Consider the following 143,858-nt stretch of genomic DNA (forward strand, 5'->3'; position numbering starts at 1 on the left):
CAATTTGCGCGCCAATAGTGAGTGGGCTTTGTTGCCTTTATCATAGTAGATTTGTTTTAATCTAAGGAGTGCCTTCTCTACCTGGCCTATCGCTAAGTCTTGGAGGGTAGTCCGTAAGCAAACAATTTTTTTAAGGAGAGGTATAGATGGTGAAGTTTGTAGTTGGAGCTCCAGGTCCCTAAGATCTCTCTCAGCTTGAAGTTTAGAAGCTTTCGCATCCTTCTTCATAGCCGAGGAGATCGCTATGCAACGTCCTCTGATGACCGCCTTGTGGGCTTCCCAAAGAGTAGAGTGAGAGACATCGGAGGTGTCATTTTCAAGAAAATAATTCTGCAATGTGGACTCTAGTTCCGATTTAGATGGGGTGTGTTGAAGGAGAAAATGATTTAATTGCCAGTTACATGGTTTACGGATAGGGGTGCCTATCTCTAAGGACATAGTTACAGGAGCGTGATCAGACCAGGAGATAGGTAAGATCTGATATACAACACTTCTGATGCTTATGGATATATTTGTACTGTTTCTTCTGATATAGGTTAGCAGGGGTGCAGGGTTAAGCTTATCTATGGGGTCAATATGACCCCATAGATAAGCAAAAAGCCCACCTTCTTATATTTCTATTCCACATTCTTTGTACTACATGTGTTCATCATTAACATAGTTCATTCTAATATACTTTCATAAGGGGTGGGTTATGCACGGCCACTCGCCTATATAAAGACGTTAGATCCTTAGATCATTTTCGGGTGTGATAGCAGTCAGTGAGCCTGTGGAACGCAGCTGGAGCGCACGCTGCAAGCGAGACACACCACGGGTCTGAAGCTGTCATTTCTCCTGTAGTTGTAGGACTTTGTGAGGAGTTTCCATAGTATGGAACATTTGTTTTTATTTTTTATTTTTACTTTTTTTGTCTTTCTTTTTTTACTGTTTTAACTTTGGAATAAAAACATTTCCTTATTTATATACTACACTATGGAAGCCCATATCTCATTTCTTGCATGAAAACCTTACCTATACTGCAGTGGCGGCTGGTGCTCAAAATTTTGGGGGGGACGCAAACAAACTGAAAAATTCTGAAAAAAAAACATCAATCGCAGCCACGGTCATCAAAATACAGCCACTGTGTCATCAAAAACGCATCCACTGTGTCATCAAAACGCATTTACTGTGTCATCAAAAACGCATTCACTGTGTCATCAAAAAAGCAGCCACTGTGTCATCAAAAACGCAGCCACTGTGTCATCAAAAACGCAGCCACTGTGTCATCAAAAACGCAGCCACTGTGTCATCAAAAACGCAGCCACTGTGTCATCAAAAACGCATCCACTGTGTCATCAAAAACGCAGCCACTGTGTCATCAAAAACGCAGCCACTGTGTCATCAAAAACGCAGCCACTGTGTCATCAAAAACGCATTCACTGTGTCATCATAAACGCATTCACTGTGTCATCAAAAATGCAGCCACTGTGTCATCAAAAACACATTCACTGTGTCATCAAAAACGCATTCACTGTGTCATCAAAAACGCAGCCACTGTGTCATCAAAAACGCATTCACTGTGTCATAAAAAATCGCATCCACTGTATCATAAAAAACGCATTCACTGTGTCATAAAAAACGCATCCACTGTGTCCACTGATCCCAGAAACCATGATTGTCTCCTTAATAGCAGCCAGCATCTCTTTGAACAAGGGGGAAGAGGGGCAAGTTATCAAAGAAAGATAATCACAGTGATTGGGGGGGCTGGGAGAGGATGCTTTATGTGCTAGGGGCCACTTTGGGAGCAGAGAGGATTTGTGCTGGGGGGGGGGGGTCTAATTTTATATTCAACCCCCCTTCTAGCACAAATCCTCTCTGCTCCCAAAGTGGCCCCTAGCACATAAAGCATCCTCTCCCAGCCCCCCAAATCACTGTATCTTTCTTTGATAACTTGCCCCTCACGTCCTGTGTATGTGTCCATTCTCCTCCCCCTCCCCCTCTGTCTGTGTATAGGTGTCTTCAGTAGACTCGTGTGTTAGTGAGACATGAGGGAGGGGGGGGAATGGGGAAGAGAGGGACAGATATATGCAGCTGTGCTGTGCTGTGCTGGAGCTCACCCTGCTTGCCAGACAGCAACCCATTCCTCATATGGCTCTTACCTTCCTCCTGCAGCTCCGCTCAGCCGAAGAACGGAGCTGCCGACATCACTTCCGGCTCTCGTCTTCTTCACGAAAGCCGGAAGTGACCTCAAGATTTGAAAAGCAATGCTCCCGCCCATAGAATCACACTGATTCTACGAGCGGAAGCTAATCGGTGTTTTCGTTTGCGCCACAAGGCGGGTTAAAAGCCCGCAAATGAAGCGCCGCGTCTGCAATCTCGTGATTGCATTGACGTGGCGCTTCCCATAGTGCACTGGCGTCCGGCGCCACAGTGCACTTTGTTAAAGGACTTTTTTTTTTTTTTTTTGTTCTTAAAGGGGCCGTTTTAAAAAAAAAATTATTTATTGAATTTTTTTTTTTTTTGACCACAGGAGGGGGGGCGGCGCCACTGCTATACTGGATATTGGAGAGAGCATTAGGAGAGGAGTACAGCTGGTTGATTTGGGCTTGGAGAAGGATCTTTTGCACACGCAATTCGAACCAGCTGCAGGATATCCTTGGAAGGTCCATAGGAGCTGGATACCGGTTGGTAAAGTTGGAGCCTGGCTGCATGATCGGTGCATCAGGCCTATATGCTATGCGAGATACCCCTGTAGGGGTTACTGGAGCTGGTGAGTGGGGACCCAAGAGGGGGAGCACTTAAAAGTCACCTGGATTTTGTTCCTGTGTGTCGTCACCAAGCACTTAACTATCACATAAGACTTTGGTTGGATTGATTTTTTTGAAGTATTTTTTGGACTTGGCACGCTAATTTTTTGGGGTCGTTTCATATAATTTCAACTATTTTTTAATATTTTATATTTGTCTTACACTTTTGGGACTATTTATTATTTTTATATGTTTATTTGATTTATTTATTTTCATATACCTGTATTTTTGTTATTGTAGGATCACATTTTTTGTATCACTTCTAAACATTTATTTATATCTAGTTTATTTGGCAACCTAGTGAGGATTGCAACACTAGCACATGCACATTGGTAATTTATTAGGATTGCACCATTGGTATATGCACATTCAATAGTCACTATAGAGGCACACAGCACCTAACAAGTGAACAGGGTCTTTCGCTTTTCATTATATATGTGACACCATTTACCCTCATACTTGCACTATGATAGTGTGTATGGGGCTTTATTACATTGTAATATAAAATTAAATCATTCAACTCACCATAACACAGAATCAGTGGGAGACCCGAGCGTGTCACTTGCCACATCACCTGCCACCAGATTCCATCAGGTGTCCCCAGCGGATTTCCTCCTTACATCAGGTGTCCCCTCGGAGTCCGTCCTTACATCAGGTGTCCCCAGCAGAGTCCGGCCTTACATCAGGTGTCCCCAGCAGAGTCCGGCCTTACATCAGGTGTCCCCAGCAGAGTCCGGCCTTACATCAGGTGTCCCCAGCAGAGTCCGGCCTTACATCAGGTGTCCCCAGCAGAGTTCGGCCTTACATCAGGTGTCCCCAGCAGAGTTCGGCCTTACATCAGGTGTCCCCAGCAGAGTCCGGCCTTACATCAGGTGTCCCCAGCAGAGTCCGGCCTTACATCAGGTGTCCCCAGCAGAGTCCGGCCTTACATCAGGTGTCCCCAGCAGAGTCCGGCCTTACATCAGGTGTCCCCAGCAGAGTCCGGCCTTACATCAGGTGTCCCCAGCAGAGTCCGGCCTTACATCAGGTGTCCCCAGCAGAGTCCGGCCTTACATCAGGTGTCCCCAGCAAAGTCCGGCCTTACATCAGGTGTCCCCAGCAGAGTCCGGCCTTACATCAGGTGTCCCCAGCAGAGTCCGGCCTTACATCAGGTGTCCCCAGCAGAGTCCGGCCTTACATCAGGTGTCCCCAGCAGAGTCCGGCCTTACATCAGGTGTCCCCAGCAGAGTCCGGCCTTACATCAGGTGTCCCCAGCAGAGTCCGGCCTTACATCAGGTGTCCCCAGCAGAGTCCGGCCTTACATCAGGTGTCCCCAGCAGAGTCCGGCCTTACATCAGGTGTCCCCAGCAGAGTCCGGCCTTACATCAGGTGTCCCCAGCAGAGTCCGGCCTTACATCAGGTGTCCCCAGCAGAGTCCGGCCTTACATCAGGTGTCCCCAGCAGAGTCCGGCCTTACATCAGGTGTCCCCAGCAGAGTCCGGCCTTACATCAGGTGTCCCCAGCAGAGTCCGGCCTTACATCAGGTGTCCCCAGCAGAGTCCGGCCTTACATCAGGTGTCCCCAGCAGAGTCCGGCCTTACATCAGGTGCCCCCAGGAGAGTCTGTTCTTACATCAGGTGCCCCCAGCGGAGTCCCGCCTTACATCAGGCATTCTCAGCGGAGTCCACTTGTGTGATGCGGATTACAGCGCTGGTTCCCGCATCGCATCTCTCCCGCACACTGCCCTCTGCAAACGCTGCGGGTGTCAATAGATTATTAATGACACCCCCAGATCGGTTCACAGATCGCAGTGTGTCCCCAACGGAGCGCCAGTCCATACATCAGTGTCCCCAGCAGTGCCCAGTCCATACATCAGTGTCCCCAGCAGAGCCCAGTCCTTACATCAGTGTCCCCAGCAGAGCCCAGTCCTTACATCAGTGTCCCCAGCAGAGCCCAGTCCGTACATCAGTGTCCCCAGCAGAGCCCAGTCCGTACATCAGTGTCCCCAGCAGAGCCCAGTCCGTACATCAGTGTCCCCAGCAGAGCCCAGTCCGTACATCAGTGTCCCCAGCAGAGCCCAGTCCGTACATCAGTGTCCCCAGCAGAGCCCAGTCCGTACATCAGTGTCCCCAGCAGAGCCCAGTCCTTACATCAGAGTCCCCAGCAGAGCCCAGTCTGTACATCAGAGTCCCCAGAAGTGCCCAGTCTGTACATCAGTGTCCCCAGAAGTGCCCAGTCCGTACATCAGTGTCCCCAGCAGAGTCCAATCCATACATCAGTGTCCCCAGCAGAGCCCAGTCCATACATCAGAGTCTCGAGCAGAGCCCAGTCCTTACATCAGAGTCCCCAGCAGAGCCCAGTCCTTCCTTACATCAGTGTCCCCCCTTGTCGTGGGGCGGAGGGTTGGCGGCAGCTCCATTTCCTTCCTTTCCCCGTGTGGAGAGGGGAGGGGCCTCTGATCCGTGCAGCCAATCGGCTTCAGTTTTACAAAAGAATTGTCTACTTGTATACTGTAGAGAGAAACCGATTGGCTTCCCTTCCCCTCTCCACTGATTACACGAGGTATGACACCTCGCGGCTGCGGCCGCCATCTTTTTTGTAGCCCGCTGTCACTCTTTGCCAAAAACAGTTCCGATTCCTGGGACAAACGCAAAATTCTGGGATTTTAATCAGGACGGACTCAAGTCGGGATGAGAGTCCAAAAATCGGGATTGTCCCGGGAAAATCAGGACTGTTGGCGAGTGTGTACTTACCTTTCATCAGGGTGCTTCGATCCGAGCGTGATGGGCTCCCAGTGGTCGGCTTCAGGGAGAGTCACAAATCAGGGACAGTTAGGAGATGCTCTACATGTCTTGAAAATCAGTCCCTCAGGGTCTTTCAATTCTGGTTCTGGTAAACACTTGAAATTCTGAGAAGGTTTTAAGATAGATTGCAGATTCCATTGCTATTCATGTCATTGATCATTTTATATCAAAAATACCCTGACACCTTAAAACAAAAATTGAATATATTAAAGCTTACCAATCATTAGATGCAGTGGCAGTATTAGTTCTCTCTTCTTTTGGCTTTGTTCCCATTATTTCATCTGATGATTCAGCCAGTGACACTTCCTGTCTTAGAGTGTCTGCATTTTGGAAGAAGTAGTCAAGCAGACATCTTTGGATATCATCATGATCAGTCTGGGGGGAGGGTAGTGTTAGACTATAAGTTTTAGATAGACTTCACTAACAAATGGTCTTTTAGCCTAGGTTCACACTTGTGTGATGCGGGAAACAGTGCTGGTTACCGCATCGCATCTCTCCCGCACACTGCCCTCTGCAAACTGCTGCAGGTGTCAATACATTGTTAATGACACCCCCAGATCGGTTCACAGATTGCAGTGTGAACTGTGAACTCGCACAGGAATCGGATCACATAGGTGAGAACACGTATATGATGCAATTTCAGCGCAGGGAAAAAAGTCCCTGCACCTTTTTTGTGCGAATTCAATGCGAATTCAGCCATACACAAAACAAACTTATTTATTTCAAAGTGCCAACAAGCAATTAAACCGGCTCTGTACAGAAGATAGGACTGATCACCCCTGAAAACCTTTTGTGATTTTTCAAAGGAGTGCGTTCCTCTCAGAATGCAGGGATCAGGAGTGCGTTCCGCTCAGAATGCAGGGATCAGGAGTGCGTTCTGCTCAGAATGCAGAGATCAGTAGTGCGTTCTGCTCAGAATGCAGAGATCAGTAGTGCGTTCTGCTCAGAATGCAGAGATCAGGAGTGCGTTCTGCTCAGAATGCAGAGATCAGGAGTGCGTTCTGCTCAGAATGCAGAGATCAGGAGTGCGTTCTGCTCAGAATGCAGAGATCAGGAGTGCGTTCTGCTCAGAATGCAGAGATCAGGAGTGCGTTCTGCTCAGAATGCAGAGATCAGGAGTGCGTTCTGCTCAGAATGCAGAGATCAGGAGTGCGTTCTGCTCAGAATGCAGAGATCAGGAGTGCGTTCTGCTCAGAATGCAGAGATCAGGAGTGCGTTCTGCTCAGAATGCAGAGATCAGGAGTGCGTTCTGCTCAGAATGCAGAGATCAGGAGTGCGTTCTGCTCAGAATGCAGAGATCAGGAGTGCGTTCTGCTCAGAATGAAGAGATCAGGAGTGCGTTCTGCTCAGAATGAAGAGATCAGGAGTGCGTTCTGCTCAGAATGAAGAGATCAGGAGTGCGTTCTGCTCAGAATGAAGAGATCAGGAGTGCGTTCTGCTCAGAATGAAGAGATCAGGAGTGCGTTCTGCTCAGAATGAAGAGATCAGGAGTGCGTTCTGCTCAGAATGAAGAGATCAGGAGTGCGTTCTGCTCAGAATGAAGAGATCAGGAGTGCGTTCTGCTCAGAATGAAGAGATCAGGAGTGCGTTCTGCTCAGAATGAAGAGATCAGGAGTGCGTTCTGCTCAGAATGAAGAGATCAGGAGTGCGTTCTGCTCAGAATGAAGAGATCAGGAGTGCGTTCTGCTCAGAATGAAGAGATCAGGAGTGCGTTCTGCTCAGAATGAAGAGATCAGGAGTGCGTTCTGCTCAGAATGAAGAGATCAGGAGTGCGTTCTGCTCAGAATGAAGAGATCAGGAGTGCGTTCTGTCCAGAATGCAGGGATCAGGAGTGCGTTCCGCTCAGAATGCAGGGATAAGGAGTGCGTTCCGCTCAGAATGCAGGGATCAGTAGTGCGTTACGCTCAGAATGCAGGGGTCAGGAGTGCGTTCCGCTCAGAACGCAGGGATCAGGATTGCATTTTGCCCAGAATGCAGGGATCAGGAGTGCGATCCGCTTAGAATGCAGGGATCAGGAGTGCGATCCGCTTAGAATGCAGGGATCAGGAGTGCGTTATGCTCAGAATGCAGGGGTCAGGAGGGCGTTATGCTCAGAATGCAGGGGTCAGGAGGGCGTTATGCTCAGAATGCAGGGGTCAGGAGGGCGTTACACTCAGAATGCAGGGGTCAGGAGTGCGTTACACTCAGAATGCAGGGGTCAGGAGTGCGTTACACTCAGAATGCAGGGGTCAGGAGTGCGTTACACTCAGAATGCAGGGGTCAGGAGTGCGTTACACTCAGAATGCAGGGGTCAGGAGTGCGTTACACTCAGAATGCAGGGGTCAGGAGTGCGTTACACTCAGAATGCAGGGGTCAGGAGTGCGTTACGCTCAGAATGCAGGGGTCAGAAATGCATTGCGCTCAGAACGCAGGGGTCAGGGGTCAGGAGTGCATTACGCTCAGATTGCAGGGATCAGTAGTGTGTTATGCTCAGAATGCAGGGGTCAGGAGTGCGTTACGCTCAGAATGCAGGGGTTGGGGGTGATGTGAAGGGCAGTAGAGGACACTGCTATGGTGGTGGCCCTGCCCATAGCAGTGTTCTCTGCCCCTTCACATCACCTCCTCCCCACACACACACACACACACAGTAGTGTCCTCTGCCCTCTCCCCCTTTCCCCTATAGCAGTGACCTCTGGCTTCCCTCCCATAGCAGTGTCCTACCTGTGTACAAAGTCCACAGCCCTCCACATGGTCACGCTTCAGTGTCCGAACCCCTGCACAGGCAGCCACTCTCCTATTGGCTTTTAGAGTCTAGCAAGGGAGGAGTCACTCTTCTCTTTCTCGGTTTACAGAGGCATCACAGTGTTCTGTAAGAATAGGCGACCCATAGCAGCAGACACTCAGTGTAAGTCCTTCCCACTGGGCTTCCCCCGGTGCAGGCAGGGAGGGATTTACACACATCGCCTGCCCAGTCGCACTGATGCAAGGAAGGGAGCTGGCTCCTCCATGCCTGCACCACCAGTGCAAGTGACTGGCTGGGGAAACCCCCCAATTCTGGCGAGCTTATAGAGATAGCTCTAGATGAATGTTGCAGCAAAGTTCCATTGCAGGGGCCCCTAAGGTGATGCAGTATCTGTCTTTGTGATAGAGACCTGAAGAGAAGATCTGCTGGGATGAAAAGACCCTCCAGCTGTTACCCAGCCAGCCTGGAATGCAGTTCTAGTTATCTGGTAAAAAATTTCTGTTCTGATCTGGTATTAGTCATTTGGACAGGACATGTGTTTGAGACCTTCTCTCTCTCCACTTCCTTCTTCCAGGATTTTTTCCCAACAACCCCAGTGTCAGAAACATTACAACAAAATTATATAAATGGTCTGGTGCCACCAGTGACACACCTCCATCCCTAAAACCATAGATATATAAACAAAACAAAAACAGAAAATGACTCCTGCGCACAAGTGGTCGACCAAATAGATGAAAGGGATACACAGGCCTTGCTGCCCTCAAGGATGGGGAATCCTAGCAGACAAAGAAATAAAAAGAGAAAAGGGCGCACCAGCCATGTGCATTATCTTTTATAAAACATTTATTAAGTAAAATGATAAAGGAAATTACTCACAAGCAGTAGTGAATCATGTGCCATAAACCTTGGACATCAACTAGCAACAAGTGGTTTAAAATGATGAACAAAGCCTTCCAAAGGTCTTTCAGAGGAATATATAACACTGCTTGCTTACGCGTTTCGAAGGGCTCGTCCCTTCTTCATCAGAGCTCAGCAGTGAACCCTCCTTCAGTAGGCCCTGTATATATAGTAAATGCCAAAAAGGCACAATCAATGGATGGGGCAGGGCACATAGGGCTCCTCCCTTTCTGGGAAATCCTCCCTCCTACACTCTTCGCCTGTACAGGTGGATAGCCCATCATGGTTTAATTAGTTGATGAATAGATTGATAATAAATTCATTCATTAATAAATATAGTAAAGAAAGTTTCTTTACTATATTTATTAATGAATGAATTTATTATCAATCTATTCATCAACTAATTAAACCATGATGGGCTATCCACCTGTACAGGCGAAGAGTGTAGGAGGGAGGATTTCCCAGAAAGGGAGGAGCCCTATGTGCCCTGCCCCATCCATTGATTGTGCCTTTTTGGCATTTACTATATATACAGGGCCTACTGAAGGAGGGTTCACTGCTGAGCTCTGATGAAGAAGGGACGAGCCCTTCGAAACGCGTAAGCAAGCAGTGTTATATATTCCTCTGAAAGACCTTTGGAAGGCTTTGTTCATCATTTTAAACCACTTGTTGCTAGTTGATGTCCAAGATTTATGGCACATGATTCACTACTGCTTGTGAGTAATTTCCTTTATCATTTTACTTAATAAATGTTTTATAAAAGATAATGCACATGGCTGGTGCGCCCTTTTCTCTTTTTATTCCTTATATAAACAAAACATTATAGGCCCTGGGACTTTAAATGGGGTGAACACAGGTGGCCACTAAATCTAGAGTAAACATACTTTCTGAATTTATTAAAAGATAGATAAAGTAGTCATCATAATACATCAAATGCATATACGGAAATGCCAAGTGGATAGGTAGTCAGGGACATTACAGTGTGATACTAGCAGCTGATAGTAGAGGGCAGCAGATCCCTACAATTGTAACTTGTGAAAATGTATTATTATTATTATCCCTTTCATGACTAAGCCTATTTCTGACATTTGGTGTTTACAAGTAAAAATCTGTATTTTTTGCTAGAAAATTACTTAGAACCCCCAAACATTATGTATATTTTTTTAGCAGAGAATCTAGAGAATAAAATGGTGATTGTTGCAATATTTTATGTCACACGGTATTTGTGTAGCAGTCTTTTAAACGCAAATTTTTGGGGAAAAAGACCCTTTCATGAATTTTAAAAAAACGAAACAGTAAAGTTAGCCCAATTTTTTGTATAATGTGAAAGATGATGTTACTCCGAGTAAACAGATACCAAACATGTCACACTTTAAAATTGCGTACACGCGTGGAATGGCGACAAACTATGGTACCTAACAATCTCCATAGGCGACATTTAAAAAAAAAATAACGGTTGCCAGGTTAGAGTTACAGAGGAGGTCTAGTGCTAGAATTATTGCTCCCGCTCTGACGATCACAGTGATACCTCACATGTGTGATTTGAACAACGTTTACATATGCGGGTGCGACTTCCATATGCGTTTTCTTTGTTGCGCGAGCTCACGGGGACGGGGGCGCTTTAAGTTTTTTTTTTTTAATTTCATTTATTTTTATTTTTTTACATTGTGTTTTTTTGTTTTTTGTGTTCAAAAAGAGTTTTGATCTCTTTTATTGCTGTCACAAGGAATGTAAACATCCCTTGTGACCGTAATAGGTGGTGACAGGTACTCTTTATGTAGGGATCGGGGGTCTAAAAGACCCCAAATCTCTCCTTTGCACTTCAAAGTATTCAAATCGCTGAAAACGACGATTCTGTATATTGTATATTTTTAAAAACCGGCGCCATTGGCAGCCGAGTAAACAGGAAGTGACGTTGTGACGTCACTCCCGTCTTTACAGAGAGAAGACTGGCATGAAGCCATTTCCGGCTTCGTTCCAGTCTCTCGCTAGCCGTCGGAAGTGGAGGATCGATTATCTGGACTCCCGGTGGGACGGGAAGCCCTGCTAACAGTGGCGGAAGGCAGCGGGAGGAGACTCCCGCTCTTCTGGGATAAAAACCGAGCAGCTTTTAGCCGCTCGGTTGTTATCCCTGGATAGCCGATCGCCCACTCTAAAAAACGGTACTGGGATGATGCCCGCAGCTGCCCCCCGAAAGCCGAGGCCGCGTATCTGCGTACGCCATGGCAAGAGGGGGGACACCACAATTACAGTACAATACAGAAGGGACAGGAGGGCCCTGCTCATAGAGCTTTACATTCTAAAGGGAGGGGGTGGTGGTACAAAAGGTAATAGATGAGGGCAATGATTTGATGGGGGGTGGCTCGGGGACAGTTGTTGGGTGGGTGTGGGATAGGTTTCCCTGAATAAGTGAGTTTTCAGGGATCTCCTAAAGGTGGACAGGTTAGGGGCTGATCAGATATATGGGGGCAGAGAGTTCCAGAGGATGCGAGAGGCTCTGGAGAAGTCCTGAAGGCGAGCATGAGAGGAGGTAACAAGGAAGCTAGAGAGCAGGAGGTCCTGGGAGGAGTGGAGGGGACGATTAGGGCGATATCTGCAGATGAGGTTGGTGATGAAGCTGGGGGCGATGTTGTGGATGGCCTTGTATGTTGTGGTTAGCATTTTGAATTTTATACAGTGGGGTAGGGGAAGCCAGTGAAGGGATTTGCAGAGAGGGGCAGCAGTCACGGAAAAATGAAATGAATATATCTGCATGGAAAAAAATTGCCAGTGTACACTACCCAATAAGGTGGATGATTTAAATGAGCAAGACAGAAGTATAGAGTGTTAAAAGATCAAAATATTATGGGAAGAAGCAATGCTTCTATTGAATCAGACAATATAAAGGATGTGATTGTTGTAGGAACAAGAAAACATCTATTAACATTTCACACTAAAAGTAGAACTTTTCCTCCCCTTCATACAATTTCCAGTATCCCTGTCTTGAAGAGGGGGTACATAATAATTAAAAAAAAATGGAACTTAAATAGGGTGTCAAGCAACACTTCATAGCAGTGTTTCTCAACCAGGGTTCCATTCAGGCCCGAACTAGGATAAAAATAGGCCCGGGCATTTGAGACTGAGCAGCCAACTTTTCCAGAGGGACTGGAGGGGGGGAGGTGTAGGTAGACATTCGCGGGAGTGGCTGGTGTTGGTCCTCCACCTGTAATGTGCAGGGACACAAACATATAAAGATATAAAGGGGACTGTACTGTAAAGGGGCACTGCAATGATTACAGTGCAGTCCCCTTTATATTGTTATTGTATTATTGTATTATATCCAAATCCTATTGTGGCCATACAATGCTAGTACTGTCTGTCTCCTATTGTGCTCACTCTGCCCAGTGACACTGACCTGCTCTCTTTCTGGTGGTGCGGGTACAGCGGGGCTCTCTTTCTGGTGGTGCGGGTACAGCGTGGCTCTCTCTCGGGTACATCGTGGCTCTCTTTCTGGTGGTGCGGGTACAGCGTGGCTCTCTCTCTGGTGGTGCGGGTACAGCGTGGCTCTCTCTGGTAGTGCGGGTACAGCGTGGCTCTCTCTGGTAGTGCGGGTACAGCGTGGCTCTCTCTGGTAGTGCGGGTACAGCGTGGCTCTCTCTGGTAGTGCGGGTATAGTGTGGCTCTCTCTGGTGGTGTGGGTACAGCGTGGCTCTTTCTGGTGGTGTGGGTACAGCGTGGCTCTCTTTCTGGTGGTGCGGGTACAGCGTGGCTCTCTTTCTGGTGGTGCGGGTACAGCGTGGCTCTCTCTCTGGTGGTGCGGGTACAGCGTGGCTCTCTGGTGGTGTGGGTACAGCGTGGCTCTCTGATGGTGTGGGTACAGCGTGGCTCTCTGGTGGTGTGGGTACAGCGTGGCTCTCTTTGGCTTTACCCAGCACAGTCCTTTTTCCTTTAATAGTTACTCAGCTTCTTCCTGGGTTCCAGGCTCTCACTCTTTCCTCCAGCAGAGTGCATGCTGGGGGCTGAAGTCTGCTGCCTGTGGACAACAATGGGGCTTACAGTGCTCCAGTACTACATGTCCCATGATGCACGGCTAGCCTCTTCTGATTGGCCCTCCACTGTGGCCAATGGGAAGTTGGGGACAAGCAAATTGGCAACAAGCTGAGCAACTAAATAAAATGAGAGCCACGCTCTGCTGACAAGAGAAGGGGGGCGAGTGGGGGAGATACGCTGACATCCCACAGCTTGCCTCCCCTTGTCACAGCTCGACCACCTATGCTCCATGGCGGACGGCACCGCCTCCCCAAAGTGACCTCTTCCTTGGCTTCTCTGTCCCTCCTCCTCTACTGGCATCCTGGTTGCCAGGTGCCCATCGGCTGCGGGCACATGTGCGAACAGAGACTCTGTTCAGCGGCGGCCTGGGTTGCCATGGATGGGCTTGGTAGGCAGAGAATGCCTCCGCTCCTCCCACCACCACCAGCGGCCGGCCCTGCATGTCCCTGCATGTAGCGCAGAACATCAGCGGCCGGCCCTGCATGTCAGAAACCGCGACGGCAGCCGGCCCTGCATGTCACAGCCAGACATGCGGCCCGGAAGCCACCGGCCCACCGGGCAAACGCCCGGTCTGCCTTATGGCCAGTCCGGGCCTGGTTCCATGGAATCTTGGATTCCTCCTTAGGTTGTTGGGGGTTTCTTGAGCAGTGAACAAAGGTGGATTGATATCTAACCTTCACTGACTACCAATGCAAGGGGTCAGTTTTCCACACTTAGCACAGTTCCTCAAAAGTCCTAATGACACTCTTTACAGTATGGCCAGTGTGAGCACATCTGCAACACCTCTGAGAATATCTACCCCTCTGTGTAGCAACTGAAGATTTGAATAAGTAAGGATTGGTATTGCTGAAAAATTTGTAGGGGTTTGTTACAAAATGATCTGTTCTGGGTGCCAAATATCCTAGGTACTCCACATTAATCATTATTCTATTTAAAACGTTCTTCAAATTATATTCAGACTGATGTACCATAAGCTCTAGGTATAATCCTTTTCAGAAATGGCCTAGAGACTTGATTCGAAGGGCAAGGCAATATAAGCAGATGTGTCAAAACATAGGAAATGGGAAGTGGTATGAAATTTCTAAACAACAAACTAAAATGTTTCACAATGATTTCCTGGTGTAATTGATGAAGCAATAGATGAAAGTATAATTCCAAAATGTATTAGTAATATCATATAGAACCTACTTTTTATACACTTCCTAAGGTTTAGAAGAACACTTTCAATCCTCTAGGGAGGCCCAAAATATTGGGAACTGGCTATTATACTGTGAATGCAAGTATCATGCAAAGTTTATTGTTTTAAAGTTTTTGAGGTCACGTGTAGAGAGACTGTTTTCATATACACCAGATACTATACTAATCTATAGGTAACTTACCAACGAGCAAAAAATAAGTTCATAGACCAATTAACATATGAAGCGCACTACCCCCGTAGGAGCTGCTGGGTAGTTAGTTCTTTCCTGAAGTGTGTTCCCGTTACCCCTTTTCCCTCACAGAATTGACACGACAGACAGTCCATGAACATTTAAACTTTAGAACTTTATTTTGCTTCTGGCAGTCATTGCTGGATTGTATCGAAAGCCACTCTGAATAACTCCCAAACATTTAGGCAATGAAAATACATCACTCCATCCAGAATATGTAATGCATTAGTGGAGAACTCTCATCTTGCACTGGTTCCAAATGTGTAATGCATCTTTCCTTCCTCCTGTTAGTCACTATTTCCTGACTGCACAGCACTTCTAATTTAATCTTCAAGGACGATACTCTGAATAAAGTCCAAGAGATGTGACTTTTTGGATTCCTCCAGGGTGTTAGCCTCTAAGGCCCACTTCTATTCCTTTTTCTGGACCAACACTCTAACCCCTTTAAAGTCTCTTAGAAGCACTGTTCCCCTGGGTTACACTCACGTGTGTTACCGAGCGACCATCCATGATTCCACAGAAGATCCTCTCCCAGTCCTTGTATCTGTCAGTAGTAGCGATCTCCATGTAAAATCTCCTGCCGTCTCTTCTCCACATGCATATCCCCCCCCCCCCCCACCACCCCCCCCCCCGCAGGGGAGAGCACCAAAGCTGTACCAGTCTCTACATCCTTCCTCTCTGGATCTCCAAACTCCCACAGACCAACCACACCAAGAAGCATGTGACCTTGCCTTTTAAAGAAGTCCTGCCTCTGCCCAAACAAATTAATGATTGGCCCAGAGGGGTCTCCAGAAGACTGCCTGTCACTATTCCAGGCAGAGTGTAGGTGGCCACACCTTCCTCTACTCTAATCAACCTCCCATGCCAATCAAACCCACCAGCTTACACCACAAGGTAAAACACTGGTAATTTGGCCTAACTTTAAACCCAACTATCTAATCTAGCACACACCTATGTAGGTGGGCACTACACATATATAAACAGAGAGAAGATTGGTCAGAGAAAAACACTTCACTGATTAGAATTGCCACTATAGTCAAAGGGATGTTGATATCAGACTAATTTTGACATCTTTCAAGAAATCAGTATATGATATGTTACTGTTTGTGTTTTGAATTTATACATTGGGCAATGGGAAGCCAGTGGAAGGATTGGCAGTGAGGGGTGGTGGATATGAATGCTTGGTAAGGTGGATGAGTCTGGCAGTAGCATTCATTATGGATTGAAGAGAGGATAGCCTATGGAGAGGTAGGCCTATGAGGAGGGAGTTACAATAGTCAAGGCGAAAGATAACGAAGGAGTGAATAAGTTGCTTCGTGGATTCAACGGTTAAAAAGGGGCATATTTTGGAGATGTTAAGGAGGTGCAAGATTTGGACAGCGATTGGATTTGGGGCTGAAAGCACAGCTCAGAGTCCAGCATTACCCCTAATTTTTTATTTTCCTTGCACGTGATTGGAAATTCTTTTTAAAGTGAAGCTTTATCTCATTTACCTAGCTCTGAAGCAACTGCACTTGTAGAGTGCACCGACGCTGTATCCTGGCCTAGGCCGAAAAGGCCCAGGCCTAGGGCAGCACTTTGCAGGGGGACAGCAGGGAAAGAATCCCCGCCGGCTTGCGCTGTTAGTGTAGCGCCAGTCTTATGGGGTGGACTGAGCTGAGAGGCAAATTAGTCTAGTGCCCCCATAAAGCGGCCGTAATGCTTCTGGTATGGGGGCAGCCGCAACTGTGTGTGTGTGTGTGAGCTTCTAATTTTGACTGTCCTATCATCCTGGACCACAAACCTTCCTCACTGTGCTATGTTTTCTGCTGCACCATTGGCATAGTTATATCTTCTTAGCCCTCTCCATAAAATTATCAGAAATTTGTGCTTAAGGTAGAACTATAGGCAACACTTTCTTTTTCATTTATGAAAGAGTAAGGGAGTGTTATAGCCCCTGTCAGTTTATTTTTTACCATCCCTGTCCCATTGCAGAGAATTCCCTTCACTTCCTGCCCCATAGCCAAACAGGAAATGAGAGGAAATCTATGCAAATTAAGATAAACCATTGCCCCCCAGGCCCTCAGAGCTAGTGTCCCCACTGAGGGCGGGTCTTAAACAGCAAGGGGTGTGGCCTTGACAGAAAGGGGGTGGATCATTTTTAAATTAGGGGGTGTACAAGTTTAGTCAGGCCTAGGGCAGCACAAAACCTAAATACACTACTGGAGTGCACAGTCTATTTGCCAGTGGCGGTGCGTCCATTAAGGGCACACGGGCACCGGCCCCTCTCTCCAGCCACCCCCCTTTATGAATAGTGGATAGATTCATGCTTAGCATGAATCTATCCGTGGCCGCCGCCGCCACCCCTATTCAGGTGTCCAGCCCTTTTTTTGGACACCGGGCGTCTGAATTACAGCGGCGGGGGTGTATTTTTTTAAAGCACCTAATTAGAGCCATAGGCTTTAATAGGCTTTGAAAAATGTGAACTCGGAGCGCAAAGCATTGCACTTGGAGTCCACCCAGGTATGTTAGAAAAGCGAATGAATATTTGCTTTTTTAACACTGAACTGCCTCTCCGCCAATCAGGAAGCGTGGGTCTGTTACTCGCCACCTGTTTGGCTGAAAGGACAGGCACTGCGATTGGACGCCTATCAGGAGGAGGGGAGCAGACGCATGGAGGACACAGCTCGCCGCTGCAAGATCCCACAGCTCGTCGCCATCACCCGCTGCCTGACCCGCCCCCTGAGATAGGGTAAGTGCAGGGCAGACGGCCAGCGGGTGGGGGGGTCACAGTGGCAACTTTTGATGGGCACAGTGGGGGCATTTGATGGCGCACTGTGGCAGCATTTGATGGGGACAGTGGCAGCATTTGATGGGGCACAGTGGCAGCATTTGATGGGGCACAATGGCTGCAATTGATGGGCACAGTGGCGACATTTGATGGCCCAATGGCTGCATTTGATGGGCACAGTGGCTGCGTTTGATGGGCACAGTGGCTGCGTTTGATGGGCACAGTGGCTGCTATTAATGGGCACAGTGAGGCTGCAATTGATGTTTTTTTCAGAATTTTTCAGTTTGTTTGTGCCCCCCAAAAAATTTGGAGCACCAGCTGCCACTGCTATTTGCTTTTATTAAATCAACCCCACTGTCACTTCGCCCATTCCTCCATTCAAGGCAAAAGGACAATGTCTGTGTAAAGCTGCCTCCCTAGTCTCCCACCGACCCTGACCTACTGATACATATGTAGCGACTGCCCTGCATATCCCGCTACCTGGCTAAGCTGGCCAAGACTCTTCTGTGAGGGAGAAAGTGCCTGTCAGTTTTCTGAGGGGGAAATCCCCCTCCCTTTTTTTTCTCCTCACACAGGCACACAGGGCTGCTCACTCTGCATCCACCCCTGTGTCCCTATTGGCAGCAGGAAGAGAGCCAATTACAGGAGCAAATCAGAAGGACTTTAACAAGCAGCAGTTGCAAAGGATACTGGGATATGTAGGCCCCATAGCTTTCTATGAAGACAGAACTTCAAATAGCCAGCCTGCTTTGAGGGAAAAGGAACTAGAGACTCCATCTTGCTGATCTGAGGAGATTGCTCAGACTCCGTGAGCAGAGGAAGAGATTAGACCTAGGGGAGAGGCGCTGCCTCCCAAGTCAGTCCACCACATAATTTCAGGCATCCACAGCAAGTTGGGACAGCCAGCCTGAGAGAGGGGGATCCCAGGTGCATATCCAGACGCACCTGCCTCGACGGTGTGAAGTGACCAGTCGGGTCCCTAGAAGAGCCTGTCTCTTTCAGGACGTTCGTTTGGGCCTTGACCGCAGGATTGGGTGAGAGGACTTTTGCCCATTTGCAGGAAACAAGAACACTGAACACAGTGTTTAATGGACACTGTTTACAGACATCATTGCTGTTATTTATCTTGCTGACACTTGTAGTGCCACAGGGCTAAAGGATAAGGTCATCCATTCACAGAGATACTGTATGCAGACACCATTGTTCTTTCACTATGCTGAGGAAGATCCAGCCTTCTTTACTTGCTAATCTGGGGAAGTTGTGGTGTTTGGCCCTGCTTTTCAGGAGTTTAAGTGCACGAGAGTGGCTAGCTGAAGATACAAAGCCTCATCTTTCTTCAAAAAGACTGAAGCTACTAGTGCCATATGGGCCCGCACACACATATTCAGAGGACAGTTTATCTGAGAAGTTAAACCATTAAATATTGATTTGAGTACAGTTTTTGAAGTTGGGCCTGTGATGTTAGGGGACAGAAGAGAGAGGCCTGACATAAAGAGGGCCATTCCTCTGCTCTCCTCCTGCCTGGAGTCATAGAGCCAACCTTAGTAAAGGTAACCAATCTGGTAAAGATTGTCATATTGTGACTTATTGTTGTGACTTATTGTTATTAAAGTGTTTGCCTCTGCTCTTGGGGTTATTCTCCTCCAATCCCTACACTGGCTACCAATCACCCAGCAAATTAAATTCAAAATACTAACCACAACATACAAAGCTATTCACAACTCTGCCCCGACCTACAATCTTGTCTCCAAATATCACCCAAATCATCCTCTTCGCTCTTCTCAAGGCCTCATACTCTCAAGCTCTCTAGTCTCCTCCTCCTATGCTCGTCTCCAGGATTTCTCCAGAGCATCTCCCATCCTCTGGAACTCGCTACCTCAACCTGTTCGGCTATCCCCTACTCTTGCTACCTTCAGGCGATCCCTGAAAACTCATTTCTTCAGGGAAGCCTATCACGTCTCCAACTAATCTTTTACCACTTCCATCAGCTCATTTCCCACAGTTATTTGTACCACCTGCCCCACCCTATTAGATTGTAAGCTCTTCTGAGCAGGGCCCTCTTAATGCTCTTGTATTTTATTGTATTATAACTGTATTGTCTCCTTTTTTTACTGTAAAGCGCTGCGCAAACTGTTGGCGCTATATAAATCCTGTATAATAATAATAATATAATAATAATAATAATTCTCAGGTTTTGAATCCCCTGAAAGCAGCCTGAATATAGTATTGAGCTATTGGTCTTAATCTCAGTTATTGCTCTACAATTGCATTACTTGAATATATATTGTTACTGTTTGTTACTCTTTTCCACAGAAATATTGCAGTAAAGACAATTTCTGTGTTTTATCATAACCTGTGTGTTTCTCATTGATCATTGCACTTAAATGCCGCATACACACGTTCGGATTTTCCGGCGGAAAATGTGCGATCGGAGCGTGTTGTCGGACATTCCGACCCTGTGTGGGCTCCGTCGGACATTTTCCATCGGATTTTCCGACACACAAAGTTTGAGAGCAGGCTATAAAATTTTCCGACAACAAAATCCGATCGCGTCAATTCCGACTGTGTGTGGCCAATTCCGACGCTCAAAGTGCCACGCATGCTCAGAAGAAATCCGAGACGGAACAGCTCGGTCTGGTAAAATTAGCGTTCGGAATGGATAGAGCACTTTCGTCATGCTGCAATGTTTTAAATTGTTTAATATAGCGCACTCTCTTCTTCTTTATAATGTGAGAAGAATGAAGTAGTTTTGCTGCTCATATTCACACAGACTTCTCACAAACTTCTTTCTTTACTATTTATTGTGATTTCTTCAATATATTTTAATTTGTCACATCTGACCAAATTTCTTTTTTGTTGTTTTATTTTTGTTTTGTATTTTTTTAAAGGCTGATTTTTTTTTTAGTTTTGTTTTGTATTTTTTTCAAGGCTGATTTTTTTTTTTTTTTTTGTTTTTCTGTTTTTTTTGGGTTTTACTCCATAATATTTTTGTGTGTGTTTTGTGTGTCAAGTTACCACCACACCATTGATATCTTATCATTGTATTATTTAATCTCAAGGAGATTGTTTGGCGTTGGTGTCTCTTGTTAATTTCACATTGTATTTTTGAAATGTACCTGCCTCCTCACAAACAAACGGTCCTTTTTGAAGGAAAACACACATAAGCAAGTATAATTGAAACAAAAATTCCTTTATTAAGGGCTCAGAACCAAACAAAGAGGGAGGCAACGCTGGAGAAACAGCAGAGATTGGCGAAGCCTTTGACCCCCAGGCAGGGCCAGATTAAGAGCAACATGGGCCTGGTGCTAAGGATTTTGGTGGGCCTTTTTATGAAAATAAATAAAATGAAAACGCAAACAATTTTTTGTTGAATTAAATTAAAGAGAGAGAGTGTGAGAGAGTGGTTGAGAGAGAGAGAGAGGGGGGGGGGTGATAGCGAGATAGGGGGCTGAAAAAGAGGGGATGAGAGGGAGGGGAAAAGAGAGAGAAAGGCATTGAATGAGAGAGATGGGGACGAGAGAGAGGAGGTGAGAAAAAGGGGAATAGAGAGAGGGTGAAAGAGAGAGAAGGTGGTAGGAAAGAGGGGGTTGAAGGGGGCAAGAGAGAGAGAATGGGGATGAAGGGGGTGAGAGAGAGAACAGGGTGAAAGAGAGGGGATGAGAGAGAGAGAGGGGGGTGAAAGAGAGAGAGAGAGGGGGGGGGTGGGAGTGAGGGGGTGAGTCGGTGGGGGGCACAGCATAGTACATTACACGGGGGGGGGGGGGGGAATAGCACAGTACATTACATGGTTGGCACTACACATTACATGGTGGATACATGGATACAGCACATTTAATGGTGGGCGAAGCACAGCACATTACATAGCGGGCACAGCACATTACACTGTTGGCACTGCCCAGTACAGCACATTACAAGGTAGGCACAGTACATTATATGGTGGGCACAGCACATGACATGATTTGTACTGCACAACACAGCACATTGCATGGTGGGCACAACACAGCACATGCACACGATGGGCACAGGACCTTATATGGTGGGCACAGCACATGACATGGCGGGCACAGCTGAGCACATTACATGGTGGGCATTGCACATTACAAGTGGGCACTGCACAGCACATTATATGGTGGGCACAGCATATTATATGGTGGGCACTGCACAGCACATGACAAGGTGGGCACTGCATGACACCACATGATATGGTGGGCACTGCATGACACAGCACAGCACATTACAATGTGAGCACAGCACATTAATTGGTGGACACCGCACATGACATGGTGAGCCCTGCATAGCGCATTCCACTGTGGGTACTGCACGGCACATGCCATGGTGGACAATGTACAGCACATTACATGCTGGGTACAGCACATTACATGGTAAGCACTGCATGGCGCAGCACATGACATGGTGGGCAAAACACAGCACGACAGGGTGGGCACTGCACAGTAGTTTACATGGTGGGCACTGCACATGACACGGTTGGCACTGCATGGCACAGCACATTACATGGTGAGTACAGCGCATTACATGGTGGGCACTGCATGGCACAGCACATAACGTGGTGGGCACAGCGCATTACATGGTGGGCACTGAATGGCACAACACATTACATGGTGGGCACTGCATGGCATAGCACATTTCATGGTGGTCAATGCAACTGCACATTACATGTTAGGAACTGCACATGACATGGTGGGCACTGCTGAACAGCCCAGCACATTGCACAGTGGGCACAACACACTACATGCTGGGCACAACACATGGCAGGGTGGGCACAGCACATGACATGGTGGGCACTGCATGGCACATCACATTACATGGCGGGCACTGTACATTACTTGGTGGGATCACTGCATGGCACAGCACATTACATGGTGGGCACTGCACATTACATGGTGGGCACTGCAATGTACAGCACATGACATGGTGGGCACTGCAATGTACAGCACATTACATGGTGGGCACTGCAATGTACAGCACATGACATGGTGGGCACTGCACAATACATAGTGAGCACTGCAATGCACAGCAAATTACATACTGGGCACAGCACATTACATGGGGGGCACTGCAATGCACAGCACATGACATAGTGAGCACAGCACATTACATGGGGGGCACTGCAATGCACAGCACATGACATAGTGGGCACAGCACATTACATGGGGCCACTGCAATGCACATGACATGGCATAGTGGGCACAGCACATTACATGGGGGCACTGCAATGCACATGACATGGTGGGCACAGCAAATTACATGACATGGTGGGCACTGCACATTACATGGGGGGGTACTGCAATGCACATGACATGGTGGGCACAGCACATTACATGGGGGCACTGCAATGCACATGACATGACATGGTGGGCACAGCACATTACATGGGGGCACTGCAATGCACATGACATGACATGGTGGGCACAGCACATTACATGGGGGCACTGCAATGCACATGACATGACATGGTGGGCACAGCACATTACATGGGGGCACTGCAATACACATGACATGACATGGTGGGCACAGCACATTACATGGGGGTACTGCAATGCACATGACATGACATGGTGGGCACAGCACATTACATGGGGGTACTTCAATGCACATGACATGACATGGTGGGCACAGCACATTACATGGGGGGCACTGCAATGCACATGACATGACATGGTGGGCACAGCACATTACATGGGGGCACTGCAATGCACATGACATGGTGGGCACAGCACATTACATGGGGGTACTGCAATGCACATGACATGACATGGTGGGCACAGCACATTACATGGGGGTACTGCAATGCACATGACATGACATGGTGGGCACAGCACATTACATGGGGGTACTTCAATGCACATGACATGACATGGTGGGCACAGCACATTACATGGGGGGCACTGCAATGCACATGACATGACATGGTGGGCACAGCACATTACATGGGGGCACTGCAATACACATGACATGACATGGTGGGCACAGCACATTACATGGGGGCACTGCAATGCACATGACATGGTGGGCACAGCACATTACATGGGGGGCACTGCAATGCACATGACATGACATGGTGGGCACAGCACATTACATGGGGGCACTGCAATACACATGACATGACATGGTGGGCACAGCACATTACATGGGGGTACTGCAATGCACATGACATGACATGGTGGGCACAGCACATTACATGGGGGTACTTCAATGCACATGACATGACATGGTGGGCACAGCACATTACATGGGGGGCACTGCAATGCACATGACATGACATGGTGGGCACAGCACATTACATGGGGGGCACTGCAATGCACATGACATGGTGGGCACAGCACATTACATGGGGGTACTGCAATGCACATGACATGACATGGTGGGCACAGCACATTACATGGGGGCACTGCAATGCACATGACATGACATGGTGGGCACAGCACATTACATGGGGGTACTTCAATGCACATGACATGACATGGTGGACACAGCACATTACATAGGGGCACTGCAATACACATGACATGACATGGTGGGCACAGCACATTCCGTGGGGGCACTGCAATGCACATGACATGGTGGGCACAGCACATTACATGGGGGGCACTGCAATGCACATGACATGACATGGTGGGCACAGCACATTACATGGGGGCACTGCAATGCACATGACATGGTGGGCACAGCACATTACATTGGGGCACTGCAATGCACATGACATGGTGGGCACAGCACATTACATGGGGGGCACTGCAATGCACATGACATGACATGGTGGGCACAGCACATTACATGGGGGGCACTGCAATGCACATGACATGGTGGGCACAGCACATTACATGGGGGCACTGCAATGCACATGACATGGTGGGCACAGCACATTACATGGGGGGCACTGCAATGCACATGACATGACATGGTGGGCACAGCACATTACATGGGGGCACTGCAATGCACATGACATGGTGGGTACAGCACATTACATGGGGGGCACTGCAATGCACATGACATGACATGGTGGGCACAGCACATTACATGGGGGTACTTCAATGCACATGACATGACATGGTGGGCACTGGGCACAAGAGAGCACATTACATGGGGGGAAGCAGCAGTCTTTCCCCTAGCACAATAAAACATCTCCCTAACAAATGTACTAACCTTATCTCAACAACAGCATGTAAGATGTCCTTCCTCCCGGGCTCCTGCTGGTTAGAACATCAGCGCCCCTCCCCCAGACAGCTCACAGACACTGAGGAGGATCTGTGTGAGTGGAACAGATCTTGTGATAAGAGTCAGGCATCGACAGAGACAGGACTCACTCGGCTGCAGTGACTAACTCTTGTCTCCTCCATGTGTGCACGGAGGGCTCCTCTTCCTTCAGGAAGGCACACAGATATTCATAAGCCACTGCCATGGGCCTATATTGAGGGAGGGGCCTGGAGCTGCAGCTCCACCAGCCCCTATGTTAATCCGGCCCTGCCCCCAGGGCACACATCAATTCTTTTCCAGCAAAATTGGTGGCCTGAGGAGTCCATATCTAAGGGAGTGCAGTATGGTCCAGAAGTTCCAGAGATCCGGAAAGCAGCAGATGACATCTCTGTCCCCAGGCTGTGGTACTACAAGAGGCTGCATATTTTGCCAGACCAGACTGAACCCAGGGCCATCACTCTCTGGTCTTCCTTCCACGCTTCCTTCCCGGCTGTGGCTCTGGTGTTGGAGATGTGGCAGGAGGAGGAGTAGGACCTGGAGGAGGAGGAGGAGGACTATGTGTGAGGTCACAAATGTGGGTAGCACATGTTATTTGGCCCCTCAACCCCTTATTGAGAGCTTCCAAAATTAAGAACTCACACGAGTCGATGGCCCTCCTCCATCTGCATCATTTTGCAGGCAGTTATGCCAGCAAAGTCCTCCTCCACACTGTGGGGGGTTCTCAGGGCCTCTGTAGCCTTCCAAAATAGGCCTATGGCAGCCTCCTCCAGGTTACTCCTCTTCCTGCCACTTTGTCTTTGAAGGTGTAGGGGATGGACCTGGTTATTGGGCAGCCTGCTTGGCCTGGCCACCTCCTGGCTGAGAATTCCCTGTGTATGAAAAAGGGACATGGTTTTAGTTTTTGCATCATCAATCACAATCAGAAATTAGTACTCCAAACTAACATCTAGATAACATAATTGATAGGACAACCATGAATATTTAGAGGAATGCTATACCTTGCTCTAGCTGGGCTCCTCCACATGTTGCTGCCTGGAAGGCCCAGGTTGGGCGTCAGAAGCCTCAGCTGGGGGTGAAGGAAGTGTGGAAGGAAGACTGGAGAGTGCTGGCCTGGGTTCAGTATGACCTGCCAGAAAATGCAGCCTGTCATAGTACCACAGCCTGGGGAGATAAATGTCATCTGTGCTCCCTTAGATAAGTGCTCCTCAGGCCACCAATTAGGATCTTCAAATAGGTGATGTCTGCAGTGGGGATCATTGTCTTCACAAATTCCAACAAATTATCCAGCGCTGCCTTCCTCTTTGTTTGGTTCTTATATTCAGGGTGGTTTATCTGCCACAGACAGGGCAGCTCCCTGAACATATCAATGAAGATTGGCATAAAGTCTTTATCTTTCAAAATATCTATTTTCACTGCAAGACACAACACAAGACAAACCCTAATGTCAGCCTAAAGTCTTCTAAACTTGTGCAAATACAGGCCTCAATCTAGAAGCAGTATAGGACCAATGTTAAATCTTACCTTCGCAATCACGATCGGCGCCTCCGTTACTCCTTCCTCCGCTCACAGATCGTACGTACTACGCATGCGTGTTACGCTTTATAGACACTGCGCATGCGTGAAACTCCACCCACCCCTGACATTCTTTCTAGTCTATTCCCCGCCCCTTCTTGTTCGTCGCAGTGGGGAAGAGCACATGGTGGAGACACAGCAGGTGTCTGATAATTACACCAATGAGGAGGAGGAGGAAAGCCCGGAGCCTGAAACGTCCTGATCCAGAAGGAGACGATTTAAGGCATCAAATATGGCCTTTGGGGAGATGTTGGAGATGGCGGACATCCTGAAGAAGGCCAACTATGACGGGAAGTATGGACCTTACCCCAACCCCAATGTCAGAAACGCCAAGATCATGGCGAAAGTGGTCAAGAGTCTGCACCGGAATTTCGGGGTATGACGATCGAAAGATCAGCTCAAGAAACGGTGGTCGGACCTCAAATTAAGAGAGCATGAGCAGTACAGAAAGATCCGGAGAGTGCTGCAAAAAAGTAAGTAGTTGTCCTGTGTTCCTATTCTTTTTATGTTTATTACGTTTGTGCTGCTCCATGTGCTTTTCTTAACTTTTATCCAGTTTAAAATGTCAACTTTCATGTTCATGGGCACATTATTTGTTAGTATCAAACATTTTTCGTTCGGCCTAGAAAACACCATTGTTTTGGCCATATGCATTTGCCCACATTTTTTAGGGCCTACTTGTCTGAAAATAATTTGGTTGTGTAGATGGGTTTGTTACTAGAATGAAATGCAAACTAGATTCTGTGTAAGGAGAGGACACTCAGCAGCTGTTTACACATCTGGACGCTGGAGCACTAGTGTGGGACACAAGAACACCCTTTTTATTAGGGGGCCCACACAGGTGCTCCAGTGTATACTATAGGGGTGTCTCCATCTGTGAAGTTTGTACAAAACAGGTAAGTATTCAAGCTTGACAAAGGACAAGAAAAATGCAACATCTTGGAACTCTGCCAAAACAGACAATTGTACCCCACTTCCAAGCAATGTTTCATATTTATAGTTCTGCCATCAAACATCTGTGTGCTAAGTATACCTATTTTTTTTACATAGGGGATAAAAGACTCGGAGGACACCCCTCATCCGAGGAGACCAGAGACCCCCCCACCTCTGGAAGAAGGGGAAATCCACCCAAGCCAAGCAGAGCAGGAGGAGGAAGACGTGGTGGAAATTGGCACCACAACAGGTGAGTCTGCGACCACAGGCTCAGGTAAGAGATGGATGCTGGCATATTTATAATACATGTTTTTTTTTTGTTTCTATCTTTTTAGGTGATCGTGATGTTGTGGATCCAGATCCTTTCACCTCAGAAAGTGCACAGATCCTGATCGGGGAGATCATGGGTTGTATTAGGGACTTGGAAAACATCCAGAAAAACATCAATGATGTTCAACAAAAAATGAAGAACATCACTGATGTTTTAGGGAGAGTTTAAAACCCCTCCAAATTCCTTTGGTTTTTTGTGTGCTAAAAAGTATTGACATTTTTTGACAAATTTGCGAAAAGCCAAATTTTGAAGATGCACACAGTGTGTCAACATGTGCTATCTGCCATCACGGGAGATCAATGCAGGCGTTTTGGGGGTGCAACCCCTTCCTCAATAATAAAGTAGCTGTGAGGAAGGAGTTGCACCCCCAAAACACGTCCCTTGATCCCCCGTGATGGCAGGTAGCACATGTTGACATTCGGAAATTTGTGTGCATCTTCAAAAGTTGGCTTTTCCTGGGGTGACTTCACCCCATCTGAACGCAATATCAAACACAGTTTGTAAATAATCATGTCTAATATTGCCTTCAAGTTCTACCAAATGTGAACTTTGTTCAAAATTTGTGTCTTTCTTGTTGGTTTTAAACATGCCTGTTTTATCTTAAATGGACATTTCTACTTTTTCTAATGTGACCCCAAAAATTGTTATACAACAAACATGTTGGTTTGTTTTAAAAACCTTTTCTAAATGCACATGTGATTGTGCTGGTATTAAAAAGATTGCTAATCAAGAATGTGTGGATTATTGTTTCAACGCTCCAACACTTTTGTGGTGCTCTAATTGGTGTTTTCTGTGACAATGGGTGTTATTTCCTAAGCGCAAATCCACTTTGCACTACAAGTGCAGTTTCAAGTGCACTTGTAGTGTAAAGTGACTTTGCCTTTAGTAAATAACACCCAACAGTGCTTTGTAAGGTTACACAATCACGCCATTTTCAGGACTCATCACATTTCTGTCAGGGTCAGCTAAAAGAAACACAAGCAGTAAATGTCACCAAAGATTTGAGTAGTTATTTTTTTTTTTTATTTGAAAAAGGTTTCAGAAATTGTCTGGCATATTGATAGCCCCCCTACCCGCAAAGAATTCAAGGTATCTTAGCCGGACATCAGGCACTCAGGGGGGCAAGCCAGAACGGCCACTTTCAAGCGCCGTCAGGGTTGGTTCATTTTGAATTCCAGCCTCAGGCCCAACTGAGCCAGCATAGTTGGCAGAATGTTGCCGTAAAAAGTTGTGTAGAACACAGCACGCCAGGATTATATGATTCAGTTTATACTCCGCCATATGTATGGGTGTAAGAAATAGGCGGAACCGGCTGGCCATGATTCCAAACGTGTTCTCCACCACTCTTCTGGCTCTGGCCAACCGGTAATTAAAAACCCTCTGGTCAGGGGTGAGGGTCCTCATCGGGAATGGCCGCATAAGATGGTCCCCCAGCGCAAACGCTTCATCCGCAACGAAGACGAATGGGAGTCCTTCCACATTGTCTTCTGGAGGTGGCAAGTCCAAGCTGCCATTCTGGAGACGCCTGTAGAACTCCGTCTGGGTGATGACTCCACCATCGGACATCCGGCCATTCTTCCCCACGTCCACATACAGGAACTCGTAAGTAGCCGACACCACCGCCAACATCACAATACTATTGAACCCCTTGTAATTATAATAGTATGACCCCGAGTTGGGTGGTGGGACGATGTGGACGTGTTTCCCATCAATTGCCCCTCCGCAGTTAGGAAAGTCCCACCGCTGGGCAAAGTGGGAGGCCACAGTCTGCCATTCCTGTGGCGTGGAAGGAAACTGTGGAGTCAAACAAAAAAAAAATTTAGTCATTTTGCACATAAACAGGGAAAGCTGATTAGACACAAACATTCTTGGCCAACATCAAGATAACATTTGTTTGAGGGAGTTTTTAAAGACCAAAGCATAAGGTACAACTATCATATTCCCCCCCCCCCCCTCATGGGCCATTTCTAACATTATAGGGGGGGGGGACTCTTGGACAGGTAACCCTCTCCACTTCATTGAGAGATGAATGCCTAAATAATGGGTATTACTTTGAACAGCCCCTCCTTAGTTACACTATTGGCAGCCCACTGGACAGGTAAGGAGTGTCATAATACAAAGATATAGATACACATTGTACACATTTGAGCACATTTGGACATTCTGCTATTACCTATCAAGATAATAATAGTATACAAAAACTGTAACCAGTACCATTTGAAAGTATACAGGCAGGCCCTTGCACTACATGCTTTGGGGAATTCATCCATAAATCTGACCACAAAAGAGATGGGTATAGTGTGTATGGGTTTGACAAAGTCAGCAGATAGATGATTGAGGATAGAGAATTGGTATCAGCTGACTTAGCAGTTGGGGGGGAGGGAGGGTTCAAAATGATTTGGGGACCCCCCAAAAAAAGCATCTGGCACTCTGCCTGAATTTAAAGCACAAATCACATTTCAAAACATTTTAAGGGGTGTTTGGGGTAAAGCACTACTATGGAGCTGATAAAATACATTGTTAAATGACTACACGAGGTGAATATAGGGCCAGGAGACCATGCTGGGGAGGTAAGTGAAGGCAAATAAGTATGAAGGACAACAAAAATAATTACATAAAAATCCAGTATGCATGAGGACAAAGGGGACATTCACAGCATATTCCAATCATGGTAATTAGGGAATAAGGAAAGAAATACAATACATTAGCAAACATTATATACAATAAAATGTGATGTTAAAGGATAAAAATCTTACCTTAATATACTCCTTCTGCAGGACCTGGATGATGGCAGAACAGGTCTCTGGGATAATGATCCCCAGAGCCTGGGGGGAGATGCCTGTCGAGAACTTCAAGTCCTGCAGGCTTCTCCCCATCGACGACTAGCCTCTGCTCCGGAGTGATGGCTTGCCTCATGCAGGTATCCTGCCTGCTAATATAAGGGGTCAGCAAAGCCAACAAACGGTGAAATACGGGGTCCGTCATCCGGAAAAAGTTCCTGAAATCATCAGGATTATTCTCAGGGATCTCGCGGAGCAAAGGCATATGACAGAACTGGTCACGCTGAAGCAACCAATTCTTGGTCCATGAACTCCTCCCCACCCTGTTCATGGACTAGACTTGTGTCAAGGTCAGGACCCCAACACCAAGCCCCCGCACAGCACGAACTCTACGAGGAGTACGTATACGCAACATGGCTAGAAAACAGTCGGCTGCTCAGAACAAAGTAACAGAACGCACTGAAGAACAACAAGGCCTGTGAAGTGCGACCTGAAAAACAGTAACGAGCGGACAAGATCGCACAGAATAATACAATACGAACTGACTGCACACACTGAAGAGCAGATACAAACCCACAAGCACAAACTGAACAGCAGAAAACAATCTGAAAACCACGAGTCTGAAAAAGCGCGAATTGTCATTAACCAAACTTTTACTAACACGAGATTAGCAAAAGGAGCCCAAAGGGTGCTGCGCTTGGTTCTGAACTGGCCTTTTCTAGTTTCGTCGTATGTGGTGTACGTCACCGCGTTCTTGGCGAGCGGAAATTCATTTTGTTGTCGGAATGTCCGATCAATGTCCGACCGTGTGTACTGGGCATTACTATTGCCAGGTGTGCCAGAGGGGGCTGAGATTGTTATTGGGGTTGAGAGGCAGAATACGGAACTGCGGCTCCTGTGGGGGTAGTGCTACACATAATGCTGTAAAAAAAAAACATCTAGTTATTCTCTCAGTGTTGTGGAAATTCCTCTCCCATATAATGCATATCTATTTTACATGAATCTATAGAAAATGTTTTATTTATTTTTAGGTAAATGCACATAGTTAAAATAATGAGATACTGAATAGGAGCATTCCATATTATCAATTTGCATTCAGAAGGTGAAAATCCTAAAGTAAATTCTCAGCATTTTTAAAAGTGATTTACTACCGGGCTTTGAATAGCCTAAATAATCTTAACTTGAATAACAGGAGATTAAATTGCACAAATGTGTAAATGATACCCATCTCCCCTCCTATCACATTTAGAAACAAATACAAACTAGTTCCATGAATAAATGTTACATTTTACAGATGTTCCCTGTTGGGAATTATGAAGCTGCAATGAGTGAAATTATTAATAAACAACATATCATTTACAATATTATTGCAACAGACTTCCCTTTTATTTGTGGTCATAAAAATTTAAATTGGGGATGTGGTATAATCTGAGCATAGACATGTAGAACATCTATTTTAGAGAATACATAGCAGGAACAGATCTGCACACGGCAAAGAAAAGAGAACATGCCTGGTGAAATTTGGACCTCAGGTATTTAATGCACATTAGATTACTCTTAAAATTTAAAATTTTTAAAGAGAACCAGTCACAGTTGGGCTTATTAAGGAATTGTTTAGTCTTAAACTCTATGTATAGCCACGTTGGTTGCTTTGAATAAAGGAGGGAAGGGTTAAATCTGGTCAGCTTATTTCTTTCTGCTTGTCCCATTGGGAAGATTTCGTATGTCTGAGAATGATTCTTGGAGTTTAGAAATAAAAGACCCAAACCCCTCATAGCTTCCTTCTATCACAGGGAGGAGAAAGTTTGCAATACGTGGTACCCATGGTCAATCTTTTTCTATTCTACCTCTTACCAGGAGCTGATCGACCAGTAAGGCTCTAACTACAGCACTCTATTATGGCCGATTTTTATTTTTTTGAGACAATTATTTCATGCTGGACTGAGATGCCTCCCCTACTGAAGTATCCCCCCCTCTGGCAGGCAACCTTTAAAGGACTTGTACTCTTGGCTAAAGCAGTCTCAGTTATGTTGTTTGGGAAGTTTTCACGGACTTAGAATGCTAACACTTTAGGTCCTTTTGAGCTTTATACAAGTTGCTGTATTATTGAGTGTACTGTAATTCCCCAGCTGCATCTGAACTGCCTTATCTATGTTATGGTGTCTCTATATATTGTCTGTAAAACTTATGCCTTTTGCTAAAAAATTTTTAAAAAAAATAATACATAAAAGGCCCTCCCAAGAGGTCTGACAATTGTTACCCTGTACAAGGCAGAAAGAGAAATTTATGACGCTTGATGGGTAAGAAAGTGTATAAAGCCATGGTGCCCAACCTGTGGCTTGAGTGCCCCATGCGGTCCCTTGGTATATCATGTGCGACTCTCAGATCTCAGCAGTCTATAGTGAGAACATTGATTAGGGTAGTAGCATTGATTTCTAATAGCCTTATATAACATGTTCCTAGTTCCGTATTGTCTTCGGCAGCATAACCCCAGCAAAAAATTTAACATTTCCACACTCTCTGTCCCTCATTTCCTCTATTGTGTCTGCAGTTTCTGACAGTCCTCTCAAGCATTACATATATTACACTCACCAGCCACTTTATTAGGTACACCTTGCTAGGTGTTGGAAATATTTCTCAGAGATTTTGGTCCATATTGACAAGATAGCATCACACAGTTGATGCAGTTTTGTTGGCTGCACATCCATGATGCGAATCACCCATTCCACCACACCCCAAAGGTGCTCTATTGGATTGAGATTTGGTGACTGTGGAGGCCATTGGAGTACAGTGACCTCATTGTCATGTTCAAGAAACCAGTGGTGAGATGAGCTTTGTGACATGGTGCATTATCCTGTTGGAAGGAGCCATCAGAAGATGGGTACACTGTAGTCATAAAGGGAAGGGCAAGGTCAGCAATAATACTCAGGTAGGCCATGGCATTTAAACGATGCTCAGTTGGTACTAAGGGGCTCAAAGTGTGCCAAGAAAATATCCCCCCCACCATTACACCACCAGCCTGAACTGTTGATACAAGGCAGGATGGATCCATGTTTTCATGTTGTTTACACCAAATTCGGACCCTACCATCTGAATGTCACAGCTGAAATCGAAACTGATCAGACCAGGCAATGTTTTTCCAATCTTCTATTGTCCAATTTTGGTGAGCCTGTGTGAATTGTAGCCTCAGTTTCCTGTTCTTAGCTGACAGGAGAGGCACCTGTTATGGTCTTCTGCTGCTGCAGCCCATCTGTTTCAAGGTTCGATGTGTTGGGCATTCAGAGATGGTATAATGCATAGCTTGGTTGTAAAGAGTGGTTATTTGAGTTACTGTTGCCTTTCTATCATCTCAAACCAGTCTGGCCATTCTCCTCCGACCTCTGGCATCAACAAGGCAATTTTGTTCAAACAACTGCCGTTCACTGGATATTTTCTCTTTTTCGGACCATTCTCTGTAAACATTAGAGATGGTTGCGCATGAAAATCCCAGTAGATAACTTGTTTTTGAAATAATCAGACCAGCTCGTCTGGCACCAACAACAACCATGCCACATTCAAAGTCACTTAAATCCCCTTTCATCCCCATTCTGATGCTCGGTTTGAACATCAGCAAGTCGTCTTCACCACGTCTAGATGTCTAAATGTATTGAGTTGCTGCCATGTGATAGGCTGATTAGTAATTTGTGTGACTAAGCTATTGAACAGGTGTACCTAATAAAGTGGCTGATGAGTGTATGTGCAGCCCTTTGGTAATGTCAGAGGCCACGTTTGTGGTCCCCTCTAACTTATAAGTTGACAACCACTAGTATAACGCAAGATCAAAATCCATTCATTTTGAATAGCACCGCAATACGCTTAGGCAATGCACCTGCACTGCAATGCACCAAAACATATGGCAACACACGGCATTCCAAAAAAGAGTCAGGTGTTGTGCTGTTCTGTATATGTTCATGTTGTACATTTCCTTTTCCACACTGACTCATAGGGGCTGAGAAAAAAAATCTATTTGTTTATTGTGTGTGCTCTTCATTTTATATACCATACCAGCTATTCTGAACACTGTGCTGTGGCAAGGACATTCTCTAGGATCCTTGAGGCTAATACTCTCTGTGCCCTGGCTGCTGTATTGCCTCCTGTAGTACCAGCTAGTCTCTGTACTGGATGCCTCCAGCCTAAATCCTCTGCAAAGCTTCCTGTGCTGCGTCAAGGTACTCTGAACAGAGGTCCCCAAACTCTAACTGGAGCTGGGACTTCAAAAGGGATTTAATCTATTCTGCAGTTGACAGCCCAGTTGTGCCTCAGTCCTCAGGCTGGGTCTTACTCCCCCAGGAGGAAGAGAGTGCTGTTGTAGGCCCAGCCTATTTATAAGTGGCGGCCGGAGGAATTTTTTTTGGGGGGGTGCCAAACAGTATGCCACCGAACCCCCCCGTTGGTCGGTTGATCGGTCAGTCAGTAACACTTACCCCATCACCGGCGGCTTCCCCTGCTCTCTTGCCCTGCTCAGCGGCCTCCTGTTCTCCTGCTGTCCACGGGTCATCACGGCGACGGTGGTGGCTTCCGTTTCTTCCCTCCTCCTCGGCTGCCAATCGTGAATCTTCTCTTTTCAGCCAATCGGAAAACAGGTCTCAGACCCGTTGATTGGCCATATTGAGGATCAGTGTTTCAACAACGAATATTCATTTGCTGTTGTAACACACCTGGGTGGGCTCCGGATGCACGATCTGCAACCCGAGCACACCCAATTTTGAAGCCTATTAGAGCCCCTGGCTCTAGTCAGGTGCTTAAAAAAAACCATGGCCGCTGTAATTCATGCACTCGGTGCCCTGAAAGGGGCCGGATGCATGATTAGGGGGTGGCCGCGGTGGCCATGGATAGATTCATGCTATGCATGAATCTATCCATTGCATATAGGGGGTGGCCTGGAGAGAGGGGGCAGCGTGCAGGCGCCCCTAATAAATGGGCTGTTTATACACCTTTCAGCCCCCTTCTGGTCTCTATCCTGACCAGGAATTGGCTGTGGCTGTATGCCTATTCATGCCAGGGTATAACTCTCCCAACCTCTATTTCCCAGAGCTCATTGGAATGCAGGGGGAAATAGTTGAACCTGCACCAGCACAACCCAGAACAGACACAAGCAATTGAACACTGATCCCCTGCTATATGGAATCCAAAAAACAAAACTTACCTGAACTTTAACAGCCTGACTAGGAGGGTGTTACATATGTTTTTTGGGGAACCTTTGGAGGGATTTGCGTGCTGTGTTTTTTTTTGTTTTTTTAAACAAAGTAAGCTGGCAATATATGTCATTTTCCAGCAATTCAAATCATTTCATTTTTTTCTGTAAATTTCATTTTTGCCAGGAACTCCATAACAGACTCTTGGGTCTGGTAGGATTTTAAGGGGGACTGCATTCAAAAAAGCAGGAAAAAAATTGTGTGGTCCCACTAAAATCTATACCAGATTCTTAATCCGATTATGAAGCCTGGCTGACCACGAAAGGGAGAAAGGGGGTGGGTGAGCCACACCAAGCCACATGCACTCAACATGGGGAGATTTCTCCCCCTGGCAAAGCACCTTGTCAACGTGTTGAAGAGTATAATGACCTCTTACCCACAGCCCTTGCATGGTGGTTGTGGAGGTCTAGAAATTGTTGTAGCCTAGAAATAAAGACCAGTCTAAAGGTATTTAGAGTTTAGAAAAGTCTAGAGTTGTAACCTAGAAATAGAAACCCAAACATTTATTATTATTTTAATTTATTATTATTTATTTATTAAAATAAAAAAGTCCCTTGTTTTAAACCACTCTGACTCTTTGAAACACCTATTTGTGCAAGACCCCCATTCCAACACACCACCTCAGGGACAATCACCAAAATAATCAAACACATTCTAATCCACAAAATCCAAGGTCACAACCAGTTGACCCTAATAAAATAGAGGACACCATAACCAGGACAGGTCCCCATATATTTCACACTATTACTAATGTATCAGCCTTAAATGACCCCAAAACCCCATAGTGCCCAAGCACTTACTTTTAAGTGAGATATTGCCTCACTTACTGTCCTGCTGACAGCAATTTCACAAGACAGAAAGTGAGGAGAAACCTGCAACATGGACATAGAAATACAAAGGAGACAGAGGGATTCTATACTTCCATTTAAAAAAAAGAAAAATTCAGCCTGTGTTACTTTTGGAGATTTCTCCTTACTTCCTGTCTGGTGAAACCATTGCAAACTGGACACCAAGTAAGGGGAAGTCTCTCCTGGAGACTCCTGGAAAGCAATAAAACAGACAGAGGTTCTAATTCTACCTCTAAACATTTTGGTTGGAAATACACTTTTAATTATGAGTTTGACACCCACCCTCCTTTTGGGTATTTTCAACACGTGTCGAAAGGTGCATTTTTTATGTTTTAAAACTTAAAGAATGTTGAAGCGACAACATATTTGTGTGCACACACAGTAATGTCAAAGATTACATTGTGTAAAGTGTAAAATAAATAAGATGCACCGTTTTTGACTGGGGTATTATCCTAATAATAATTAGGTAACAGATGCAACAAACAATGTGCAACAAGCAAAATCAAACAATAGTGAATGTTTAAATGGCAAAGTGTCACTGGATAAGTGAAACTGTTGTTGCCTAGAACGGTGTATCAAATGAATTACAGCAAAAAAAACATTTTGGGGGTAAATAGCCATGATCTGTTCACAAAAAATGACAAATAATAAATGGTGCAAAAAGTTCATAAATAGTCCAGTGCTCCACAATTCAATGTGTTTAGTGAAAAGATGATACTCCAACTTTTTCCACATGCAAATACAACAAACTGTTTGTGGTGCAGCTGAAATAATCCACAATGGAAAGTGTGTCACCGCTGTGCTCTATATGTGAAAATTGGCCGCTTACGAAATCAAATGATCCCACCAAGAGATCATATGCGTGTGAATGGAAGCGCCTCTGAAGACAAGTGGTCAGCCAGCTCCAGGGAATGTATCCAGGCTTATGGTGCTCCTAAATTTCATTAATCACATCATGTGGTTATAAAAGATAACGGAAGACGCTCATAGTGCATTCATGTGTATAAAGCTGGTTTATTAAATAAAAATTGCACTTACATCAGGGGCAATGAATTAGAGCGATATGGGATAAAATCTTACACAGCCGCCTGCAGTGCGGGCCGTGCTAGTTGACATCACTTTGCTAGTTCCAATCCAACGCGTTTCCTCTCAGAAGGCACTGACTTTGTTTAAAGTGTACCCGACCCGGGAGTCATTTATGTTTTACATTATTTTCTTCTCATAATTTTCATAAAAGCAACAGTGCAAACACATCACTACAAGAACCTTAAAGGGTATCTAAACCAAAAAACAAAGATTTTATATATTGGCTTTCTTTAAGCTTTTTTTTCTCCTGGTGTTCCAGTAAGTCTGTTATTATTTCTTTATTATTCTTTATTATTCTTTATTATTTCATTAACTTCTTTTAACAGACCAAGCTGTGCAGCAAAAGTGGAAGTTAGAGGGCTGAGATAAACTATTTATCACTGACAGGAGTGCTTACAATAGACAGCATTTTGTGCTATATATTTTTTATACACGTACCGTTTCCATAAGTTTTCAGGGTGGTTACATGTGACTGCAGAGACCGCTTCCTCTTCGCCTCTTCTCCAGACAGTGTAGTCCACAATGATGCAAAAAAAAATGTGTTGACATCAGCATTGCTAATTGAACCAGTACACTGTGAGTGCTTCAGAGAGTGGGCCCATCAGGTGCATCTCAAAAAATTAGAATATCATCAGAAAGTTAATTTATTTCAGTAATTCAATTCAAAAAGTAAAACTCATATATTCTAAAGATTCATTACACACAGAGTGATATATTTCAAGCATTTCTTTCCTTTAATTTTGATGATTATGGCTTACAGCTAGTGAAAACCCAACATTCGGTATCTCAGAAAATGTGAATATTACATAAGACCAATAAAAAAAAGGATTTTTAATACAGAAATATATGTCCATGTACAGTATAATATACACTCAATACTTGGTCGGGGCTCCTTTTGCATGAATTACTGCATCATTGTGGTGTGGAGGCGATCAGCCTGTGGCACTACTGAGGTGTTATGGAAGGCCAGGTTGCTTTGATAGTGTCTTTCAGCTCATCTAAATTGTTGAGTCTGGTGTCTCATCTTCCTCTTGACAATACCCCTCAGAGTCTCTATGGGGTTTAGGTCAGGCGAGTTTGCTGGCCATTCTAGCACAGTGATACCATGCTCATTAAACCAGGTATTGGTACTTTTGGCAATGTGGGCAGGTGCCAAGTCCTGCTGGAAAATGAAATCAGGTCAGATAAAACACAGTTGACCAACACCAGCAGATGACATGGCCCCCCAAATCATCACTGACTGTGGAAACTTCACACTGGACCTCATGCAACTTGGATTCTGTGCCTCTCCACTCTTCCTCCAGACTCTGGGACCTAGATTTCCAAATAAAATGCAGAATTTACTTTCATTGGTCCAAAGAGGACTTTGGACAAATGAGCAACAGTCCAGTCTCTTTTCTCCTTAGCCCAGGTAAGAGGCTTCTGACGTTGTCTCCGGTTAAGGAGTGGCTTGACACAAGAAATGCGACAGTTGTAGTTCATGTCCTGGATATGTCTGTGCGCGGTGGCTCTTGAAGCACTGACACCAGCCGTAGTCCAGCTATACCAGCTATTCTGAACACTGTGCTGTGGCAAGGACATTCTCTAGGATCCTTGAGGCTAATACTCTCTGTGCCCTGGCTGCTGTATTGCCTCCTGTAGTACCAGCTAGTCTCTGTACTGGATGCCTCCAGCCTAAATCCTCTGCAAAGCTTCCTGTGCTGCGTCAAGGTACTCTGAACAGAGGTCCCCAAACTCTAACTGGAGCTGGGACTTCAAAAGGGATTTACTCTATTCTGCAGTTGACAGCCCAGTTGTGCCTCAGTCCTCAGGCTGGGTCTTACTCCCCCAGGAGGAAGAGAGTGCTGTTGTAGGCCCAGCCTATTTATAAGTGGCGGCCGGAGGAATTTTTTTTGGGGGGGTGCCAAACAGTATGCCACCGAACCCCCCCGTTGGTCGGTTGATCGGTTAGTCAGTAACACTTACCCCATCACCGGCGGCTTCCCCTGCTCTCTTGCCCTGCTCAGCGGCCTCCTGTTCTCCTGCTGTCCACGGGTCATCACGGCGACGGTGGTGGCTTCCGTTTCTTCCCTCCTCCTCGGCTGCCAATCGTGAATCTTCTCTTTTCAGCCAATCGGAAAACAGGTCTCAGACCCGTTGATTGGCCATATTGAGGATCAGTGTTTCAACAACGAATATTCATTTGCTGTTGTAACACACCTGGGTGGGCTCCGGATGCACGATCTGCAACCCGAGCACACCCAATTTTGAAGCCTATTAGAGCCCCTGGCTCTAGTCAGGTGCTTAAAAAAAAACCATGGCCGCTGTAATTCATGCACTCGGTGCCCTGAAAGGGGCCGGATGCATGATTAGGGGGTGGCCGCGGTGGCCATGGATAGATTCATGCTATGCATGAATCTATCCATTGCATATAGGGGGTGGCCTGGAGAGAGGGGGCAGCGTGCAGGCGCCCCTAATAAATGGGCTGTTTATACACCTTTCAGCCCCCTTCTGGTCTCTATCCTGACCAGGAATTGGCTGTGGCTGTATGCCTATTCATGCCAGGGTATAACTCTCCCAACCTCTATTTCCCAGAGCTCATTGGAATGCAGGGGGAAATAGTTGAACCTGCACCAGCACAACCCAGAACAGACACAAGCAATTGAACACTGATCCCCTGCTATATGGAATCCAAAAAACAAAACTTACCTGAACTTTAACAGCCTGACTAGGAGGGTGTTACATATGTTTTTTGGGGAACCTTTGGAGGGATTTGCGTGCTGTGTTTTTTTTTGTTTTTTTAAACAAAGTAAGCTGGCAATATATGTCATTTTCCAGCAATTCAAATCATTTCATTTTTTTCTGTAAATTTCATTTTTGCCAGGAACTCCATAACAGACTCTTGGGTCTGGTAGGATTTTAAGGGGGACTGCATTCAAAAAAGCAGGAAAAAAATTGTGTGGTCCCACTAAAATCTATACCAGATTCTTAATCCGATTATGCAGCCTGGCTGACCACGAAAGGGAGAAAGGGGGTGGGTGAGCCACACCAAGCCACATGCACTCAACATGGGGAGATTTCTCCCCCTGGCAAAGCACCTTGTCAACGTGTTGAAGAGTATAATGACCTCTTACCCACAGCCCTTGCATGGTGGTTGTGGAGGTCTAGAAATTGTTGTAGCCTAGAAATAAAGACCAGTCTAAAGGTATTTAGAGTTTAGAAAAGTCTAGAGTTGTAACCTAGAAATAGAAACCCAAACATTTATTATTATTTTAATTTATTATTATTTATTTATTAAAATAAAAAAGTCCCTTGTTTTAAACCACTCTGACTCTTTGAAACACCTATTTGTGCAAGACCCCCATTCCAACACACCACCTCAGGGACAATCACCAAAATAATCAAACACATTCTAATCCACAAAATCCAAGGTCACAACCAGTTGACCCTAATAAAATAGAGGACACCATAACCAGGACAGGTCCCCATATATTTCACACTATTACTAATGTATCAGCCTTAAATGACCCCAAAACCCCATAGTGCCCAAGCACTTACTTTTAAGTGAGATATTGCCTCACTTACTGTCCTGCTGACAGCAATTTCACAAGACAGAAAGTGAGGAGAAACCTGCAACATGGACATAGAAATACAAAGGAGACAGAGGGATTCTATACTTCCATTTAAAAAAAAGAAAAATTCAGCCTGTGTTACTTTTGGAGATTTCTCCTTACTTCCTGTCTGGTGAAACCATTGCCAACTGGACACCAAGTAAGGGGAAGTCTCTCCTGGAGACTCCTGGAAAGCAATAAAACAGACAGAGGTTCTAATTCTACCTCTAAACATTTTGGTTGGAAATACACTTTTAATTATGAGTTTGACACCCACCCTCCTTTTGGGTATTTTCAACACGTGTCGAAAGGTGCATTTTTTATGTTTTAAAACTTAAAGAATGTTGAAGCGACAACATATTTGTGTGCACACACAGTAATGTCAAAGATTACATTGTGTAAAGTGTAAAATAAATAAGATGCACCGTTTTTGACTGGGGTATTATCCTAATAATAATTAGGTAACAGATGCAACAAACAATGTGCAACAAGCAAAATCAAACAATAGTGAATGTTTAAATGGCAAAGTGTCACTGGATAAGTGAAACTGTTGTTGCCTAGAACGGTGTATCAAGTGAATTACAGCAAAAAAAACATTTTGGGGGTAAATAGCCATGATCTGTTCACAAAAAATGACAAATAATAAATGGTGCAAAAAGTTCATAAATAGTCCAGTGCTCCACAATTCAATGTGTTTAGTGAAAAGATGATACTCCAACTTTTCCCACATGCAAATACAACAAACTGTTTGTGGTGCAGCTGAAATAATCCACAATGGAAAGTGTGTCACCGCTGTGCTCTATATGTGAAAATTGGCCGCTTACGAAATCAAATGATCCCACCAAGAGATCATATGCGTGTGAATGGAAGCGCCTCTGAAGACAAGTGGTCAGCCAGCTCCAGGGAATGTATCCAGGCTTATGGTGCTCCTAAATTTCATTAATCACATCATGTGGTTATAAAAGATAATGGAAGACGCTCATAGTGCATTCATGTGTATAAAGCTGGTTTATTAAATAAAAATTGCACTTACATCAGGGGCAATGAATTAGAGCGATATGGGATAAAATCTTACACAGCCGCCTGCAGTGCGGGCCGTGCTAGTTGACATCACTTTGCTAGTTCCAATCCAACGCGTTTCCTCTTAGAAGGCACTGACTTTGTTTAAAGTGTACCCGACCCGGGAGTCATTTATGTTTTACATTATTTTCTTCTCATAATTTTCATAAAAGCAACAGTGCAAACACATCACTACAAGAACCTTAAAGCGTATCTAAACCAAAAAACAAAGATTTTATATATTGGCTTTCTTTAAGCTTTTTTTTCTCCTGGTGTTCCAGTAAGTCTGTTATTATTTCTTTATTATTCTTTATTATTCTTTATTATTTCATTAACTTCTTTTAACAGACCAAGCTGTGCAGCAAAAGTGGAAGTTAGAGGGCTGAGATAAACTATTTATCACTGACAGGAGTGCTTACAATAGACAGCATTTTGTGCTATATATTTTTTTTACACGTACCGTTTCCATAAGTTTTCAGGGTGGTTACATGTGACTGCAGAGACCGCTTCCTCTTCGCCTCTTCTCCAGACAGTGTAGTCCACAATGATGCAAAAAAAAATGTGTTGACATCAGCATTGCTAATTGAACCAGTACACTGTGAGTGCTTCAGAGAGTGGGCCCATCAGGTGCATCTCAAAAAATTAGAATATCATCAGAAAGTTAATTTATTTCAGTAATTCAATTCAAAAAGTAAAACTCATATATTCTAAAGATTCATTACACACAGAGTGATATATTTCAAGCATTTCTTTCCTTTAATTTTGATGATTATGGCTTACAGCTAGTGAAAACCCAACATTCGGTATCTCAGAAAATGTGAATATTACATAAGACCAATAAAAAAAAGGATTTTTAATACAGAAATATATGTCCATGTACAGTATAATATACACTCAATACTTGGTCGGGGCTCCTTTTGCATGAATTACTGCATCATTGTGGTGTGGAGGCGATCAGCCTGTGGCACTACTGAGGTGTTATGGAAGGCCAGGTTGCTTTGATAGTGTCTTTCAGCTCATCTGAATTGTTGAGTCTGGTGTCTCATCTTCCTCTTGACAATACCCCTCAGAGTCTCTATGGGGTTTAGGTCAGGCGAGTTTGCTGGCCATTCTAGCACAGTGATACCATGCTCATTAAACCAGGTATTGGTACTTTTGGCAATGTGGGCAGGTGCCAAGTCCTGCTGGAAAATGAAATCAGGTCAGATAAAACACAGTTGACCAACACCAGCAGATGACATGGCCCCCCAAATCATCACTGACTGTGGAAACTTCACACTGGACCTCATGCAACTTGGATTCTGTGCCTCTCCACTCTTCCTCCAGACTCTGGGACCTAGATTTCCAAATAAAATGCAGAATTTACTTTCATTGGTCCAAAGAGGACTTTGGACAAATGAGCAACAGTCCAGTCTCTTTTCTCCTTAGCCCAGGTAAGAGGCTTCTGACGTTGTCTCCGGTTAAGGAGTGGCTTGACACAAGAAATGCGACAGTTGTAGTTCATGTCCTGGATATGTCTGTGCGCGGTGGCTCTTGAAGCACTGACACCAGCCGTAGTCCACTCCTTGTGAATCTCCCCCAAATTCTTGAATGGCCTTTGCTTCACAATCCTGTCAAGGCTGCAGTTATCCTTGTTGCTTGTGCACCTTTTTCTACCACACTTTTCCTTCCACTCAAGTTTCCATTAATATGCTTGGATACAGCACTCTCAACAGTCAGCTTCTTTAGCAATGACCTTTTGTGAGTTGCCCACCTTGTGGAGGGTGTCAATGACTGTCTTCTGGACAACTGTCAAGTCAGCAGTCTTCCCAATGATTGTGTAACCTGCTGAACCAGAGACCATTTAAAGGCTCAGGAAACCTTTATAGGTGTTTTGAGTTAATTGGCTGATTAGAGTGTGACACCATGAGTGTACAATATTGAACTTTTTCACAATATTCTAATTTTCTGAGATACTGAATTTTGGGTTTTCACTAGCTGTAAGCCATAATCATCAAAATTAAAAGAAAGAAATGTTTGTAATATATCACTCTGTGTGTAATGAATCTATATAATATATGAGAGGGTTTGGGACTTTAAATGAGGTAGATCTAGCATGGCTAAAAGATGAGTCAATGTTAGAAGACATGTTTTATTCAATACATTAAAAAATATGACATAGCAAAATGAGTACATGCATGGTAAACAAGCATATCAATCACATATTATTAACCAGATATTCATGAAAACAATCATAGCAACTTAGAGATGACATAGTAAGGTATAAGACAGTTGTCCATCATAAAGAATCACTTGAAAAGCAACATGGTGGGGTAACTTGGAAGTGGATGAGGATGAAATAAAACCATCTAAAAAGAAAATGGTGCATCATAATTGGCCCGACGCACATCTCATGTTTAATGTTTTTATTGAAGTTTCAGAGAAAAACAAAACATCAGACATATATCACAAAAAGTGAGATCAACCGCATTATTGAGAATAGTTACAGCAAATATATAAATACATTCAGTTGGAATCGGGTGCTGAACCAGTAATGGCTGATGTGTAGTAGGGAGTTCTGTGCGGGATAGGGAGGAAAAGGAAACCGTGCGATCAGACACGTGTGATCCTAGGGGATCACAAAAGAGGTCTCGCTCCACCTGTCCACCCCTAATGGGAACATGCTGTGGACAGGAGGGGTCTCTTCCGGTCATACCCAGGAAAGTAAGGTTAAGTGCAGGAGCTAGACCTCAGGGGTAGGGATGTATAAGGCACAAGAGGTCTCATACTACATGAACGGTCAACATAAGTTTGTGTCTTGCATAAATTGTGAGCAGTCACGAGTGAGGTTTCACCCTAATCCGAACCTAAACATCAGGGGGTCCAATGTAAGATGTCTCGGAGATATCAACTCTAGCCTTGCGGGAGGCTACAATGTGCTGATAGAGTAGAAGCAAAGATAGAAAAGGAGAAAGAGAAAGAAAAAAAAAAAGGGGGAGGGGAGGAGAGGAATGAAGGGGGGGGGGTTTCCGTGGCACCGCAGGATGGCTCCCAACCAGGGGATCCGCCAATTCGGTAAGAAAAAAAATAGAAAATAAAAAATAAATAATGAGTAAAAAAGTGAGTAATGCAGGAACAGGAAACAAGGCTTGCATATATAGACAGACTGTACTACCAAGGCATAAGTAAAGACTCATCAAAGTCAGGGGGCAGATGGTGTTTTACCCAAGGGTTCCATACTTTCTTGAATTTCATGACTTTATTAGTTTCGATAGCGGTCATTTTTGCAAAGATAAGGGCCTTATTCATTCTGTGTTTTGCTTCAGCTACAACCAATGTCTGGGTTTTCCATGCTTTAGCAATAGTTTGGCTGCAGTGGTAAGTTGGATCACTATTCTGAATTGATTGTGGGAGAGCTCTGCTGGTTTTAAATTTAAGAGGGCGGTAGCCGGGTCTATTATGACATTGGTCTCAAGAGCTTTAGAAGCCATTGTGAAAATTTTTTCCCAAAACTCCTGAACTATTGGGCATTGCCACCAAATATGCATGTGGGTGCCTGGAGTTACACAGCCTCGGAAACAATTTCCGGGATACGCCTGGACGTATTTTGCGATTCTGGCAGGCACAAGGTACCAGCGAGCTAAGACCTTGAAATTTGTTTCTACCGCTGAGCAGTTAATGGAGGACGAGTTGGTAGCAAGTCATATAGCAGACCAATCAGCTGTTTCGAAAGTGCGTCCCAGATCTTGCGCCCATTTGGTAGTGTAGGCAGGAAGTGAATTGTCGGAGTTGTTGGTTAGATGTTGGTATAAGGTTGATATTAGACCTCTGATGTGTGGATCACTCTTACAAATGTGCTCAAATTGAGTAAGCTGATTTAACATAGATCCCGTCTTAAGATGTGGGGTGTAGAAGTTTTTAATTTGTAGATATCGGAATAGTTCAGATCTGGGGAGGCCGAAGGTCTCGCATAAGGTGGGGAAAGTCAAGAGTCTATCGTGGGAGGATAGTTGGTGTAGTCTAAGTAAATTTGCTTTGGACCATGCGTTGAATGCAGCCGGGGATTCCCACGCTGGATAGAATGCGGGGTTTCTGAGAAAGGACAAGAGAGGCTTATGGGGGGACTGGAGTTTGTGAGTGTTTTTAAATCTATCCCATATGGATAGAGAGTGTGTAGTGACAGGATTTTTAATGTGTGTTCTATCGTCAGGTTGAAGCCAAAGCATGTTCGCTACCGAAATGGGGTCACTTTCCACCGATTCAATAGCAACCCATATTATTATGCACAGCATAATAATATGTGGAGAAATTGGGTATGCCTAGGCCCCCATGCAGTTTGTGGCGAAATAGTGTATCTTCTGAGATGCGAGGGGTCGTGGGCCCCCAGATGTAAGACATTATTCTGCGCTGCGTTAGTCGTAGAAAGTAGGCTGGTAAAGGGATGGGGAGGACTCTAAATAAATAAAGAAATATCGGTAAGATGGTCATTTTCGTGGCATTGATCCTACCGAACCAGGATAACGGTAAGGCAGACCATTGTGACATTAGTGTGGTAGTGTGTCTAAGTAGGGGCAAGTAATTTGCAGAGAAGAGGTCGGTTATTGACGCCGTAAATTGTGTCCCTAAGTAGGAAAGTTTGTGAGGTACCCAAATAAATGGTAAGGAGGTTTTGGCTTGGTGGAGATCCAAATGCGATAAGGAGATGTTGAGTGCATTTGATTTCTGAGGATTGACCTGTAAGCCGGAGATTTGGGCAAACTTGTCTAGTATTGATAAAAGATTGGGGGCAGAGATGTGGGGATGTGTCATGAATATGAGGATGTCATCCACGAAGAGACAGAGTTTATTGTGGTGGCCTCCTAGGTCTATACCCTTGACATCAGGATCCGACCTGATCAGTTGGGTCAGCGGTTCTATGAGTAAAGCAAATAGCAATGGGGAGAGAGGGCAGCCCTGTCTGGTGCCTCTTTTGATGTCGAACATTGCAGATTTATAGCCTGCATATTTAATATACGCCCAGGGATCGTTATATAAAGAAGCAACCCAGGTTAGGAAATGGCCCCCAAAGCCCCACTTCTGTAGAGTGAATCTCAGGTATGGCCATGTCACTGTATCGAATGCTTTTCTGATGTCGAGGGATAGAAAGCAGGTAGGTATACGTCTAGTTTTAGCTGCATGGGCGAGTAAGATAGCATGTCTTATGTTGTCACCGGCGTGTCGTGAGGGTATGAAACCTGTTTGGTCACGGTGGATCAGACGTCCTATAATGGGGTTCAGTCGGGTCGCTATTATTTTGGCTAGCAGTTTTATGTCTAAAATAAAGACTAAGGGAGAGAGCCTCAGCTACCTCCTAAAAATTAGGATTTTTATGTGGACCATAGCATCTGTATAATAAGGTAAGCACAAACTTGGGAATTTGATAAAATTTACATTTTATTAGATACAAAAACACATATAAACAAATATAATAAAATCATGAACTACAACCAGTCCATTGGAGATACTTAGTATTAATTATTATTAGTCCGCAAATTGCTGGAAAGATGCTTGAATATGCGATATGCCAACATGTTTCGCAGATTTCCTGCTTCTTCAAGGGCGTCGCTTACATCTGTTGGTATCTCTAGATTATATAAATTCATATTAGGTACTGTTTTATAGTTACAATGTTCAAGTGCAGTTTATTAAGCTAACAAAAGTGCTTACCCAATAAAGGTTATCAATGCCTAAAATGGGGCATGCAAAGCTTTGCTAGTATAGGCATGATTGGTCAATTTTAGACGTGTGGTCGATTTGGGGTGCTGAATTGCCCTCAGGGTGCGGGCCAAGGGAGTTTCTGGTTTGTTTGCCTTGAGGTAGTTACGATGTTGGCTTTTGCGAAGGGTTTTCTCAGCGGAGTCAGTGAGAAACAGGTCAAAGTCCAATTTGGCTTTTTCTAGGTGTGCATTCGTAGTAGGATTGGGGGAGGTTTGGAACGACGCATGGCATGCATTAAAGTTGGTTTCAAGTTGATGGAATAAGAGTCTACGTTCGCGTTTGAGGACTGCTGCCTGCTGTATTAATTTGCCGCGGATGACAGTTTTGTGGGGGCTTCCCATAGTGTCAGAGCCGATACGTCGTCTGTCGCGTTGGTGGCGATATAGTCTTTAAGGGCTATTTCAATATCCATACAATGAGAAGGATGCGTGAGGGTAGTGTTCTTAATGCACCAGTATGTATCATGGGTCCTAGGAATGGGGGAGGATATGGTGGTGCAGACTGCGGAATGATCTGTCCATGTAAATGGAGTAATGACCGAGGAAATGACTTCTGGGAGCATGCTGTAGGACATGAATATGTGATCGATGTGTGAAAAAGATTTGTGCGGGTGTGAGTAATGGGTAAAACGTTTGCTGGTAGGGTTGAGTTCGCGCCAGGTGCCTGCAAGGTTGTGTTTGGAGATCAGGTATTGGAAACTCCGTTTAAGTGGAGTAGAAGGTGAGGTAGGAGGAGATTTGTCAAGGAAAGGGAATATAGTGAGATTGGAATCTCCGCACAAAATTATAGTACCAAATTTGTGATTTTCGAGCACCTGCATGAGGTGTGAAAGAAAGGCCAACGGGTTCCGATTGGGAGCATAATATGATATTATCGTAACTGCTGTGTCTAAAATATGGCCAGTGATCAGGAGGTATCTGCCTTCCGGATCTTTGATTTGTAAGGAAAGGGTAAATGGTAGAGAGCGGTGGAAACCAATAAGGGTCCCTCTCTGTTTGGTTGTGGCTGAAGCAGTGTAGAATTGGGGGTAAGAGCTGCTGAGATATTTAGGGGAATATGAATCTGTAAAGTGGGTCTCTTGTAGACAGAGTATGTGGGCCTTGGCGGCTGCAAAGGAGCGTGGCGCCTTGGTGCGTTTTTGTGGGACATTGAATCCTTGAACGTTCAAGGAGAGAATATTTATGGGGGCCATAACATGTTCGGGGCTGGTAGTAATATGTAGAGGACGGGTCCCGCGGGGGGAGCCACCACCACCGTGCCAGGAAGGAGAGAGGGGGAGGGGGGAAAGAAGAAAGAATGAGACAGAAATAGAACAAAATAGGAGAGCAAAACCCAATGTGCTACAAACAAGAATGAAATATTAGGTTTCATAAACAGGGTAGGAGAACATCCAAGGGGGGCAGTTAGCGGCCCCGTGGAGGCTCTAAGGTTGCCGTTGGGTACCTGCATAATTGTAGCAGGGGTCCAAGGGCAATAACGGAGGAGCAAGTAGTTCCGAATGGGGAACAAAACCGAAGAGAACAATGCAAACCTAAAAAGGAATGACTTATAAGAAAAAACAAGATAACAGCTTAATTAAACAAAACGTTAACGAGCATAAATGAGCGGAGGGACTGCCAGGATTGAAAGGACTGGACAGTTTTGAACCTCGGCTGCAAAACCTGTTAGGGAGTGAAAATCCAGTTATGGGTTACAAACATGGCTAACATCACCTAACCTCCGAGTCACTAATAGGGTAAGGAATGTCAGGGGTACAAAGCAGTGGAGGGAGTGTACTTGGGACAGTACTCGGGACAGTTAGGAGCAAAGTTAGACTGTCAAGCTGAACTTTAGTCCCACTGAGCCATTGGGATGAGCTTTTGGTGCAGGTCATTGAGAAAAAGGCTTGGGGCCTAAAAGGTACAAAGGAGTGACCTTAAAGGATGGATCAGGTGGATCTGAGAAACCTGCTATATATCCCAGGCCTTAAGATGTCCATGGGTGGACTCTGTAAAAATGGCTGGCTGCAGTACAGTAACTCCAATGTGTTGGTGCCCGAGAGAGTCTCAGCTATTCAGGCAGGTCAAAGTAGGGACCCGGGTAGCAGTTTTCGGATTAACATAAAGAAAAAAAGAATATAAAAAAATAAATCACGGTCAGTCCATCGGATCCTCAATGGAAGGTGTGGGGTTGTCGAACCGTCCTCTCTTGTAAAGATTCTGGTGTGTTGTATTTGGTTGTCCAGGACCGCCTGATCTTTGTTTGTGGGGTGAAAAAGAAGCTGAGCGCCTGCGGGAGGAATCTCTATGTGAGGTTTCTTCAAGGAGGCCCAGCTCTGCTAGGGCGGATTGTAGCTCTGCGTCCGTGCGGCAGAAATATTTGGTTTCCAAGTGGGTGAACCGAACAGAAAATGGAAACCCCCAGTGATAAGCAATTTGGTTGCGTTGAAGCACCTGCAGGTGTGATTTGAGAGCCCGGCGTTTAGATATAGTGAGCTGGGATATGTCCGCAAACAGTTGATATGTATGGCCTTGAAATGATAGGGTGTCTTTGCCCCGTGCCACTGCCAGCAGCTGTTCCTTGGTTCGGTAGTAGTGGAACTTAGCGATTATGTCTCTTGGTGGGCCATTAGGTTTGCGTGTGGATAGGGCCCTGTGTACCCTGTCCATCTCAAGCCTTACCACTGGGATGCCTGGCTGCAGCTCTTGAAATAAAGCTAACATGGTGGCTTGCAAATCAAGTACTGTCTCTGGGATCCCTCTAATCCTTATATTCGATCTGCGGTCTCTGTTTTCCTGATCTTCAAGTCGTGACTGCAAAATCAGGTTTTCCTCTTTGAGGTTTTCAAATTCTGCCGTGTAATCCTGGGTATGGGACTCTAGTGCATCCACTCTGACCTCCAGTTCTGCCGTCCTCTGTCCCAGCTCCCGGATTTCGTGAGTCAGTGAGACGTTTGTTTTAGGGCCCTATGCAGCATTCTCTCAAACTGCTTAAACATGGAGGATTGTATTATTAATTGTGTGCTGCCTGTATCTGAGTCAGAATCACCGTTGCCATCCAGTGTTTGCAGACTGTGGAGCTGGGGCTGTGCTTCAGTTGAGCGCGGCGTGCATGGTTTCATAAACAGGGTAGCGGAAGGGTAGAGGAAGAGGCGGGCGGTGGTGGTGTGCCTGGACAAAGCCTCTTTAATGTTTTACGGTTTAAATTTCGGTTTGGGGCCCCCTCCGACCATAGTTGTGTGCGTGGCGGTCTCTGGGAGGTCTGGGGAGCTTGCGGGAATCGTTGTGTGGCTGCTATCGCGGGTAGAAGCTCCGGTGTGGTTCCCCTAGGAGCGGAGCACTAAGCGGGCATAATCGCTCGGTCAGGCTCCGCGGATGCGCCTGGGAGAGGGGGGTTCTTTGATGAGGCCTATAGCTGTATGATGGCCGCTGCACGTGGCTATGGGGACCAGGCCCTGGCCTCTGCCTGTGTTCCTAACTGTGTAGGCCCAGGATAGAGGAGGAGGCTGCAGGCGTGTTGAAGGGTGTACAAATATGGCCGTGGCTCACCTGTTAAGTGCAGCCTGGAAGGCTCAGGAGCAGTTTATGAAGAATCCGCCGGCCGTGGGTGTTAGGCTGAGCAGCCTCGGTCCGTTAGTGAGGAGGGAGACAAGGGCTGGAGAGCCTGAGGTGCCTGGATTCAGCTGTGGTGATGCTGCTGGGTGTAGCAAGATGGCCGCTGCTCCCCGTTAGAAGGCCGGAGCCGCGGATTTCCCTCGGGTGGCTGGAGCAGCGATACGCTCGGTGCGGATGACAGCCGGTAGTCACCTGGCAGGCTGAGGAACACAGGGGACCGCACAGAGATCCATGTAAGGCTGTTTGAGGTCGTAACCTATTCTCTAGGCCTCTGGAAAGCTGGAGCTATTCTCTTGTACGTCTGCTCTGCACAGCGTCCGGCCACCGGCCTGACGCACATCTCATCAAAAGTTAATTTATTTCAGTAATTCAATTCAAAAAGTAAAATTCATATATTATATAGAACCAAAAGAGGGGTTTGGGACTTTAAATGAGGTGTGTGAGATCACAAATCTCCATCTCTAAATCTATATGCAAGAAAGATAGGGTTTGGGACTTTAAATGAGGTAGGTCTGGCATGGCTAAAAGATGAGTCAATGTAAGAAGACCTGTTTTATTCAATACATTAAAAAACATGACATAGTAAAATGAGTACATGCATGGTAAACAAGCATATCAATCACATATTATTAACCAGATATTCGTGAAAACAATCATAGCAACTTAAAGATGACATAGTAAGGTATAAGACAGTTGTCCATCATAAAGAATCACTTGAAAAGCAACATGGTGGGGTAACTTGGGAGTGGATGAAATAAATCCATCTAAAAAGAAAATGGTGCATCACAATTGGCCCAACGCACGTTTCATGGTTTCCTACCACATCATCAGGGGCGAGTGCACCAATGTTTGTAAAAAAGCATAAATAAAACAATATGGTCCAATGTTACACCCAAACACAAGGGAGACTATATATGTAAAGCCTCATACACATGATAGGACTTTGTACAATCTTTCCTGTGGATTTTTGTACAAAGGGCGTTGGCCATAAGTTTGTATTGCATACACACGGCAGAACTTTTTCAGCCAACTTTCACCAAATCACGTGGTTTTTCGGCTCTTTACCACCACCCTTTGGTCAAATTCTGTATTGTTGTCTGATATTGTGTCACCTTGCGAGCCGGGTTCACACTGGTGCGGGGATCTGACTTGGACCCCCGCCAATGCCAGGCACTGTGTTTGATATGAATCTTGAGGGGGAACTCCACGCCAAATTTTAAATAAAAAAGCGGCATGGGTTCCCCTCCAGGGGCATACCAGAGATCCATACCAGACCCTTATCCGAGCACGCAGCCCGGCCGGTCAGGAAAGGGGGTGGGGACGAGCGAGCGCCCCCCCCCTCCTGAACCATACCAGGCCACATGCCCTCAAAATGGGGGGGTGGGTGCTTTGGGGGGAAGGGGCGCCCTGCGGTCCCCCCACTCCAAAGCACCTTGTCCCCATGTTGATGAGGCAAGGGCCTCTTCCCGGCAACCCTGGACGTTGGTTGTCGGGGTCTGCGGGCGGGGGCTTATCGGAATCCGGGAGATCCCCAGATCCCGGCCCCCCACCCTATGTGAATGAGTATGGGGTACATCGTGTGTCAATAAAAAAACACACTACACAGGTTTTTAAAGAAATTTATTAGGCAGCTCTTCTTCCGACATTCGGGGGTCTTCTTCTGACTTTGGGGGTCTTCTTCCAACTTCGGGGGTCTCTCCAGCCTCTTCTCCCGGTGTCTGGTTCTTCTCCGCTGAAACCATGAAACGTGCGTCGGGCCAATTGTGATGCACCATTTTCTTTTTAGATGGATTTATTTCATCCACTCCCAAGTTACCCCACCATGTTGCTTTTCAAGCGATTCTTTATGATGGACAACTGTCTTATACCTTACTATGTCATCTCTAAGTTGCTATGATTGTTTTCACGAATATCTGGTTAATAATACGTGATTGATATGCTTGTTTACCATGCATGTACTCATTTTACTATTGAATAAAACATGTCTTCTTACATTGACTCATCTTTTAGCCATGCCAGACCTACCTCATTTAAAGTCCCAAACCCTCTCTTTCTTGCATATAGATTTAGAGATGGAGATTTGTGATCTCACACACCTCATTTAAAGTCCCAAATCCCTCTTTTGGTTCTATATAATATATGAATTTTACTTTTTGAATTGAATTACTGAAATACATTAACTTTTGATGATATTCTAATTTTTTGAGTTGGGCCTGTACATCCTGTCTTATGATTGAGTGATTGTCAATTAGCCCAGAAGACTGACGACATCTTGTGATGAAAAGAGATTACTGCAAGAAACAGTGTCAAAGAGGAGGTGAGATTGTAGCCTAAAGCTAATTTTTTTAAAAAAAGTTTACAGCTGCTGTGGGAAAAAAATAGACCAGGCTAAGCTTTAATGTGTATGTTTGGACTATATATATATATATATTTTTTTTTTTTTTAGGAGGACATCACGCAGAGAGTGAAAATGCTTGGAGGATGGCCCACCGAGAAAACGCCAAGGGTAAAAACACATTTCCTTAGACTATGCCCTCACCCCCATAAAGCAGATCTGAAAGAGCTAGCAGTATTCAGACATATTTTAAGGATCTGCTTCCCCTTTTTCAGGGCTAATAAACATGTTATCCTTTTGCATAAAAGGTGTAAAAATCATAATGATAGATATAAGTAGAATTGTGTTAAAAAGGGAAATTTTTGTGTAAAGTTGAAGTGTTTGTGTAAATGAATTCATGCATCTGCATGTGATGTGAATCCAAATTCACAGTCTCTGTTCAGATCCATGCACCTGCTACTGCATGCATGTCAAGCCTTGACTTGCGATTGTGTCTGTGCAACAACTGTGTGTGCATCCACTTCTATGGGCTGCCTGCACACAGCTCCGAGGTGGATGCACACACATCTGCCAGTGACTCTGCATGGAGAACAGGCTTACTGTATGTGCCCGTCTGAATGAGCCCTTCAAGTGCTTGCTACCTTTCATAGTTTGAATGTATTTTACTTGTATATATATTTTCGTTATAGCTGGCAGCAGTAGAAGAGAACGGGTGATTTTTATCCTGTTGGGTCTTCTTTTTCTGAAGTTCTGTGTTTTGTTGGTCTTCATAAGCCTTCTGTTTGCTTTATGTAAGTATCAATATTACTGTTTTACACACTTTCACATTTTTTTAATTCTTTTTTTCCAAAATTTGTGTGTAGATATACAATTGTTATATTTAACCACTTGGGGTCCGCGCTATAGCCAAATGACGGCCACAGCGTGGACCTGAATTTCTGGAAGGCTATCAATAGACATCCTCCCCTTTGCGCGATGTGATCACCGAGTCACTGAGACTCGTTTGATCCCGGCCCCTTACCCCGTGATCATCTCTCAGCCAATGACAGCTGATCACGTGATGTAAACAAAAGCTCGGTAATCGTTTTTTGTCTCCTCATGCTGACAGCGTGAGGAGAAATAAAGCCGATCGCCGACTTATGTGCAAGGGACATCGGTCCCGAAGAGGAAGAGGCAATTCTGCCTCATCTGTACCAATCAGTACCCCCTGCCAGTGCCACCTGACATTGCCACTTTCCAGTGTCCATAGTGCCCATCAGTGCCACCTATCAATGCCCATGAGTGCCACCTTTCAATGCCCACAAGTGGCACCTATCAATGCCCACCAGTGGTGCCAATCAGTGCCACCTAGCAGTGCTGCCTATCAGTGTAACCTACCAGTGCCGATCAGTGCCCATCACTGCCACCCATCAGTGCCCATCACTGCCACCTATCAGTGCCCATCAGTGCCAGCTATCAGTGCCACCTATTAGTGCCACTTCTCAGTGCCCACCAGTGCCACCTATCAATGCCCTTCATTGCCACCCATCAGTGCCACCTCTTAGTGTCACCCCTCAGTGCCCACCAGTGCCACCTATCAGTGCCCATCAATGCAGCCCATAGGTGCCCATCAGTGCAGCCCATTGGTGCCCATCAATGCAGCCCATCGGGGCCCATCAGTGCAGCCCATCGGTGCCCATCAATGCAGCCCATCGGTGCCCATCAGTGCAGCCCATCGGTGCCCATCAGTGCAGCCTATTGGTGCAGGCTCATCAGCGTACATCAATGAAGGAGAAAAATTACCTGTTTGCAAAATTTTATAACAAAATATAAAAAAATATAAAACATTTTTTTAAAAATTTGGTCTTTTTAAATTTTTTTAACAGGAAATAAAAACCGCAGTGGTGATACCAGCAAAAGAAAGCTCTATTTGTGGGGAAAAAATTATAAAAATTTAATTTGGGTACAGTGTTGTATGACCGCACAATTGTCATTCAAAGTGCATCAGCGCTGAAAGCTGAAAATTGGTCTGGGCAGGAGGGGGGGGTTAAGTGTCCAGTAAGCAAGTGGTTAATATCTAAAATGAAAATATAGAAAACAAATGTTTGGTTTTTATTTTATTTATTTTTTTGCCAGTTGGAACATATACAGCAGTGGAAAAATTAAGGGCAGGTTTGACTGGAAAGGATCCCACTCCTCCTTAAAGGCACAGGGACACATTGAAAGCCCATCAATGGCAGCTGAAGGCATCCAATGTATCTCCATGTCATATACAGTAAACAAGATATACGAAAGAGATGGCAAATATCCTCATTTATAACTAACCTTTACAGAAAGGTGCACATGGAAGGTCAATGCACATCACAGATAGACAAAAATTTCCCAGCACGTATTTGGACAATAAAACCTAATTGACCTCATCTAGCAATTCACATTAAAAACAGAGGGTTTAGGTATGCACATGTGCAAATATATGTGGAAGCCACAGTGCCTTCACCAAGGCTCCCCTGTATACTTCAGTCCTATCTCTGCTATGGCTCTTGAATGAGCCGACGTACAGCTACGGCGATTCGCGGGAACGTGCCGACCTGTCGCAGTATAATGACGGCGGCTGGTTGACAAGTGGTTAAGCATCATTAACTGCTTCCCGACCGCCTCACGCAGATATACTGCGGCAGAAGGGCACGTACAGGCAGATTATTGTACCTGTACGTTGCCCTTTAAGAGGCTGCTTACGGGCGTGCCGTGACCGTGATCGCGGGTCCCGCGAATCCGATGTCCGCGAGAATACCCGCGATCATCTCACGGTGAGGAAGAACGGGGAGATGCTAATGTAAACAAGCATCTCCTCGTTCTGCCTAATGACACTGATCACCGTTCCCTGTAATCAGGAGCAGTGATCAGTGATGTGTCACACATAGCCCCTCCCCCCACAGTTATAATCACTCCCTAGGACACTCTTAACTGCTACAGCGCCACCTAGTAGTTAACCACTTCACTTCCAATTACATTTTTACAGTAATCAATGCAATTTTTTAGCATTGATTGCTGTATTAATGCCAATGGTCCCAAAAATGTGTCAAAATTGTCCATTGTGTCTGCCAGAACGTCGCAGTCACGATAAAAATCGCTGATCGCCGCCATTACTAATAAAAAAAATTATCAATAAAAATGCCATAAAACTATCCCCTATTTTGTAGACGCTATAACTATTGCGCAAACCAATCAATAAACGCTTATTACGATTTTTTTTTTTTTTTTTTACCAAAAATATGTAGAAGAATACATATCGGCCTAAACTGAGGAAAAAAAATGTTTTTTTATATATTTTTTGGGGATATTTATTATAGCAAAAAGTAAAAAATAATGCATTTTTTTCAAAATTGTCGCTATTTCTTTGTTTATAGCGCAAAAAATAAAAACCACAGAGGTGATCAAATACCACCAAAAGAAAGCTCTATTTGTGGGAAAAAAGGACGTCAATTTTGTTTGGGAGCCACGGCGCACGACCATGCAATTGTCAGTTAAAGCGACGCAGTGCCGAATCGCAAAAAGTGCTCTGGTCTTTGGCCAGCCAAATGGTCCGGGGCTTAAGTGGTTAAAATCACTGCTCCTGTAAAAATGATCTTTTTAAAAAAAAATTTTTTGCATTGATACATGTCCCCCAGGGCAGTAGCCGGGCCCTCATACCCTTTTTATGGCCAATAACGTGCATATATGCCTTCACAATGGGGATTTCGTTTTTCAAGTTCGGGTCCCATAGATTTTAACCCTTTCTTTCCTAAGCCTATTTCTGACATTTGTTAAGTTAAAAGTTAAAATCCATATTTTTTTGCTAGAAAATTACTTAGAACCCCCAAACATTATATATATTTTTTTAGCAGAGACCCTAGAGAATAAAATTACATTTTTTATGTCAAACGGTATTTGCGCAGCGGTCTTTCAAACACAATTTTTTGGGAAAAAATACACTGTTATGAATTAAAAAAACAAAACAAAAATAATGTGAAAGATGATATTACAATCAGTAAATGGATACCTAACATGTAATGCTTTGAAATTGCGCACACTCGTGGAATGGCGACAAGCTATGGTACTTAAAAATCTCCATAGGCGATGATTTAAAAATTTCTACAGGTTACCAGTTTAGAGTTACAGAGGAGGTCCTGGGCTAGAATTATTGCTCTTGCTCTAACAATCAAGGCAATACTTCACATGTGTGGTTTAAACACTGTTTACATTTGCAGGCGCGACTTAAGTATGCATTCACTTCTCTGTGTGTGAGCACAGAGGGACGGGTCGGCTTTAAAAAAAAAAAAAAAATTAATTTCTTTTTGTTTTTGTTTACACTGTCTCTTTAACCCCTTCAATACAGGGCATTTTCACCCCCTTTCTGCCCAGGCCAATTTTCAGACCTGTAACATTTTGAATGACAATTGAGCGGTCATGCAACACTGTACCCTTATGAAATTTTGATCATTTTTTCCCCCACAAATAGAGCTTTATTTTGGTGGTATCTGGCCGATATGTATTCTTCTACATATTTTTGGTAAAAAAAATAAGGGTATATTGATAGGTTTGCGCAAAAGTTATAGTGCCTACAAAATAGGTTATTGACTTATGGCATTTTTATTATTATTATTTTTTTTACTAGTAATGGCGGTGGCCTACGATTTTTGTCAGGACTGTGATATTGCGGCAGACAGATCGGACAATTTTGACACTATTTTGGGACCATTGACAATTATACAGTGATCAGTGCTATAGATATGCACTGATTACTGTATACATGTCACTGGCAGGGAAGGGGTTAACACTACGGAACGATCAAGGGATTAACTGTGTTACCTAGGGAGTGATTCTAACTGTGGGGGGAGGGGACTGACTGGGGGAGGTGACCGATCGGTGTTCCTATATACAAGGAACACACAATCTGTCTTCTCTCCGCTGACAGGACATTGATCTGTGTGTTTACACACACACAGATCCACATTCCTGTTCTGTGACCTGCAATCGTGGGTGTCCGGCGAACATTGCAGCCACTAGGCACGCCAATCGGCTCCCAAGTGACACGACAGGCGCCCGCCCCCTAGACCGCCGGGAAGCTGAGGACATCATATGACAGCCGCATTGGTTGTTATCACTAAAAAGCCAACCGCTGGCTCTAAAAAGACGGTACTGGGGTGATACGTGCAGCTGCATGCATCACCCCTGTATAACCCCTTCAAGCCGAGAAAGCATATTTGCGCACGGTCGGCGTGAAGGGGGTTAGGGATCAGGGGTTCGGGTCCGAAGTTTTTACATGTTCTGGTACGAACTGAACTGGAGGGTGTTCGGCCCAACTCTAGTTGTACTGTTGGTGCTATATAAATCTATATAATAATAATAATAATAATAATTGTGCTCTTGCTGGGCATCCAATAGGTCCCTATACCTTTAGGAAGGAGTGGGCTCCCTCCAGGCAAACCTGCCCTCAAAGTTCCAACTGTTACATTTTTTTATATTTTTGATGAATACTGTTAGTTTAAAACTTCTATTTATAGCACTCTCCTTTCTGGGATGTATCGCCACTTGATTGCCTATTTCATAGAGGAAGATATCTTATATTCCTCTTTCCTGGCAATTTCCATATTGCATGTGAAGCCCACAAGCACTATCTTCCGGGATCTGGTGCAGCTGAGCGACAAGCATTCACCGCCTGTTCTTGCGCATGTGCAAGAGGTATGGCTCGCAGCGCCGTACACTTCTGACGTTGCCATCACAATGGGCGTCGTCGGAAGTGCCCGCCCCGTTGTGATGGCAACGAAGCCCTCAGCGCTGCCCACTGACTCCTAGGAAATGAAGACACACATCTCCCAGGAGCACTAGCGAGCATGGGCACTGAGGGAAATGACGTCAAGCACCAGGGAGAGGAAGAGGCAGATTACAAGGCATCCCTTAGCAACAGCCAGGAAAGAGTGAGTAAAAAGAAAAAAAATGTTTCCAAATGTTGTTGTTTAGGTTTACTGCTGCTGAATACTGCAAAGTAAATTTTATGGGTGGAACTCCGCTTTAATTTATCCACTGCTATATATTCTTTAACTTGGAGACTCTCAGAAATATAGAGTTAGGACCGCAGTATACAGGGGAGCCTTGACGTAGGCACCGCGGCTTCCACATATAATGTATTTGTAAATGTTTGAAACTTAACCCTCTGTTTTTAACATGGATTGTTAGACTGGGACAATTTGTTTTTGTTGTAGGCTAGCTGGTAGGTGTGCTGGAAAACGTTAAGCCCACGATCAGAAATTCTGCCAGCAAATGTCGTGAGCTTTTGGTCAGAAATTCCGACCGTGTGTATGCTCCATGAGACTTTTGCTGCCAGAATTCCAACCTGCAAAAGATTGAGAGCAGGTTCTCTACTTTTCGGTCGGAAAAAGTTCAGATCAGAAATTCTCATCTGTACAAATTCCGACGTGCAAAATTCCTACACATGCTTGGAAACAATTCGACGCATGCTCGGAAGCATTGAACTTCATTTTCTCAGCTCGTCATAGTGTTGTACGTCACAGCGGTCGAAAGTTCAGAGAACTTTTGTGTAACCGTGTGTATGCAAGCCAAGCTTGAGCGGAATTCCTTCAGAAAAACCATCCAAGTTTTTTCTGACGGAAAGTCTGCTCGTGTGTACGGGACATTAGTCTCTTTGTGATGACAGAGTTACCAGGTTAAAATAATGGGAAAAAAAATGTGGTAAAAAAAAGCACATCCTAGGACCAGTAAGCTGCAATACTATTGCCCTGTACACACGGTCAGATTTTCCAACGGAAAATGTGTGATAGGACCTTGTTGTCGGAAATTCCGACCGTTGTGGGCTCCATCACACATTTTCCATCGGAATTTCTGACACACAAAGTTTGAGAGCAGGCTATAAAATTTTCCGACAACAAAATCCGTTGTTGCAAATTCCGATCGTGTGTACACAAATCCGACGCACAAAGTGCCACGCATGCTCAGAATAAATTAAGAGAGGAAAGCTATTGGCTACTGCCCCGTTTATAGTCCCAACGTACGTGTTTTTCGTCTATGTTTTTAAAATGATCTGATTTTCCAACAACTTTGTGTGACCGTGTGTATGCAAGACAAGTTTGAGCCAACATCCGTCGGAAAAAATCCATGAATTTTGTTGTCGGAATGTCCGATCAATGTCCTACCGTGTGTACAGGGCATATCAGTTTTTGTTCTTTGGTTTATATACGCTTTAACTTACAAAACAGTCTTTCTTCCCCAGATTCCAAGATGTACCAACAAGTGTCACCAACCAGTGGTAAGAAACTGAAGTATAATTCTACCTCTGAATTTGCCTTAGGAAAACTCTCTAAACACAATTTGCATGGCTCTTTCCACTATCTTAACCAGTTGCCACCAGGTGTATGGCAAGATGATGCTGGCAGGAACCTCTCGTTGATATGGGCAGACGTCATACGACGCCCTCCCAGATCAGGCCCCACGTGCGGCCGATCAGTGTACCGGCTCACTGCTAGTACCATGTGACTGCTGTAACCAATCACAGCTGGTCACATGACAGTTGTACACAATGGATGGCTTCCTTAGTATACAATTGTGTTGCTAGCTGTGATTGGTCAGTGTGATCACATGGTACAGACTGGGCCAATCACAGCCCATCTGTACCACATGATTAGCTCTGACCAATCACAGCTAATCGCAACAAAACAAACTGAATCAATTTTAAGCTGTAGTAAACCCGCAGTTTTTTTTTTTAAACCTGTAAGGCAAAAGGCATAATGAGCTAGTATGCACTGTATACTAGCTCATTATGAAATACTTACCTTAGAACGAGACGTCGGCAGGTAATCTCAGTCCACCCCGAGGGAACGGACATTTTCCCTCGGCGTGTCTTCCGGGTATCGCAGTTCCGACGCTGTGAGTGGCTGGAGCCGCGATGTTGTCACTCCCGCGCATGCGTGCGGGAGACTTCATTCCAGCAAGGACCGGCGTTTTCCGGACCTCTCAGCCGGGAAACTCAGAGCACATGCCCCGCTGAAGTCAGCGGTTGCATGCAAGGGGAATATCTCCTAAACCGTACAGGTCAAAGTGAAAATAAAGGGTATACAACAGCTTTAATTCAGTAAAGTGCTTGCATATTGCACAGCTATATGCACACATAATGTATAAAAAAAAAAAAGAGTAGTACAATGTTACTATGGTGACATTTTCTTGCTCTGGTCAAAGTGTGTTAAAAAAATAAAAAAAAAAAATCATAAGAAAAAAGAAAAATAAGTATGAGAAAAAAATAAAAGAAATTAGAAAAAAAATATGAATTTTCTTTTTTTTCCTGTACTGTCACCAGTCAGTCCCGTAGTGTCCCTGATCACCGCCACACCCGTTATGTGATGGCGCAGTACTGCACTGGTGACAGTATGTAAAAAAAAAAAAAATGATTTATATATATATATATATATATATATATATATATATATATATATATATATATATATATAAATCATTTTTCACTTTCCAAAAAGGGGTCATGGGGGGGGGGGATACCTGTAGCATTTTTTGGCCTCGAGAAATTAGATAGGCCGTCAGTACATCAGAACTGATCAATGTTCACATATATACCATAGTTTGTGGACTCTATAACTTTCCAACAGACTAAATAATATACACTGATTTAGGTTATTTTCACCTAAGAAATGTAGCAGAAATACATTTTGGCCTACATTCATGAAGAAAGATTATTTATTTGCAAAACAAAGAAAAACATTTTTTTTTTCAAAGTTTTTGGTCTTTTTTCATGTTTTTTAGCAAAAACAACCCAGTGGTGATTAAATACAATAAAAAAAGCTCTATTTGTGTAAACAAATTGATAAAAATTTAGTTTGGGTACAGTGTTACATGACTGCACAGTTGTCATTCAAAGTGTGGCAGCGCAGAAAGCTCAAAATTGGCCTGGCCAGGAAGGGGGAATAAGTTCCCAGTAATGAAGTGGCTAAAGTGGTTGTAAAGGGTTACGTTTTTTTTACCTTCATGCATTCTATGCATAAAGGTAAAAAACCCTCAGTGTGCTGCTCCCCCTGCAGACCCCCCCCCCATAATACTTACCCGAGCCCAATCCCGATCCAGCAATGTGCATGAGAGCTGAGCCTCTCCTGGGTCTCTCCGGAACCCACAGGCACACGAAGGTGGCTCGTGAGCGAGCGCGCATGAGTGACCCCAGAGCAAGCAGCTTGCTATAGGGGCACTTGGCAAGGTGGAGGGGCCAGAAATGCTGGCAGGGGACCCAAGAAGAGGAGAACTGGGGCTGCTCTGTGTGAAATGCAGGTAAGTATGATGTGTTTGTTATTTTAAATAAAAAAAGGAACCTTTAGAACCACTTTAAGAGGAGGGATAAACCCTTGTTTTGGGGATTTGTGATAAAAGTGTTATGTAGATATCTTCTGTTTTAAGAAGCCTCCACTGTGCTTTGCACTGAATCAGTGGATGGCATTTTGGTTTCTTTCGGTCCACCTTACTACAACCTGTCAGGTTATAATTTTTCATTATAGAAACAGTGCAGCGCTAAAAAGTATAAACAATCATATGATTTAATACAGAATCCCTAAAGAAACAGATTCAATCGTATTGATCAGATAAAATCCAAAACCATGCAAAAAAATATTTTTTATAGCCTATATAAGAAAGTCCATAAAAACAAAAAGAATACAATAAAATCTTCATCCGTGCCCCATGTGACAGGCATAAACAGGTTAAGAGAAGGTAGTAATCTTGTAAAAACAGAGAGAGTCCTGCTCCACACCCAGTGAAAGTTTATACAAACTGCTTACCAGCTATATATGTGAAAAGTGGAAGATACCACGCTGTCACATAAAACATAAATAAGCAGCCGTCACAGCAAGAGACAATTGCAAGTGAAAATAAGGAATATATGTGCAGCGCTAAATGAGAACGGTTATAATGAGTGAGACGGTATATGGTACAAAAAATTACGTTATACACTCTGAATGACACACGTGCAAACACGTGCAATACATGAACTAAATATAGTCCACAACAAGATGAAAAATAGATATAATCCACAGATGGAAACTGTAGTATGTTTTATAAATGAATAACCCCCTTGGAACATCAATAGAAGGACAGGTGTGGAAAGAAGATAATGGGAGAAGCCACCACCAACATAAGGAAGGCTTGCCAGAGCTATTGGACTCAACAAGGCATATGCCCAATGAGTCATCAAAGCTTATGGTGACAGACTGGGACATGCGCGACTGCAGATGTTGGCACAGGCAGAGGTGATCACACTGTCCCTCAGATGACTCCCAGTAGAGAAGGAAAACTCAGAGGGAGGTTGGTCGAATCCTTCCCATATGCTCACAGGATGCAACCAAAAATGAAACAAAATTTCCACATAATGTGAATCCGCATTACAAAGAATATATATTCAAATTGAGGAACACTCACATTTGAGCAGGTAAAAAAGCACTTGTAAAATATACTGAAGATTTAATGCAATGGCATCAGCAAGCTCATCCCGACTTGTTTCGTCTAAAGAGATGATGTTTTTTTAGATGAAACGCATTGTGACGAGCCTGCTGATGCCATTGTGTTAAATCTTCAGTCTATTTTACAAGAGCTTTTTTACCTGCTCAAATGTGAGTGTTCCTCAATTTTAATAAATATTCTTTGTAATGCGGATTCATGACTGAGATAGTTCGGACGGGAGGGCGATTGCAGACTTCAAGTGATGCCCCCTTCACTCCTCCCCTGAACTACTATCTCTCCTGCTCTTCCTATCACCTCATCTGCTTGTCCACTCAGGTAAGAGCACTGACATTTTTAAAACCAAACCCCTAATTTTAACCCACTGCAGCCTGGTATACTTCCACCTTGTTATGTATGCCCTTCGCTTATACTTTGTTAAGCTTCATGCATGTCTTGACTGAGGTAGTTCAGATATACCTGTTAAATATTAATAAGGAACCAACGCCACCCCCCCTTTCTTCAATAATGACACCAAACTGTATTGGGTTAAATGGCCAGTTCGGCCTTTTATTAAACCAAAATTATAATTAAACTTGAATAGTAATAAACACTCCAGATCGAAGAAGAAGAAAATGGTTGCAGATGCTTGACGACACCATCACCCACAACTTTGGAGTCTGTGATACCGTAAAGCTAGGTTCAGTCCCCAGCCGCCATACACCACCTCAAGGACTATACTAACTGACGACAGACCCCTACCACCTTAACACCTGGTCAGTCTAAACTGAACAAGACTGTCATGAGAGGGTTTACCCGTTGGTGGCACTATCGGTCTCTTGGATCACAGTACCAGTGTCCACCAGCGGGTGTCTTCCAACACCTGGGACATGTAGTAAGAGGTCTCTCCTGCTGGTGGCACTGTTGCATCCTTGGGCCGTAGTACCGGTGTCCACCAGCGGGTGCACTCCGGCAGTGTGGAGCAAACAGCACCCTCTGCGCTCAGCTGTAACATGAGGTCAATTACTACAGCCTTATAAATACCCTGCAAGCCTTCACAGGCTTTGCCTTGGTATCTTTCTCCCTGCGCCCTGACCTTGATGCCTGTATCCTGACCGTGAACCTGTTTCTGTTCTGATCCGATCCCTATCCCTAGCCCATCCTGTTCTTCTCCCTCCTTATTCCCTTGGATCCCTGCCCTGCAGCCTATCCATCCATCCTCTCCCTGTCCTGCTGGTTTCCCGTCCTTACCCATCTGCTGACCTCCCTGTGTATGACCTTGGCCTGGCTTTGTTTACGATTCCGGTATCTCCATTTACTTGTATATACTATTTCTTGTTTGTGGTTCTGTGGTTGGTTTTGCACTGTTTATATTCCTCTTACTTGTCACTTATTTAATAAACACCATTAATTTTTCACTTACATGCTTTTCTGGTTTCCTCTGTGCAGTCCACACGGTCTGGTCAATTAAATCCCCTGACAGTATACCAAGGCCATCCCTGACCAGACGTGGCTGCATTGAGAAACCATCCTGGTTTGTTAGGTCTGCTAATATGGATTTCAATGAAATAATGTATTATTCTCTGCTAGCAGAAGAGGACGGTGAATATTGTGGCCAGATTTTAAAAGGGTGGTCTAGTGACCAGCTGAAGGAAACTATCCGATCAGCTCATTCCCTAGTGGATCAGGGGTATATGTCATTTGAAGATGTTCAGCCCCTGATCCAGTTATGTGCAAAACCAGCCCTGTCATGTATTCCCGAAGGGAGCGATGATTTTTCTCCCCCTTCAATTATGGCCAAGTTGAATCCCTGGTATGGTTATTAGAAGATGATCCAGCCTATTTCATGGAACGTTATTCCTCTTGTTCAGAGCAGGTGTTGTCTAATTGCATCCAGTCTGTGCAATCCTTGGTTAGTCAGACTGTGTGTGAATCAGCGTTTGTTCAGCCTGTGCTACAAGCATGGTCAGATCTCCTGTATTTAGCTAAGCCACAATATTCCCGCCCTGCCATTAATCACCTGCCTTCCCAAGAACCTATCTCCCTGTGGCCTATGGTAACCTCAGCTACAGCCCAGTTTACTCAGCCCCCTACCAAATACTACTACCCAGTCTCCAAGTGTAGCACCTATCCTGCCTTCAATCCACCTGTCTCTTCTCCTCCACCTGTAACAATCCCACAAAACCCTCCTTTAGCCACTGTTCCTTGGTCTTCCTTCTGCCCAGCTACTTTCTTTTCTTACGACCCTGCACCTACGTACAAAGCTGCAGTGGCTAAACCAAAAAAGAAATGAAAGTTCTTCCCGACCCACACCATCCTGCCAGTAACCCAACCTGCCTCCACACCAACCAACCTGTTCCAGCCTGCATTCATGCCAGTTGAACTTGATGACCCACCTAAACCTGCCAAACCTCTGCCTGCTATCCGACCCGAAGTCTCGGTGCCCGCTTTCCAGTCTGATGTGCCTGCTATCCAGTCTGATGTGCCTGCCGCCCAGTCTGATGTCCTGATGTCTACCTTCCAGCCTGATGTCTCGGTGCCCGCCTACCAGCCGGATGTCTCGATTCTTGCCTTCCAGCCGGATGTCTTGGTGCCTGCCTTCCAGCTTGATGTCTCTGCCTTCCAGTCTGATGTGCCCGCCTACCAGTCTAATGTGCCTGCTTTCCAGTCTGATGTCCTGATGCCTGCCTTCCAGCCTGAAGTCTCGGTGCCCGCTTTTCAGTCTGATGTGCCCGCTTCTCAGTCTGATGTCTTGATGCCTGCCTTCCAGCCAGATGTCTCGGCGCCTGCCTCCCAGCTTGATGTCTTTGCATCCCAGTCTGATGTGCCCACTGTCCAGTCTGTCCTGATGCCTGCTTTCCAGCCCGAAGTCTCGGTGCCCGCTTTTCAGTCTGATGTGCCTGCTATCCAGTCTGATGTGCCTGCCTCCCAGGCTGATGTCCTGATGCCTACCTTCCAGCCTGATGTCTTGGTGTCCGCCTTCCAACCGGATGTCTCGATGCCTGCCTTCCAGCCGGATGTCTCGGTCTCTGCCTTCCAGCTTGATGTCTCTGCCTTCCAATCCGATGTGCTCGCCTTCCAGTCTGATGTACCCGCTTTCCAGTCTAATGTGCCTGCTTTCCAGTCTGATGTCCTGATGCCTGCCTTCCAGCCTGAAGTCTCTGTGCCCGCTTTTCAGTCTGATGTCTTCATGCCTGCCTTTCAGCTTGATGTCTCGAAGCCTGCCTTCCAGCCCGATGTCTCGAAGCTTGCCTTTCAGCCTGATGTCTCGGTGCCTGCTTCCCAGTTTGATGTGCCAGCTTCCCATTTTGATGTGCCAGCTTCCCAGTCTGATGTGCCAGCTTCCCAGTCTGTTGTCTCAGTGCCTGCCTTCCAGCCTGATGTCTCGAAGCTTGCCTTCCAGCCTGATGTCTCGATGCCTGCCTTCCAGCCTGATGTGCCAGCTTCCCAGTCTGATGTGCCAGCTTCCCAGTCTGATGTGCACGCTTTCCAGCCTATTGTCCCAGTGCCTGCCTTCCAGCCTGATGTCTCAGTGCCAGCTTCCCAGACTGATGTGCCAGCTTCCCAGACTGATGTGCCAGCTTCCCAGCCTGATGTGCCTGCTGCCCAGCCTGAAGTGCCCGTGCCTGCTGCCCAGCCTGAAGTGCCCATGCCTGCTGCCCAGCCTGATGTGCCTGCTGCCCAGCTCGAAGTGCTTGCTGCCAAGCTCGAAGTGCCCATGCCTGCTGCCCTCACAGGCTTTGCCTTGGTATCTTTCTCCCTGCGCCCTGACCTTGCTGCCTGTATCCTGACCGTGAACCTGTTTCTGTCCTGATCTGATCTGATCCCTATCCCTAGCCCATCCTATTCTTGTCCCTCCTTATTCCCTTGGATCCCTGCCCTGCAGCCTATCCATCCTCTCCCTGTCCTGCTGGTTTCCCGTCCTTACCCATCTGCTGATCTCCCTGTGTATGACCTTGGTCTGGCTTTGTTTACGATTCCGGTATCTCCATTTACTTGTATATACTATTTGTTGTTTGTGGGTCTGTGGTTGGTTTTGCACTGTTTATATTCCTCTTACTTGTCACTTATTTAATAAACACCATTATTTTTTCACTTACACGCGTTTCTGGTTTCCTCTGTGCAGTCCACATGGCCTGGTCAATTAAATCCCCTGACAAAGACCCGGAGGACTCCACACCTGAGAAGGGTCCCACCGTTTCACAAATCGACCAATGTTTTCATCCCTCGTCAAGGACCCCAACCGCCACAGCGGTACAAGTATGACACCTTATACATGTACCCGCCGCCACACCAGCAAAGCCCTCTGGATACCGTGCTGCAATCCCAAGAACCATAAGTCTATGCCCACCGCATTGAGATGTACACCATCCCCTCTTAGAAACTGCCATGTGTCCTTCTCCAGCTCGCCATGCCTAATCACCATGAGACCATTTCGAGCAATAAATCTGCCCACCTCTTTATTCACCTTTATCTGGGGCATGTTTAGCTTTTCCACCGACCTGGCCCCCCTCCATGACGTGCGGGCCACAATGTCTGACCATATAATGATCATGTCAGGGAAGGAAGACCGCATTTGCAGAAAATCCCAATTAATATTCTTAATAATCTTCCTCATGGGACCCAAGCCCAAGTCATTCCCACCCGCATGTACCAAAATGTGACCAAAATGTCAGGGTGTCTGTCCATCCATGCAAATTGGTGAACTTCCAGGATGACTCTTTGCCAGAGCATACCCGGGACTCCAGTCCACCTGACCCTGCCCTCATAACTCCCAACTGCCTGCCATCGGGTCTAACCTCCACCCTCTTTGCCCCCCAAAAAACAAAGGAATGTCCCAGAATCCAGATTAGACATCGGGGTAGATCTGAAAAGACATAAGGATAACCATGCACCAAATGTCCCAGCAACAAAAAACATAAAGAAAGACAAACAACAGACAGACCAGAAAACCCTCCATGTATTAATAGCCTAAAGCAAATGGGGCCACACATATATTCTATATCTCTCAGACTCCCATCTGCCATTCCGTTTAATTGCTCCCTCAGTAAGGCCTCACCGCGATGCCTCAGTGGTGCCCCTATGTGGAAAGAATGAGATGACTAGTCCCCAGGAAACAACCCTGCCCCTACAAGGCACTTGCGGAAAACCGCATTGAATTGGAACTTGGACAAAAACGAACCATCCGAATGAACGAATAAAGCGCCATCCACTCCAGGCCGCACTCCCAGAAACTGTTCCACCGCCAGCACCAGGCACAAATGTGGGCTATTGCCCCTAAACAATTCCACCTGAACTCCCACACCACTCTGGTCAGTCTTGGATCGCCTGATCCAAAGCTTAACAGCCGAGTCCGAACATGTAACATCCCTAAACAACAAACTCCCCAAAATTCGCCTGGATGGACTAACTAGCTCTCTCATTCGGAAAGCGCCAAAGAAGGCCACCAGAAAGGCAGCTTTGAAAAAAGGCACCTCCAAAGCTGATGAACAAACAGTAGTTAATCTTCCAAGAACGGAACCCAGCACCTCAAATGTAATCGAACGCTGAGGATATCAACTGCGCCACCCTTTACGGTAACCTTTAAGTGCCTGACGTACAACAAAAGACTTGGTAAAATCCTTAACACCCACCAACTTAAATAAAAACGCGAGTCCTGCTAACTTCCTATCCACCATAGACACTGAAATACCTTGCGACAAATTGCCGCAGACAAAATATAACACCAACGATGGCACATCTAACCCAGTATCCACCTTACCTACCTCCTTCAGTAAAGAGAACCATTTGTTCCAAACCTTGGAATAATTTGCCCACGTTCCAGCGCTGTGTGAATTCCGTATCAGTCCAGCGGTGACTCCAACGCAATCCTCCAGAGCCGTTGAGGAAAAGGCATGCCATGCTGCTCCGCCTCCGGTGCCAACACGCAGAACTTGTTCCACTGAAAACGAGACAAAGCATCTGCTAATTTGTTGGAAGATCCAGGGATATGTACAGCATAAAGAAAAATATTCATTCTCAAAACTAAGTACTGCAAGAGCCTAACATCAAGCGGGGAAGAAGCTGAGATGGTTAATTCCAACAACCTCTCCCATATTATTGCAATAGAAGTGCACCATTTTGTCCTGAAAGAACTTCCCCTATAGTTCCACCGACAGGACTATGGGAAAAAGCTTGAGCAAGACCAGGTTTTTTAGAAAACCAGCATCACGCCATTCTGCAGGCCATGGCTCGGCACTCCAATTCCCCTGAAAATAAGCGCCATAACCCACCGAACCCGCTGCATAGGTGAAAAGAACCAAATCCGCATTGCTGCCATAATGACCGGCCATTAAAGGATTCCAAAAATAGGTCCCAAATATGAAGGTCTGCCCTGTGCTCCTTGGACAGCCGCACATAGTGACCCGGGGGCCTTGATGCCGGACGTAGCCGCTGACAATCGCCTACAAAATATTCTGCCCATGGGAATAATTCTGCAAGTAAAGTTTAACTTTCCTAACAGGGATTGCAACTCCTTTATTCGAAGCCTTTGCCATCCACATGCTATACCCACCTCCTCATGTAGAGCAAGCAATTTATCGGGTGGCAATCTACATTCCATGGCCATGGAATCAATAGTAATTCTGAAAAAAAACAAGTTCAGTGGCCAGGCCCACCATCTTGTCAGGTGCCAACAGAATGCCAAAACAGTCAGCAAGATGTTGCAACGTGCCCAGCAGGATCGCACAAGTCTTGGACTCCGGCAGTCCGATACATAGGAAGTCGTACAAATAGTGGATGACTGAGTTCATCCCAGAGACTCCCTAACCGCCCATTCGAAGAACGAACTAAATGTTTCAAACAGGGCACACGAGATGGAACAACCCATCGGCAGGCAACGATCTACAAAATAAGAACCCTGCCAGAAGCATCCCAGCAAATGGAAAATTTGAGGATGCACCGGGAGCAGCCGGAATGCCGCTTCCACATCGGATTTTGCCATGAGTGCACTCCTGCCATACTTTCTAACCCAAGCAACAGTGGCATTGAATGATATTTAGTTAACCGTACTGTCCTGCGGAACGTTACCATCGTTCACTGAACCCCCTCTTGGACACGAAAGATGGTTAAGCATCCTAAATTTTCCTGGCTCTTTTTTCGGCACCAAGTCCAACAGGGAAAACACTAACTGCGGAATCGGAGGGGAAGGAAATTGGCCACTAATGCGTCCTAAGGCCACCTCTTTCATCAGTTTCTCTGCGTATTTCTGAATGCAAATTATTGAAGACAGGAGGAACCTCCCACAACATGCTCGTAATGCGAACCCTGATTCCAGAATACAAGCCGCCGCCTGATCTGGGTACCTATTTAGAAAAGGAAGCCGTTGCAACCTTTTCCTTGTTTAAAACAGCGAATGAGGGGATGATTGCCGCTGCAACCCGAACATTCCTGCCTGTAGCGGCAGGCGCTGCCAAACCGACATGTCCCGTTGTTGAATTGCCAGCAGAACCCCTTCTTTTTAGGGGCCGGCGATCCAGAGGTGGAAGCGCCACCGGTCCCTCCAGGAAAAAAACTGACTCTCAGCCCTGGATGAAGTCATCAACTTCATCCACAGTCTGATATCCTTGTGGTCCCAACGTGTGGAATGGCGGGCAGCTTTTCCTTGACGAATCGTCATAGCGAAGCCATGGCAACCCACCATAGACCATGTGAGCCTCGCTAATGGCCTCCAAGTAACAAAATAGGGCTGAACATTTCTCTGGAGCCTTTTTGCCTATCACGCTAGCCAAGATTGCAAACGCCTGTAGCCAAACATCCTAGGAATAAGTCGATGCCTCCTCTTCTCTTCTTCTTCCTTTTTACTTTCATCTGGTTTAACGCGATCTAAATTAAATTTTTCTAATGGGAGCAGGGAAAATATTTCCACATACTTGCCCTTCCAGATCTTCTCGTGAACTTCAGTTTTTAGGTGCGCCCCGAGTGGTCCCTCAAAACACACATATACTTCACATTTCGCCGCATCCAATAATCACACCCTTTCCGCGTCCTTGTCTCCATCCTTAGCTGTGGCCATTGTGACTGTGCCCGCGGCATCCTTGTCAGTCTGCGTGCCTGTAACGACCACCGAGGGCATACACGGAGGGGCGGAAGCGCCCCCAGGAGGCGCTGCCACTTCCCTAGGAGGAGCCCATGGCATCAAGGATTCCCTAGCTGTCCCTGCTTCCAACTTGCTGATTAAGTCCCTCAGGCTATTCCAGAGATCCCCACTCACCTGACTGGAACTTGACTCCCCCACCTGTGCCCTGGACTGCACTCTAACCCCAGCCCCCCCAATAAGACAGGAGAAAGTACAGACAAAACAGGAGACACACACTCACCAGGTTGCACTGGGCAGGGAGCCCCTCCAGCCGCCGTTCTCAATGCCCCGCTGCCTCCAGGGCCTCCTCTTCCCTCTGCAGAGCTGCTGGCCTCACACTTCGATCGGACCACTGCTTGGCTGTGGCATGTCCGCTCCTTCCCCGCTGACCGACCTCTTGCTGTGGACACTGCCTGCAGTCCCTGCTGCGCCAGCGAATGTTCACCCCCGAGGGATCCTGTAGCTGCTGCTCCGACTCTGTCTCCCCTCGACGACCTCATCAGTGCGTGCCGCCGTCCCCACCAACACACTGGCGACTCTCCGTACAGGCCTCCTAGGCCCCGACCTGGAGGCATTCCCTCACGATTGACGGGCTCCGCTGGCCGCGGAGCCATGGACATTCTGCTGCTTATCACCCGCTGAAGGATGGCCACGGGCCGCACCAGGAGACAGGAGTGCCAACTCTCCCCCGCTGGGCTGCAATGCCGACTGGCTCATCGCCAGCATTACCAGGCGCCTGCTCCCGAAACTGGATGACAGAGGAGGGGACCAGAGCTGGAGTAAGGTGAAAGTCCCCCCCAAAAGGGCTCCGCCATGGACGGGGATTCCTCCCAAGCGTCCCCCCAGCAACCACAAGCTTGTGTTTAGCGGGGGGCCTCAAGGGTCCGAACACGTGCTCCCAGTGCGGCGCTGAGCTCTAGGGGTATGATCTGGACTGAGGTGCTCCGGAGCCGAGACCTCCGAGCCCGTGTGGTGGCAGGCCCCCGGCTGAGGGGGGTCCTGCTTTACCCTTTGCAGTGACGCCGCTACCTGGCTTTGAACCCAGTCAGGGCCATGTATCGCAGCCGCAGCTCTGAGCTGTTGTAGAAGCTGCTCCAACTTACTCATGTTTCTTTTTCATAGAGAACACAGCGAACTGCCAGACAGACGTTCCTACTACGATTGCAGATTGCCCCCTTCACTCCTCCCATGAACTACTATCTCTGACCTTTTAAAACAAAACCCCTAATTTTAACCCACTGCGGCCTGGTATACTTCCACCTTGTCATGTATGCCCTTTGCATATAGTTTGTTAAGCTTCATGCATGTCTCATTATGTGGAAGTTTTGTTTCATTTTTGGTTGCATCCTGTGAGCATATGGTAAGGATTCGACCAACCTCCCTCTGAGTTTTCCTTCTCTGCTGGGAGTCATCTGCTGGACATTGTGATCACCATCCGCCTGTGCCAACAATCTGCAGACGTGGATGACCCTGTCTACCGGTGTGCTGTCACCATTAGCTTTGACGACTCATTGGGCATATGCCATGTTGAGTCCAATAGCTCTGGTAAGCCTACCTTATGTTGGTGGTGGCTTCTCCCATTATCTTCTTTCCACACCTGTCCTTCTATTGATGTTCCAAGGGGGTTATTCACTTACCTGGACTAACAACATCTGTGGATTATATCTATTTTTCATCACGTTGTGGACTATATTTAGTTAATTTATTTCATGTGTTCATGCATTAATTTCACGTGTGTCATTCAGAGTGTATAACATCATTTTTTGTACCATATATGGTCTCACTTATTATGACCGTTCTCATTTAGCGCTGCACATATATTCGTTACCAGCTATATATGACCACTAAGTTCTAGGTGGTCCAACAGGGCACAAGGAAATAGGTCTCCTCCAAACCTTACAAGCTCTCCTCTATGACACTACTCTCATGGAAAAGAAGGCAGGAGTAAAATCGCATTTATAAAACATCACATTTTATAGGTGGTTTTACTCCTGCCTTCTTTTCTGTGGGTGTGGTGTCAGAGGAGAGCCTGTAAGGTTTGGAGGAGACCTATTTCCTCGTGCCCTGTTGGACCACTTATAACTTAGAGGTCATATATAGCTGGTAAGCAGTTTGTATAAATTTTCACTGGGTGTGGAGCAGGACTATCTGTTTTTACAAGATCTTTACCTTCCCTTCACCTGTTTATGCCTGTCACATGGAGCAAGGATGAGGATTTTATTGTATTTTTCTGTTTTTATGGACTCTCTTATACAGACTATAACATTTTTTTTTTTGCATGTTTTTGGATTTTATCTGATCAATACGATTGAATCTGTTTCTTTAGGGATTCTGTATTAAATCATATGATTGTTTAGAATTTTTATCGCTGCACTGTTTGTATATAATACTATTTTGGAGTCTGTATCTTGGCTTTTGAGTGCTTGCAGCTGATTTTTATTTTTTGTGCTTATTTTCTTTAGTGAGGTGTTAGCTTTTTATTTATTTTTTATAATTTTTCATTGCTTTTCAAGCCGTACTCCATTGAAGCCTTTCTTTTTGTGAATTACACTGAAGCAGTTTGAAAAAATAAGGCTTTATAATATTAGCCTGTATCTGTACTATAAACCAGTAAATTCCAATGTAGAGTTGACCAAGGGGCATAAAGGAATGATTTCCATGGCTCTTGAAATGAGGAATACACCCAATGAATTCTAAGCCTGCATACAGCAGCATGCAGAGATACTGGCACTTTGAGAAAGATATATATCTATATATAGATATATATCTATATATAGATATATAGATTTATATACACACAGTAATGTGCAAAAGTTTTAGGCAACTGTGAAAAAATTCAGTAAAGTAAGAATGCTTTCAAAAATATACATTTTAATTGTTTATTTTTATCAATCTACAAAATGCAAAGTGAGAGAACAGAAGAAACACACCTAAATCAGATCAATATTTGATGTGACTACCCTGTGACTACAGCATCAGTTCTTCTAGGTACTCTTGCACACACTTTTTAAGGAACTCGGCAGGTAGGTTGTTCCAAACATCTTGGAGAACTAACCACAGATCTTCTGTGGATGTACAGTAGGCTGCCTCAAATTCTTTGTCCCTTCATGTAATCCCTGGATAGACTCGATGTTGAGATCAGGGCTGTGTAGGGGCCAAACCATTACTTCCAGGACTCTTTGTTCTTCTTTATGCTTGAAGATCATTTTTAATGGCATTGTCTGTATGTTTGGGGTTGTTGTTCTGCTGCAGAAGACATTTGGGGCCAATCACATGCCTCCCTGATGGTATGGCATGATGTATAAGTACAGTATCTGCCTGTATTTCTCAGCATTGGGGACACTATTGAGGACTGTAGATGCAGTGGTTGACCAAGGAAACTTAATGCAGCAGATGAAAGAGACACATCATGCTTATTTCCCTTCAACATCAGAATATGTCTAGCAGTGCTACCATCAACACAGAACTACAGAACTGGTGGAAACCAGTGGGATCCAAGTACACCTATCTACTGTCTGGAGAAGTCTGGCCAGAAGTGGTCTTCATGGAAAAATTGTGCCCAAAAAGCCAAACCTCCAACATGGAAACAAGGCTAAATGTCTCAACTGTGCACAAAAACATAGAAACTAGGGTGCAGAAAGATGGCAGCAGTTGCTCTGGACTGATGAGTCAAAATTGGAAATATTTGGTTGTAGCAAGAGGCAGTTTGTTCACCGAAGGGCTGGAGAGTGGTACAATAATGAATGTCTGCAGGTAACAATAAAGCATGGTGAAGATTCCTTGCAGGTTTGGGGCTGCATTTCTGCAAATGGATTTGGAGATCTGGTCAGGATCAGTGGTGTCCTCAGTGCTGAGAAATACAGTCAGATACTTTTTCCTAATTCCATACCATCGGGGAGGCATGTGATTGGCCCCAAATTTACTCCGCAACAGGGCAACGACTCCAAACCTACAGCCAATGTCATTAAGAATAGGGAAGGGCCGAACACCCCCCCCCCGGTTCAGTTCGCACCAGAACATAACGAACAGGCAAAAAATTTGGCAGAACATGCGAACACCATTTAAAGTCTATGGGACACGAACATGAATAATCAAAAGTGCTCATTTTAAAGGCTTATATGCAAGTTATTGTCATAAAAAGTGTTTGGGGGCCCGGGTCCTGCCCTAAGGGACATGCATCAATGAAAATTTATTTTTTTTTAAAGGCCATTTTTTCGGGAGCAGTGATTTTTTTAATGCTTAAAGTGAAACAATAAAAATTAAATTTTCGTTTAAATATCGTGCCTGGGGGGTGTCTATAGTATGCCTGTAAAGTGGCGCATTTTCCCCGTGTTTAGAACAGTACCACAGCAAAATTACATTTCTAAAGGAAAAACTGTCATGTAAAACTGATCGTGGCTGTAATGAATTTTCAGGTAGATAAAAATCATTGAAACTTCAGGTCTGATATGGAAATTAAGGGGAACCCTGCACCAAATGTAAAAAAAAATGGCGTAGGGGTCCCCCTCAAAATCCATACCAAACCCTTATCCAAGCACGCAACCCAGCAGGTTGCAGGAAAAGAGGGGGGGATGAGATAGTGCCTCCCCCCTCCTGAACCGTATCAGGCCACATTCCCTCAACATGGGGAGGGTGCTTCTTTTTTTTTTTGGTGTCAGAGGGCGGCGGGGTCACCCGTTTACGTAAACGGGTGACCCCGCCCCTTCTGACGCCACGGGAAAGCCAAAGGGAAGCCCTCGTGGTGTCAAAAGGGGTGAGGTCACCAGGTGGCCCCGCCCTCAGTTATATCAGAACTGTCACAAGAACAGAAGCGTCACACAGCAGGAGCCTCCCATTGAGGCGGATCGTCCGGAGGACGAAGTGGGGAAGAAGAAGCCGGAGGAAGATGGAGAAGACCGGAGGTAGAAGCAGAGGAAGATGGAGGAAGAAGCAGGGGAAGAAGAAGATGGAGGAAGAAGGAGAAAACCGAAGGAAGACCCGAAGAAGATGGATGAAGAAGCCGGGATAGAAGAAGACATTATTAATAAAGGAATTGTCAAAACCGGCTATTGTCTTTTTTACCATTTTGACACTTTTTTGTGAAATGGTAGGGGTACTTGTACCCCATTACCAATTCACATGGGGGGGAACACGGATCTGGGGGTCACCCTGTTAAAGGGGGCTTCCAGATTCCGATAAGCCCCCCACATACCGTCACAACCACCGGGCAAGGGTTGTGGGGAAGAGGCCCTTGTCCCCATCAATATGGGGACAAGGTGCTTTGGGGGGCTACCCCAAAGCACCCCCCCATGTTGAGGGCATGTGGCCTGGTATGGTTCGGGGGGGGGCGCTCTCTCGTCCCCCCTCTTTCCTGCGGCCTGCCAGGTTGCGTGCTCGGATAAGGGTCTGGTATGGATTTTGAGGGGGACCCCTATGCCATTTCTTTAAAAATCTTGGTGCAGGGTTCCCCTTAAAATTCATATCAGACCTGAGGGGTCTGGTATGGATTTTGAGGGGGACCCCTACGCCATTTTTAAAAAAAAAATTGGCGCAGGGTTCCCCTTAATTTCCATATCAGACCCGAAGGGCCTGGTATGGATTTTAGGGGGACTCCCACGCAAATTTTTTTTTACATTTTTGTTCGGGGTTCCCCTTAATATTTATACCAGACCCAAAGAGCCTGGTAATGGACTGGGGGGATCCCATGCTCTTTTTTAAATGATTTTCATCTATATTGCCGAGACCCGACAATTCATTACAGCCGCAATCACTTTTAAATGACAATTTTTCCTTTAGAAATGTCATTTTGTTGTGGTACTGTTCTAAACACGGGGAAAATGCGCCACTTTACAGGCATACTATAGACACCCCCCAGGCACGATATTTAAAGGAAAATTTCATTTTTATTGTTTCACTTTAAGCATTAAAAAAATCACTGCTTCCGAAAAAATGGCCATTTAAAAAAAAAAATGTCATTGATGCATGTCCCCTGGGGCAGGACCCGGGTCCCCAAACACTTTTTATGACAATAACTTGCATATAAGCCTTTAAAATGAACACTTTTGATTTTTCATGTTAATGTCCCAAAGATTAAACGGTGTTCCGGCAGCTTTTGAATTTGCCCCGAATACCGCATATTGTTCAGTGTTCACAGAACATCCGAACAAACAAAGTTCGGCCCCAACCTTATGCTCGGGCCGAACCGTTCGCCCATCCCTAATTAAGAACTCTGTTCAGCGTAAAGAAGAACAAGGAGTCCTTGGAAGTGATTGTTTGGCCCCCACAGAGACCTTATCTCAACATCATGGAGCCTGTCTGGGATTACATGAGAGACAGGAGGATTTGAGGAAGCCTACATCCACAGATCTGTGGTTAGTTCTCCAAAATGTTTGGAAGAACCTACCCGCTGAGTGCCTTCAAATACTGTGTGGAAGTGTACCTACAAGAATTAAGTCTGTTTTGAAGGCAAAAGGTAGTCACACCAAATATTGATTTGATTTGGATTTTTCCTTTTGTTCATTTCCTTCCATTTTGTTAATTTGATAAAAATAAACTATTAACACTCCTATTTCTGAAAGCATTCTTAATTTACAGCAATTTTTCACACCTGCCTGAAACTTTTGCACAGTACTGTGTATACAGTATACAGTATCTCACAAAAGTGAGTACACCCCTCACATTTTTGTAAATATTTTATTATATCTTTTCATGTGACAACACTGAAGAAATGACACTTTGCTACAAAGTAAAGTAGTGAGTGTACAGCTTGTATAACAGTGTATATTTGCTGTCCTTTCAAAATAACTCACACAGCCATTAATATCTAAACCGCTGGCAACAAAAGTGAGTACACCCCTAAGTGAAAATGTACAAATTGGGCCCAATTAGTAATTTTTCCTCCCTGGTGTCATGTGACTCGTTAATGTTACAAGGTCGCAGGTGTGAATGGGGAGCAGGTGTGTTAAATTTTGTGTTATCGCTCTCACTCTCTTATACTGGTCACTGGAAGTTCAACATGGCACCTCATGACAAAGAACTCTCTGAGGATCTGAAAAAAAGAATTGTTGCTCTACATAAAGATGGTCTAGGCTATATAAAGATTGCCAAGACCCTGAAACTGAGCTGCAGCACGGTGGCCAAGACCATACAGCGATTTAACAGGACAGGTTCCACTGAGAACAGGCCTCGCTATGGTCAACCAAAGAGGTTGAGTGCATGTGCTCAGCGTTATATCCAGAGGTTGTCTTTGAGAAATAGAGGTATGAGTGCTTCCAGCATTGCTGCAGGGGTTGAAGGGGTGGGGGGGTCTGCTTGTCAGCCAGTCAGTGCTCAGACCATACGCTGCATACTGCATCAAATTGGTCTGCATAGCTGTCGTGCCAGAAGGAAGCCTCTTCTAAAGATGATGCACAAGAAAGCCCGCAAACAGTTTGCTGAAGACAAGCAGACTAGCGTGTGTGGCGGCAACCAGGTAAGGAGTACAAAGACAAGTGTGTCTTGCCTACAGTCATGCATCATGGTGGGAGTGTCATGGTCTGGGGCTGCATGAGCGCTGCCGGCACTTGGGAGCTACAGTTTATTGAGGGAACCATGAATGCCAACATGTACTGTGACATACTGAAGCAGAGCATGATTCCCTCCCTTCAGAGATTGGGCCACGGGGCAGTATTCCAACATGATAACGACCCCAAACACACCTCCAAGACGACCACTGCCTTGCTAAAGAAGCTGAGAGTAAAGATGATGGACTGGCCAAGCATGTCTCCAGACCCTATTGAGCATCTGTGGGGCATCCTCAAATGGAAGGTAAAGGAGTGCAAGGTCTCTAACATCCACCAGCTCCGTGATGTCTTCATGGAGGAGTGGAAGAGGACTCCAGTGGCAACCTGTGAAGCTCTGGTGAACTCCATGCCCAAGAGGGTTAAGGCAGTGCTGGAAATTAATGGTGGCCACACAAAATATTGACACTTTGGGCCCAGTTTGGACATTTTCACTTAGGGGTGTAATTTCTTCAGTGTTGTCACATAAAAAGATATAATAAAATATTTATAAAAATTTGAGGGGTGTACTCATTTTTGTGATACATACAGTATATACCTGTATATAATTTACGTGACCAAACATCATACATGTTAAATATGTAAAGCATGATGAATGGTCAAATGTTAATTGTATTTTTTTCATTTTTCTTTTCTTCCTTGCTTGCTTTGCCTTTTCTCTCCAGGCAGATCCTGTGAACAAGAATGGATGGAATATGAAAAGCATTGTTATTTCATATCTTCTTTTGAACTTACCTGGCAGAATGCAGAAAATATGTGCCTGAATCGGGGAGGCTATTTAGCTATTATCAATAGCAAGGAGGAGCAAGTAAGCAGGAATTATCCACCAAAGTATGGGCAGCAAAAGTCTAATACTGGATACATGCTTTAGGGTTGGTTTATAGCACTGTTAAATTTCCTGAGATGGTGGCCAAACCTCCAGTGTTCTAATGTTACTTTTTGTCTGAGTACAGATCTATATTTGTCCCAAGCATGTTTAAATCCACTTAGTGTTGTCTGACTCATTACCTTTGCTGTATATCTATTTTAAGCATCAACTACACTTTTGGTACAATAATTTTATGTCACATCGTATTTGCACAGCAGTCTTTAAAACACATTTTTTTTTTAGAAAAAATGCACTTTCATGAATAATAAAAACAAACAAACAGTAAAGTTGTATAATTTGAAAAGTAGAGTAAATAAATACCTAAATAGAGTAAATAGATATCTAACATTTCATGCTTTAAAATTGCGCATGCTCGTGGAATGGCAACAAAATGACAGTACTTAAAAATGTCCATGTGCCATGCTTTAAAAAAATTTAATGGTTACCAATTTAGAGTTACAGAGGAGTTCTAGTGCTAGAATTATTGCTCTCACTCTAACGATCGTGGTGCTACCTCACATGTGTGGTTTGAATACTGTTTACATTTGCAGGCGCGAGTTACAAATGTGTTCGCTTCTGCATGCAACCACAGAAGGATGGGGCTCGTTAGATTTTTATTTTTTTATTTATTTTTTTACACTGCCCCTTGTAAACATCCCTTATGACAGCAATAGTCACGTGTCAGGTATTTCTTTGGAGGGATCTGGGGTCTAGAGACATGTGCCGCACACTCAGGGGACCCAATTGGTTGGCGCACTCAGGAAGCTTAGACTTCCACACGTGGAGCGTGTCTCCATGTTTGTTGGGGGAGGATCCATTCACCTATCAGTGGCTTTTAAACAGAGGTGAGACATGGTCTCTCTATATGGCAACTGGTGCTACCATACATCTTTACTGAACTTTTCGGGAACCAACATATACAGGTATGCTCTAGTGCCTCTGCACATACCATGATAAATACACGTTTGTGGCTAAGCTATACTATTCACTAAAGAGACTTATTACTTTTGTTTCTTTATGTCTTTAGATGGTCATCTTCCTGCTGTTTTGCAATGCTAGGATCCTTTTGCGGCTTTGGTTCTAATAGTCTCCTATGCACCAATTATACTGGAAACTGAAAGGTCTACGATGCGTGATCTTTGGACCCTCAGTATATATGTATATACTTATATATCTACTTTTATCAGTCTAAGACAGACTTTTTATAGTCCCTTTTGACCTTTGAATACCAATTTAGATTCCTTCCCTTTATTCCATCAGGGCTCCCCAAATATACCTTAGGGGAAGAAGGGTAGACTCATTGAACTGTAACCCTTTGCAAGGCAACAACATTATTTCTTTTTTTACCAAGCATATAGTGCAAAAATACAGCAATTTCAAGGTACAGTGGAACCTTGGATTACAAGCATAATCCGTTCCAGGAGAATGCTTGTAATCCAAAGCACTCGCATATCAAAGCGAGTATCCCCATAGAAGCCAATGGAAATTAGTTCCACATTGACTTCTATTGCATGCAATACCGCATGTGGCCAGAGGTGGGGGGGGCGCTGGAGAGACTCAGAAATACTCAGAGACTGCTTGGATGCACTCGGAATCCTTTGTAAAGGCTCAAAAACACTCGGGCACAGGGTATTTCCGAGTGTTTACGAGTATTTCCGAACGGCCCCCGAGTGTCACTGGTGCCTCCGCACCTCTGGCCAAATGCGGTACTGCACACCACAGAAGCTTGAATCCTGCTAGTTTTGCGAGACATCACTCGCAAACCGAGTCGGGATTTAAATAAAATAATTGCTCGTATTGCGAAACGCTTGTTAACTGCATATACTACTCCGAGATGTTATGTATAAACGTTGATTTTACATATGTATACTCTCAATATCTCCTCTGCTTTACAGGGATGCCACCGGGTCCCAGTATGCATGTCTATGGTCTCAAACCCGACCTATACCGATCAGACTCTTTTTAGTTGCTTTTCCTCTGGGAATTGTTTACATCAATTATGTTCTATGATTACTACATGAATTGATGTTGCTTATCATTATATGCTGGTTCGGCACTTTAATGTTTCTATACATTTTTTGTATGTGACAAATACTTTTACTATACGATACTATTAAACTTTATAATTTTTAATCATTGTTTCACAATCTGTGCCTTCAAAGTCCCACCCCCGAGGGGAAAATTGTACTTTCATTTAAAGTGAATGTAAACCTGAAAAAAGTTTTAATGAAGACTTCTACCTGGTACAGTAGAGGATGCCAAGTTATCTGTGCCCAGTCTTGCCACAAAGAGATAATCCAGCTCTGAGCAATCCTCTTGTGTTTTTTTTTAGTAAGATAAAAAAGGACACACAAATAGGTTTGTGTCTCCACATCCCCCACTGCTGTGACTGACATTTGATCACTTTATCTCATGCACAGCATGAGAGCAGAGAGCGTGTTAGGATTCCAGCTTCACATCCCTCCTCCTTTCTTCTCCAGCTTTCCCAGGATTGGCTGCTCCACACCTCAACATGATTGGACATGCTGAAGTCATGTGGTGCCAGTTTTGACTGGATGTTACTCATTATGGGGCATGATCAGTGTGACTGAGGAGGATATTCATGGTGCAGTGAGCTCCCAGAGCCAGCAGAAAGAGTAAGAGCATGTAGAGGTGGGTGGGGAGTCTTGTGACATCATGACTCCGCCCACCGAGCTGCGGCAAAGAGACCCACCCACTGATTCCAGAGTTTTGTGGGGCTCCTATTGCTGAAGGGGGTGACATTTGCAAGGTAGGGATACATGCAGGAGTCTTGCATGTGTATATACATTAATACTGTGTCATTAGTTTATATTGGGTGAGTGGTGAGTTCACATCCACTTTAAGCTGTATTTGGTGCCACAGTGCAGTACAATTTTCACAGATAGTGCTAGCAACAATTCTGGCGTTACATATTTTAGATGTGCAATTGATTTTTTTCACTTTTAGATTATTGTTTAGCTTTAATACAGCAGCAGCACCCCAATCTGACTCTACAACTTTAAGAAAAAGCTTTTTTAGAATGTTTTGGCTTTGACATCTGATTTTTTTTTATATTCGCTTGGGGGGGGGCGTCATGTAGGCTGTATGGGGCCCTGTTCCCACAACCTCCTGCCACCCTAGTAACCCCCCCCCCCCATTTTACCCAAACACTAAACGAATGGACATCAGGCATGGGTTTGGTAGAAATTGCCAGTGTCAGGGCAATACACAAGCATTTAAATAGGCAGTAAATTGAAAGAGGCAGGTTTTATCACAAAAAAATAGTGTGTATTATCTAAGAAACAATAGCAAAAAAAATTGTTAATTGTTAATAAGTCATGTACAGTAAATTCAATGAGACATTTATCCATCCAAGGTTCTAGACACACATAGGAGTTTAATATGAGTATAGCCTAAAGAGGAATTAGTATAAAGGAGGAGCAGGCGCTGTCTATTTACCATTTTTTTTTTTTTTTTTGTATAATACATTTTTATTAAAGAAAAGTAGAGAAAAGGTATACTTATGTCACAAACAAAATACATTTCTGATAGGAAAACCGCATACGTTTCAATGCTCACAAATTTACAGCGAATGTCAGAAAGCCAATAATCCAATAATTATCTCTGGAGATACAAAAGGGGAAGTATAAGTGAATGTAATGACTAAATAAACAAAGGCTTCTTTCTATGCAAACAATTGAATCAAAATACAAGAAGGAGAGAATATTGCTTTAATTTGAAGAGAGGGGTGAAATAGAGAGAATAGGGAGGAATGAATTTAGGAAAAATAGATGATAGAAAAGAAAAAAAGATGAAGGAAGAAGGATAGTGGAATTGGAATGGGATAAGGTGGGGAGGGGAATGGTGGGGGGTTGTTGGCATGCATGTCAAAATGTTGAAGGTTAACGAGTTATTGGAATTTAAATGGCAATTCGTAGTTGATAGACTTATGGGGTTTGTATTATAATGTCCTTATAAGAGGGGGTGGACTGAAATTTAATCCAGGGAGCCCAAGTTAACGAATGTTTCTTGGAAGTGCCTTTAACGTTGTGGGTAATATTTTCCATGAGATGAACTTCATCTACCCTTTGTAGCCAGACTTTAATAGTCGGAATTGTAGGTTGGCCCCAAAAGGTAGGAATTAAAGCTTTGGCGGTGTTCAGTAAGTGAGGAATGAGTGAATGTTTATAGGAACCTATGGGGACTTTAGTTGCATGGAAAAGAATAGTACATGGATCAATGGGTAGATCAACATCCGAAATTTGAAGGTCAGATTGCAAATGGCAGCCCAATAGGGACGAATGAGTGGGCAAGACCACCAGATATGTGCATGAGTGGCTTTGTTCCCACAGTTCCTCCAGCATAATGGGGAACTGGCGGGGAACATTTGGTGTAGTCTGGCTGGGGTGTAGTGCCACCTGGTGAGTAATTTATAGTTGACCTCTGCCATTTTTGAAGCAATGGAAGAAGTGTGAGCTAATTGTAGGACCTTAACCTTACAGTTGTCTGTGAGGGGGGAACCCAAATCTATTTCCCATTTAGCCAGGAAAGGTGGAGAGGCTGGACTTTGGAGACCAATTAGAGCTTTATAGAATAGGGAAATACCGTACCATGTAGAGGGTGGTCTTTTGGATGGAATATATCTTCTATGCTATTTAAATCTTGTATACCTCTAAGCGGATGAGGGAGGGGACTTAGGAAGCGTTGTAGTTGATGATATCTCCATTTATCAAGAAACTTGATGGGTTTAGAATCAAGGATCACATGTAATGGTTTAAGTACGTTGCCACGAAGAACATGGTGTAACAGGAGGGGCTCTTCTGGTCCCCTGGGTCTAATAATCCTGGTAAAAAGTATTTATGATTGAGGAGAGGCATTAAAGGAGAGTCATACACCCATGAAAATTTTTTATGTAGTGCATCCCATATATCCAATGAGGATATGGTGAGTGCTGAGGTAGTTCGAGCAAGATTCCTGCAAGAACGGGGTATCTAGAGGACTATCGAGAGATCTACGCCACTCAAAAAATATTCAAGTTGAACCCACAATTTTGAATTAAAAGCATATTTCCAGTCAGCTAGTCTGGACAAAACCACCGCTTGATAATATGCCTTAAAATTAGGAAGTGCCAGTCCTCCGGAGCACTTGGATCGAAACAGTAGCTCTCTAGATATACTGGGATGACTGTTCCTCCAAATGAGGCGGGAAATCATGGTTTGCAAATTAGTAAACCCCACAGGTACACTCAGTGGAATCATCTGAAACATAAATAGGATGCGGGGTAGAATATTATTTTTAATGATACTTATTTTCCCCAACCAGGAGTGTGATAGGCTGGACTATTTTCGTAAGTCATCCTTAATCCTATTTAACAAAGGGATGTAATTATGCCGAAAAAGAGAGTGGGAATTAGAAGTGAGATAAATACCAAGGTATTTCATGTGTTTTGGGTTCCCATTTAAAGGGAAAAAAGGGGCTTCAAGGAGATCACCTCGGACTGGGAGAAATTAATGTTTGAAATTTCGGATTTAGATAAGTTTATTTTGAAGTTGGAGATTGATTGAAAGGTGGAAAATGCTGACATTAAGTTAGGTATTAAGATGCGTGGTTGTTGAATAGAAAATAGTATGTCATCAGCATAAGCTGCGTATTTGTGGGAACTTTTGCCTACTTGTATGCCTTGAATATTAACATTATTTCTGATTGTAGCTAGGAAGGGTTCTAAGGTGATGGCAAAGAGGAGAGGGGACAGGGGACAACTCTGCCTAGTACTGTTATGTAGGACAAAAGGGTCACTCAGCGTCCCATTAATTCTTATTTGTGCTGTAGGGTTAGAATAAAGGGATGAAATATGATGGTACATCTTAGGTCCCAATCCAAAGTGTCGTAAGGTCATCTTAAGTCCCAGTCAGTTCAGTCCCAGTCCACCCTATCAAAAGCTTTTTCAGCATCAGTGGAAAGGACTAGGGTGGGCTGGGCACACCTCTGAACATAATGGATAAGGGAAATCGCTCAAAGGGAATTATCTTTTGCTTCTCTATTGGGTATGAAACCTGATTGGTCTGCGGAAATCCAACTGGGTATTAAGGGGAGCAGACGATTTGGCATTACTTTGGCAAATAATTTAATATCAGTGTTTATTAGTGATATTGGCCTAAAACTATTACAGAGAGTAGGGTCCTTTTCGGGTTTAGGAATGACAGTGATGTGAATTGAGAGAGATTCTGGACGTAAGCCTGAAGAGTGAGAAACTGAGTTTGCATAAGCTGTGAGGCAGGGGAGCAAAATGTCGCTGAATGTTTTGTAGTATAAAATGGTAAACCCATCAGGTCCAGGTGCTTTACCGGATGGGGAGGATTTCAGAGCGGCCTTGGAATTCCTCAACCGAAAAGTCTTCTTTCATTTCTTTAAGGATAGACACGGGCAATTTAGGTAGGTTGGCTTCTTTCAAGTAGGAGAGCATGCGATTGCGTCTCTCTTTCTGAGGTAGAGAGGATAAATCATTTTTAACACTGTAAAGGTCCGCACAGAACTCTCTGAAGGCCTTTGCAATGTCTAAGTTGAGAAGAGACTTTAATTCCTCTTGTTTAAGTGTGAGGGATTGGAGATGCTCAATATGATGAGAGAGTTTGTGTTGCTTATCAAGATCAGCTATTTGTTGTAGGACCTGTTTAATTTGTTGACCATGTTCCCTTTTTTTCCTGGCACCAAGCTCAATGAAGCGGCCTCTAATAGTAGCCTTATGAGCGTCCCACACAATGGAAGGAGAGGTGTCAGAGGGTTTATTTTCCTTAAAGTACTGTGATAAATAGGAGGCCAACATGGAAACCTCAGCTTCATTAGTAAGAAGGGAATCATTAAGTTTCCAGTTATTGGTACGACGCGTCAAGGAAGACATGGTCAACGTCATTGATACAGGTGCATGGTCCGAGATAGATGCAGTGCCTATGTGAGCAGACTGTAAGAGAGGGAGATGAAAGTGGTCCAGGAATATATTGTCTATTCTAGAATATGATTGATGTGTTGTAGAGTAATGTAAGAAGTCCTTCTCCTTGGGATGGAGGAGGCGCCAAACATCCATTAATTGAAGGTCCAGGAGCCTTTTTTTGACAAATTTCAGGTGTTTAAAGGAAATATTAGAGCGACCGTGGGACGTGTCTATTGTTGGGTCCAGAGACATGTTAATGTCTCCCGCTAAAATAGTGAGACTGTCATGAGAGAGTTTACCCGTTGGTGGCGCTATCGGTCTTTTGGATCGTAGTACCAGTGTCTACCAGCGGGTGTCTTCCAACACCTGGGACCTGCAGTAAGAGGTCTCTCCTGCTGGTGGCACTGTTGCATCCCTGGGCCGTAGTACCAGTGTCCACCAGCGGGTGCACTCCGGCAGTGTGGAGCAAACAGCGCACACTGCGCTCAGCTGTGACATGAGGTCAATTACCACAGCCTTATAAATACCCGGCAAGCCCTCATAGGCTTGCCTTGGTATCTTTCTCCCTGCGCCCTGACCTTGATGCCTGTATCCTGATTGTGAACCTGTTTCTGTCCTGCTCTGCTCTGATCCGATCCCTATCCCAAGCCCATCCTGTTCTTGTCCCTCCTGATTCCCTTGGATCCCTGCCCTGCAGCTTAACCATCCATCCTCTCCCTGTCCTGCTGGTTTCCCGTCCTTACCCATCTGCTGACCTCCCTGTGTATGACCTTGGCCTGGCTTTGTTTACGATTCCGGTATCTCCATTTACTTGTATATATTGTTGTTTGCAGTGGGTTTGTTGTGTTGGTTTTGCACTGTTTATATTCCTTTTACTTGTCACATGTTTAATAAACACCATTATTTTTTCACTTACATGTGTTTCTGGTCTCCTCTGTGCAGTCCACACGGTCTGGTCAATTAAATCCCCTGACAGTATACCAAGGCCATCCCTGACCAGACGTGGCTGCATTGAGGAAACCATCCTGGTTTGTCGGGACTGCTAATATGGATTTCGATGAAATCATTTATTATTCTCTGCTAGCAGAAGAGGATGGTGAATATTGTCGCCAGATTTTAAAAGGGTGGACTAGTGACCAGCTGATGGAAACTATCCGATCAGCTCATTCCCTAGTGGATCAGGGGTATATGTCATTTGAAGATGTTCAGCCCCTGATCCAGTTATGTGCAAAACCAGCCCTGTCATGCATTCCCGAGGGAAGTGATGATTTTTCGCCCCCCTTCAATTGTGACCAAGTTGAATCCCTGGTTTGGTTGTTGGAGGATGATTCGGCCTATTTTAGGGAGCATTATTCCTCCTGTTCACAGCAGGTGTTATCTAATTGCATCCAGTCGGTGCAATCCTTGATTAGTCAGGCTGTGTGTGAATCAGCGTTTGTTCAACCTGTGCTGCAGGCATGGTCAGATCTCCTGTCTTTAGCTAAGCCACAATATTCCAGCCCTGCCATTAATCATCCGCCTTCCCAAAAATCTATCTCCCCGTCGCCTATGGCAACCTCAGCTACAGCCCAGTTTAATCAGCCCCCTACCAAATACTACCACCCAGTCTCCAAGTGTCGCACCTATCCTGCCTTCAATCCACCTGTCTCTTCTCCTCCACTTGTAACAGTCCCACAAAACCCTTCTCTAGCTACAGTTCCTTGGTCTTCCTTCGATCCAGCTACTTTCTTTTCTTACAGCCCTGCACCTACATACAAAACTGCACGGGCTAAACCAAAAAAGAAACAAAAAATCTTCCCGACCCACACCATCTTGCCAGTAACCCAACCTGCTCCTGCTACCCAGTCTGATGTCCCTATGCCTGCCTTCCAGCCGGATGTCTCGATGCCTGCCTTCCAGCCGGATGTCTCGATGCCTGCCTTCCAGCCGGATGTCTCGATGCCTGCCTTCCAGCCGGATGTCTCGATGCCTGCCTTCCAGCCGGACGCCTCAAAGCCTGCCTTCCAGCCGGACGTCTCGATGCCTGCCTTCCAGCCGGATGTCTCGATGCCTGCCTTCCAGCCAGACGTTCCAGTGCCTGCCTTCCAGCCGGACGTTCCAGTGCCTGCCACCCAGCCTGACGTTCCACTGCCTGTCACCCAGCCTGACGTTCTAGTGCCTGACACCCAGCCTGACGTTACAGTGCCTGGCACCCAGCCTGACGTTCCAGTGCCTGGCACCCAGCCTGACGTTCCAGTGCCTGGCACCCAGCCTGACGTTCCAGTGCCTGGCACCCAGCCTGACGTTCCAGTGCCTGGCACCCAGCCTGACGTTCCAGTGCCTGGCACCCAGCCTGACGTTCCAGTGCCTGGCACCCAGCCTGACGTTCCCGTGCCTGGCACCCAGCCTGACGTTCCAGTGCCTGCCACCCAGCCTGACGATCCAGTGCCTGCCACCCAGCCTGACGATCCAGTGCCTGCCACCCAGCCTGACGTTCCAGTGCCTGCCACCCAGCCTGACGTTCCTGTGCCTGCCACCCAGCCTGACGTTCCAGTGCCTGCCACCCAGCCTGACGTTCCAGTGCCTGCCACGCAGCCTGACGATCCAGTGCCTGCCACCCAGCCTGACGATCCAGTGCCTGCCACCCAGCCTGACGATCCAGTGCCTGCCACTCAGCCTGACGATCCCGTGCCTGCCACTCAGCCTGACGATCCCGTGCCTGCCACTCAGCCTGACGATCCCGTGCCTGCCACTCAGCCTGACGATCCCGTGCCTGCCACTCAGCCTGACGATCCCGTGCCTGCCACTCAGCCTGACGATCCCGTGCCTGCCACTCAGCCTGACGATCCCGTGCCTGCCACTCAGCCTGACGATCCCGTGCCTGCCACTCAGCCTGACGATCCCGTGCCTGCCACTCAGCCTGACGATCCCGTGCCTGCCACTCAGCCTGACGATCCAGTGCCTGCCACTCAGCCTGACGATCCAGTGCCTGCCACTCAGCCTGACGATCCAGTGCCTGCCACTCAGCCTGACGATCCAGTGCCTGCCACTCAGCCTGACGATCCAGTGCCTGCCATTCAGTCTGACGATCCAGTGCCTGCCACTCAGTCTGACGATCCAGTGCCTGCCACTCAGTCTGACGATCCAGTGCCTGCCACTCAGGCAGACGATCCAGTGCCTGCCACTCAGTCTGACGATCCAGTGCCTGCCACTCAGTCTGACGATCCAGTGCCTGCCACTCAGTCAGACGATCCAGTGCCTGCCACTCAGTCAGACGATCCAGTGCCTGACACTCAGTCTGATGATCCAGTGCCTGCCACTCAGTCTGACGATCCAGTGCTTGCTACCCCGTCTGACGCTTCAGTGACTACTGTCCAGTCCGATGTACCTATTGTCCAGCCTGGTATGCCAGCACCTGCTGTTCTGCCCGATGTGCCAGCGCCTGTGTCTGCTGCCCAGTCTAAAGTTCCAGTAGCCGCTGCCTGTCTCGGTGTCGGCTTTCCAGTCCGCTTCCCAGCCTGATGTGCCAGTGTCTGCTACTCAGCCAGTTGTGCCAATGCCTGTGCCCGCTGCCCAGTTTGAGGTCCCAGCGCCTGCTGGTCAGCCCGAAATCCCAGTGTCCATGTTTCAGTATGACGCTCCAGTGACCACTGACCAGTCCGATGCACCTGTTATTCAGCCTGTTGTGCCAGTACCTGCTGTTCTGCCTGATGTGCCAGCGCCTGTCTTTGTTGTCCAGCCTGAAGTTCCAGCACCTGCTGACCGGTCTGATGTTTCGGTACCCACTTTCCGGTCTGATGTGCCCATCCTCCAGCTTGATATCCTGGTACCTGTCTTCCAGCCTGATGTCATGATGTTGGTATCTCAGCCTGAGGTTTCGGTGCCCGTGTCTCAGCCTGAAGTTTCGGTGCCCGTGTTTCAGCCTGGAGTTTCGGTGCCCGTGTCTCAGCCTGCTGAATCGGTGCCCATTACCCAGTCTGTTGAATCGGTGCCCGTTACCCGGTCTGCTGATCCGGTGCCCGTTACCCAGTCTGCTAAACCGAAGTCCGTCACTTTGCCTGCCAAACTAGTAGCCGTTATCCGGTTTGCCGAACCAGTGCCCTATGTCCAGCTCGCTGAGTCGGGGCCTATTACCCAGCCCACTGGGCCGGGGTCCGTTACCCAGCTTGCTGAGCCGGTGCCTTTAATCCGGTCTGCCCTTACAGTACTCGCTGTTTGGCCTAATGCTCCAGAGCCTGCTTCCCAGTTCGATGACCCGGAGCCTGCTTCCCAGTTCGATGACCCGGAGCCTGCTTCCCAGCTCGATGACCCGGAGCCTGCTTTCCAGCTCGGTGACCCGGAGCCTGCTTTCCAGCTCGATGACCCGGAGCCTGCTTTCCAGCTCGATGACCCGGAGCCTGCTTCCCAGCTCGATGACCCGGAGCCAGCTGCCCAGCTCGAAGTGCCCGCTGCCCAGCTTGGTGTTTTCCTGCCCGCTGTCATCTCAGATGTGCCCGCTGTCTTCTCAGACGTACCCACTGTCCAGTTTGATGTACCCGATGCCCGGCCTGATGTGCCCTCATCTGTTCGGTTGGAGGCCATGAACTTTGGACAATCGCACCGTGTTGGAGCGTCCGGAGGCCGCTCTTTTGGGGGGGTACTGTCATGAGAGGGTTTACCCGTTGGTGGCGTTATCGGTCTCTTGGATCGCAGTACCAGTGTCTACCAGCGGGTGTCTTTCAACACCTGGGACCTGCAGTAAGAGGTCTCTCCTGCTGGTGGCACTGTTGCATCCCTGGGCCGTAGTACCAGTGTCCACCAGCGGGTGCACTCCGGCAGTGTGGAGCAAACAGCACACACTGCGCTCAGCTGTGACATGAGGTCAATTACCACAGCCTTATAAATACCCGGCAAGCCCTCATAGGCTTGCCTTGGTATCTTTCTCCCTGTGCCCTGACTTTGATGCCTGTATCCTGATTGTGAACCTGTTTCTGTCCTGCTCTGCTCTGATCCGATCCCTATCCCAAGCCCATCCTGTTCTTGTCTCTCCTGATTCCCTTGGATCCCTGCCCTGCAGCTTAACCATCCATCCTCTCCCTGTCCTGCTGGTTTCCCGTCCTTACCCATCTGCTGACCTCCCTGTGTATGACCTTGGCCTGGCTTTGTTTACGATTCCGGTATCTCCATTTACTTGTATATATTGTTGTATGCAGTGGGTTTGTTGTGTTGGTTTTGCACTGTTTATATTCCTTTTACTTGTCACATGTTTAATAAACGCCATTAGTTTTTCACTTACATGTGTTTCTGGTCTCCTCTGTGCAGTCCACACGGTCTGGTCAATTAGATCCCCTGACAGAGACCCTTGGCAAAGTGTGACAGTTTAGTCAGGACTTGTGAGAAAAAAGTAGGTTGATTTTAGTGGTCGGCGGTCAAGAGTATCCTTGGAGAGGTCTGGAAATATGGTGATGACTGCCCCGTCAAAGTATATGTTAGGCAGGCCCCGCATCTTCATCACGATGGCATTTTTATCCTCAAAGTAATGCAAGCGACAAATGACGTCCCTGGGCTGGTCAGTATTAGCAGTACGGGGTCTAAGAGCGCGGTGCACACGGTCAAAGCGGAGTGGTTCAGTGACAGGATTACCCAGGATGGTATTGAAAATGCCTCGTATTGATGGTTCAAGATCACTATCTCCAGTTGCCTCAGGCAGGCCTCTGACACGTATATTATTTCTGCGGTTATGGTTCTCGAGATCTTCGAGTTTGTAAAGAGAGGCCCGATGAGCAAATGCTAGTTGGGTAACAGTGTCCTGCAGTTCTTTAATGGCTAGGGCTTGTGTGTTTCTTCCACTCTGACCAAAATGTGTGACATATCAGTTCTAACTGCAGTTATTTCTTTTTTAATGGACTTTTCCAAGCTGTGAAACATACCTGCGAATTCTTTTTTAAGACCGCTCATCAGTGTAGTCATTTCGGAACCAGCCAGGGATCCAGGGTCGTCCATAAGATCCAAGCAGTATGAGGAGGCCGGAGAGCTTTCCCTCACTGAAGCAACTTGAGATGAGGGAGAGGCGCTTGGTCTCGAGGTATGGGCCTGGTCGCTGCGTATGTTGGCTAAATATTGCTGAATGGAGCCTAAGGAGACTGGAATAGACAATGACCTCTTGCCCGATTGTTTCCCCGGGGTAGAGCGGGATTTAGTTGATTTGGCGGGCATAACTGGAACTACAGGGCCGATGGCTGTATGGGGCACCTCTTACATCTGCTCAAAATCTTGCATACATAAGAATACTGTTACTACTTGCACAGAGTCCTGTGAGGATAAGATGCAAATAATATCAGGATCACTTCACCAGCTGCAGAAAAGGATCAGGGGATTTTGTTTGATAGATGAGCAGGAGCTGTGTATTGAGTGTGGTGACGTGAAATTGAGATATGGACTACTTGGAGCACCAAGATGGCCGCCGGCTTCCAGAGGTAGGACGAAGCCGTGGACTTTCCAAGTAATAGTGAACGGTCGGATGAGTACCATGCCGTGCGGGCCTCAATCGGCTTCGTATGGACCCAAATTCGGGGCCCCGGTAGTATGATGATGTCCCAATACTAAAAGAGGAGCTGGCTGAGGGGTGTGTAGTAAAATGACCACCGCTTCCCCCAGGTAGAGCGGGCCGGAGCAACAGGCCGCAAAATGGCGTCAGGCATACCGCGGTCCGGCAACAAAAGATGAAATCCTCGAGTGAGGCGTTGTCACCGCGACAGTTCTCTGCGGGAGCGGATGACCCGCCGATCAGGGAGCTATACCAAAGCTCGTCCCCAGCCTCCGATCCGAGTCACCGAAGAGCGGAGGGCTCCGGGTGCAGAGCAGGCCTCAAGATGGCGGCGAGAGACCGAGGCTCGAAGCTGGCTGTAGGCCCAATATAATATGTTGTGGCCCAAATGAGCAGAATCTCCTCGGGGGTTGCAGCTGAGGGTGTCCAGTCGCTCCTGATGTTGAAAAGGAGCTGTGGTGAGTTATAAAAAGGCAAGGATGGCTGTGGATCCAAATTGCCAAGACGGAGCACAGCTTCAACACGTCCTCCCTGTTAGATGTCCGGACACGCCCCCGTCTATTTACCATTTAAATTTACCTTGCCTCATTAGTGGGGATAATATTGGACAGCAGGAGCCCAACCATATTGTTATACAATAACAAGGTGCGAGTGTCTTACTATATCACTTTTACACTACTGTTAATGCGAGCGTGCTAATTTATTTTTGTTGAAAAAATAATTTCTAAACATACTACACTATATATACACTTTTGGTTTTTATATGACATGAGAGAAACCACAGTGGATATTTATAATCAAGATAGTAAACGTGTATTTGTTGATAGGCTTTATTTCATCATGTTTCTGGTGAAACTGCTTCAATATATGTCTATTTTCAAAATGACTATACAGTAGGGTGGCCAACACCAACAGACTCAATAAACTGACTTGCAAGGCCAGTTGTGTTGTTGGATTGGAGTCCCAGCACAGAGCTCTGGGGAACCCCTCTTTCCACCCCTGACCATTCCAGAACTCCCCATTTTTCACCACCCTCTGAACTTGCCCTTGTAGCCAGTTTTCAATCCATGTACTCACCCAATGATCCATGCCAACGGACCTTACTTTGTACGGTAATCGTTTATGGGGAACTGTGTCAAATGCTTTTGCAAAGTCCAGATACACCACATCTACGGGCCTTCCTTTATCTAGATGGAAGCTCACCTCCTCATAGAAGGTTAATAGATTGGTTTGGCAAGAACGATTCTTCATGAATCCATGCTGATTACTGCTACTAAAAGCGTTTTCATTACTAAAATCTTGTATATAGTCCCTTATCATCCCCTCCAAGAGCTTGCATACTATTGACGTTAAGCTAACTGGTCTGTAATTCCCAGGGATGTATTTTGGCCCTTTTTTAAATATTGGTGCTACATTGGCTTTTCTCCAATCAGCTGGTACCATTCCAGTCAGTAGACTGTCAGTAGAAATTAGGAACAATGGTCTGGCAATTACTTGACTGAGTTCCCTAAGGACCCTCGGGTGCAAGCCATCTTGTCCCGTTGACTTATTAATGTTAGGTTTTCCAAGTCTATCTCTAATTCTGTCCTCTGTTAGCCATGAGGGTGATTCCTGTGATGTGTTATGCAGATAAACACTGCAGTTTTGGTTTCTGAAGCCCCCCGATTCCCTCGTGAAAACTGAGGAGAAGAATAAATTCAATACCTTCGCCATCTCCCCATCCTTTGTAACCAGATTTCCTTCCTCATTCTTTATGGGGCCAATATGGTCTGTCCTCCCTTTTTTACTGTTTATATACTCAAAGAACTTATTGGGATTTTTTTTGCTCTCCTCCACTATGTGTTTTTTGTGTTCTATCTTAGCCGCCCTAATTGCACCCTTACATTTTTTGTTGCATTCTTTGTAAAGTCTGAATGCTGATGATGATCCCTCAGCCTTGTATTTTTTGAAGGCCTTCTCCTTTGCTTTTATATGCATTTTTACATTGGAGTTAAGCCATCCAGGACTTTTGTTCGCTCTTTTAAATTTATTTTCCAATGGGATGCACTGGCTCATGCCCTTATTTAATATGCTCTTAAAGCAAACCCATCTCTCCTCAGTGTTCTTTGTTCCTAAGATTCTATCCCAATTTATATCTTCTAGCAAGGTTCGTTGTTGGCTATTTTGAAATTCAGTGTCTTTGTATTCCCCTTATGTTTCCTATTTGTGTGATTTTATATTGAAGCTAATTGATCTGTGATCGCTGTTTCCTAAATTGCCCCTTATTTCCACATACGTGATCAGGTCTGTATTGTTGGTAATCAGTAGGTCTAGTAACGCTTTGTTTCTAGTTGGTGTGTCTACCATCTGACCAATAAGATTGTCCTTTGCTGTTATTGGTAATTTTGTTGTGTCATTGTGTCTTGTTCTGTTCATTGTTGTAATCTTGTGCTGTCTTTGAGTGTGGCTGGGTCAAAATAATTTACTTTGGGGATTAATAAAGCATTCTGATTCTGATGCTGAAATTCTAAAAGAGCTGGCTATTGTTGATTGTATTTGGATCTGTCCAGGACGACAGTTTCCATCTGCTGGGAATTTTATTGCCTCAGGGTGCTGATTATTTTTATTAATTCATGTATCATTTCTGCCAACACTTGCTAAACCAGGTGTACATGGTTCTGTGGACACTGCTGCTGACAGAGTGTTTTGCCAACATGTATATGTTACCTCTCACATGCTGGTGGAACGCAGGGATAGCCTTATGAACAAAACAATGGCAGCTGGATACCTGCTACTGTGGTGTAGCACATACAATAAACTCACAGAAAAAGACTGACTGTCCAAACTAGAAAGGGAGGAGCTGCAAAGCAAGTAGTTTTTCCCATCTGATATCGACATACTGGGCACAGGGGGTAAATAGGAGGCATTTTTTTCTTCTGCTCTAACAGCTGTAGAAAAGATGTCTGCCTGACCAAGGATGCTGCTGGAGATGCTGGATCGCACCCTCTTTGGTACGCCACTGCCCAAGTATCTGTCTCCTGGGGTGATTTTGTGTGCACTTCCATTGTTCTGGTGCTCCAGGGCCTTCAAAGGTTTGATAGGTTGTCAGGAAATTAGATGTTTAATTTATGCTCCTAGAATGCCTGGAGGTGCTACTTGGATGTTTGGCCTCTGTATTTCGCCAGGCTGTGAAAACGTCTCACACATGTAATATTGACATACTCAGGACAAGTAGCAGAATGTATTTTGTGTAATTCTTGCTATATACATACTATATGTTAGAAATATCTTATAAATTGACAACTTTGTGTAAAAAAATATGTTTTCATATTATTTACACATTTTCCAAAAACTTGTGGAAAAAAAAGACATGTTCAACAGACTCATCATGTCTCAAAGATTATACGTTGAGGTGTTTTCCTTCCAAAATTGGGTCATTTTGTGGGCATTTCAATTGTTCTGGCGCTCCAGGGCCTCCAAAAATGTGATAGGTAGTCAGGAAATTAGATGTGTAATTTATGCTCCTAGAACGCCCGGAGGTGCTACTTGGATGTTGGGCCTCTGTATGTGGCCAGGTTATATAAAAGCCTCACATGTGGTATCGCCATGCTCAGGAAGAGTAGCAGAATGTGTTTTGGGGTGTTATTGCAAGATACAGATACCAGGGTGCCGTGACGAGGCTCTGTGGCTTACACATGCATTTGCAAATGCGTGCAGACTAATCCCCTGTTTTAACGCATACTGTTAGACAGATTTATTTGGTTGTCTGCAAACTAGTAGGTAAGTAAGCTCGGGTTTTTCCTGGGCATTCCTAGGTATTCCCCAGGCTTTGTTATCTGTTTCAGCCTTCCAATGCTGCTTACTGTGATAGCCAGCTATAGATGGAGGCGTTTTTCATATCACATTGGTGTTTGTATTAGTCCAGCAACGCACCAACACCTTTGCAGCCATTGAGCTATATGCTGGATGTTTGGTGTGCTCCTGTACCTTTAAGAAGGGGTGGGCTCCCCTTCAGTCCACCTGCCCTCATGCATGTGCCTCCACTGTGGGGACATTCATAGTTTAGCGTTAGGACTACAGATACCAGGGTGTCGTGACAAGGCTCTGTGGCTTACATATGCGTTTGCAAATGCGTGCGGACTAATCCCCTGTTTTAACACATACTGTTAGACAGGTTTATTTGGTTGTCTGCGAGCTGGTTGGTAAGTAAGCTTGAGTTTTTCCTGGGCATTCCCCAGGCCTTGTTGTTATTGCAAGATTGCAAGTATGCCTTTGCCATGGGTGAGTAACAACTTACAATTTTGTGTAAAAAATAAATAAATAAATAAAATAATCTCTAAATTTTCCTAAGAATTGTGGGAAAAAATTACAACTTCAAAAAACTCATTATGCCTCTTAATAAATACCTAGGACTGTCTACTTTCCAAAAAGGGTAATTTAGGGGGTATTTGTACTGTCCTGACATTTCAGGGCCTCAAAAAATGAGACAGGCCATCAGGTGTAATCAATTTTGAATGATTAGTACCATAGCTTATAGATTCTATACCTTTCACACAGACTAAATAATATACATTTATGGGTTATTTTTACCAAGGATATGTAGAAGTATACATTTTGGCCTAAATTTATGAACAAAAATTACTTATTTGTAAAATTTTATAATAGAAACTAAAAAAAGTGTTTATTTTTTCAAAAATTTTGCTATTTTTTCGCTTATATATAAAAAATTTAATACCACCAAAAGAAAGCTCTATTTGTGTGAAAAAATTATTTTTGTTTGGGTACAGTGTAGCATGACTGAGTTATTGTCATTCAAAGTGTGAGAGCACTAAAAGCTGAAAAATTATCTGGGCAGGAAGGGGGTAAAAGTGCCCTGTATTGAAGTGGTAAGCTTCTTTTCAAGTACAAGTGTGGGGGTATACTTACCAATTCCCGACTGGCTCATGTCTTTTTACAGGGGCAGAATGGCACTCCTGCATGAAACCACGTATATATATGGGGTTCCCTTTAAAAACCATCAGAGGGCACGTGCATGCGCCCGCTGCACGCGGGGCTCGCGATCGCCGCCGGCCATGCACGATCACGTACACGAGAGCCAGCATGGGGATATGTGTGTAAACACACAAATCCCTCTCCTGTCAGGGGAGAGGAGACATATCATTTGTTCCTAGTAAGTAGGAACAACAATATGTCTCCTCCCCTAGTCAGTCCTATCCCCATACAGTTAGAACACACACACAGGGAACAAACATTTAACCCCTTGATCATCCCCTAGTGTTAACCCCTTCCCTACCAGTGACATTTACACAGTAATCAGTGCATATTTATAGCACTGATTGCTGTATAATTGTCAATGGTCCCAAAAATGTGTCAAAAGTGTCCGATCTATCTGTCGCAATGTCGCAGTACCGCTAAAAATCGCAGATCACCGCCATTACTGGTATAAAAAATAATAATAATAAAAAATGCCATAAAAATGCCATAAATCTTTCCCATAGCTTGTAGATGCTATAACCAATAAATATACGCTTATTGCGTTTTTTTTTTTTTTTTTTTTTTTTACCAAAAATATGTAGAAGAATATACATTGGCCTAAACTGATGAAGAAATTTGTTTTTTAAAAACATTTTTGGGGATATTTGTTATAGCAAAAAGTAAAAAAATATAGATTTCTTTTTCAAAATTGTCATTCTTTTTTTGTTTATAGCGCAAAAAATAAAAACCACAGAGATGATCAAATAGCACCAAAAGAAAGCTCTATTTGTGGGAAAAAAGGATGCAAATTTTGTTTGGGTACAGCATTTGCATGACCGCGCAATTACCAGTTAAAGCAGCGCAGTGTCAAATTGTAAAAAGTGCTCTGGTCAGAAAGGGGGTAAAACCTTCCGGGCCCGAAGTGGTTAATTTGGGTGCTATATTTAAAACAGCAGCGCAGGCATTTTTTTCTAAAGGGACAGTATTGGGAAAGGCCATTTTTTGTTTAACCAATAGTAATCTGTAGCCCTACTCATGCTAACATACATTCATTTTTTTCACAGAATTTCTTAGAAAAAAACTTAGGAGGAAGAATGATTTGGTTTGGTTTGACTGATCAAGAGACCGAAAATACCTTTAAATGGGTTGATGGCACAACATTAACTCCTACATCATTCAGGTAGGTTTTGTTTAGTGATGTATTCTTATAATTTATCATTCATGTTGTATCATCCTCCTAGTATAGAGCAGGCTGCTAGGCAAATGTAGTTTAGCTTCACAGTAATCAGAGGAGCAGGGGTGGATTGCTTAAAGAGAATTGCTCCGAATTCTAGAACATAGTGGGAAGGAGGTCAGGGACTGCAGCTTAAATATTTATGGGACTTCAGAAAATCCCTGGGGAGGTGTGCCCAGATACTGGGGGAAGAGTCTAAAAATAGTATAAGGTAGCAGGGAGAGGGGGGGCGTGGCCGGATGTGATCGCGGCAGGACGTGTCTCTCAGGAGCTCCAGCTACCATCCGGTAATTATCCTGAATTGCAACCGTCTGGCCACCGCTATCTAAATCTAATTGAGCCATTATCCTTGGGGAAGTAACGGAGCATCACACCATGCCGTCCTCTTACACTAAACGGCAGAGCAAACAACATGTACAGCCGCCGCCGGATCGGCGGCCTCTTCGCTCTCAGGGAAGCATGGAAGCTGGCTCCGCCCACTCCTTCCCTGTCTCCTCTCCTGTATCAGCGACGCTGAGCGCCAAGACAGTGGCGGTAAAGATGTCTCAACATGCTGCCCCTGTGTCTGGTGAACCGGAGAGCTCTCCACTGACGACACAGGAGATTGAGGTAGATACAGCGGCAATAACGGGTCCGATCTTGGAGGCAATTGCAGCTTCAAAATCTGAGCTGATGGGGCGTATTGATTTGCTGGCTTCTGAATGTAATCTCATACGCCATGACCTGGATAAGATCAGGGGCAGGCTTACAACGGCTGAAGATCGCATATCAGAGGTGGAGGATACATCTCATACACAGGGATCCCAACTAGCAGAACTAAAAGAAATGGTGGATGCTTTACAACGCAGAGCTGATGACGCGGAAGACCGCCAGAGACGAAATAATGTAAGAGTGGTGGGGCTACCGGAGGGGGCTGAGGGGACGGTCACGACTACATTTGCAGAACAGTTTTTCAAGTCCCTGTTGACACTTGGCGACCTTCCCCCCACCTATATTGTTGAACGGGCACATAGGGTCCCAACCGGAGCCAGGCCCTCCGGAGCACCACCGCGTCCATTTCTTGTCCGGTTCCTTAATTATAGGGACCGGGATATGATACTGGCGGAGGCCCGAAAACACCAGGACCTAAAGTTTGAAAACGCACGTATAATGCTATTCCCCGATTTTTCAGCGGAGACTCAGCGAAGACGTCGTTCCTTTACGGATGTGAAGAGAAGGCTCAGAGAAAAGGAATTAAAATATAGTATGTTATATCCAAGTCGCCTCCGAGTACAACACAAGGGTGCTGTCAGGTTCTTTGAGACCCCACAAGATGCGAGCGACTGGCTGGATCAAAACCTGTGAAGTACTGTCCATATATAGGAATGAAGCTCCTTTGTAACATCCCTTCTTATTTTTTATTCTTACTCCCCTTTCTTTTCCTGCTCCCCCCCCCGGTTTTTTTTTTTTTGTTTTTTTTTTTTTTTTTTTTTTTTTTTTTTGTTTGTGTGTGTACATTTGAAATAACTTCTTGCTGTGGCTGGACTCTGGGGGCGGAGCAGGGAGGCTCGGGGTCAGTTGATTCGGACAGTTAATATTCTTGCCTTCATAGATTACATATTTCCACTACTTCTGCAGTTACAAGGACCGATGTTCTAACTAAGGACACAAAAGGCATTCTGAGAAGACATTGAACACCTGCCTTCAATCCATGTTATGCTCTAACTGACCCCGTGGATTATCTACTCATGCTATATTCTTTTTTTTTTTCTTTTTTTTTTGTTATTCCCTTTTTATTCTTCTCCTTTTGGTCACTCGGTTGTACGTTTATATGTATGGACCACGTCTGGAGTTTTGGGAGAGAAGTCAGAGAGAGGGGGAAATTTTTTTGTCTCTCTTTTTTTTTCTTCATCGTCATGCCGAACTATCGACGCTTTTGGTTAAACTCTTCACTGAGTTTATGGTTCAGGGATCAAGCTGCATACCGGACTTTTTTTGGTTTGGTTTTTTTTTTGGCTAGGCTTTTAGTTTCTGGTATAACAGCAGGGGGGGTTAGAAGGGTAGTTGACCGGTACCATGCAAAAAGGAATGTCTGTACAATATGTATACTTAACATGTTCATGCTATTATGTTTACTCTGCACACCTGAGGATGTATATAAATCAGGGGTAACCCGAATGGTAGTATTATTAGCCTTATGCTATGGATAGTAAGATAAAAATAGTCTCATGGAATGTTAGGGGACTTAACAACAAATTCAAAAGGGCGGCAGTATTCCAATACCTCAAACAAGTTAAACCACATATCGTCCTCCTGCAGGAAACCCATCTGGAGGGCAGCAAAATCCTTTCCCTACGAAAACCTTGGATTCAAAAATCCTTACATTCCACTTACTCCACTTATGCCAGAGGGGTCTGTATTCTAATAAGTAAAGCAATTGCGTGCACCATCCACCAGGTTTTCACTGATCCGGGAGGTCGATATGTGGCGCTAGTTATGGATGTTCTGTTTCAAAAAATACTGCTAGTGAATATCTACTTGCCCCCCCCATTTCAAGGGAAACTATTGTTTGATCTATTAGTAACCCTGGCACCCTACTTGCATTTTCCAGTTCTATTTATGGGAGACTTTAATACTATTCTGGACTCTGCTCTGGACTCATCCAACGTGGCTAGACCTGCTTCAGTAGAACTATGCTCTTGGGCATCTGTGGCGGGCCTAACTGAGATTTGGAGGTGGAAACACCCGGAAGAGGTGTCTTACTCACATTTATCTTCCACTCACAAATCCTCTGCCAGAATAGATTTTGCTTTTGGGAATGCATCCATGTTAAAGAGTATCCATGAGTCAAAGTACCTGGCTGGTGGAACCTCTGACCATAATCCTTTGCTGGTCACATTGGTTTTTCCCCAAGGGGGAGGAAAGGGGGGCTGGAGACTTGCTCCAGGTTGGTTACAAGAAGACCAGGTCGCTACTCAAGTTCAATCAGCTATAGATTCATACTGGGTAACTAATACCAACTCCACTGACTCCTCTGTGGTTTGGGATGCATTCAAAGCAGTAGCGAGGGGTGAGTGCATCTCGGCAATTAAGGCAGTCAGGAGGGATCATAATGAGAAATGCCGTATATTGTTGGATGAGGAAAGGGAACATGCTCAGAGCCAGGCTGATTCTCCCTCTGAGGCAGGTTATGTGTCTCTGTTGGAGAGCAGGAGGAAGGTGGCGTTACACTTTTCGAACCTGGCTCACACTGAAGCCAAACACAAAGCAGAATCCATCTTCGCTGAAGGTGACAAAAACGGGAAACTCCTAGCTAATTTAGCAGCTGACCAAAGAATACCAGTTAGTATACCAATAATAAGGAATGGGGTGGGGCAGATGATCTCGGACCCTATGGGTATCCTTGAAGTATTTGTAAATTTTTACAAGTCCCTATATTCACCTATCCCATCCTATAATATGGCTGAGCTGGAGGGGTTGCTTCAGAGTCTCGCTATGCCAAAACTGGCGGACAATGATGTGGCCACTCTAGATGACAAAATTTCAACTATAGAAATTGAGGCAGCCATACTTGCCTTTCCCCCACAGAAGGCTCCGGGTCCGGACGGTTTACCTGCAGATTTCTACAAAGTATATATGTCCCAACTGGCACGTAGATTAAATTTATTATACGCACATTGTTGGGAGCAGGGGGAATTGCCGGCCTCAATGATGGAAGCATATATGGTGCTCCTCTTGAAACCGGGCAAAGATCCAACGGAGTGCTCCTCGTATCGCCCAATTGCGCTGCTCAACATGGATCTCAAGATATTGACAAAGGTCTTGGCATCGCGATTGGCCGGGGTTATTTCAACCCTGGTGGATATTGACCAGACAGGGTTCATGCCTGGTATGTCCACTGATACGAACCTGAGGAGATTATTCACTCACTTACAAATATTGAATCCTGAGTTTTCGGCTGCAGTGGTTGTCTCAATAGACATTGAGAAGGCCTTTGACTCAGTGGATTGGCCCTTCATGAATAAAGTACTAGAGGCCATGGGTTTCGGTCCCGGGTTTCGTCGTTGGGTCTCGATGCTATACAGTGCTCCGAAAACGGCGGTGAGGCTTGGTTCCAGGGTTTCGGAATTTTTTCCCATAGGGAGGGGTACCAGGCAGGGGTGCCCTCTATCCCCCTTCCTGTTTGCCCTAATGATGGAACCTATGGCCAGGGCAATAAGACAATCTCAGGAGGTGGGAGCAATCACAGTGGGTAATATCAAAGAAAGTATTGCTCTATATGCTGATGACCTGCTATTGTTTCTTAGGGATCCTGGGCCTTCATTAAGAGCAGCTCTTCAAATTCTAGACAAATTTACTATTTTCTCGGGACTTAGGGTCAATTGGAATAAATCCTCAATTCTGCCACTAGGTCCAGATGCAAAAAAACTCTCAGACAATACCATGCCGTTGCAGTGGGTTAATACAATTACTTACCTTGGGGTCAAAATAACAGCCAACCCTGATGACTATATATCTCTGAATCTCCTTCCAGCAGTGACCAAGCTCAAGCAAAAGATATTAGCATGGAAAAACTTACCCCTCTCGTTGTTGGGAAGGGTCAGCCTTATTAAAATGAAATTTCTTCCTGTGATATTGTATTTTTTACGGCATTGTCCGGTGTGGATCCCAGCTTCCTTCTTTAAGTCTCTAAACGGCATTATAGGATCTTTTATTTGGTCACCACAATCTCCTCGCATAAGTATCAAAATTCTGCAGGAGCCGTGGGGTCAGGGAGGTCTAGCACTACCTGACTGGCAGAAATATTATCTGGCAGGACAGATGGTGTTTGCTAGGAAGTGGCTGAGGGCAGATGACGGTGATTCTGCTACGGTTGTAGAGGCAGCTCATCTGGGGTCATATGAGAGTTTGAGGTTAGCACTATACAGAGGTCAGAGATCTTGTCTCCCTTTAACAGACTCAATGAAGGCCACCATTAAGGCATGGGGAGTCACCACCGTCATGATGTCCCCTAGCTACACGGGAATATCACCCTCCACTCCACTGTGGATGAATCCCTGTCTCCCACATTTCTTCTCTTTCCCAGATCCTGCGCTGTGGGCATCTAGAGGCATTAAAGCGTTAAGTGATATCACCAGGGAGGGTGAGCTCTGTACTTTTGACCAGTTAAAAATTAGACATGACCTACCCAATTCCTTTTTTTTTCGTTTTCTCCAGCTACGCCATGCTTTTCAGGCTCAGTTTACTGGTCAAAGAATTGAATATGCGCCATCAGCACTGGAATCCCTCTTGTCGGCAGAGAAATTAGACAAACCCCTATCCTCGGTATATAAATCCCTCTTTAAAAAAACACCCATAGGAATATCAAAATGTAGGGAAAAATGGGAACAAGAAATTGCTGGTATAGACGGGGAAGACTGGGATGACATGTGGGATCACCCATTTAAATACTTAGTTTCTGCAAGGGACCGTCTGATCCATTTCAAGTTCCTCCATCGAGTGTATTTTACACCAGCCAGGTTGTCACGCATTTATTCCACAGTGAGCAGCCAATGCTGGAGGTGTCCCCATTCCCCCGCTGCTGCGGAACATATTTTCTGGAGCTGTCCGAAGATTCAGATCTTCTGGTCCGACATTACAAAGTGCCTCACAGAGGTACTGGGTGTGCCGGTCCCACTGGCTCCCCGGGTCTGCCTGATTGGTTTGGTGGAGGAGGTGGTCCCTTCCAGGGCACTTCGTACCTTATTGAACATTAGCCTGTTTTACGGTAGAAAAGCTATACTATTGAATTGGAAGAAGCCTGATGCACCTACATTAACATACTGGAAGGGACTGGTCAACTCGGTCATACACTTATATAAAGCTACTTATAAAGCCAGAGGTTGTGAGAAGAAATTTAAAAGGGTTTGGCAGGCTTGGCTAGACTCTTCGGATACAGTGGGTTAGGAAGGTTATAATGAATGCATATGGGTAACCAATTACGGCATAAAGCCTTGGTGAACAAACAGACCATTCAATGAAAAAGTCCCAATCTGTAAACACAATTACAGGGTGAATACCCCTATTGACTGTTAATTAAGCAGAGTAAAAATTCTGTCTTACCTTAAGATATTCATCTTTGCCTGGGCGATATATGGTACCGGTCGGGTTGGGGGAGGGGAGGGAAGTTAGTAGTATATGTTAGGTGTATTTGTGGTCTTGCATGACCGTTACTGATGTGGTATGTTGCCCATCAGTTGTATGTGTGTTATGTGTTACATTAAAAATCAATAAAAAGAATTTTCAAAAAAAAAAAAAAGGTAGCAGGGAGAGAGTTTCTGGGTCCAGTTCTGAAGGAGGAGACCCCTGTTGAGAGGCTCTACCCCCTTGGGCATTTGTCTGGGAAGAAGTCAGCCTGAAAACAAAGAAGTCCCAGCTAGGCTTCGCTGGGGGGTCTATTTGCAAGCCCAGTCCAAGGGTCTAATTGGATCAGGAGAAGGCTCAAGGGATGTTGCTGTGGGAGAGAGCCCAAGTTGTCCAGAAGTGGTGTAAGTCTACATCTCCCTCACTAGGAAGAGCCTGGTGGATATCGGCAGGAGGCAACCGATGATCTTGTGGCTACGTGAGTACAAGACCCCATTGCTGCAAGTGTGACAGTTTGGTGCTTTGAGAATCTGGGAGGAGAACAGGTTACAGACAGCTTAGAGATCCTATAGGACATTATTCTGTTGATGTGCAGCCAGCAATTGTGCAGTACAGCCAGCAATTGTGCAGTACAGCCGGGAGTTGTGCAGAGCAGCCAGAAGTTGTGCAAAACCACCAGGAGTTTTACAGAGCAGCCAGGAGTTAAGCAATCCTCAGGTTGTACAGTTTTAGAGTTCCGGGTTATTCCATGCTTCCTATCTCTATCCAAGTTCATCATTCTCCAATTAAAACACAAAAAAAGAAAACCCCTATACTGATCTTTGAGCCAGAGGAAGAATGCTGGAAATGCTGTGTACCTGGCTGTGTGTGCTCTAAAGGGGGAAATAGGACTCAGTTTACCAGTGGCTCTTTAGGGGGGTGCGCTACAATGTCAATTTACAGCCATAAATGCAACTTTTACAAATCTCTCCTACAAGATATATTACTGTATGTCTCTTCTGCAATAAAATATTCTTATCTGCATGTTTGCAAAATACACTGAGCTGTGCAGTGTTACAGTGTCCCAGTATGACAAATGTACCTAGAAGAAGAAATGGCTAAGATATATGGCAGCCAGCATGGGCACTCATGGACGTCCCATTACTGGTGAAGAGTGCAGTTCAGCTTGTTTTTATAGAGTAGGTAAGGATTAGAACGCCTGTTGGGTTTTTACTGCTATGCAGAGCTCAGTTAGATGGATTTTCATGACAATGGTTTCACCATACAGTAAGTGAAAAAAAATCTTTGACATGGACAAAGACAGAAATAAAATATGTACCTTTCATTCCTCTTGTAAAGAAAAGCATACTTTAATATTGATTTATGACAGTTATTATGGTGCACAGGCCTGCCTAGACAGAAAAATAAAAGATGTATAACTTATTCCACATATAAGTGCCAAATCTATTTTTTTTTTTCCATCAGCTACTGGAACGAGGGAGAGCCAAATAATTTATTTGGGATTGAAAATTGTGTTCTGATGTGGGAGCTAGGAAAATGGAATGATGAAATTTGCAATGAAACTATTTATGCTGTCTGTGAGAAACAATTTTATTAAAATGTATAGACTGAAGAGCTACATCTACAATATTAGCTTTGAGTTGATGCAACAAGAATGAATGAACCACTGCTCATCATGTCTCCTGTGGACTCCGCTGGTGAGATCTCAACTATCTAGTTCCTGGCTCCATTCATCAGAGAGGAGTTAATAATAATAATAATCTGCTTATCCAATCATTTGTCTGCTCTGGTTCCACAGTTCTGTTCAATCAATCTATATCTGCCTTTTTATCTTTTTTTTTTCTACCCTTTTTCCTTTTATTTCCTAATTAAAAGAAGAAAGCTTGCCATAGCAAGAGGACATTTGAGTGGGCAGGCTTCAATTTAATGATGTATCAATGAATACAGGACTGTATATCAGCCTAGGACATGAACAAAGATAAAAACATGTACTATTAAAAAGTAAAAAGTAAATAAAAGTAAAATAGAATAAATAGATCACACCCCCAGGATGCAAATAGTAGTACCAGTTGTGGCCACATCATCAACATACCCTGAGAAAAGTGTTTCTTTCTAATACAAAGCAACCCAATATACTGCAAAATTAGTGACATTGGGGTAGATTTACTAAAACTGGTGCAGCTCTGCGTGGTAGCCAATCAGCTCCTAACTTCAGCTTGTTCAATTAAACCTGGAAGTTAAATGGTTACTTTGCACAGCTGTTCCAGATTTTGCACTCTCCAGTCTTAGTAAATAACCCCTATTGCTTCACATTTAACAATATAGATGCATAGATTAATTCCACTGTGCAGCATGTCAAATGGGATGAAAACGTCAATTTATTAATAACACCATTAATTCACTTTGAAAAATTAAAAACTGATAAATATCATACAGGTGACATTTAATACTCATGGCAGGCGTAAACTGATACAAAAAACGGATAAAAAAAACTGATGTAAAATAAACCCGTTTTTAATTCGAAAAAAACCTGAATGAACTGATGAAGCAGGTGGGACCACCCATGTAAAAGGAGCCTTTACCCCTGACCATATTTAAGGCCAATTGTCCTGGCAGTGCTTGAGACATTAACCCTTTCAGGAACAGCTGTACAATGACCATGTTATCTTCTCTACTGGCAATTAATGTGACCATACTAGAACCCAAAGGTACAAATGGGAATAAATTGTCACCACCAGTATGCCATAAAGGCTGGAAGTAAAAATGTTACAAACTATTACATTAAAAAAATAAATAGAATAATAATCCTACTGGCAATATAGTAATAATGATAATAGTAATGTTAATGGCATCCATCTAGTGCAGGCATCACTAAATGGCAAACAACAGGCCAACTGCGGACCGGGTCACTCTCCCATTCGGACCGTCACGGTACTGCCATTTAGGAGCCTTTTCTTCCCCCTGCCATCGGTCTGTAATCCTCACAGAGCCAACAGTGGGAGGCAGGACAGTTCTGGATGGAGGGCAGAGCTGCCCGAGGTTAACAAGAAGGTGATTGGCTGCTAGGGTGAAGGGCGGCTCTAGCAACCAATTACTATCTTGCAACTCTCACCTCCATACAGACATGCTGAGCCTCCTTCTGATCTGTCTGTGTAAGGTAGGACAGTGAGGGGGGGCTGAGGACATTAACGTGGGAAGAACTGTGGACTGTAATGTGGGGGGCTGACCACATTAATGGGGTGGACTGAGGACTGTAATGTGAGGGGACTGAAGACTGTAATGTGAGGGGACTGAGGACTGTGATGTGGGGGCTGAGGGCATTAAAGTGGGGGACTGAGGACTGTAATGTGAGGGGACCGAGGACTGTGATGTAGGGGCTGAGGGCATTAAAGTGGGGGGCTGAGGACTGCAATGTGAGGGGACTGAGGACTGTGATGTGAAGGGGGGGACTGAGGACATTAAAGTGGAGAGGACCGTAATGTAGGGGGGAGGGTGAGGACATTAAAGTGGGGAGGCTGAGGACATTAACGTGGGAAGAACTGTGGACTGTAATGTGGGGGGCTGAGGACATTAATGGGGTGGACTGAGGACTGTAATGTGGGGGGCTGAGGACTGTAATGTGAGGGGACTGAGGACTGTGATGTGGGGGCTGAGGACATTAAAGTGGGGGACTGAGGACTGTGATGTAGGGGCTGAGGGCATTAAAGTGGGGGGCTGAGGACTGTAATGTGAGGGGACTGAGGACTGTGATGTGAGGGGGGGGGACTGAGGACATTAAAGTGGAGAGGAGAGGACCGTAATGTAGGGGGGGTGAGGACTGTGATGTGGGGGGCTTAGGACAGTGATGTGGGGGGGACTGAGTACAGTGATGTGGGGGAACTGAGGACAGTAATCTGGGGGGACTGAGGACAGTAATGTGGGGGGGAATTGAGGATGGTAATGTGGGGGGCTGATGTAAATAGGGGCAGAGGACAGTACTGTTAATGGGGGTTGATGTCAAGGAAGTGTGAGAACATTACTGTAAAATGGGTGGAGGGTGGTGATGTAAATTGAAGCTGAGGAAACACATCAAGAGGGAATCTTGATGTGAAGGGGGAAGGGACTGTGATGTGCAGTGGGAACTGAAGACGCTTATATAAGGATGGGTTCAGATCTGTGTATGTGCATTAGGTGCACATGTCGTGGGTGGATCAGCCCATTTTAATGGGCTGCACTACCCACAAGTAACACAGAGAAAGAAGTCCTTAACTTGCAGTTTGGGGCATGCGAAAATGCACAACAGGGAACCTACATGATACTTGGACCTCTGGCAGAAGAAAATTTTACTGACCGGACCTTGGTGTATTGTAATTCAATACCCCTGATCTAGTGCAGGGTATATATACATATGTAGCACTGTCCCCATAGGGCTTGCTGAGTGTTGACTTCATAGGTCTCTCCCTGGTTACCTGCAGCTGGTTTCCAATGGTTCCCTCTTAGGTGCAGAGGGTTCCCACTTAAGTGCAGAGGGTTCCCACCTAGGTGTAGAAAGTTTCCCACTTAAATGCTGAGGATTTCCCACTTAGTTGCTAGGGGTTCCCCCTTGGTTGCTGAGAGCCCCTACTTGTTTCACCTTTACTCCTGCCTGTTCGCTACTCAAAGACCAGTCCAGGGTATTAGGGTTTTTGTATTTTATTTAGAACTTGGATGAGAGAAGGGATGAGTGGAATACTCGAACTACAACTATTCACAATAGATAAGGACAACTCTCACTTTACCTCACCGGATTATCTGTGGAAGCAGACACACTGCTTTTGACCATACAGCCACATGTATGAAAGAATTAAGTCTTCTTGCTCTCACTAGCAGCAGGCTTGATGCTCTGACTTATCTTCAGGACGCTCTCTAGCATCCCCTTTACTGACACCCGTCTGACTTTTCTAGCTGAAGGGGGTGGCTCTCACTCGACAGGCCCCAAAGACACAGATCTGTACTCACAGTAGGCAGAAATCAGATCCCTCCTGGTATCTCCCTTCTAGTCAGCTTTGCAGGACCTCTGAGTTCAGCTTCTCTCTCTCTAGGCCCCTAGGTCGACCATCCAAGGCCGCATAACTGCCTCCATGGAGGAGTGGGCAGCTGCCCCTTTTCCCTCCTGAGCTTGGTTCCCCGGCTCAACTCACCCCAAGCACATGTACTCTGGCTTTATATACAGTATAACACAATACAATACAGCACTTTCCTTCTGCCAATTGCTAGGGCTGTAACAAAGCCTGTACACTCACTTGTCAGGTCCTCTCCCACTGTCCAATATGCTTCCCTAATGAACCAGTGGGGGACAGTCAGAACAAGCTGAGCTGTACCTGAGTACAATCAGCAGACCTAACCAATGGATCCTGGTAGGCAGAGAGCACTCTAAGTTTTACTTGACCCTCTTCCTGGTAAACAGAAAGACCAAAAACTCTACTCTCTTCTAGCACCTACCTAGAAGGGTGATATATCCACCCCCCCCAGAAAAACAAGCCATGTCCCCATTGGCTTCGGGCATCCGCCCCTACAAAAATACCTGTACAAAAATATACAAGGAATATCCCACAAACTTGGAAAGGGGGAAAAGGGGAAATAACATATGTACAGGGCCATGGGGCATACCCCATATGTGGCCAGTTAACACAATAAATTACGTAGGAAAATATAGATCTGCTGTACAAATGTTTACATTATTTTTAAAGAGCTTTTTTGCCAAGTGCATCCCCTACCAAACAAAACTGGATGACGGGGAAATTGCTGAACACCCCTAACTAACTATGCTACACATAACATTTTTACATATGTACAAAATATAGTATATATACAAGTGAACTGAGGACAACCTCCGCAGAGGCATGAAGATTTCTTGCAGGCCTGCAAAGAAAGAAACACAAGTATATAGCATCATTCACCCTATATACTTACATGTTTATGAAATGGTGCGGCAGGAACAGAGTGCGAATCCCCCATTTATTATAGCGATCTCGCCGCACAGGAGCATGCAATCTGTGCGCCTCTATGGACATGGCGCACGGCATCTTCAATTCATTAACAGAAGATGGAGGTACCAGTCTTATGGGGTGATGGGGGGTGATGTGAGGAAGTTTAGTAACAACTGCCCAAGTAACAAATATTCCCAAAATAGAATGAGAAAGTAACTTTTTCAGAGAAAGCCTGCTGTGCCTGCAAGTAAGTTTAGAACTGCGTGAGATCAATGTAAGCAGTGTGCATGCACAAGCGGATCTTGCGCTTGTTCAAATGTGTTTGTTCACTTTGTGGCCAAAATCTTAGTAAATGTTAAGCAACATACATGCAATTGGATGGATTGAACAGGAGCACCTCTAAACTTTAATTTTCTTTTTTTACGCTGGTTCACCCTTATGTATTTTTTAAAGGAGATTTGCACACAGGTCATGCATAGTTGCCAACATTGTAAAAAAAATTTAGGGACACTTTTTTGGCTGTAGACGGAGTCTTATTATAATTAGGGGGCGGGGCATGCGTTTGTAGGTGTGACACAGGGGAAAAGTAAAACTGCAGCACTGCAAAAATGGGTGTGGTTTATGCAAAACAGTGGGCGTGTCTTAAATGGGCGTGGCTCAAAGGGGGTGGTTAGCGTCTGAGATGAACGAGGGATGAAGAGAGAGCGAGGGAGGGATTAAGAAACAGCAGCCCCAGATCCTACACAACAATAGAAATATGTGTATTCCAGAAAGTTTAACAATCAGCAGATAAAGATACTCCAAACACCTGCTGTTAGCACTTCAATCATCTCGGCACCATGGTTGTTATGGTGTCAGGATGAACGAAGTGCATTATTTCTATTATTACACATTGTAATATAAAATGAAATCATTCAACTCACCATAATGCCGAATCTTTGGAACCCCTGAGCGTGTCACCTGCCAAGTCGCCTGCCACCAGCCGTCCGTCCTTGCATCAGGTGCCCCAAGCAGAGTCCATCCTTGCATCAGGTGTCCCAGCAGAGTCCGTCCTTACATCAGGTGCCCCCAGCGGAGCCCCCCTTACATCAGATGTCCCCAACGGAGCCCCCCCTTACATCAGATGTCCCCAGCGGAGCCCCCCTTACATCAGATGTCCCCAGCGGAGCCCCCCTTACATCAGATGTCCCCAGCAGGGCCCCCCTTACATCAGATGTCCCCAGGGGAGCCCCCCTTACATCAGATGTCCCCAGCGGAGCCATCCCTTACATCAGGTGTCCCCAGCAGAGCCCCCCTTACATCAGGTGTCACCAGCGGAGCCCCCTTATATCAGATGTCCCCAGCAGTGCCCCCCTTACATCAGGTGTCCCCAGCGGTGCCCCCCTGACATCAGATGTCCCCAGCAGAGCCCCCCTTACATCAGGTGTACCCAGCGGAGCCCCCTCTTACATCAGATGTCCCCAGCAGAGCCCCCCCTTACATCAGGTGTCCCCAGCAGAGCCCCCCCTTACATCAGATGTCCCCACCGGTGCCCTCCTTACATCAGGTTTCCCCAGCGGAGCCCCCCCTTACATCAGGTTTCCCCAGCGGAGCCCCCCTTACATCAGGTGTCCCCAGCGGAGCCTCCCTTACATCAGGTGTCCCCAGCGGAGCCCCCCCTTACATCAGATGTCCCCAGCGGAGCCCCCCTTACATCAGGTTTCCCCAGCGGAGCCCCCCTTACATCAGGTTTCCCCAGCGGAGCCCCCCTTACATCAGGTGTCCCCAGCGGAGCCCCCCTTACATCAGGTTTCCCTAGCGGACCCCCCCTTACATCAGGTTTCCCCAGCGGAGCCCCCCCTTACATCAGGTTTCCCCAGCGGAGCCCCCCTTACATCAGGTTTCCCCAGTGGAGCCCCCCCTTACATCAGGTTTTTTCCTAGTATGTCTCCGCCGGCCGCGTGGTTACAATAACAGGGCGGAGTTCACCAATCCAAACCACATCCTTTTTCAGAGCATACTAAAGGGCCAGCTTGGAAAGGGGCGAGAGGAATGATCGCCCAACCCCCTCCTGAACCATATAAGGCCACATGCACTCAACATTGCTGGCTGCCTTTGGGGCATGTTCGGCTCAGCCCAATACCAACCACAAAGCACCTTGTACCCAATAATTTAAAGGGGCTTTCCACTTTCCGTAAAGCCCCCTGTCTGCAGCCCCCCACAACCCCAGCCTAGGGTTGTGTGGAAGAGGTCCTTGTACCCCTGAATATGGGCACAAGGTGGTTGACTTTTGGGGTGCCTGAGCCCCTCTTGCCCCGAAGCTTCCACCCCCCTTTCAGGGGCTGGCTTGCTTTGTGTTTGGCTAGGGGTTTGTTAGTGTGTGGGAGGGGCACAATCTTTTCTAAATTTGGGGTGGTATTTTTCACGTGGGGGTTCTCATTTTAAACCTTAACAGACCCAAATGGCCTTGTATGTATTGGGGGGCAGGCTATTTTTTTGTTTTTGGGTTAAAATCTTGCAGCTGCAATGTAGATTTGTAAGTTTTCTCTAAAGCCATACATCTTTGAAGCATCATTTTGGATACATGCTACAGATGAACCACTTTACAGGCAGAGTAAGCCCCCCCCCAAGTTACTAGCTTTTAAGCAATTTTGCATTTTTAAAGGCACATTTCCTTGTTTTGTTTTTGGGGTTGTCCAAATTGGTAACATTGATATATGTCCCTCAGGGTGCAACCTGGGCCCCCATACTCATTTTAAGGCCAATAACTAGAAGATAAGCCAACCAAGTAGGGACTAGCAAAATTAACAAGTCAGTTCCCATAGACTGCAATAGTATTTGTCATATAACTTTTGCCCATGTTAGGCTCTTTGTTTGCCCCATCTGTAATTCTGTAGCATGCTGGATGATGTGCTTAACCACCTCAATACAGTGCACTTTCCCCCCCTTCCTGCCCAAGCCATTTTTCAGCTTTCAGCGCCGTCGCACTTTGAATGACAATTGCGCGGTCATGCTACACTGCACCCAAATGAAATTTGTATAATTTTTTTCCCCACAAATAGAGCTTTCTTTTGGTGGTATTTGATCACCTCTGCAGTTTTTATTTATTGCGCTATAAACAAAAGAAGAGGGACAAGTTTGAAAAAACACAATATTTTGTACTTTTTGCTATAATAAATTAAATTTTTTTATTTTAAACAAATTTTTTCCTCAGTTTAGGCCGATATGTATCTTCTACATATTTTAGGTAAAAAAAATCGCAATAAGCGTATATTGATTGGTTTGCGCAAAATAGCGTCTACTAAATAGGGGATAAAATTTATAGCATTTTTATTATTTTTTTTTTTTTACTAGTCATGGCGGTGACCTGCGATTTTTATTGTGACTGCGATATTGAGGCGGACATATCGGACACTTTTGACACATTTTTGGGACCATTCACATTCATACAGCGATCTGTGCTATAAAAATGCATTGATTACTATGTAAATATGACTGGCAGGGAAGGGGTCAACACTAGGAAGTGATCGAGGGGTTAATGTGTGTCCTAGGAAGGTGATTCTAACTGGGGGGGAGGGGACTGACAGGGGGAGGTGACCGATCGGTGTCCCTATGTACAAGGGACACACCATCGGTCTCCTCTCCGCTGACAGGACATGGATCTGTGTGTTTGCAATCGCGGGTGCCCGGCGGACATCACGCACTCCCCCTAGTGGCTCGGGAAGGCGATCACGTCATATGACGTCCACCCAGAACGAGAGCTGCCTCGTCCCACCCTCATATGACAGTGGGCGGGCAGCTAGCGGTTAATTTTGGACAGGAGGTGGCTTATTTTGTGCTAGCTGCATTTAGGTTGGTCTGGGCATGCTCGGGGACTTTGATTTTTTTCAGCTTTTTGTGTGTGAACAGCACTTGGTTGTGCCCGGCGGACATCGCGCGTGCCCCCTAGTGGCTCGGGAAGGCGATCACGTCATATGATGTCCGCCCAGAATGAGAGTTGCCTCGTCCCACAGTCATATGACAGCACTTGGATGTTTCTGGGCATGCTCAGAGAGTGTGTTTTTTGGGGTTAGTAATTTAAGGACATCCTTAACAGATGTACCCACTTTGAAATTCTGTCTCTACACTGGGTGAACTTGCATTTTGTGTGTTTCATGGACTACGTACGTGTTTTCAATTGCCTCGTTAGCACAAAAACCTATGTTATATAAAGCTTGCAGATAGCATTCTTTACCTTGCCCTGAAAAGAGGTGTGTGTGGGGCCAGCAAGAGAGTACATTTGGGTGTCCTTATAGAGTTTGTAACACATGTATTTTCTCTTTGTATTTTGTTTTTGAAAAACAGATGTGTTTTAGATTAAGTATTTTTTTTCTTTTTTGGGGGGGGTGGAGGGGATATTTTTTACTGAAATATTTTTGATGTTGTCAATCTGTGTTTGTAGGTTGTTAGTTTCATTTTGATTCAATTGTCTGTGCTGCATTATTTTGGAAAATCTTCCTCAAGCTGTTGTGACTACTAAATGTTTAAATCCTTAAGAGACTGTCCGTTTGTGGGCGCAGTCCTTTTAACTCATGTTAGTTTCCTCTGCAAAATGGTCAGACCTCAAAACCATATTCTCAAATTACCTCAAAGTCTCAAATTACCATACATGTGTTTTTTGCTTTCCTTGCTCTTTTCCAAGTCCTGTTTTGTTGACCAATAAAATTTGTTCCAAATTTTTATGTTTTATGTGTTTTGTTAATAATTTGTTTTGCAGATGCATGCTCAATCCAAGTAATGCATTTTACACTCCCCCCAAACAAGTTTCATGCAACAGATTTCCCAGCTGCAGCTTAACTAGGCTGATTGACATGGCAGAACAAAAGAAGGTGTGATTTGTGTAAAAGCTACTTTCCTGGTGCTTTCATGGTAGCATATGCATGGATTGTGCGTATGCTGCCATGAATAGGAACCGGGAAAGGTAAGTTACAGAGAGGTAAGTATTCAATTTTCCATTTTAGCGCAGTGATTCTCAACCTCAGTCCTCAAGTACTCCCGACAGGACATGTTTTGGAAATTTATCTTAGCTAAATAGCTGTCCAAAATACCAAGACATTGACTGTGATTATGAGCACCTGTGCAAGATGAAGGTAAACCTGAAAACATGGCCTGTTGGGGGGTACTTGAGGACAGGGTTGAGAACCACCGATTTAGAGCACTGAGCTAAAATCTAGTTCAAGACAATCCTATTCTAATTGGGGACATTTGAGGGAAACCAAGTGAGTGTTAGAACCCCTGCTTGTGTTTTTTAGATTTGGCTTTGTGTCCCTTTTCACAAATTCGGCTTCACATCCTGTCACATAGCCGAACAGAAAGTGAGGGTAAAATCCTACCAATGTCTTTCCTTGGGACACACAGGTCAATCTAACTAGTGTCCCCATTAGGCAAATTGCACTCTAGCACTTTGTTGTGTACACCCCAAATTATTAGGTATTTTGGGGTTTATTAAAGGCAAATCCACTCTGCAATATGAGGGTACTCGCTGTAAATCTGAGCGGAAGCTCTGCTGATTTTATCATCTAATCATGTAGAAACAAAATGCAGTTTTTTTTATTTTCCTTGCATCGGATCTCCAGCAACTGCACTTCCAAGTACACTTGTAGTGCAAAGTGGATTTGCCTTTATTAAGTATCTTGGACTTTGTGGTTTATTTACTAAGTTGGGGTGTACACAGCAAAATGCTAGAGTGCAATTTACCTAATGGGGAAACTATTTAGATTGACCTGTGTGTCCCCAAGGATAGACACTGGTAGGTTTTTACCCTCACTTCCTGTTTGGCTATGTGACAGGAAGCGAATAAATTTGAAGGAGAAACCGGCCAAAGCTGGGAGGTGTCTTTACCCTATCAGGGGTGCAGACATCCCCAAAAAAATGTCCAGACTTAAAATCACTCTGCACTCTATCCCCAAGGAAGACCAAGAAATTATTTCATTTAACTTTGCAAAGACACATTCCTAAGTTCAACAGTGATCCATGTCAATGGCACATTAAGGCCTTGATTGTTATCAAACACCAGTTGCCTTTCACTAGAAACATTTGTTAGTCCAGTCCTGGAAATCTGCATCTGTTTTACTATTCATTTCCCAAAAAAATGGATTCCTGCAGATAAATGCACCAAATGCATCTAGATGCGTGACCGCTGTGTATATGAGATGCGCGAGTGCTGTGTGCGCGTAGGTATGTCCCTGTGGCACATGTCTGTTTCCGGAAGCGGCAGACAGCACACAGGAAGTTGCTCGTCCTGCTGTGAATTTCTGCCAACCACCATGCCCCGCTCACTTTTCTCCCAGGACTTGGGAGGATTTGGCCTCAAAACACACATTTACTTCCGGGCCAATGTATATTGCTTCCTGCTTCAGTGTGTATATGTATATATAGATATAGATATAGAGATATAGATATCTCTATATCTATATCTAGAGATATGTATTTGATTGAATGTGATTGCTTAATTATGAACACAGCTACATCTCCAGTTATAAGAGGGTGTGCACACTTATGCAACCACATTATTCTAGTTTGTTTCCTTCTTATTCCATAAAAGTTTGTGAGTTTGGTGTCAAATATAGTTGGGTAGTTTCTAGGACACATTAAACCTGCCGAAAGTTATGCAATAATTTATCTTTGAGGTTCATTTACTAAAGGCAAATCCACTTTGCACAAGTGCACTTGAGAGTCCCTTCAAATCTGAAAGGAAGATCCGAAATGAGGGTAAACTCTGCTGATTTTATCATCCAATCATGTACAAGCAAAAATCCAGTTTTTTTATATTCCCATAGTTGCCAACATTGTAAAAAAAATTTTCGGGACACTTTTTTGGCTGTAGGCGGAGTCGCATTATAATTAGGGGGTGGAGCATGTGTTTGTGGGCATGGCATATGAAAAAAGTAAAATGCGGCACACGAAAAATAGGCATGGTTTGCGTGAAATAGTGGGCGTGGCTTAAATTGGCGTGGCTCAAAGGGGGTGTGGTTAGAGTCTAAGATGAATGAGGGATGGAGAGGGAAAGGGGGAGAGGGGCAGATAAAGATACTCCAAATACCTGGTGTTAGCACTTCAATCATCCCGCCACCATGGTTGTTATGGTGTCAGGATGATTGAAGTGCATTATTTCTATTATTACGTTGTATTGTTGAGTCCGTCCTTGCATCAGGTGCCCCCAGCAGAGTCCGTCCTTACATCAGGTGTCCCCAGCAGAGTCTGTCCTTGCATCAGGTGCCCCCAACAGAGTCTGTCCTTGCATCAGGTGCCCCCAACAGAGTCTGTCCTTGCATCAGGTGCCCCCAACAGAGTCTGTCCTTGCATCAGGTGCCCCCAGCAGAGTCCATCCTTACATCAGTTGTCCCCAGCAGAGTCTGTCCTTGCATCAGGTGCCCCCAGCAGAGTCCATCCTTACATCAGTTGTCCCCAGCAGAGTCTGTCCTTGCATCAGGTGCCCCCAGCAGAGTCCGTCCTTACATCAGGTGTCCCCAGCAGAGTCTGTCCTTGCATCAGGTGTCCCCAGCAGAGTCCGTCCTTAAATCGGGTGTCCCCAGCAGACTCCGTACTTAAATCAGGTGTCCCCAGCAGAGTCTGTCCTTGCATCAAGTGCCCCCAGCAGAGTCCGTCCTTGCATCAGGTTCCCCCAACAGAGTCCGTCCTTGCATCAGGTGCCCCCAGCAGAGTCCGTCCTTGCATCAGGTGCCCCCAGCAGAGTCCGTCCTTGTATCAGGTGCCCCCAGCAGAGTCCGTCCTTACATCAGGTGTCCCCAGCAGAGTCTGTCCTTGCATCAGATGTCTCCAGCAGAGTCCGTCCTTGCATCAGGTGCCCCCAGCAGAGTCCCTCCTTGCATCAGGTGCCCCCAGCAGAGTCCGTCCTTACACCAGTGTTCCCAGCCTCAGTCCTTACATCAGTGTCCCAGGCAGAGCCATAGTTATCCCCCCTGTACATAGTTACCCCCTCTCCCTGTAAATAGTTACCCCTCTCCCCCTAGTTACCCCCTGTGCATAGTTGCCCCCCTGTACGTAGTAACCCCCCAGTGCATTGTTACCCCCCCAGTACATAGTATCCCCCCTGTACATAGTATCACCCCCCTGCATAGTTACTCCCCTCCTGTACATAGTTAACCCCCCTCCTGTACATAGTTAACCCCCTTCCTGTACATAGTTAACCCCCCTCCTGTATATAGTTAACCCACCTCCTCCTGTACATAGTTAACCCACCTCCTCCTGTATATAGTTAACCCCCCTCCTGTACATAGTTAACCCCCTTCCTGTACATAGTTAACCCCCCTCCTGTATATAGTTAACCCACCTCCTCCTGTACATAGTTAAGCCACCTCCTCCTGTATATAGTTAACCCCCCTCCTGTACATAGTTAACCCCCCTCCTCCTGTATATAGTTAACCCCCCTCCTCCTGTATATAGTTAACCCCCCTCCTCCTGTATATAGTTAACCCCCCTCCTCCTGTATACATAGTTGCCAACAGTCCCAATTTTCCCGGGTCAATCCCGATTTTGGGACCCTCGTCCCGATCGGAGGCCGTCCCGATTCGAGATTTTGCCTTTTTTGCCCAGGGAAATCGGGAATGTTTGCTTGTGCACTTTTGCAGCAGCTGGCTTCAACAAAGCTGCAAAGTGGTTAGCTGCATGGATCGGCCCCTCCCCTCTTCACTGAACACACGGAGCCGACCGCTCCTGGAGTTCCTTCTGCATTTGTCCTTCTCTCTGTTACAGTCACAGTGTAAAGCCCAGGCAGCGAAACTGTAATGTACAGGAGGGGGGTTAACTATATACAGGAGGAGGGGGTTTACTATATAAAGGAGGAGGGGGGTTAAATATATACAGTAGGAGGGGGGTTAACTATATACAGGAGGAGGGGGGTTAACTATATACAGGAGGAGGGGGTTAACTATACAGGAAGAGAGGGGTTAACTACATACAGGAGGAGGGGGGTTAACTATATACAGGAGGAGGGGGTTAACTATACAGGAGGAGGGGGGTTAACTATATACACATAGTTGACAACATTGTAAAAAAATGTATAGGGACACTTTTACCTGTAGACGGAGTCATATTATGATTAGGGGGCAGTGTATTCATTTGTGGGTGTGGCATAGCGGGCTGTAAAAAATAGGCGCGCTTTAAGTGGAATATTGGGCAAGGCGTGGCTTAAATGGGTATGGCTTAAATGGGGTGTGGTTAGAATCTGGGATGATGGAGGGAGAAAGAAAGGGAGAAAGAGGGAGAGAGAGAGAGAGAGAGAGAGAGAAAGAGATAGGGAGGGAAGGAGAGGGAGGGAAGGAAAGAAAGAGGGATGGAGGGACAGCAGGCCCAGATCCTTCACCACAATAGCAATGTTTATTCCAGAAAGTTCAACAATCGGCAGATAAAGATACTCCAAACACCTGGTGTTAGCGCTTCAATCATCCCGGCACCATAGTTGTTATGGTGTCAGGATGATTGAAGTGCATTATTTTTATTAAGCCCCATACACACTATCAGATTTTCTGCTGATTTTTTCCTTCAGATTTATCAAAACCATATAATATAAGGTCAAACCTTAGGAGTTTTAATTTGTATGCAATCAGGCAGGCCCTTGCACTACATGGTTTTGGTAAATCTGAAGACAAAAAATCAGCAGAAAAACTGATAGTGTGTATGGTTAAATAAAATAATATATCTGCGCTTAGGCCAAAGGGGAAATTAGTTATGCAGCCTACCCTGCTAGGTCCCCAATAGGGGACTAGAGTGATAACAGTGCAAGTATGAGGGTAAATGGCGCTACCTATATAATGAAAGTAATGAAAGGCAATAGACCCTGTTCACTTGTTAGGTGCTATGTGCCTCTATAGTGACTATTGAATGTGCATATACCAATGGTGCAATCCTAATAAAATTACCAATCTGCATGTGCTAGTGTTGCAAACCTCACTAGGTTGTCAAATAAACTAGATATACAGTGAGGACGGAAAGTATTCAGACCCCCTTAAATTTTTTACTCTTTGTTATATTGCAGCCATTTGCTAAAATCATTTAAGTAGATTTTTTTCCTCATTAACGTACACACAGCACCCCATATTGACAGAAAAACACAGAATTGTTGACATATTTTCAGATTTATTAAAAAAGAAAAACTGAAATATGACATGGTCCTAAGTAGTCAGACCCTTTGCTGTGACACTCATATATTTAACTCAGGTTCTGTCCATTTCTTCTGATCATCCTTGAGATGGTTCTACACCTTCATTTGAGTCGAGCTGTGTTTGATTATACTGATTGGACTTGATTAGGAAAGCCACACACCTGTCTATATAAGACCTTACAGCTCACAGTGCATGTCAGAGCAAATGAGAATCATGAGGTCAAAGGAACTGCCTGAAGAGCTCAGAGACAGAATTGTGGCAAGGCACAGATCTGGCCAAGATTACAAAATATTTCTGCTGCACTTTAGGTTCTTAAGAGCACAGTGGCCTCCATAATCCTTAACGTTTGGGATGACCAGAACCCTTCTGGGAGCTGGCCGTCCGACCAAACTGAGTTATCGGGGGAGAAGAGCCTTGGTGAGAGAGGTAAAGAAGAACCCAAAGATCACTGTGGCTGAGCTCCAGAGATGCAGTCGGGAGATGGGAGAAAGTTGTAGAAAGTCAACCATCACTGCAGCCCTCCACTGGTCGGGGCTTTATGGCAGAGTGGCCCGACGGAAGCCTCTCCTCAGTTCAAGACACATGAAAGCCCGCATGGAGTTTGCTAAAAAACACCTGAAGGACTCCAAGATGGTGAGAAATAAGTCTGAATTATAAAAATGAATTTAATGGCGTATGAGTTTTTCAATGGCATGTAGGGTGTAGTTTATTATTAATATTCTGTGTTGTATCTCTGACTTTAGCACTGACGATTTTACTGGGTAATATCAGGTTTGTACCTCTACTTGATTATGTTTGTGGCCGTTACTACTATTTACCACTAGGGGGAGTATGCTGCTTATCAATACTACCCCGTTTTGAGACTGCTACTAGTATAATTATGCACATTTACCAATTCTGTCATCGGCATTTCAGATATATATACATCACTTCTGATGCTTATTGATACATTTGTACTGTTTCTTCTGATATGGGTTAGCGGCGGTGCAGGGTTAAGTTTATCTATGGGGTCAATATGACAATTAAAAGCCCCCCTTCCTATATTTCTATTCCACATTCTTTGTACTACATGTGTTCATCAGTAACATAGTTCATTCTAATATACTTTCATAAGGGGTGGGCCCTGCACGGCCGCTGGCCTAAATAAAGATGTTAGATCAGTAACATGGCACTGCCTCAGAAGACGTTACGAAACGTACGTAAGGCGGAGTCATGCACTGACGTCATTTCCGGGTGTGATATCGGTCAGTGAGCCTGTGGAATGCAGCTGGAGTGTACGCTGCAAGCGAAACACACCACGGGTCTGATGCTGTCATTTGTCCTGTAGTTGTAGGACTTTGTGAGGAGTTTCCATAGTATGGAACATTTGTTTTTATTTTTTATTTTTACTTTTTTTGTCTTTTTTTTACTGTTTTAACTTTGGAATAAAAACATTTCCTTATTTAAATACTACACTATGGGAGCCCATATCTCATTTCTTGCATGAAAACGTTACCTATACTGGATATTGGAGAGAGCATTAGGAGAGGAGTACAGCTGGTTGATTTGAGCTTGGAGAAGGCTCTTTTGCACACACAATTCGATCCAGTTACGGGATATCCTTGGAAGGGCCACAGGAGCTGGATACCGGTTGGTAAAGTTGGAGCCTGGCTGCATGATCGGTGCATCAAGCCTATATGCTATGCGATATACCCCTGTAGGGGTTACTGGAGCTGGTGAGTGGGGACCCAAGAGGGGGAGCACTTAAAAGTCACCTGGATTTTGATCCTGTGTATCGTCACCAAGCACTTAACTATCACATAAGACTTTGGTTGGATTGATTTTTTTAAAGTATTTTTTGGACTTGGCACGCTAATTTTTGGGGGTCGTTTCATATAATTTCAACTATTTTTTAATATTTTATATTTGTCTTACACTTTTAAGAATATATATTATTTTTATTTGTTTTTTATTTGATTTATTTATTTATTTTCATATACCTGTATTTTTGTTATTGTAGGATCACGTTTTTTGTATCACTTCTAAACATTTATTTATATCTAGTTTGTTTTGCAACCTAGTGAGGTTTGCAACACTAGCAACTGCACATTGGTAATTTATTAGGATTGCACCATTGGTATATGCACATTCAATAGTCACTATAGAGGCTTTACACAGAGTCACTATATGGGGCTTTATTACATTGTAATATAAAATTAAATCATTCAACTCACCATAATGCAGAATCAGTGGGAGACCTGAGCGTGTCACTTGCCACATCACCTGCTACCAGATTCCATCAGGTGCCCCCCAGCGGAGTCCCTCCTTACATCAGGTGTTCCCAGCGGCGTTCGTCCTTACATCAGGCATTCTCAGCAGAGTCCGTCCTTACATCAGGTGTCCCCAGCAGAGTCCATCCTTACATCAGGTGCCCCCAGCAGTGTCCGTCCTTACATCATGTGCCCCCAGCAGAGTCCATCCTTACATTAGGTGCCCCCAGCAAAGTCCATCCTTACATTAAGTGCCCCCAGCAGAGTCCCTCCTTACATCAGGTGCCCCCAGCGGAGTCCCTCCTTACATCAGGCATTCTCAGCGGAGTCCAGTCCTTACAACAGGTGCCCCCATCAGAGTCCGTCCTTACATCTGGTGTCCCCAGCGGAGCGCCAGTCCATACATCAGTTTCCCCAGCGGAGCCCAGTCATTACATCAGTGTCCCCAGCAGAGCCCAAACCTTACATCAGTGTCCCCAGAGGAGCCCCAGTCCTTACATCAGTGTCCCCAGCAGAGCCCAGTCCATACATCAGTGTACCTAGTGGAGCCCGGTTCTTACATCAGTGTCCCCAGCAGAGCCCCAGGCTATACATCAGTGCCCCAGCAGAGTCCGTCCTTACATCTGGTGTCCCCAGCGGAGCCCCATTACTTACATCAGTGTCCCCAGCAGAACCCAGTCCCTACAACAGTGTCCCCAGCGGAGCCCCAGTCCTTACATCAGTGTTCCCAGCAGAGCCCTGTCCGTACACTAGTATCCCCAGCAGAGTCCCAGTCCTTCCTTACATCAGTGTCCTCCCTTGTTGCGGGGCGGAAGGTTGGCGGCAGCTCCATTTCCTTCTTTCCCCATGTGGAGAGGGGCCTCCAATCAGTGCAGCCAGTGTACAAAAGAATTGTCTACTTGTATACTGTAGAGAGAAGCCGATTGGCTGCCCTTCCCCTCTTCACTGATCACACGAGGTATGACACCTCTCGGCCGCCGCCTCCATATTTTTGTAGCCCGCTGTCACTCTTTGCCAAAAACAGTTCCGATGCCTGGGACAAATGCGAAATCTTGGGATTTTAATCGGGACGGACTCAAGTCAGGACGAGAGTCCGAAAATTTCTGGATTGTCCCGGGAAAATCAGGACTGTTGGCGAGTGTGTATTTACCTTTCCTCAGGGTGCTTCGATCCGAGCACGTGATGGGCTCCCAGTGGTCAGCTTCAGGGAGAGGAAAGACAGCCAACAACAAATCAGGGACAGTTGGGAGATATGCTCTGCATGTCTTGAAAATCAGTCCCTCAGGGTCTTTCAGTTCTGGTTCTGGTAAACACTTGAAATTCTGAGGTTTTAAGTTAGATTGCAGATTCCACTGATTTTCATGTCATTGATAATTTTATATCAGAAATACCCTGACACCTTAAAACAAAAATCTAATATATTAAAGCTTACCGATCATTAGATGCAGTGGCAGTATTAGTTCTCTCTTCTTTTGGCTTTTTTCCCATTATTTCATCTGATGATTCAGCCAGTGACACACTTCCTGTCTTAGGGTAGTCAATTTTGGAAGAAGTAGTCAAGCAGACATCAGATTTAGATAGACTTCACTAACAAATTGAAACAAAATTCCAACTGACACGTTATAAGCAGTTACTGTACAGCAAACATTTTTTTTTCTTTTGGGTTAAAGGTTTTACATAGATTCATAAAAGGTGACCATCGTAAGCACCCCTTGCAGTGGTAAATGGTTTGTCTCAACTCTCTAACTGCTACCTTGTCTGGTCAGCTTGGTCTTTCAGCCTAGGTTCACACTAGTGTGATGCGGGAACCAGCGCGATTACAGCACTGGTTCCCGCATCATATCTCTCCCGCACACTGCACTCTGCAAACCGCTGCGGGTGTCAATACATTGTTAATGACATCTCCAGATCGGTTCACAGGTTGCAGTGTGAACTGTGAACTCGCACAGGAATCGGATCACATAGGTGAGAACACGTATATGATGCGATTTCAGTGTGGGGAAAAAAGTCCCTGCGCCTTTTTTGTGCAAATTCGCTGCGAGTTCAGCCATACAACTGGCTGCGTTATCGCTAAAGCGTAGCTCGATTCAACGGCACTTTAGCGCTGTTTAAGTGGTGCTTTTCGGCCTCTAGCGGGGCGCTTTTAGGGGTTAAAACCAACCGCGTTGCTGCATTTCCAAATCACTTTTCAGGCGCTTCCGAAGCACTGCCCATGCATTCCAATGGGCAGGGGCGTTGTAGGAGCGCTGTATACAGCGATTCCCAATATTTGAATTTTAATAGCTTTTTTCCTGTTTGTACAACCAACATCCTCTATAACAGTGATGGCAAACCTTTTTGAGCCCGAGTGCCCAAACTGCAACACAAAACCAACTTATTTATTTCAGAGTGCCAACAAGCAATTAAACTGGCTCTGTACAGAAGATGGGACTGATCACCCCTGAAAACCTTTTGTGATTTTTCAAAGGAGTGCGTTCCGCTCAGAATGCTGGGATCAGGAGTGCTTTCCACTCAGAATGCAGATGTTAAGGAGCACGTTCTCGTCATAATGCAGGGATCAGGAGTGCGTTCCGCTCAGAATGCAGGGATCAGGAGTGCATTTTGCCCAGAATGCAGGGATCAGGAGTGCGTTACGCTTAGAATGCAGGGATCAGGAGTGCGTTATTATTATTATTATTATACAGGATTTATATAGCGCCAACAGTTTACGCAGCACTTTACAACATTAGGGAGGACAGTACAAGTACAATTCAATTCAATACAGGAGGAATCAGAGGGCCCTGCTCATTAGAGCTTACAATCTAGCAGGGAGGGTCAAGTTATACAAAAGGGTAATAGCTGTGGGGGATGAGCTAATGGAGAAAATAGTGCAGTTGTTAGATGGAGGCAGGATAGGCTTCTCTGAAGAGGAAAGTTTTCAGGGATCGCCTAAAAGTGGATACATTTGGAGACAGTCTGACAGATTGGGGTAGGGAATTCCAGAGGATGGGCGAGGCTTGGGAGAAGTCCTGGAGGCGGATATGGGAGGAGGTGATGAGGGAGCTAGAGAGCAGGAGGTCCTGGGAGGAACGGAGAGGGCGATTAGGTTGGTATTTTGAGACTAGGCTAGTGATGTAGCTGGGGGCAGAGTTGTGGATGGCTTTGTAACTTATTGTTAGTATTTTGAATTTAATTTGTTGGGCGAGTGGCAGCCAGTGGAGGGATTGGCAGAGAGGGGTAGCAGACACTGAGCGGTTGGTAAGGTGGATGAGTCTGGCAGCAGCATTCATGATGAACTGAAGGGGGGATAGTCTATTTAAAGGTAAGCCAATGAGGAGGGAGTTGCAGTCGAGGCGAGAGATAACCAGGGAGTGAATCAGGAGCTTTGTGGTTTCATTGGTTAGAAAGGGACGTAGTTTCAGCTGACCCAGGGAAGAGGTGTAGATTGAAAATAAAAGAGGTCCAAGAACAGAACCTTGGGGGACCCCGACAGAGAAGGGAAGAGGAGTGGAGGAAGTAGAATTGTAAGTGACACTGAAGGTGCGTTGGGATAGGTAGGATGAGAGCCACTGAAGAGCACAGTCACGGAGACCGAGGGAGTAAAGATTTTTAAGGAGGAGAGGGTGGTCAACCGTGTCAAAGGCAACTGAAAGATCCAGAAGTAGGAGTACAGAATAGAGTCCATTGGTTTTTGCAGTTAGTAGGTCATTTGTGAGTTTTAAAAGAGCAGTTTCTGTGGAGTGTTGAGGGTGAAATCCAGATTGAAGGGGATCAAGAAGGTTGTTTTTAATGAGGTGGTCACTCAGTTGGTTGTAAACCAGGCATTCAAGGAGTTTCGAGGAAAAGGGGAGCAAGGAGATAGGGCATAGGTTGTTAAGATTGGTAGGGTCCAAGGACGGCTTTTTAAGTATGGGGGTGACCAGTGCATGTTTTAGAGCATTGAGGAAGATGCCAGAGGTGAGGGAGAGATTGAAGATGTGGGTTAGAGAGTGTAGGATGGAGTCAGGGCGACCGTAGCATATGAGAGGGAATAGGGTCCAGGGGACAGGTGGTTGGGTGGGCGAAAGAAAGGAGTTTAGCAACTTCATCTGTAGTAGCAGATTAGAATAGGGGGAGTGTCAGTTGTACCTGTTGACACGGGGTCTTAGCTGGGGGAGATACCTGTAGAGTGGAGATTTTATTGTGTATTGTATCAATCTTGTTTTTGAAGTGATTAGCGATCTCCTGGGCAGTGAGTGAGTCAGTGGGTGGAGGCGGTGGAGGACAAAGTAGAAAGTTGAAGGTAGAGAAGAGTTTACGGGGACTAGATGAGAAGGTGTTAATAAGAGCTGTAAAATAGGTTTGCTTGGCAGTGTGGAGGAAGGAATAGTATTTTTGGAGGGCAGATTTGTATTGGTTGAAGTCTTTGAGAGACTTAGTCTTGTGCCACAGATGCTCAAGAGCGCGACTACATTTTTTGAGAATTTTAATGCTCAGAATGCAGGGATCAGGAGTGCGTTACGCTCAGAATGCAGGGGTCAGGAGTGCGTTACGCTCAGAATGCAGTGGTCAGGAGTGCGTTACGCTCAGAATGCAGGGGTTGGGGGTGATGTGAAGAGCAGTAGAGGACACTGCTATGGGGGTGGCCCTGCCCATAGCAGTGTTCTCTGCCCCTTCACATCACCTCCTCCCCACACACACACACACAGTAGGGTCCTCTGCCCTCTCCCCCTTTCCCCTATAGCAGTGACCTCTGGCTTCCCTCCCATAGCAGTGTCCTACCTATGTACAAAGTCCACAGCCCTCCACATGGTCATGCTTCAGCGTCCAAGCCCCTGCACAGGTAGCCACTCTCCTATTGGATTTCAAAGTCCAGGAAGGGAGGAGTCACTCTTCTCTTTCTTGGTTTACAGAGGCATGACAGTGTTCTGTAAGAATATGCGACCCATAGCAGCAGACACTCAGTGTAAGTCCTTCCCACTGGGCTGCCCCCGGTGCAGGCAGGGAGGGATTTACACACATCGCCCGCCCAGTCTCACTGATGCAAGGAAGGGAGCTGGCTCCTCCATGCATGCACCGCCAGTGATTGCCTGGCTGGGGAAATCCCCCCCCCAATCCTGCGAGCTTATAGAGATAGCTCTAGATTAATGTTGCAGCAAAGTTCCATTGCAGGGGCCCCTAAGGTGATGCAGTATCTGTCTTTGTGATAGACACCTGAAGAGAAGATCTGCTGGGATGAAAAGACCCTCCAGCTGTTACCCAGCCAGCCTGGAATGCAATTCTAGTTATCTGGTAAAAAATATCTGTTCTGATCTGATATTAGTCATTTGGACAGGACATGTGTTTGAGACCTTCTCTCTCTCCACTTCCTTCTTTCAGGATTTCTTCCCAACAACCCTAGTGTCAGAAACATTACAACAAAATTATAAATATATAAACAAAACATTATAAGCCCTGGGACTTTAAATGGGGTGAACACAGGTGGCCACTAAATATAGAGTAAACATACTTTCTGGATTTATTAAAAAATAAAGTAGTCATCATAATACATCAAATGCATATACAGAAATGCCAAGTGGATAGGTAGTCAGGAACATTACAGTGTGATACTAGCAGCTGATAGTAGAGGGCAGCAGATCCCTACAATTATAACTTGTGAAAACTATTATTAATATACACAATTTATATACTGTAGCGCCAACAGTTTACGCAGCGCTTTACAATGTAGAGAGGGGACAGCTGTAGAGGGGGGACAGCGCAATTACAGTACAGTTCAATACAGAAGGGACAGGAGGGCCCTGCTCGTAGAGCTTACATTCTAAAGGGAGGGGGTGGTGGTACAAAAGGTAATAGATGAGGAGAACGATTTCATGGGGTGTGGTTAAGGGACAGTTGTTGGGTGGGAGTGGGATAGGTTTCCCTGAATAAGTGAGTTTTCAGGAATCTCCTAAAGGTGGACAGGTTAGGCGCTGATTGGATATACCGGGGAAGGGAGTTCCAGAGGATGGGAGAGGCTCTGGAGAAGTCCTGAAGGTGAGCACGAGAGGAGGTAACAAGGGAGCTAGAGAGCAGGAGGTCCTGGGAGGAGTGGAGGGGACGATTAAGGCGATATCTGCAGATGAGGTTAATGATGTAGCTGGGGGCGATGTTGTGGATGGCCTTGTATGTTGTGGTTAGCATTTTGAATGGAAAATTGAAATTAAATTATCTGCATGGAAAAAAATTGCCAGTGTACACTACCCAATAAGGTGGATGATTTAAATGAGCAAGACAGGAGTATAGAGTGTTAAAAGATCAAAATATTATGGGAAGAAGCAATGCTTCTATTGAATCAGACAATATAAAGGATGTGATTGTTGTAGGAACAGGAAAACATCTATTAACATTTCACACTAAAAGTAAAACTTTTCCTCCCCTTCATACAATTTTTCAGTATCCCCTGTCTTAAAGAGGGGGTACATAATAATTTAAAAAAATGGAACTTAAGTAGCGAGTCAAGCAACACTTTATAGCAGTGTTTCTCAACCAGGGTTCCATGGAATCTTGGATTCCTCCTGAGGTTGTTGGGGGTTTCTTGAGCAGTGAACAAAGGTGGATTGATATCTAACCTACACTGACTACCAATGCAAGGGGTCAGTTTTCCACACTTAGCACAGTTCCTCAAAAGTCCTAATGACACTCTTTACAGTATGGCCAGTGTGAGCACATGTGCAACACCTCTGAGGATATCTACCCCTCTGTGTAGCAACTGAAGATTTGAATTAAGGATTGGTATTGCTGAAAAATTTGTAGGGGTTTGTTACAAAATGATCTGTCCTGGGTGGCAAATATTCTAGGTACTCCACATTAATCATTATTCTATTTAAAACGTTCTTCAAATTATATTCAGACTAATTTACCATAAGCTCTAGGTATAATCCTTTTCAGAAATGGCCTAGAGACTTGACTTGAAGGGCAAGGCAAAAAAAGCAGATGTGTCAAAACATAGGAAATGGGAAGATGTATGAAATTTCTAAACAACAAACTAAAATGTTTCACAATGATTTTCTGGTGTAATTGATGAAGCAATAGATGAAAGTATAATTCCAAAATGTATTGGTGATATCATATAGAACCCACTTTTTATACACTTCCTAAGGTTTAGAAGGACACTTCCAATCCTCTAGGGAGGCCAAAAATATTGGGAACTGGCTATTATACTGTGAATGCAAGTATTATGCAAAGTTTATTGTTTTAAAGTTTTTGAGGTCACGTGTAGAGAGACTGTTTTCATATACATTAGATACTTTACAGCTTTTGAGCCAGCTAGAAGGCCTGGATATATATAAAAAGCCATGTTCTTGGCCATAAATTTGGAGGTGTTATACGCTAGTATTATATATGACAAGGGTGTTTTTGTGGTTAAATAGTTCTTAGATGGTCAGAATAGAGCAAATTCATTGTTCATCTGTTGGATGAAAATTCTGAAACATAATACTTCAATCTTTGCTGGTTTTCACTACCTGAAGGCCCTATGCTAACCTGTACCTCAAAGGGGTGAGAAAGTACAATTTTTAGTGATCAGGACTTGTCTATGTACCTGTTCCATTTTTTATCATATCATGGGCATATAGATGTTATTAGAAAATTAGACAAGTACTGACAAATACTGATGGAATTTTATTTTTTTTAATTTAACTCTATATATAGCTAGGAAGAGTAATATTATTGGTACTTACCTTTTTCTGAAACATATAGCTACAAACAGTGTATTACATGCCTCCAGTGCTTAATTGAAGCCAAGACAAACTTGTTCTGAGGGCTCAGATTTCAAATTAGAAGCAGATAAACTTTATGTTAGATTGACACAGAGGGGATATAGTATAAAAAAAATCTATAGGTAACTTACCAATAAGCAATAAATAAGTCCATAGACCAATTAACATATATAAACAGAGAGAAGATTGGTCAGAAAAAAACACTTCACTGATTAGAATTGCCACTATAGTCAAAGGGATGCTGATATCAGACTAATTTTGACATCTTTCAAGAAATCAGTATATATGTTATGCTGTGTACACACGAGCAGACTTGCGAACGGGTTAAACTCCGTCAGCATTTCCGATGGAAAGATTTAGAACATGTTCTATATCTGAGTCCATCGGAAATGCCGACAGAAAAAGTCCGATGGGGCATACACACGGTTGGAATGTCCGACCAAAAGCTCCCATTGGACTTTTTCTGTTGGAAAGTCCTGCCTTGTGTACGCGGCATTACTGTTTGTGTTTTGAATTTATACATTGGGCAATGGGAAGCCAGTGAAAGGATTGGCAGAGAGGGGTGGTGGATATGAACGCTTGGTAAGGTGGATGAGTCTGGCAGTAGCATTCATTATGGATTGAAGAGGGGATAGCCTATGGAGAGGTGGGCCTATGAGAAGGGAGTTACAATAGTCAAGGCGAGAGATAACAAAAGAGTGAATAAGTTGCTTAGTGGATTCAACGGTTAAAAAGCGGCATATTTTGGAGATGTTATGGAGGTGAAGTCTGCAAGATTTGGACAGCGATTGGATTTGGGGCTGAAAGGACAGCTCAGAGTCCAGCATTACCCCTTATTTTTTTATTTTCCTTGCACGTGATTGGAAATTCTTTTTAAAGTGAAGCTTTATCTCATTTACTAAGCTCTGGAGCAACTGCACTTGTAGAGTTCACCGACACTGTATCCTGGCCTAGGCTGACAAGGCCCAGGCCTAGGGCAGCACTTTGCAGGAGGGCAGCAGGGAAAGAATCCCCGCCGGCTTGCGCTGTTAGTGTAGCGCCAGTCTTATGAGGTGGACTGAGCTGAGAGGCAAATTAGTCTAGTGCCCCCATAAAGCGGCCGTACTGCTTCCGGTATGCGGGCGGCCGGCAATCCGCAACTGTGGGGGGGGGGGGCGTCGCTTTTAATTTTGACTGTCTCCTTTCATCCTGGACCACAAACCTTCCTCACTGTGCTATATGTTTTCTGCTGACCCATTGGCATGGTTATATCTTCTTAGTCCTCTTCATAAAATGATCAGAAATTTGTGTTTAAAGTAGAACTGCGGGAAACACTTTTTTTTTCCCATTTTGGAAAGAGTAAGGGAGGGTTATAGCCCCTGTCAGTTTTTTTTTTTTACCATCCCTGTCCCCTTGCAGAGATTTCCCTTCACTTCCTACCCCATAGCCAAACAGGAGATGAGAGGAAATCTATGCAAATTAAGAGAAACCATTGCCTTAAACAGCAAGGGGTGTGGCCTTGACAGGAAGGGGGTGGGGCATATTTAAATTAGGGGGTGCACGAGTTTAGTCAGGCCTAGGGCAGCACAAAACCTAAATACACTACTGGAGTGCACAGTCTATTTGCCAGTGGCGGTGCATCCATTAAGGGCTCACGGGCACCGCCCCCTCTCTCCAGCCACCCCCCTCTATGACTAGTGGATAGATTCATGCATAGCATGAATCTATCCATGGTTGCCGCTGCCACCCCCTATTCAGGCCTTTTCAGATGCCGGGCGTCTGAATTACAGCGGCGGGGGTGTATTTTTTAAGCACCTGATTAGAGCCATAGGCTCTAATAGGCTTCGAAAAAGGTGAACTCAGAGCGCAAAGCATTAGCATACCCAGGTATGTCAGAAAAGCGAATGAATATTTGCATTTTTAACACTGAACCGCCTCTCTGCCAGTCAGGAAACGAGGGTCTGTTACCCGTCACCTGTTTGGCCGAAAGGACAGGATCAGGATCAGGAGGAGGGGAGGAGACACATTGGGGACACAGCTCGCCGCTGCAAGATCCCAAAGCTCGCAGCCGTCACCCACTGCCTGACCCGCCCCCTGAGATAAGGTAAGTGCTGGGCAGACGGCCAGCGGGCGGGGGGGTCACAGTGGCAACTTCTGATGGGCACAGTGGCGGCATTTGTTGGTGCACAGTGGCAGCATTTGATGGTGCACAGTGGCAGCATTTGATGGGGCACAGTGGCAGCATTTGATGGGCACAGTGGTGACATTTGATGGCCCAATGGCTGCGTCTGATGGGCACAGTGGCTGCCTTTGATGGGCACAGTGGCTGCCTTTGATTGGCACAGTGGCTGCGTTTAATGGGCACAGTGGCTGCGTTTAATGGGCACAATGGCTGCATTTAATGGGCACAGTGAGGCTGCAATTGATGTCTTTTTTTTCAGAATTTTTCAGTTTGTTTGCACCCCCCCAAAAATTTGGAGCACCAGCCGCCACTGCTATTTGCTTTTAGTAAATCAACCCCACTGTCACTTCGTCCATTCAAGGCAAAAGGGCAATGTCTGTGTAAAGCTGCCTCCCTAGTCTCCCACCGACCCTGACCTACTGATACATATGTAGCGATTGCCCTGCATATCCCGCTGCCTGGCCAAGCTGGCCAAGACTTTTTTCTCCTCACACAGACACACAGGGCTGCTCAGTCTGCATCCTCCCCCGTGTCCCTATTGGCAGCAGGAGGAAAGCCAATGAAAGGAGCAATTACAGGAGCAAATCAGAAGGACTTTAACAAGCAGCAGCTGCAAAGGATACCGGGATATGTAGGCCCCATAGCTTTCTATGGAGACAGAACTTCAAATAGCCAGCCTGCTTTGCTGATCTGAGGAGATTGCTCAGACTCCATGAGCAGAGGAAGATATTAGACCTAGGGGAGAGGCGCTGCCTCCCAAGTCAGTCCACCATGTGATTTCAGGCATCCACAGCAAGTTGGGACATCCAGCCTGAGAGAGGAGGATCCCAGGTCCATATCCAAACACACCTGCATCGACGGTGTGAAGCATACCAGTGTGAGGTGACCTGTCGGGTCCCTAGAAGAGCCTGTCTCTTCCAGGACGTTCGTTTGGGCCTTGACCGCAGGATTGGGTGAGAGGAGTTTTGCCCATTTGCCGGAAACAAGTACACACAACCAGAGTTAATGAACACTGTTTACAGACATCATTGCTGTTATTTATCTTGCTGACACTTGTAGTGCCACAGGGCTAAAGGATAAGGTCATCCATTCAGAGAGATACTGTATGCAGACACCATTGTTCTTTCACTATGCTGAGGAAGATCCTGTCTTCTTTAGGTGATAATCGGGGCCAGTTGTGGTGTTTGGCCCTGCTTTTCAGAAGTTTAAGTGCACCGAGGAGAGTGGCTAGCTGAAGATACAAAGCCTCATCTTTCTTCAAAAAGACTGAAGCTACTAGTACCATATGGGCCTGCACACACATATTCAGAGCTCTGTATATGAAGTGGGTGTGCGGGACAGTTTATCTGGGAAGTTAAGCCATTAAATATTGATTTGAGTACAGTGTTTGAAGTTGGGCCTGTGATGTCAGGGGACAGAAGAGAGAGGCCTGACATAAGAGGGTTATTCCTCTGCTCTCCTCCTGCCTGGACTCATAGAGCCGACCTGAGTAAAGGTAACCAATCTGGTACAGATTGCCATATTGTGACTTATTGTTATTAAAGTGTTTGCCTCTGCTCTTGGGATTATTCTCCTCCAATCCCTACACTGGCTCCCAATCACCCAGCAAATTAAATTCAAAATACTAACCACATTATACAAAGCTATTCACAACTCTGCCCTGAGCTACATCACCAATCTTGTCTCCAAATATCACCCAAATCATCCTCTCCGCTCTTCTCAAGGCCTCCTTCTCTCAAGCTCTCTCGTCACCTCCTTCTATGCTTGTCTCCAGGATTTCTCCACAGCATCTCCCATCCTCTGGAACTCACTACCTCAACCTGTCCAGCTATCCCCTACTCTTGCTACCTTCAGGCGATCCCTGAAAACTCATCTCTTCAGGGAAGCCTATCACATCTTCAACTAATCTTTTACCACTTCCATCAGCTCATTTCCCACAGTTTTTTGTACCACCTGCCCAACTCTATTAGATTGTAAGCTCTTCTGAGCAGGGCCGTCTTAATGCTCTTGTATTTTATTGTATTATAACTGTATTGTCTCCCTTTTTTACTGTAAAGCGCTGCATAAACTATTTGCGCTATATAAATCCTGTATAATAATAATATAGTAATAATAGTTCTCAGAATTTGAATCCCCTGAAAGCAGCCTGAATATAGTATTAAGCTATTGCTCTTAATCTCAGTTATTGCTCTACAATTGCATTACTTGAATATATATTGTTACTGTTTGTTACTCTTTTCGACAGAAATATTGCAGTGAAGACAATTTCTGTGTTTTATCATAACGTGTGTGTTTCTCATTGGTCCTTGCACTTACACTATTGCCAGGTGTGCCAGAGGGGGCTGAGACTGTTATTGGGGTTGAGAGGCAGAGTACTGAACTGAACATACTTAAGCGGCTCCTGTGGGGGTAGTGCTACACATAATAATGCTGTAAAGAAAAATATCTAGCTTATTCTCTCAGTGTTGTGGAAATATAATGCATCCCATATAATGCATATCTATTTTACATGAAGCTATAGAAAATGTTTTATTTATTTTTAGGTAAATGCACATAGTTAAAATAATGAGACCCTGAATAGGAGCATTCCATATTATCAAATTGCATTCAGAAGGTGAAAATCCTAAAGTAAATTCTCAGCATTTTTAAAAGTGATTTACTGCTGGGCTTTGAATAGCCTAAATAGTTTTAACTTGAATAACAGGAGATTAAATTGCACAAATCCGTAAAATATTCCCATCTCCCCTCCTATCACATTTAGAAACAAATACAAACTAGTTCCATGAATAAATGTTACATTTTAACCACTTCAGCCCCGGAAGGTTTTACCCCCTTCCTGACCAGAGCACTTTTTACAATTTGGCACTGCGTCGCTTTAACTGCTAATTGAGCGGTCATGCAATGTTGTACCCAAACGAAATTTGCGTCCTTTTTTTTCCCCACAAATAGAGCTTTCTTTTGATGGTATTTGATCACCTCTGTGGTTTTTATTTTTATTTATTTCAGGTACTTATATAGCGCCGTCAATTTACGCAGCGCTTTACATATTCATTGTACATTCACATCAGTCCCTACCCTCAAGGAGCTTACAATCTAAGGTCCCTAACTCACATTCATACATACTAGGGACAATTTAGACAGGATCTAATTAACCTACCAGCATGTCTTTGGAGTGTGGGAGGAAACCGGAGTACCCGGAGGAAACCCACGCAGGCACAGGGAGAACATGCAAACTCCAGGCAGGTAGTGTCGTGGTTGGGATTCGAACTAGCGACCCTTTTTACTGCTAGGTGAGAGTGCTACCCACCAGACCACTATTTTTTGCGCTATAAACAGAAAAAGACCGAAAATTTTGAAAAAAAATTATATGTTCTACTTTTTGTTATAAAAAAATCCAATAAACTCAATTTTAGTCATACATTTAGGCCAAAATGTATTCAGCCACATGTCTTTGGTAAAAAAAAAATGTCAATAAGCGTATATTTATTGGTTTGTGCAAAAGTTATAGCGTCTACAAACTAGGATATGTTCTACTTTTTGTTATAAAAAAATCCAATAAACTCAATTTTAGTCATACATTTAGGCCAAAATGTATTCAGCCACATGTCTTTGGTAAAAAAAAAAGTCAATAAGCGTATATTTATTGGTTTGTGCAAAAGTTATAGCACCTACAAACTAGGGTACATTTTCTGGAATTTACACAGCTATCTCATTTCTTGAGGTGCTAAAATGGCAGGGCAGTACAACCCCCCCCCTCCAAATGACCCCATTTTGGAAAGTAGACATCCCAAGGAAATTGCTGAGAGGCATGTTGAGCCCATTGAATATTTTATTTTTTGTACCAAGTGATTGAATAATGACAAAAAAAAAAAAATATATATATATATATATATTTTACAAAAAGTTGTTACTAAATGATATATTGCTCACACATGGCATGGTTATATGCGGAATTGCACCCCAAAATACATTTTGCTGCTTCTCCTGTGTACGGGGATACCACATATGTGGGACTTTTTGGGAGCCTAGCCGCGTACGGGCCCCCCCGAAAACCAAGCACTGCCTTCAAGATTTCTGAGGGCGTAAATTTTTGATTTCACTCCTCACTACCTATCACAGTTTTGAAGGCCATAAAATGCCAAGATGGCACAAAACCCCCCAAATGACCCCATTTTGGAAAGTGGACACCCCAAGCTATTTTCTGAGAGGCATGGTGAGTATTTTGCAACTCTCATTTGTTTTTGAAAATGAAGAAAGAAAAGAAAAAATGTATTTTTTTTTCTTTTTTCAATTTTTTAAACTTTGTGACAAAAAGCGAGGTCTGCAAAATACTCACCATACCTCTCAGCAAATAGCTTGGGGTGTCTACTTTCCAAAATGGGGTCATTTGGGGGGGGTTTGTGCCATCTGGGCATTCCATGGCCTCCGAAACTGTGATAGGCAGTGAGGAGTGAAATCAAAAATTTACAACCTTAGAAACCCTGAAGGTGGTGCTTGGTTTTCGGGGTCCCGTACGTGGCTAGGCTCCCAAAAAGTCTCACACATGTGGTATCCTTGAACTGTCCTGGCATTTTATGCACAACATTTAGAAGCTTATTTCAGACATCACCCACTCTTCTAACCACTTGAAGACAAAGCCCTTTTTGCCACTTTTTGTTTACATGAAAAAAATTTTTTTTTTTGCAAGAAAATTACTTTGAACCCCCAAACATTATATATTTTTTTTAAAGCAAAGGCCCTACAGATTAAAATGGTGGGTGTTTATTTATTTTTTCCACACAGTATTTGCACAGCGAGTTTTTCAAACGCATTTTTTTTTTTTTTAAAAACACACTTTTTTAAATTTGAATGCACTAAAACACACTATATTGCCCAAATGTTTGATGGAATAAAAAAGATGATCTTAAGCCAAGTACATGGATACCAAACACGACATGCTTTAAAATTGCACACAAATGTGCAGTGGCGACAAACTACATACATTTTTAAAAGCCTTTAAAAGCCTTTACAGGTTACCACTTTAGATTTACAGAGGAGGTCTACTGCTAAAATTACTTTCCTCGATCTGACCTTTGCGGTGATACCTCACATGCATGGTGCAATTGTTGTTTACATTTGACGCAATACCGACAGTTGCGTTCGCATTTGCGTGAGAGCAGGGGGGGACAGGGGTGCTTTTTTTTTTCTTTATTATTTTTTTGCTTTTTTATCTTATTTTTAAACTGTTCCTTTCATTTTTTTTATAATTTTTATTGTTATCTCAGGGAATGTAAATATCCCCTATGATAGCAATAGGTAGTGACAGGTACTCTTTTTTGAAAAAATTGGGGTCTATTAGACCCTAGATCTCTCCTCGGCCCTCAAAGCATCTGACCACACCAAGATCGGTGTGATAAAATGCTTTCCCAATTTCCCAATGGCGCTGTTTACATCCGGCGAAATCCAAGTCATGAAATGCTCGTAACTTCCAGCTTCTTAGGCCATAGAGATGATTGGAGCCATTCTGGTCTCTGATCAGCTCTATGGTCAGCTGGCCGAATCACCGGCTGCATTCTCGGGTTCCCTATTGGGACAGGAGAGCCAGAGAAAACCATGAAAGACGGTGGGAGGGGGGGACATTCCCTCCCACTGCTTGTAAAATCAGTCTAGAGGCTAATTAGCCACTAGAATTGCTTTTACATGAAAGCCAACCGCTGGCTGAAAAGAATGATACCAAGATGATACCTAAACCTGCAGGCATCATTCTGGTATAACATACCAGTAGCTGGTCCTTGTTGGGCATATATTGTAATCTTTTTTTTCATGCAGCCTGTGGGCTGAACGAAAAAAAGAGATTGATCGGTGGGTATGCCCGCCATTAGAATACCTCCATTCATCCACCCACTTCTAATGATGGGCATACATGCACCATTTATATATGCCGAAGCATGGGGGCATCCGCCCCAAAAGTTGGGAGCAAATCGCTCCTCCGCCCCTGCTGCCCCCATGCTTCGGCATATATGCTCTTTTTTTTAAACTGTGGTGGTGAAATCACCACCTACAGCGCTGGAGTCATAGCTTTATGTATCGTGGAAGCAAACGCTGTTGCTGTCAAGATAAATAAATCCGCGCTGCAACTGAATGGTGTACTTGCTAAGCAAATGATTGTTAACAATAAAACAAAGTAACATTTCAGTATAATAGTAAGACATACCATACCTGCCAAGCAAATAAAAAAAAAAAAATAGTAAAAAATAAAACATTTTTTAACGCAACCTGTGCCTAAAATATATATATGCCGAAGCATGGGGGCATCCACCCGCAAAAGGTAGGAGCAAATCGCTCCTCCGTCTCTGCTGTCCCCATGCTTCGGCATATATGCTCTTTTTTTTAACTCTTGGATTGTAAGCTCTAAGGAGCAGGGCCCTCTGATTCCTACTGTATTAAAGTGTATTGTATTTGTACTGTCTACCCTCAAGTTGTAAAGCGTTGGCGCTATATAAATCCTGTATAATAATGATAACTGTGGTGGTGAAATCACCTCACAGCTTTATGTATTTTGGGAGCAAACGCTGTTGCTGTCAAGATAAATAAATCCGTGCTGCAGCTGAATAGCGTACCTGAAAACAAAAAAACGGTTAACAGTAAACAGTAAAGTATAAAAAAATTACATACCTGAAAAGCAAACATGATAAAACATAATAACAATAAAACATTGCAGAATAGAATACAGTAAAAAAGAGCAGAACAATAAAGGGAGAATAGAGAGAGAGAGAACAATAAACCGACAACTATTTTTGTTTTTTTTATTTTATATTTTTTTTTTACATTTTTTTTTTTTTTTACATTTTTTTAAATAACTTTTGTAACTGTAACCGGTTCCAGGTCCGGGTCTCTCAAAATGCGATGGCATCTTGGGAGACCCTGTGAAACTGTGCTTGGTCTGTGCAATGCTGTACCCTATGCTAAAACTCAACTAGTGTATGGTAGCGTTCAAAACATTCACCAATGCAAAGACCAGGATTGTCAGGACAGGAGGGACAATAATAGCGGGTGTCATGCCTATATCCGCGCTTTCTACAGACACAACATTTTCTTTGAGGGGCTCGTTGGGTAGGGGTACTCGGGAGGACATAAGGAAAATGCCTCTCATGCAGCCGGCTTACTGCATTTGGTTGGGGAAGGTGAGGTGGAGCACCGTCTGGATACAGAAGGGCTCTGACGATCTCTTCCTGGAATTTAAGGAAGGATCCAGTCCTTCCTGAAGCTCTGTATAGCACATAAGCATTCAGCAAAGCCAATTGAAATAAGTATACAGACACTTTTTTATACCAGCGTCTAAACTTACGGGCAACTAGGTACGTCGCCAACAACTGGTCGTTGAGGTCCACCCCTCCCATATTTTGGTTATATTCATGGACACAGAGAGGTTTCTTCACAACACCAGTCGCCGTAGTAATTTGGACAGTCATGTCTGCATGAAGGGAGGTAAGAACAAAAACATTCTTATTGTCCCTCCACTTCATAGCGAGCAAGTTATTACACTTCAAGCAGGCTCTCTCCCCCAGCCTAAGACGGGAATCGACAAGCCGCTGGGGAAAGCCCTGGCGATTAGATCGCACGGTGCCAGATGCTCCAATCTGATGATCAAACAAGTGACTAAAAAGTGGTAATAATTGTCAACATACAAATGGTACCCTTTCCGAATAAGGGTGACACTAAGACCCACACAATCTTGCCAGCGCTTCCTTTGTAGTCAGGGCAGTTTGTTGGCTCTACGTGACTATCTTTGCCCTTGTAAACCATAAAACTACATGTATAGCCTGTGGCCCTGTTACAGAGCTTATACATCTTGACCCTGTATCTGGCACGCTTGCTGGGAAGGTACTGTTTGAATGACAAGCAACCAGAAAACTTAATCAGGGACTCATCAACACAGACAACTTGATGGGGAGTAAATAAGTCTGCAAAACGTTAGTTGAAGTGGTTTACAAGGGGCCGAATTTTGTAGAGCCGATCATATCCAGGGTCCCCATGAGGATGACAGAGTTAATTGTTGTTGAAGTGCATGAACCGCAAAATCTGCTCGTATCGTGCCCTGGTCATGGAGGCAGAGAACAAGGGCATATGGTGAATTGGGTCAGTGGACCAATATGACCGCAACTCACTCTTTTTGGCTATGCCCATGAGGAGGGATAGGTCCAGAAAGATCTTAAATTCAGAAACCATAATTGGTTTCCAATCTCTGGCAAGGGAGGACTGGGGAATAGTGGTGATGTGTTGACCAGCGTACAAATTGCTTTGCTCCACAATAGATCTATAGAGATGTTCGGTGAAAAACAGCAAATAAAAATCAAGTGACGTAAAATCAACTGTTTCCACATGAATTCTGGGTTGGCCAGTGAATGGGGGAAGTACGGGTGCTGCAGAAGTGGTGGGTTCCCAATTAGGATTGGCGAATGCAGCAGGAAGGGCACTATGGGCACGACTGGCCTGTGTTCATCTTCTTGGTGGCAGCGGGACACTACTTGTGCTTGCCACCTCGCCAGCTTGAACTGCACTTATTGGACTCACCACGTCACCAAGTGTTACTGCAGTGCTAGATGTACGACCAGGGTGTACTAGGCCGCTGGTGCTTGCCAGTTCACCAGAAGGAATAGCGGCGCTAGTACTTCTCTGCTCCATACGAGAGCCCTGCGGTTCTTGCACCTCAACAGCAGAAGAAGAAGAATGGGGTCTGGTACGCCTGACCTTGGCAAGGACCACAACTCTGTCGTCAGAGCTATCTGTCATGGAGCCGCTGCTGTCTACAGGTTTGTATTCTGAGCCTGAATCTGACAGATGAGTAACTTACTCTTCAATATCTGTCATGCTCAGAAACGTGTAGACCTCTTTGCTAGTGTACCTTCGATTTGGCATTTTGGGCTCTAAATTTAGTGGTACACTAGTGAGACTCACAGGCAAAAAAGCTCCTGACTGTTGGCGACTGTATCAAAACGCTACCAAAAAACTGTTAGCGATCGCAGGGATCAGGCCTGACTCTGCGAACGCTGTAGTTATGTGTGTTTAGTGTTTTGTAAGTGACAGTGATCGATCGATACTGCACTTGGGTGGGCTGGGCGGAGGGGCAAAACGCAGGTGCTAGCAGGTATCTGGGCTGATCCCGCTAACACTGCATTTTTGGGAACCCTAAACTGCTGGGGACGCTAGTATAGATCTGATCAGATCAGATATTG

At 45.1% G+C, this 143,858-nt stretch overlaps 1 protein-coding gene across 2 annotated transcripts; it reads left to right on the forward strand.

Moving 5' to 3' along the window:
* The first annotated feature begins 31,665 nt into the window (after window positions 1-31,665).
* On the forward strand, window positions 31,666-110,216 carry LOC141133200 (hepatic lectin-like). Of its 2 annotated transcripts, XM_073622412.1 has the most exons (7): window positions 31,666-31,777; window positions 53,838-53,897; window positions 54,416-54,517; window positions 60,973-61,008; window positions 80,504-80,646; window positions 100,157-100,272; window positions 107,893-110,212. In XM_073622412.1, the coding sequence occupies exons 1-7, from the start codon at window positions 31,753-31,755 to the stop codon at window positions 108,023-108,025; spliced, it is 615 nt and encodes a 204-aa protein (XP_073478513.1). In that variant the 5' UTR covers window positions 31,666-31,752; the 3' UTR covers window positions 108,026-110,212. The 2 variants fall into 2 exon arrangements, with proteins under 2 accessions (XP_073478513.1, XP_073478514.1); XM_073622413.1 differs by lacking the exon at window positions 60,973-61,008 and having other exon boundaries at window positions 107,893-110,216.
* Window positions 110,217-143,858: the final 33,642 nt, after the last annotated feature.

Source organism: Aquarana catesbeiana, linkage group LG03 (assembly GCF_042186555.1).
Source record: "Aquarana catesbeiana isolate 2022-GZ linkage group LG03, ASM4218655v1, whole genome shotgun sequence".
Taxonomy (NCBI): domain Eukaryota; kingdom Metazoa; phylum Chordata; class Amphibia; order Anura; family Ranidae; genus Aquarana; species Aquarana catesbeiana.

Coding starts and splice junctions, on each gene's coding strand:
- LOC141133200 (XM_073622412.1), top strand. CDS start 31,753: ATGCCTGGTGAAATTTGGACCTCAG. Junction 53,898..54,415: donor CCACCGAGAAAACGCCAAGG/GTAAAAACACAT, acceptor TTTTCGTTATAG/CTGGCAGCAGTAGAAGAGAA. Junction 80,647..100,156: donor TCAATAGCAAGGAGGAGCAA/GTAAGCAGGAAT, acceptor TTTTTTTCACAG/AATTTCTTAGAAAAAAACTT.